General features: G+C 36.9%; 2 protein-coding genes across 3 annotated transcripts in view; both read left to right on the plus strand.

The window, feature by feature from the left end:
* Positions 1-8624: 8624 nt before the first annotated feature.
* On the plus strand, positions 8625-92926 carry fermt2 (FERM domain containing kindlin 2). Of its 2 annotated transcripts, XM_059352677.1 has the most exons (16): positions 8625-8936; positions 12463-12620; positions 42040-42273; positions 61002-61130; positions 69758-69983; positions 70157-70259; positions 71436-71543; positions 76152-76286; positions 77979-78028; positions 78647-78771; positions 80034-80140; positions 80232-80450; positions 86857-86877; positions 89435-89559; positions 89689-89830; positions 91215-92926. In XM_059352677.1, exons 2-16 carry the CDS (start codon positions 12464-12466, stop codon positions 91386-91388), a joined length of 2055 nt encoding a protein of 684 aa, XP_059208660.1. In that variant the 5' UTR covers positions 8625-8936; position 12463; the 3' UTR covers positions 91389-92926. The 2 variants fall into 2 exon arrangements, with proteins under 2 accessions (XP_059208660.1, XP_059208661.1); XM_059352678.1 differs by lacking the exon at positions 86857-86877 and having other exon boundaries at positions 8626-8936; positions 91215-92925.
* A 29775-nt stretch (positions 92927-122701) lies between these two features.
* Positions 122702-144133, plus strand: part of stxbp6 (syntaxin binding protein 6 (amisyn)) — a 133639-nt gene continuing 112207 nt past the window's right edge. Inside the window, exons 1-2 of the mRNA XM_059352665.1 lie at positions 122702-122992; positions 143040-143259. Of these exons, the coding sequence (XP_059208648.1) occupies positions 143106-143259 (154 nt within the window). The 5' untranslated portion in view covers positions 122702-122992; positions 143040-143105. The remainder of the gene's footprint in view (positions 122993-143039; positions 143260-144133) is intronic.

Genomic DNA, 144133 nt, shown 5'->3' on the forward strand with positions numbered 1-144133 from the left:
TTTCCATTCCAACGATCCTCGATTCAAGCACAGATTTTCAACTGTGTTCACTCTGCTTGCAAAACAGAACAACTCTAACTGGAGAGCATCGAAGTAAACTTTGTCCGTGAGCATTTAATGCACAGCGTTTTGAATGATGACAGTATGTTTTTTTTTTCTTGTTTTAAGGCACCACAAGCATCAGGGAAACGTCTACTGTTACATGTTTTGTCAGTTCAACACTGCAGTTCGAAGCCATTGTTAAGTCAACAACAACAACAAAACACAATGCAGCACCGTCACAGATTGTGTTGTCAGTCTTCAGAGGTAAATAAGAAAGGGCCTGCAGCCATATGTAATCAAAAATAATTGGAAATAAGCTTTGAATGAAATATGTTACATTTGTGTCAGGTTCCACTGTTGCTCTAACTTTCAATGGATGTCCGGAAAAAAGTGTTTTTGTCTGTCTTTAGAGCTGTGCAATAACCCATGCCTGTAATGGATTCTAACTGCCATCCAAAGCACTGTATTTATTTCCTTTTATTAAAGCATTTCTTTTTTTGGATCCATGACTACTTCTTCTCTTTAACCCTGTGGAGTCTCCAAAAGCTCCAAATAATCCAGACTTGTTGACTCCATCAGACTAGAAAACAAAGCAGCGTGGAGCCCTACTGTAAATTTACCTCTAAAGTTCTGGCTGTAAACTCCATGAGGCCAGTTTCAGTTTGATGATGATATACCAAGTAAAACTGGAGACAAGCTCAAATAGATTTAGTATAAAATGATAGAACTGGATGGAACCCTCTTATATGTTAGATTTGACACCTTTGATCACATTTGCAGCGTTTCAAAATTCTTTATTGAGCATGATAGTGATTTGAAAGTTAAAAAAAAGATTCAAAATCGCATTTTATGTTGGACTAAAGGACTAAAAAACATACAGAATGACTAAAAAAGACACAAAATTACCAAAAAAAGACAAAATGACAAAAAAGATTTTAAAAGACACAAAATTACAAAAAAGACACAAAATAACAAAAAAAGACACTAAATTACTAAAAAAAGACACAAAATAACTCAAAAAGACAAAGATTGACCAAAAAAAGACTTAAAAAGACACAAAATGACCAAAAAAAAGACACAAAATAACAAAAAAAGACACAAAATGACCAAAAAAGACTTAAAAAGACACAATGGCCAAAAAAGACACAACAAAAAAAGACACAAAGTAACTAAAAAAGACACAAAATAACTAAAAAAGACACAAAATGACAAAAAAAAAACACAAAAATGACCACAATGTGAAACATGACACAAATAAAATAGAGTCCCACTAGAATAACAGCCAGAGGTGATGACAGGATCACACACAATCACAAGATCACATTTATGTTGGTTTTTCTTTGTTTCTTTTTGGTTCCAAATGTTGATCCAGTAAGTCAGAATAAAAAAAACTATTATTATCAGGTCATATAGGTGAAAAAATATATACCAACATGGCATTGAAACATGTTTTAAGTGGCGTATACAGGCAGGATGAAAAGGATTCAGAAATAGACTCCGTAGAGTTAATGTGACCTCTCCCACTGATATCAGCAAGGGGAAAATATTAAATGCGTTTCTTCTGTTGCGTAGGAGGAAGAGGAGGAAGAGGAGGAGGTAGAAGTCACCAGAGGAAGATGTCTCATTGCTCTTTTCCACACTGATTTCTGGGAGGACAATAGAGCTATTTGTCCGTCTGAAACTCTTTCTGGGATTCTTTCCTCTGCGCCCCCCGCTGTGAATAACAACGCTGAGTTATGGATCATGAATGGGCCGCATTGTGATCCAGCAGCAGTCATGGCTTCCATATGAGTTACTGAGGCTTTAATGCAGTTAGCAACATGTGCAAAGGCAAGACTCACAGATGGGACCATTTAGAACCAGTTGACTCTCATAAATAATGCATCGGTCCCTGCTGTTCTGTGTTTGGCCAGAAGAGGTCACTCATCTATAGGTAATACAGGGACAAAGACCCCATTGACCATCTGTTGTCCAGAGCCCTTCCTGCCTTCCTACTTCCATTTATTGACCTTAACCCTTTAGAGTTTGGGGCTATTTTGTTGTTCTTTTTAACTCTTTATTCATTCTGCTTGTATTTATCACATAAAAAATGTTTACCATGCCATATTGGTATCTTTTTTTTCAGCACAACCTCACCTGTACAACCTGATCATTATTTTTTTTTTCATTTTTGACTTACTGGATCAACATTTTGAACACAAAAAAACACAAAAAAACACATAAAACATGAAAAACAAGCCAAAAACACACACAAAACACACAAAAAACTTTTTTTTTATAGAAAAAACAAATAATTTTTTTAAAATCCCACATAAAAACACATAAAAAATGTAATAAAAAAATAAATACATAAAAATCACAAAAACATTTAACACATATGTGATATCAAACACACAAAAACATGCATTAAAAAACCCCACAAAAAAATACAAAAAACCCCCACATAAATACAAAAAATACAAAAAAAAAAACCCCCACATAAAAAAACACATAAAAACCCACAAAAAAATAAAAAAACACATAAAAAATGTAATAAATAAATAAATACATAAAAATCACAAAAAAACATTTAACACAAAATCTGTGATATCTAACAAACAAAAACATGCATAAAAAACCCACAAAAAATACAAAAAACACATAAAAAACGTTTAAAAAAATACATTAAAAAAATACATAAAAATCACAAAAAACATTTAACACAAAATCTGTGATCTCCACATGTCGACTATAGTGATCTGGGGAGTTGACCACCACAGCAAGATACATTTTTTAGCCAAAAACAAAAGATTTATCAACAGAGATTTGGTGTCCATGCCCGAGAAATTGAGGTAATTGAGCTATTTTAACAGTTGTTAATGATCTCATTTATGATTGTGATTATTTTAAGTCTGAAAAAAGTGTTAAAAGGGCATAAAATACCATTTTCTTCCACTCAAATGGCCCCAACTACAATCTAAATGCTGAAAAATGTTATAAGGTGCCTCATGGTCACTTCTTTGGACTTAAAGCCCAAGTGGAGGACTGTGAAATGTAGAAATTAGCCAAAATATACAGATAACTACATCCATTCCTGACACAGCACATATATTTAAAGGAGCGTTTTACTGTAATGTTGTATCTGGTCCAGGTTCAGGTATTTCAACATGACTTCACATACTCTATGGGGTTTTAAAGTAAAGAAATCCACTATATATCACTACTTCATCAAACTAAAACCTTCCTCTGGAGGATAACAAGTACACAGCTGCAGAAAAGTAGTTAGAAAGTGTAGTATTTATTCCTGACAAAGAAATAAAATGACAACTTCTCACTAAATGGAGAGTAACTACATGCATTCCTGACACAATTAGTTATTGTCCTTAACTAATTGAGCTATTTTGACAGTTGTAAATGATCTCATTTATGACTGTGCTTAATTTAAGTCTGAAAAAAGGTGTCAAAAGGGCATAAAATACCATTTTCTTCCACACAAAATGACTAAAAAAAGGAAAAATGACAAAAAAAGACACAAATAACTAAAAATGACGCAACAAAAGGCACAAAATGACTAAAAATGACTAAAAATGACAACTTCTCACTAAATGGAGAGTAACTACATCCATTCCTGACACAATTAGTTATTACCCTTAACTAATTGAGGTATTTTAACAGTTGTTAATGATCTCATTTATGATTGTGCTTATTTTAAGTCTGAAAAAAGGTGTTAATAAGGCATAAAATACCATTTTCTGCCACTCAAATATCCCCAACGACAATCCAAATGCTGAAAAAATGTTATAAGGTATAATTAAAGGACTAAAAAGACACAAAATGACCAAAAAAAAAGAGACAAAATGACTAAAAAAAGACACAAAAAGACATAAAATGATTAATAAAAAGAGACAAAATGGCCAAAAAAGACACAACAAAAGACACAAAATGACTAAAAAAGACATGAAAAAGACTTAAAAAAACACAGCATAACTAAAAAAGACACAATATAATACACAAAAAAGACACAATAAAATTAGCAAAAAAATACTTAAAAAGACACAAAATGACCAAAAAAGACACAATAAAATATACAAAAAAGACTTGAAAAGACACAAAATGACAATAAAGGTTGCCGACCCATGATCTAAATGCTGAAAAAAAAGTCCTAAGGTGCCTGAAAAGCAGACAGTGTTCACCTTCCCCTCACATCCTCCTCCTCCTCCTTTCTGCCTCTTCTTCCTCCCCCCTTCACCTCCTCCCTCCTCCTCCTCCTCCTCCTCCACATCACCAGCGTCCGAGCCAGCTCTCCTCTCCATCTCACTCTCCTGCTGCATCTGACTGACTCAAATGTTTACTCTGCAATTAAAACACAGCCTATAAAAGGCAATGGGTCGGGTGCCAGACACTGACGAGGGGGTCAGAGAGAGAGAGAGAGAGAGAGAGAGAGAGAAAAAGAGAGAGAGAGGTTATAAATCGCTTTGATGCCGTCCGTAGTCTCAAGGCCCAGATTCCTGAGCCGGAGGATTGGAGCAGAGCGAGTTCACGAGGTACCGAGCCAGAAACGCTGATGATTCATGAGTCTTTACTGCAGACCACTTGGAGAGTGTGTGTGTGTGTGGGTGTGTGTGTGTGTGTGTGTGTGTGTGTGTGTGTGTGTGTGTGTATTGGAAAGAAAGGAGACAGCAGTCTTCATTTGTTCGAATGCTCTCATAAAATGCCATTATTCATCTGCAGCAGTGAAGACGTGAGCTACAACCTGCAGACAATATTATCCTTAATGTCTCTAATGGATGCAGAAAGCTATCAGCGTCACACACTGATGATACCATATTGTGTTACAATTTTGAATTTGGTGCACAGGGGAAATAAAATGTGATGTTGTCCTGCAGAATATAGTTTCTCATAGTTACAAGGCTTTATTTGAGACTGGTGCAGCCCTTTTTTTTTTTTTTTTAGATATCTGACGTCTGTTAGCAAATTACACTAATCTGTTATTGCATTACTGATAATAAATCCACTTTGTACGTGCAGGAGAAGGAGTTTTATGTATAAAACCAGGTCAAGTAACTAAGTTTATTCATGCATTTCATTTAAAAACACTCGAACTTTACATTCCAACTCTCAATTTTGTGGGAAATTGTCATTTTATGTCTTTGTCAGGAATAAAATGCTGCACTTTTGTAACTAGTTTTATGCAGCTGTGTACTTCTTATACTCTAGAGCAGGGGTCTCAAACTTGTGGCCCGCGGGCCAATTGTGGCCCTCGTGACGATATTTTGTGGCCCCCACCTTGATATGAAAGTTTAATGTGAGTTTTATACGAATGGCACTTTACCGTGTTGTGTGTGGAAGGTCCCTTTATCTACTTTTTTTGTAATTTTTTGTCTTTTTTAAATAAAGTTGTGTCTTTTTTCGGTAATTTTGTGTTTTTTTTTAGTAATTTTGTGTCTTTTTTGGTCATTGTGTGTCTTTTTTAAAGTAATTTTGTTTTTTTTTCCTGCCATTTTGTGTCTTTTTTTTAGTAATTTTGTGTCTTTTTTAATAAGTGTGTGTCTTTTTTAAATAATTGTGTCTTTTTTTATTTATAATTTTGCATCTTTTTCGGTAATTTTGTGTCTATTTTTAGTAATTTTGTCTTTTTTTGGTAATTTCGTGTCTTTTTTAAAATAATTTTGTGTCTTTTTTAGTAATTTTGTGTATTTTTTTGGTCATTTTGTGTCTTTTTAAAATAATTTAGTGTTTTTTCAGTCATTTTGTGTCTTTTTTGGTAATTTTGTGTCTTTTTTGGTCATTGTGTGTCTTTTTTAAAGTAATTTTTTTTTCCTGCCATTTTGTGTCTTTTTTTAGTAATTTTGTGTCTTTTTTAATAAGTGTGTGTCTTTTTTAAATAATTGTGTCTTTTTTTTATTTATAATTTTGCATCTTTTTCGGTAATTTTGTGTCTATTTTTAATAACCCTGTGTCTTTTTTAAATAATTTTGTGTCTCTTTTTAGTAATTTTGTGTCTTTTTTGTCATTTTGTATCCTTTTTTAGTAATGTTGTGTCTTTTTTTGGTCATTTTGATACTGCCTCCAGCAGCCCCCAGGTAATTTGAGTTTGAGACCCCTGAGTCAAGGGCAATAACTAATTGTGTCAGGAATGGATGCAGTTGTCATTTTATTCCTTAGTCAGGAATAAATACTGCAATTATTTACTACTTTTCTGCAGCTGTGTACTTGTTATCCTCCAGAGGAAGGTTTTAGTTTGATGAAGTAGTGATATATAGTGGATTTCTTTACTTTAAAACCCCATAGAGTATGTGAAGTCATGTTGAAATACCTGAACCTGGACCAGATACAACATTACAGTAAAACGCTCCTTTAAATATATGTGCTGTGTCAGGAATGGATGTAGTTATCTGTATATCTTGGCTAATTTCTACATTTCACAGTCCTCCAGTTGGGGCTTTAAGTCCAAAGGAGTCGATCTACTCTGAAAAGAAACGTGTAGAAACTGTTATTGAAACTGTGACAAAACTAAAACGCCTTGTTATTTTGTGCTGTTCCTCCTGGGGCTAAAGACCCAAAGGTCCCTGAATGCTGCTGCTGCAAGGCTCAGCAGCACTATTGCCATAAAAGGCAGCTTGAGATCTTCACTGCATGTCCATTATCCACATAGTGTTGAATTTTAAGGCTGTACAGGGCTGCAGTTTGATTAAATCTGCAAGAAAACACATTATTCTGTTCACATTTGCATATAACAGAGTTTTTATTTATAGTTTATATTATGTTTTACCCTGTTAAATGTGATATTGACATAAAAAAATTACATAAAAACTTGATTTTGGCAGATAGTTCCTGAGAAGAATATCATTATCATATGTCAAGATGTAAATATTGTCTTTTTTATTACTTGTCAGCACCTGAACTAATGAGTTAAGCTACATAATGAGATTTAATATTAGATTAAATGACACAATTTTATGGATTTCTGCAGTTTAAGTCCCCTCAACAGTACATGAAGAAACATGAATATGTTAAGAAGAAAAATAATATTTTTCCTGTTTGTAGTGACTAAGAGAAGATGGAAATTTGTGATACAAAATTATGTAAAAAATAAATAAATAAATCAATTAAAAAAACACATGTATATGTTAAAAAAAAACACATAATAAACAATTCAGTCTGAGGATTCAGGAAAAAAATATTTTTAAAAGCATATTTTTGTTGTCTAATAAATGATTTAAAGAGAAATTTCAGTTCAAGGGGGAAAAAGGACAGAACGGAGGTAGTGAATAAGAACATTTCTGCATAAAAAAATACATAAATTAAAATAATAAAATTAATCAGGTATTCAAGAGTGCAATCATCTGGATTATCATGATAAAAAACAATATATTTAAGGTTATCAGAATAAATGGATTTAAAAGCTTCAAATAAGGTAAGACTGAAAAAATAGGGATATTTGACAATCAAAAAATAGGTGAAAATTGTTACTGCATTATGTTTAGAAAACAGATAATTTAAAGGGATCTCACCAAATTAAACACAAGCATGACTTGCATTTCTGGCTCTCTTGTGGGCAAAATATATATATATATATATATATATAAGTTAAAATATTAAAATAATTAAGGTATTCAAGATCTGCAATCATCTGGATTATCATAATAAAAAACAGTATATTTAAGGTTAACAGAATAAATGGAGTTAAAAGCTTCAAATATGACAAGTCTGGTAAAAAATTGGGATATTTGATCAAAAGGTAGGTGAAAATAGTTACTTTATTATGTTTACAAAAGGCTCTGTTAATTTGTTTTGTTAATAAATGTTTCTTTTTTTGTTTAAATTGAGACTTGTGTAACATTGGTTATCATTGTGTCATTTTTATATGTAAACGGAGGGAGAAAAGGCAATATCGGCTTCAAGAAAAATAAATTTGGTAATTCAGTGTATTTTTTTTGTCATTTTGTGTCTTTTTTGGTCATTTTGTGTCTTTTTTTTGCAATTCTGTGTCTCTTTTTTGGTCATTTTAATACTGCTTCCAGTGGCCCCCAGGTAATTTGAGTTTAAGAAGAGAAAAGGCAATATCAGCTTCAAGAAAGATAAATTTGGTAATTCTGTGTATTTTTTTTTTTGTTATTTTGTGTCTTTTTTTAAATAATTTAGTGTTTTTTTCAGTCATTTTGTGTCTTTTTTTGTAATTTTGTGTCTTTTTTGGTCATTTTGTGTCTTTTTGTGTTTGTTTTTTTTAGTAATTCTCTGTCTTTTTTTGGTCATTGTGTTTTTTTAAAGTAATTTTGTTTTTTTCCTGTCATTTTGTGTCTTTTTTTTAGAGTAATTTTGAGCCTTTTTTTGGTCATTTTGATACTGCCTCCAGTGGCCCCCAGGTAATTTGAGTTTAAGAAGAGAAAAGGCAATATCGGCTTCAAGAAAAAGAAAGAAAAAATCGGCAGCACATATCGGCGATAATCGGTATCGGCATCGGCCTTAAAAAATAACCCATATCGGTCGACCACTAATTAATAGGGATCACACCAAATTAAACGCAAGCATGACTTGCATTTCTGTCTCTCTTGTGGGCAAAAAAAAAAAGCTGAAAAAGGGAGAAGGAGTACTGTGAGGTGACAGGGGGGCCAGTATGAGACCAGTAGACCAGTAAGAGACCAGTAGAGAGCAGCTCAGCTCCCAGTCTGAAAGGAAAAGTGGGACTGGATCAGTGACGTGATCTGGGAGGGAGAAGAGGGACGGCTGGACTCCATTAAGCCCAGAGCCTGCAGGAAAACTGTTTGGGATACTTCACTTCTCCAGCGAGTTCTTCGGGGATTTCTTTCTGTTTTTATTGTCTCTGAAAGACTTCCTACATGATTTAAAGACGGGGGACTTGTTCTGAACCCAGTAGTCGACTGTTTTAGTGTGTTTTTTCCGTCTTGGTGAAGGTGAGTACACATTTAAATCTTCGTCCTCAAAGCTTTGCTCGCTCGCCGCTATGAAATATGAAAACGAGTCTTTTTCTTGCTTCTAGCGGGTTTCGAACCGCTTCTGCTACATTGTACGTGGAATTAGCGACTCTGAAGCTGATTCGAGCGGCTTGTTTCGCCTTTAAACTCACTTTCTAGTGAACTCAGAGCTTTAAGGAGCGACTGGGAGAAGGTTGCATGTAGCCGGGAGCTGCTGCACGGACTCCGCTTACATAATGAAGCCCTCTCTGTCTATTTGTAAGAGCCTTTACCGTTATTTTAACAGGTGAACCGGCACTTTTCCGGAGGTAAAACCCTCCAGAGGTCCTGGTTGAACTTGTCGCCTCGGGGCTCGGAGCCTTTGTTCGGCTCTTTATCGATCAGAGGCTGTTTTTTATATCGACAGGCCACTTTCTCTCTATTTCTCTGGAGCAGCTCCCATCAGAACATGACAGTCAGTGTGTTATATTGTAACTTTTTTGGCAGATTTCAGTCAACAGGGCGCGTCTTGTTCACAGTCTGAGCTTAAAGAGAGACTGAAGTTCACCTTCATCTCTTTCTGGATCCTCCTGGAGGGTCAGATGTCTCCTAGAGAGCTTCAAGAGTCTGAAAATGTTGAGAGAAGTGAATCTTACTTTACTGCAAATGGAAAAACTCATCAGCAGAAGTTGTACTAACATATCTATCTATCTATCTAGATATCTATCTATCTAGATATCTAGATAGATAGAATAGAAATACTTTATTAATCCCTACAGGGAAATTGTGTTCGTCACAGCAGCTCCCAAATGACAAATCAGACAGAAATGGCAAGAGAAGAGACATTTTTTTGAATACATACATATTGTGACATAAAAAATGAGAAAAACTAACACTATACACTTTAAAATGTATCACTATATACCTGGGGTATAAATAACAGTTTAATAAAACCAGTGACAGTTCGTTAATAAGTAAAAAAAGAAGAAAGAAAATCAGTGCGAGCAATATATAAATCTAAAACCTAATAAGATAGTTGGGGTTTATGGGAGTATGCATGTGAGGGAATTGTACTTATTTATTGCACAAACAAGATTGGAAGCTATTGGACCTCATCCGTCCATCTATCTATCTATCTATCTATCTATCTATCTATCTATCTATCTATCTATCTATCTATCTATCTATTGTTTTGATCTAGTTGATTAGCTCTTTCTGTAGTGGATAAGTCATCTTTTAAATGCTTTTTTCATTCTGAATTACTTATTTTTTCCAATAAATGTATGAGCACATCTCTGGTTAGAAACTTGTTTCCTTGTAAAACTGCTTATGTATAAAGTTATCACATGCTAATGTCAGTTTTTTTGGTCAAATCTAGTGTATTGTCTCTACCAGATCGACAAGCTTGATCACTTTGATGCAGAAATCACACTAAATTCAAGTGAATTTCACATCTCAAGTGTGTACTACAGGCCCTTTATTATAGATCAGTAGTCCAAGCTTACTTAGAATTACTCTGATGACATCACTATGACATCATCAAGTTTGGGTTTTCTTTGGAAAACTCTGCAGACATCACAAATCAAGTCACACGTTGAGTCATAGGGTTACAACTCACGGTTATTTAAAGTATTTGACTACTTCAAATGGTATGTTTCTGAGCAACAGACCAAGATGTTTAAAGTCCCTTTTATGAACTAAGAACATATTTTTAATGTAAAACCTGAATCTGTTACGTAACCGGCAACTAAAACCAGATACTGTAAATGCAATAAACAGGTGATTCCCAACCTTTTTCCTGAGGGACCCACATTTTTATCATTGTAAACTTTGGCGACCCCCATCCTTTGGGGGCCAGCTCGCCAAGTTTTCGCAGCACAGTGATGTCACACATATCTTTGTAATCAGCGTAGTTTCTGCTTTCACGGGACACCAAGTTTGTGTGGACCCCCACACAGTTTTAAGAGGTTAAATTTACACTTTTATGCTAAATTACATTTGAAAAAAGCAGACATTCAAACCTGCATGAAGCTTTGCCATGTGTTATGAGCTTGTAGATTGGCTTTTTTCAAATTTATAAGCATAGATATATATATTTAACCCATTAGATTTATTACACGCCTTAAAATGAAGAGGGTTTTGAGACCCCCCTTGGATCTTTGGCACCCCCCCGGTTGGGAATCACTGGTTTAACCCATTGAAGCCTGGAAAGCAGATACGTCGTTTTGTAGTATTTGTATAAGCTCTCAAATACTTTTTGAATTTCATTTCTATCTGCTACAGAGGCTGAAAAATCTATTATTTAGTAGAAGTGTTGACACTTCTGTTGAATTTCCAGAAAAACTTCAGGTTTTAGGGGGTTATTTTAAAATTGCCCAGAGGTTTTACAGGCGTTTTAGACCTCAGTGGGTTAAATAATCGACAGATTAATCGATAATTAAAATAATCGTTAGCTGCAGCCCTAATATCGCATATTATTGGTGCATATGTACACCAATACGGATCATTGAGCATTGAAATATCTTATTATATGTACCATTATACCTGATGAACTAATAACATTCCCATCTGCCTCAGCTGTACCGCTAATAAATAACTTCTAGCATGCTAACACACAAGATGATGACCAAGGTATGTGTTGTGAGCTTGTAGATTGGCTTTTTTTTCCAAATTTATAGGCACAGATGTATATATTTAACCCATTATATTTATTTCACCCCTTAATATTAAGAGCCCCCACCCTCCCCAACCCCCGGTTGGGAGTCCCTGCAATAAACTATCCATGTATAGTTTTCCTGGAGTTGTTATTTAGCACTCAAAGTATTCAAGAACAGAGAAAATCGTCAAAATAATGAGAAAAAAGTTGAAGTCACAAGAAACTGTGAAAATGAAAAGAAAAACGTTGAAGTCACATGAAAAAAGTCAAAATGAGAAAAAAAAGTTGAAATCATGAGAAAAAAGTCAAAATAATGAGAAAAGCGACAAAATATTGAGAAAAAAAAATCAAAATAATGAGAAAATCGTCAAAATAATGAGAAAAATAGTTGAAGTCACAAGAAACTGTGAAAATGAAAAAAAAATGTTGAAGTCACATGAAAAAAGTCAAAATGAGAAAAAAAAGTTAAAATCATGAGGAAAAAAGTCAAAATAACGAGAAAAGCGACAAAATAATGAGAAAAAAAATCAAAATAATGAGAAAAAAAATCAAAATAATGAGAAAAGCGACAAAATAATGAGAAAAAAATTCAAAATAACAAGAAAATAGTCAAAATAATGAGAAAAAGTTGAAGTCAGAAGAAATTGTCAAAATGAAAAGTACTCAAAAACTTCTACTTAATGAAGTTAAACCCCTCCTAAGTCCACATGCACAGAAATATCCACCGGGTCTACCAGAGTCCAGTTCTTTCTCAGGACCCTGCATGCTTAGGCTTTTGCACCACACGTATTCCTTTCCGGAGGGTCAAAAGGTTTCTTTTCACTCCAGTGTGTCAGAATTTCAGACTCTGACGGGGTCTTTTTTTTGCAGGATGGCGCTGGACGGGATCCGGATGCCCGATGGCTGCTACGCCGACGGGACGTGGGAGCTGAAGATGCATGTGACCGACCTGCACAGGGACGTGTCGCTGAGGGTCACCGGGGAAATCCACATCGGAGGAGTCATGCTCAAACTGGTGGAGAAACTAGGTATGCATGCACGCTTGAAGTCAAGCCGAGCAATTCACCGCGGCTTTTCAAAGCAGCTTATCTAAAGAGTAATAAACGGGCGTGAGCTTGCTCTTAATTGGCTCATTTACATGTTATATAAATGGCTGCAAACCACTGTAGATTTAACATGCATTCCTTTTGTAATGGAGTGGAAATGATTGGTGGTACTGGAAGCGTATTCTTTGACCTCTGACCCCGTTCCATCCTGCAGAAAAGCAGGATTTTTGTGTGTCAATGGCTTACTTGTGTTATCTGTTTATATTTGTTGGGCAATAAATACCTCCTTTTTTTCAAGTTACCATTCTGAGAAGTGAGATTATACTCAGTAAACACCACTTTTTTATGGAAACATACTGTTTCACAACACCGGACAAAGTTAATAGCAGACATTCTCCAAATTTGTCAGCCTGGGAACTAGACCAGTTTTACTGTGGGGGCCAGTGTTTAATCAGAGGGGCACATTAAAAAACAGCAAAGATGATATTTAAGCATTCAAAACCTTTATTTATCTAATTGAAGTATATTTGGAAGATACAAAAACATTGATTGAAGCAGTGAGACTTACTAACAATAACAGTTATTTTTGTATGACAATGACATTTCTCATTTTTGTGCACCATTATTTTTTTTATTTTGAAAGTGCAGCACAGTGAGAATTTTTTTAAATATATATATATACACAAGCTTTTATTGCACAATTAGACTATCATACAATGTACACATTCTGGGTTCCTTTCAACCTGGTCTCACAGGAATCCGTGAAATAGCCACGGATTCACTTAACTCAAAATCCGTGGAATAGCCACGGAATCACTCAAATTTCCATGAAACCGACACGGATTTTGCTACAATGCAAGTTAATGACAGTCATATCCCGTGGCTATTCCAACATACAAAGTGATTATGTACATTCACTGAGTGAATATTTACAAAATAAAACATATATTTCTCGCTAGAAATGTAATCAAAATCCATTTTTATGCAGAAACTAAGTCAAAATATTGTTTTTTTTTCACTTAAAAATGAGAGAACTGTCCGCCATGTTTTTTGTTCTGACCACCGGGACCTTGAAAGTCACGTGACTTGGAACAAACCAATAGGAAAAAATATCCATGGAATAGCCGGGACATGACTGTCATTAACTCGCATTGTAGCAAAATCCGTGTCAGTTTCACGGAAATTTGAGTGATTCCGTGGCTATTCCACGGATTTTGAGTTAAGCGAATCCGTGGCTATTTCACGGATTCCTGTGAGACCAGGTTCGTTCCTTTTGTGTACAATGAGATATTGTTTGAACAAAAAATAGGGAAGAATTGTTCCGTCGTTCATCATTATAAATGTATCATTTTATTATTAATTTGACACAGGGGCCACAGCAGGCTGGCCCCTGGAGGCCCCTGTGTAGAACCGCCTCTGCTGGGAACTTTTGCCGTTTGCTTCCTGCCAATAATACTGGTTGAGATTCATGTGCAGATTTGACATTTGTTGCATGACGCCAGCTCAAATGCCTCTTTCAGGTTTGCAGAGTTGCCTCTCAGGGGTTAATATTCCTCTTTGTTGCTCTGCAGTGTAAATGGGTCAATGTCCCAAGTTATAAAGAAACCATACACACACACCGCCCCCCCCTCCCCCTCCCCCCGCTGTATCATGCACTGTTCTGCAACTGCAGTTACGCACTTGACAAGTTCGGGTGCAAGAAAGCATAAGAGTCCTCTGTTCCAGCCACTTGAACACTGCCCTGTTTCACAGAGAGGAGAAAGTTCAGTGGTGGCGCTGATTTGGGAGTGACAGTGTGTTGTGTGTTGATGGTGCTTGAGCGCTCGGCATTCCTGCAGCGCTCCAAGGTTTTATTCCCTGCCCATGGTCCCGTTTTTAGCTCTCCTGTTAGAGCTCCACATAATTGAGGTCTTTGTTCTCTGTGGTCGTCTGCGTCCACGCTAGCAGGGCTGCAGCGCTGCTGCCGCGTGTGGGACGGCTTGAATTCATTGGTGCTCCGATCCCGCCCCGGCTCCACTCAAGGGCCGGCCTTATCCGTTGTTTGAGTTGTGTTTGCGCTTTTTGTTCAGGTCTGGCTGAAGGGTATGACCTCCCTGGATGTGACGAGGTGTAATGTGGGGAAAGTCTGTCAGAGGTGGATAACTGTCATTAAAGTAGAATTAAAGACACCAGTGTACACTGCAAAAAGGTGTCTAAAAACACTAAATCTGAGGGAAATGATCTTGCTGCATGGACAGCAAGATCTTGTTTTAAGAGTTATTTCTTATTTTAAGTGTTCAACATGCTTATTTCTAGATTTAATAATCTTAATTTCAGAAATCTTGCCAAGGTAAATTATCTGTCCATGCAGCAAGATCATTTCCCTCAGATTTACTGTTTTTATCTGGTTTTTAGACACACCTTTTTTGCAGTGTAGTAACTTTGTAATAAAATGTTTTTGTAGTAGAAATTAAATCTAGCCTTGTGTCATGCATGCACATGGTGCTAAGGACGGGGGGGATATGTCCCCCCAGATTCATAGTGATCCAGATCCGTCCCCCCCACTTTCAGCGACAAACATCGTCAGTAAAAATAGAGGATTAATGTTCCATTAGTTAGATTATTTACATTGCAGCACATGGAGAGTCTGGCTGCTAATGGTGCATTCAAGGTCTACTCTAATAATTTTTGACGTTGTTCCGAGCTCCATGTTCCAACTTTAAGTGTACATTGAACACACCATAAGGCGTTACGGTAAGAACGTGTTAGACCCGCCTTCAAAATAAAAGAAAACACTTGTATCTTTTACAATAAGAGCACATGGATGTGTTAGTAGAATCCACCACAGTATTTGCAAGAAGACTGTCAAAATAAGAGGCCTTAAATAAAACATAGAAGAACCCTTATTCTCCTTTTACAATAATTCATTAAAATATGCAATGATTAAGATGGAATAGAGGCACCAAATTTGGGCTTTTAGGGCAAAAATGTTCTCCGAGGGAGTATGCCCCTAGACTCCACTACTCTGTTCGGGTCCCCCCATCATAGTCCTACAAAATCCTGTGGAAACACTGGTTCTAAAGGCTTGACAGACTGGACAGACAAGAAATTACCCAGCAGTTTGTTCAGGGTAATGAAAGGAGGAGAGATGTTTTTCATTGAGTCAGCTTCAAGTCAGTAAATCTGTTTGGCTGCACTGGGAATTTCATGCACAAACTTCCATTTCTTTATGTTAGTAAGTTGGTTGTTGTTTACACTACAGTTCATTTAAAAATGTTTGAAAAAAACATATTTGGGTTAAGGCATGGAGTGTAAAAATAACTCATTGAGTTGAAATCATTTATCAAACATCATCATGCTGTGACGGTAGTTTCCTCTTTTTCTTTTGTTTTCATCATTCCTAATTTTGTTTCCCTCGTAGCTATTTTGCTCATGACTTGTCCTCTTTTTTTATCTGCTGAGGATTCCGGTGGTTTGAGATGTTGACGTCCTCAGATGACAATAGTTTGATTTGTTGACCATGGTTGGCTGTTGGTTGTTATTGCGCCAAAGTAAAATAACAGGACGTGGGTGTGCATGGTTGCACCACTATCTTATCAAAAAAAAAGTGCTGTAATTCCAGCCTGGGCTGCTATTCTTAAACATATTTAACCCCCCTCCACATTATCAAACCACTACCACCTTTTCCTGCAGTTAAATGAGTTTACTGTAGTATGTTTCAAGGTAATGGAGCCTTTTACTGAGATGTTAAACAGCTCTGTGGGTGTCTGAAAGTGTGTTTGTGGCTAAAAGTGAGTGTGGGGATTTAATTTGACTGCCGTGTCCGTCCTAACCTCAGTCAACAGGTTGCTTTCCATTGTAATCATTAACCGGCCAACAACATGGGTTTTCCACATGGACACACACTGCAGGAACCTGTACACTATTCATGTATCACACAATATTCTGTGTTTGGAACAGGCTTTTGGCAGTCCAGAAAATAAACATTTTCTGAATGATATCAAATCAAAAATCACATAAAAACAAAATCTTTCTGCGCACAAATGATTTTCCCTTTGATTTTAAAGATTTTTTTTCCATATACAACATTGTATTTACATTATCTAGTAGTATTTACACAAAATTAACAAGTGGCACTGTGTAGTTAGGAGTTTTTTTCTTTTTGGGAAAGTTTAGCTGGAATACATTCTGTATTAATATTAGTTCTGGAAGAAGTATTCAGATCCTTTACTGCAGTAAAAGTACTAATACCACACTGTGAAATTACTACCCTCTAACCGGGGACAGACAGTCCTGTACAGTCCTCACTAGGCTGCACCGATTGCACACCTTCAATGTTTGAATCTTATTTTATTGAAAAACAATAACACAGCAGCAGTATTTTTCTTTAACAAATAAAGGAAATCACAATGTCTGATGTAGTTAATAAAATGTTGAACTTAAAATAAGAACCTGGTCTCACAGGAATCCGTGAAATAGCCACGGATTTGCTTAACTCAAAATCCGTGGAATAGCCACGGAATCACTCAAATTTCCGTGAAACTGACACGGATTTCGCTACAATGCAAGTTAATGGCTATTCGTGTTCCAAGTCACGTGACCTTTAAGGTCCCGGCGGTCAGAACAAAAAACATGGCGGACAGTTCTCTCATTTTTAGTGAAAAAAAATCAATATTTTGACTTAGTTTCTGCATAAAAATGGATTTTGATCACATTTCTAGCGAGAAATACATGTTTTATTTTCTAAATATTCACTCAGTGAATGTACATAATCACTTTGTATGTTGGAATAGCCACGGGATATGACTGTCATTAACTTGCATTGTAGCGAAATCCGTGTCAGTTACACGGAAATTTGAGTGATTCCGTGGCTATTCCACGGTTTCCTGTGAGACCAATTTTGTAAAATAAATACTTTCAGACCTTTGCGGAGATAGATAAGATTGGTTTGACGTAAAATGAAGGAAATCGGTGCACCCCTAGTCCTCCCTGAACACCTCTGAAGTCCTGTCACAGTGTTTCTGATTGCATGGAGGTGGTTAGTGGTTATATATACATAGACTGTACTGCACATGTGCACACATACATGTACGTGGTGGTGTGAGACGGGACACGTAGAGAGTTTTGGCAGCCGATGCTTCAGTCTCGCATTGAAAGGACAAACCTCTCTCTGTCCTTTCCCTCGTTCCTCTCTCTCTTTCTGTGTCTCGCTCTCCAACACTCCAAAATGAAGGAGCTCTTGTGAATCAGTAATTGCTTTCCACGAGGTGGAGAGTGCTCTGGATTTATTTTTTCCATCGAGCATTTATTGCGGTATGCTGTTTTGTTGTTTTTTCTTACTGCAAACATTCATAACTGACACTGGTCATCGTACAGACATTCCTTCTGTAGTGCTTTTTTAAGCTTCTCTTTATTTGTTTTTTTTCTTTCGTTCGCATACAAAAATAAAGAAGATGCATGTTAGTTTATGCTTCGAATCAACACGAAAGAACAGAATGATAGTAGAGCAATAAAAGCAATAAAAAACAACAACAACAAACAAACACCGAGGTGGAGTCAAATCAAATACCAAAACAATAATAATAATAATAATAATGTTTACAAATAAAAGAGAGATTTAAATAGAATAGAATGTCTTTGTTGTCACTATACACATGTACAATGAGATTTGAGAGCTGACTCCAAAAAGCAGTTTGACAATAAATAAAATATAAAAATATACAATATAAACATAAACATAAATAGGCAAGTAAATGTAAAGAAAAATATATATGATATAATGTAAACACAGGCAAGAAAGGAGGTAAGGTGCACAGTCTTCAATTTGCCAGAAGCAGATATGATGCTATGCAGTATTCATAAATATATTGCACGTTTGAAGGACAAATTATTGCACAAATTATTGCACATTGCCAGTTATAGTATATTTAAAAAAGAAAGAGATATCGCACAGTAATAAAATCCATATGAATTCAGTGCATATGATAAATAAATAGTAATAATACAACTTGGAGGATGTCAAGCGTTCTAAAATTTACAGATGTTAATTTTTCATGGGATTTATTATATTTGGTATAGTGATATGACATTTGGTCCATATCGCCCAGGCGCAGTTGCAATTTTTTGTTTAAAAAAAAATCAAATATTTTGCGGTTTGCTTGACTGGCAATTTGAAATTTTCTCTCATATAAATATATTTATTTCGGAAAAAGATTAGCCCTATTTTATTTCATCGGCTATTTTTTATTTAAAAAAAAAAAAAGGTACTTCTGTTGTTATACAGTATTTATGTTCACTTAAATAAACAGTTTCAATAAAACTACTTGTGACATGTCATAATTGGCTTTGACTGAACATATAGTCCTTTCTTTTGACTGAATATATAGTCCATAAATGGCTGCCATATTGTGTAAAATGTATTTATCTGACCTCTCAGGTTCCTTCTGTAGTATTTCTGCATGTGTTTCCACACGTGAGTGGGCGTGTCTTGTGTCTCGTCCACATGGACTCCTGCATCCATCCTCCAGCTCTTCCTGCGAGCTGCAGGTCCACATCGTGGCTCAAATGGCCTTCGATAATGGATTAAATAGACAAATGCCAGGAAGGCACTTAGCTATTGATCACAGTAGCAAACGCTGCTTCCATTTCCCCTGCAAGCCTCCTACTGGAGCAGTATTTACAGCCTGCTGCCCCACTCCTTCCCTCCTTTCATCCCTCCATCACTGCTGCTTTCTCTCACTTTGTTGATGTTGTCTAAAAGTGGTGCCCGCCTCTCTAAAAGCTAATATCGCCCTTTAGAAGGGAAAACAAATATTGCACAAACAACATTAGCCGGCGGGAGTTTTATTGGATTTAAACAGATCGTTCCCAAGTTACATTACTTTCATGTCGGGTCTCAGTAATGGCTTAATCAATGTTGCACAAAAGTGCAGGGCTATTTTGCACATGCTTCAGGTGGAAAGGCCAGCTTTTTTAGTGATGATGTTATACTCCATGCCCCTTGACTCACAGCTTGCACAAACCTGACATTAAATAGCCAAGCTGCCATTAATAGTGGCCGCAATTTTTAAAAATTCACATAATCCAGGTGTGGATGTGTGATGGCAGCCCTCAAAGCTACAGGTGCATCTTAATATATTAGAATATCATGTAAAAGTCCATTTCCAGTAGTTCAAGTCAAGCTCCAACCAAGTATTGAGTCATATAGATGTAAATACTTTTCAAGGGCCAACATTTCCAGATTAAACATACGTTTTAAAATGGTTTTTTTGAGACCCTGAATTTATTAAATGTAAGCCAAAATCATTATAATTAAAATAAATTAGATAAATTAAGACATTAAATGTTACATTCTGTGTGTAATGGATCTATATAATGTGTTATTTCCACTTTTTTAATTGAATTACTGACATAAATAAACTTTTCTATGATATTCTAATTTATAAAGATGCACCATGGACCAGTAAGTCTCAAGACAGGCAAGTCCCGAGTCCTTCACTTTGAGTTTCAATTCATTAACAGGTCACAATGAACTCTTTATCCAAATTTAATGTGCATTTATTTGTTAAAACAAGCGTGGCTGAGCTTTGTCATAAAAACAAAATAGTGCTGACATTGCACTTTTAATAGCATACAGTTTGGCCAGAAGCTGGTTTCAATTTTTATAAAGTCAAAGAGCTCAAGTGAAGCTACAAGTCATTGGTGTTGAGTCAAAGTTGACTTTTTTTTTATTCTGTCAAGTTGAGTCAAATGTCTCCACGGCGTACAACTGACAAAGTGCTGATGTTCCTCTGTTGGTCACTAATGAAAGGATGCAGCCACTCAGTATGTTTACTTGACACTTTAACCTTAAAAACGTATTGCCTTAATCTGACTATACCTGGACAACTAGAGTGCATGTAAACGTGTTAGTCTCACTAATGTTGGAGTTCTCCAACTCAGATTAGGACACCCAGATAATGTGACTTGAATTGGATTTTTCGCCAGCTTGAAAAACAAGCAATAAAACAATAACAATACAATATAACAATAAACATTCAAGAAAGCATTCACAGTAGCCGGTGTCATTAGCCGGTCGTATTAGCCGGTCGTATTAGCCGCTCGCATTAGCCGCTCACATTAGCCGGTCGTATTAGCTGGTCACATTAGCCGGTCGTATTAGCTGGTCACATTAGCCCGTCACGTTAGCCGGTCGTATTAGCCGGTCAGTAGCGACGACACAAAGTGTCAAACTGAGGTCAACAGAAAGGCGCCATATTAACCCACTGAAATGACGCATATTGCCACCCAGTGTTGAGGAGGAGGACACGTTCCTGTCAGTTATTCGATTTTCTCAGTTGCATGTAAACTGGGACAAGGACAGAAGTCTGATTAGACGCTAAAATCGATTTTTAAGCTTAGCTCGATTTAAACTGTGCATGTAAACGCACTGTGTGTTGTCTTGAAGATGATGTCACAGCTTCAGTTTCTCGCAGCCCCCCTGTGGCGACTACTCACAGTGGAAAATGATGAGTTTGAGTTTAGTGGAGCCAAAGAATTGAGTGTAAATGCAGCATTACGCTACTGGAGGAACCCTGATTGTACTGTATTGGCTCTGCTCAGCCTCAGAACAGACAGCTGAGGGTAGACGGACTGGATGGAGGAATCAAATGGGAGGGAATGAAGAGGAGGTGGGGGTGGAGGTGGGGGTGGGCTTTCTTTTCTCTCCGTCTCTGGCTGTGACGTGAGCCACGCTGCTAGAATTCCATAAAAGTCTTCCATGAAGCAGGAAATGACTTCCAAGGTTTGGCATGCTGTTCTCTGGTCGCTGCCGTCATTTCTGGATTCTCTGCTCACACACACACACACACACACACACACACACACTCTGTCAACTCTGTCTTTTCCTTTCTCTCTGTTTTAACACTCCCTCTTCTTCATCTATTTGTGGAAAATACTTTAGTCTGACTGTTCTTATTACATGTCCGTGCACTTCCCTGCAGCCACGTAGCGAGGCTTAATAATAATAATCACTAGAACACATTTCCAGGACACATTGTTCACTTTATCGCTGTTTCTGAACCAGGTTCACGTACCGACTGGCTGCTCAATGTTCCATAAATAGAACTTGAGCGAACTAATTGGTGTGGTGTGACTCTGATAGTTCATGTGGCTGTTTCCAGCGAGGGGCCTGCAGTTTTTTGGCTGCCGTCGCTCCAGCCGGCCGCAGAGAACTTTCCCTGCATGTCGGAGAAAATGTGTGTTTTGTATTTGCGCTGACCTACATATTCACAATCACAAGTGGGTTGTTGAATGTCATCGCCCCGCTCGGTTCTGTTTCAGCAAAACCATGTAAGAAAAATGTATTTGTAAGTAACAACAGCTTTCATTTGTTTAATTTCTTTCTACCCCTCTATTCAGAAGTTGTCACGATACTAAAATTTTCAACTCGATACCGATACTCAGCAAAATATTCGATACTCGATACCATTTTCGATACCACAAGGATAAAAACAAAGACCCCAAAATTTAACAGAAATATTTTTAACAACAAGAAAAATGCAACATGTAAAAATTAACAGAACCACAGGTTAAATATTTATAATAAAAAACAGTTGTGCAAAAAGAAACTGCAACTATGATAACAAGCTTCAGATACTCGATACTTTTGAAAATGAGTATTGTATCCGGATACAACGTTTTAGTATCGATACTTTTGACAACCCATTTTTGTATTAAAGTTACTTAAACAACTGCCTCAAAATCAAGGACGCATTTATATTTAATACACTATATCAAATATATTAAGTAAAATAAAATGACTACAGAATCATTTATTACAGTGTACAACATTTTAGTATCGATACTTTTTTGAGTATGGATACTTTTGACAACCCTATTTGTAAGTCACACTAGCTTCCATTTGTTTAATTTCTAGTAGCACCTCCAATAAAACAGCAAGTTTAACCCAATAAAGCCGGAAAAACGGATACGTCAGTTTGTAGTATTTGTAGTTTTTTCCACCTATTTTCGGTCTCTTGGCCAATGAAATGCATCAGAATACATGTGGGAGTGTCGCAATGCATCATGGGACATTTCCAGAACTGAAATCATGGTGAAGGCGACTATAGCGGAGGGAGCTCAGATATCACAGCTATAAGCTCTCAAATACTTTTTGAATTTCATTTCTATCTGCTACAGAGGCTGAAAAATCTATTATTTAGTAGGAAGAGTTGACACTTCTGTTGAATTTCCAGAAAAACTTCAGGTTTTAGGGGTTATTTTAAAATCCCCCAGAGGTTTTAAGGCATTTTACCAGGCGTTTTAGGCCTAAATGGGTTCAGCTGTAATGTTCAGTTAGAATTCACTCTGGAGCGACTTTCCTCTGGAAACTTTAGTTTTAGGTCGTCAGCTGTTTGTGTCCGAGATGCTTTCTGCAGGAGGTTGTGCTGACCAGAGGGAGATGGCTTCAGTTTGACAATGGAGCGCAGGTTTCATTAGGAAACAGACGCGATTTAACACAGGATGCTGAACTTCCTCTGGGCTTTTTTTCATGCGTCTTCTCCCTTGTGCTTTCCTTGCATTCCCGCCTTCCTGCCCCCTCGGTGTTTACGGCATTTCTTTTGAAGGATATTATGATTCTGTTGGGGAAAGAAGACTTCAGTCCGTGCAGAGATGAAGAGATACTGTCGTCATATCTGTCCTCGGCTCTGAACGTCTCTGTACATTAGATATTACACACCGGGACAGATTTATGTGATCTACGGCTACAACCACTTTCCTTTTGCTCGTATCAGCTTGCAGTGAGGCAGTTTAAATATATCACGGTGTGTAATGAGAGTCATTGATTGCAGCCGTGGAGCCATCCTAAACGTCTGGCAGCACCAAGTGAGAAACGGCAGCGCGTGATCATCCTGCTCTCTAATCGCTCTGACAGGAAGTAGTTAGCCTAAGTAGCGGTCCTGCCCAGGCCAGAGCTTTCCTGTTCCACTAGCAAGATGCTGCAGTGATTGGGCTCTTCTGGTCTCACACACACACACACACACACAGACCCCCGGCCTATATAGTTACACACACTGGTTTCCATATAGAAAGGTCATTTTAGCAGCCCAAACAAATCAAAAAATATCTTTATTATCGTAATTCTTCATGTCCAATATTCTGCTGAATTGGCAGAAAGTGGTTTGAATGAAAAGTCACATGTGCTGATGGATAGGGCTGGGCAATATGGACCAAAGGTCATATCCCGATATATTTAGGCAGAATATCGATATATATCCCGATATCTTTATTGCAAAGTGAGAGCAAATATTCAGTCAAAGTAAAATTGAAAATTTACTGTATAACAGGAGAACCTTTTTTTTTTTTTTTTTTAAATCAAAGCTCCACAAAGTGCACATTTAAATAAAAAAAAATATCTTAAATAAAAATCACCTATGAACTAAAATAGGCCAATCTTTTTCCGAAATAAATATATTTATATGAGAAAAGAATACCGAACATTGCAAAATTACTAAATATGACAAACCCTCGTAAGGGCAGAATTTAAAATTTATTTTTTTATTTTTTTATTTTTTTATTTATTCACATTTGCAGTAAACAATACAATCAAAGAGACATATTTTCATTTTTGGCAGCATTTTTATATATACAGTGTGTGTGTGTGTGTATATATATAAGAATAAGTATTAATAATATTAATATTTTTTTTATATCGCCCTGCCCTACTGATGGATATGAAAAATGACCTCCCTGTGTTGAGTCCTTGACTGATTCTTAAGTACTATGATGATGAATTGAGACGTTGTCAGAATGAAACTCTGTGGTGGTAAATCTGTTCTTCCTACCAAGTGAATAACTTTCACATTGTACAAGGAAAAGTTAGTCAGACTGAAATAACCTGGACTGTGACAGCTGGTAGTCTGATGTAGTGCCTTGATGTCGGGTCATGTGGGAACACTATCAGCTGCTTCATTCACATCACATGATTTATCCTGAACAGGCTGCTAGGAGATCTGGAGACACTCTACTAATGTGAATATATCACAGCAAGGCAAATTAAATCAGGGGTCTCAAACTCGTGGGCCAATTGTGGCCCTCGTGACGATATTTTGTGGCCCTCAGCTTGATATGAAAGTTTAATGTGAGTTTTATATGAATGGCACTTTACCGTGTTGTGTGGGGAAGGTCCCTTTAATTACTTTTTTTGGTAATTTTGTGTCTTTTTTTTTGTAATTTTGTGTCTTTTTTTTTTTAATTTTTCTGTCTTTTTTGGTAATTTTGTGTCTTTTTTTTTTGTAATTTTCTGTCTTTTTTTTTTTTAATTTTCTGTCTTTTTGGGTAATTTTGTGTCTTTTTTTTAGAGGTAATTTTGTGTCTTTTTTTTATAATTTTGTCTTTTTTAATGTGTCTTTTTTTTGGTAATTTTGTGTCTTTTTAAAAAATAATTTTGTGTCTTTTTTGTCATTTTGTGTCTTTGTTAGGTAATTTAGTGTTTTTTCAGTCATTTTGTTTCTTTTTTTGGTCATTTTGATACTTACCCAGGTAATTTGAGTTTGAGACCCCTGAATTCAATCTTTCGTTTCCAGTTTTTCCTGTCTCTCTCTTTGTCCCCTTTAATGGAAGGACTGCTTTGTGTGTTAAGGACAGTCTAACTAGTTCTGTCTGGCATCTTAAACATGCAGAGTAACAAACTTCCATGGCTCCTCTGGGGACCTGAAGCCTGTTGTTTTTTGGCCCTCTCACCTTCCTGTAGTGGCCGGCAGCGCAGTAGGTCCATCGGAAGGAAATGTTAGAGCAGCACAGTGTTGTTGTTACACACACACACACACACACACCTGTGTGTCACTGGAGTAAACTGATATGCAGGTTTTTGTCTCGGGTCTCAGACCTCGTTTCATTCATTTAGACCTGTCCCGCCTCAGTCTGTCTCTGGACTCTCCCTTTTTACACGGCAAGGCAGCAAAAGTGGTGTTTATTTTCATAATAAAGAGAAGAAGGTGAAGTAAGGCAGTTGCAACAAAGCATAAATTGCTGAATTGATTTAATTACAGCTGTAATGCTTCAAGGTTAATGCTTAAACATACTAACTCATTTAAAGGGACACCAACAACAGGTGCATTTGTGTAAAACAAAGAATACTTTAGTTTCTGTATTTATTTATTTTTTATTTATGCAGTCGGCCACAACTCAAAATTATGAAAATCTTTATCTATTTATATGTTATCAATGCCAAAAGTCTTCAAATTGCCTGTTTTGGCTAACCACACCACTAAGTATTTGATTTTTTTAAACAAATAGTTGCAACTAGGGCTGGGCGATATGGACCAAAAGTCATATCACAATATATTCAGGCTGAATATCGATATACGATATATATCCAGATATTTTTATCACAAAGTGAGAGCAAATGTTCAGTCAGATATGACATGTCTAACGTAGTTTTATTGAAAAGGTTTATTTAAGTAAACATACATACTGTGTAACAACAGGAGTTGTAGTTGGAGGACCTTTTTTTTATTATTAATTTTTTTTTTTAATCAAAGCTCCATAAAGTGCACATTTAAATAAATAAAAAAAATCACAAATAAATAATATAATATATATAAATAAAACAGGCCAATCTTTTTCTGAAATAAATATATTTATATGAGAAAAGACTAACAAACATTACAAAAGAACTAAATATGACAAACCCTAGTAAGGGCAGCATTTATTTATATATATATATATATATATATATATAAAAACAGAACATTTTTTTGAACTATATCGATATATACAATATGGTCTAATTCCATATCACATTTAAAAATATATCGATGTATCTTTTATATCGATATATCGCCCAGCCGTAGTTGCAACCAGAAAAGTTTTTGTATCAGTACATGAAAGTAATTAATTGATTATTAGTCTGTTAGTCTGATTGACCCGTGATTGAACCTGGAAGCAATTGGGCTCATTTTACAACACAAGTCGTCTTCAGGGATTCTGCAGAAATGCAGCTAGCAGCGACTGAGCTTCCTGTTGGACATCATTGGGACGTCTTATCAGCGTCCTGAGGGGACGTCTGGCAGGATGCATTCATGGACAGAAGGACAGATGAATATTGTCTATCTGCTCCATTGATCTTCGTCCCCAAGTTTCTTTGTAATGTCATTATTCCAGCGAGTCTCTGAACACTTAATTGTATAAAGCTGTGTGAGGGCGGAGGGGGAGGACCTCCTCTGTTTTCTGTGTTTGTATCATGACACAAATGGATACAAACTGTCCGTCTCTAAGGAGGTTTCCTCTAATAGCCCTCCTGGCCTCTACTAATGCATCAAAGCCTGTATTGTTGCACTCCTTTCTTACTCTAACAGGCTGGATGCTTCCAGATTTCCTGGAAAGATTGCACAATCACTGCACTCACGTATTGTCTTTTACTGGATTTAGAGCCTGCTGCTGCCTCCAACACTTCACCTGGAGACCTCCGTTACAGTAAAACAGCCTCGTCTCATCCAAGGTTATTATCGTTAATGAAAACTAACGGAATAACGAAAACTAGAATTGACAACACATTTTCGTTAACTGAAATTTAAAAAAACGAGAGTTTTTTGTAAAGCACTTTAAAAACAACCACAGCCGCAACACAGTGCTGTACATAAACAAGCAAACAAGAACAATAAAATAGATAAAACAGGAAATAAACACTTAGATCAAAAAAGACACAAAATGACCAAGAAATACACAAAATTACCAAAAAAAGACCTAAATTGACCACAAAATGATCAAAAAAAATACACAAAATGGCCATAAAAAGACACAAAATGACCAAGAAAGACACAACATTACCAAAAGAGACACAAATTGACCACAAAATGATAAACAAAATACACAAAATGACAAAAAAAGACACAAAATGACAAAAAAAGACACAAAATGACAAAAAAAGGAAACAAAATTACCAAAAAAAGACACAAAATGACCACAAAATGATAAAAAAAAGACACAAAATGACCAAAAAAAGACACAAAATTACAAAAAAAGACATAAAATGACCAAAAAAAAGACATAAAATGACCAAAAAAAAGACACAAAATGACCAAAAAAAGACATAAAATGACACTTTAACACAGTGGAGACAGAGCTGACTTCCAAAGTGATTTGGCGACCTCCAGAAATCATCTCACGACCCCAGTTGGGGTCGGGACCCCAAGGTTGAGAATAGCTGCTTTAGGCTTTTGATAGATGAGCATGACTTTGATCTGTGTGTGTGTGATTTGGCCAGTGTGTGTTTGGAGAAGCAGTTGTGTCAGTTGAACACTATTGACATGGATCAATACTTGCTCCTCTGTCCCCTGACTCCTTTTAGGAGCTCAACCTCTCTGAACCTTTAGTTTCTTATTCCTGCAGCCTAAAAAGCTCTAATGGCTGCACCCAGTGTCTCTTTGTCTAAATGCTTTGTCAGGTGAAGTTGGACAGCTTGAAAGGGTTCAGGCGTGTTTTGCATATTTAATGCCTGTGATTAATGGTCGGGTTGATTGGCTATTGGCAGGAACTGAGCTGTTGTATAATCACTGGCTGGAATAAGCTCCGCTAACCTCGTTCTGCTCAGCTCGTCAATGGAAAGAGCTTGAGTTTAATGGTATTGGTTAGTGAATACCCAGAGGACACAGCTGGAAGAGATCAAAATATTAGTCAGTGACTTCACCTTTACAGAAGTCAGGGTCAAGCCAGTATTACACACTTCTTTACTAGTGTACCAAATGGAACATGTTAGGGCTGGGCGATACGGACCAAAAGTTAATCCTAATATTTTTAATCACAAAATGGGAGCAAATGTTCAGTCAAAGTCAAATATGACATGTCACAAGTAGTTTATTGAAACCGTGGTCATTTTGTGTCTTTTTTTTAGTCATCTTCTGTCTTTTTGTGTCTTTTTTTGGTCATTTTGTGTCTTTTTTTGGTCATTTTCTGTCTTTTTTTTAGTCATTTTGTGTCTTTTTTTGGTCATTTTCTGTCTTTTTTTAGTCATTTTGTGTCTTTTTTTTGGTCATTTTGTGTCTTTTTTGATGATGATTTCAGTTCTAGAAAAGTCCCATGTTGCATTGCGACACTCCCACATGTATTCTCATTTTGTGTCTTTTTGTGTCTTTTTTTGTCTTTTTTTTAGTCATTTTGTGTATTTTTTTGGTCAGTTTGTGTCTTTTTTTTTGTCATTTTGTGTCTTTTTTAGGTCCTTTCGTGTCTTTTTTTTGGTGATGATTTCAAAGATCTGGAAAAGTCCCATGTTGCATTGCGACACTCCCACATGTATTCTGATGCATTTCATTGGCCAAGAGACCGAAAATAGGTGGAAAAAAACTACAAATACTACATAAACGACGTATCAGTTTTCCCGGCTTTAATGGTAGAATAACACAACAGCGTCCCAACGGCTTCCCCGCCTTAAATGGGTTAAGAATATATCGATATATCGCCCAGCCCTACATTCTGCTCAGCTTGTCAATGGAAAGTGCTTGAGTTGTAATGGTATTGGTTAGTGAATACCCAGAGGACACAGCTGGAATAGATCAAAATATTAGTCAGTAACTTCACCTTTACAGGTGTCAGAGTCAACTAAAATAGACACTTCTTCCGCTGTGAACCAAATGGATCATATGCATCACATGTACGACTTCTTATCTGTTGATCATTCGTCCATCACGAGTCCAGAAACAAGTTTGTCTGCTGCCACTTGTGTCTCTTACGTATCGGCTGATAATCTCTGACTGAGATCTAGTTCGACTCTATCTCTCGTCTCTTGCCGTATAGATATTGTCATCACATGTCATCCAACTTGTTGTACACATGTCGACTATCTGATGTTGATACTATCCAGCACAACTGCACAGGCAAGTGAGTGGCTAAAGGCCATTTACAGCAGATCTAATTTAAGGTTGGCGGGGGACAGTTGCTTCCTGTATCTTTGCTTGTCAATAGCGACCTTCAGCCTGCTGCAGAATATATTTAGAGAGAGAACGGCTTTGTGTTGTAGAGAGAGAGAGAATATGAGAGTGACAAACCTGCAGCAGTGTCTTTGTTGTGTATGAAAACAAGTTGTCGCCTCGCTCTCTTGCCCCCGTGGCGTCAGCCAGGAGTCGCCAAGGAAACGGCATGACCAGCCTCACCCCGCCGTAATGTTTTTATCAGCTGATGGCTGACAATGACAAAAGGCTCACAGTGCACGGCCGTGGTTATCACTGACGGCTGACAGATTATGGAAAACATAAGCAAACATGTTCAGTCGTCCTGAGCTGAGAGTCTGTCTGCTGTAAATCAGCTCCATCAGAGAGTCTGATGCTGCTGCAGGTGAGTCTGGGTTTGGAAATGAAAAGTGAAGACAGTGAGTCAGTGAGTTCACATGCATCAAAGGATTTATTACCTCCCAGACAAGAAGCCACGTCTCAAATCAAATCTCAATGATAAAAAACGAAAATTGTCATTATCATAGGAGCTGGCTCCATACCACTTTTTCATGACTGATACAACAACCTTGAGTATCTTTTGGATACAGTCTGTTCTAGGGTTGTCACGATACTAAAATTTTCAACGCGATACCGATTATTAACAAGAAAAATGCAACATGTAAAAATGAACAGAACCACAGGTTAAATATTCATAATGAAAAACAGTTGTGCAAAAAGAAACTGCAGCTATGATAACAAGCTTCAGATACTTGATACTTTTGAAAATGAGTATCGTATCCGGATACAACGTTTTAGTATTGATACTTTTTTCGATACTTTTGACAACCCTACCTCCCAGACAAAAAGCCTCGTCTCAAATCAAATCTCGATGATAAAAAGACAAAAATTCTCATTATCACTTTTTCATGACTGATATGACAACCTTGAGTATCTTTGGATACAGTCTGTTTCCCTCTCTGTCAGTTTGTTTCAAATCTACTCCCCAAAATGAAGATATGCAGGCCCACAATACTGCTGCTGCTTCGTATTTAAACTTTTTCACACATGGCATCCATGTTACTTTTGACACATCTCTCTTTATGACATGTCGCTTCAAGTTAAGTTAAGCATTTACGTTATAGTAGGGCTGGGCGATATGGACCAAAAGTCATAATCCCGATATATTTAGGCTGAATATCGATTCAGTGTCTCAAAAAACAAGACCAGAAAACAAGATAAAAACACTAAATCTGAGGGAAATTATCTTGCTACATGGACAGATAATTTCAATTTTGTTAAATCTAGAAATTAGCATGTGGAACACTTAAAATAAGAAATGAACTCTTAAAACAAGATAAATTATCCAACTATATTATCTTGTTTTAAGAGTTAATTTCATATTTTAAGTGTTCAACATGCTTATTTCTAGATTTATTAATCTTAATTTAAGAAATCTTGTCCAGTGACATTACCTGTCCATGCAGCAAGATCATTTCCCTCAGATTTACTGTTTTTATCTGGTTTTTAGACACACCTTTATGCAGTGTGTGCCAATGAAATTAGAACTGCTATTGACATGTTTAATATTTTTGACGTGTCTGTCTGACTTTGCTCCTCCTCACACTCTCTTACATTGTGTCCCCACTAAGAGCTCCTCCCTCATCCTCTGCTCATCCTCCTCATCTCTCCTTTTCATGCCCTTTCTCCTACTCCTTCTCTGTCGTCCTCTCCTCTGTCGTCTTGTCCCCTCCCCCTCACAGACAGACAGGCCTCCATAAACAGAGCTGCCTCCTACTGTAAACACCACACACACTCTGACCAGGGAGGGAGGGATGGAGGGAGTAAAGAGGAGGAGAGGGAAGGATTATTATTATCATTAGGGTTGTCACGATACTAAAATGTTCAACTCGATACCGATACTCAGGAAAATATTCTATAATCGATACCATTTTCGATACCACAAGGATAAAAACAAAGACCCTAAAAATTATTAACAAGAAAAATGCAACATGTACAAATGAACAGAACCACAGGTTAAATATTTATAATAAAAAACAGTTGTGCAAAAAGAAACTGCAACTATGATAACAAGCTTCAGGTCTGAGGTAGTGCAAAAAAATAAATAAATACAATAAACTAACAATTAGAACAATATTTTGAGGTTGTATGCTGTGCACAATATTAGGAAAGCTTGATAAGTCGACTTTTCTCTGCTTCATTCTGGGACTTCAAGAGAGAAAATAACACTTTTCAGTCACCAACATTTATGTAAACTTATTAACTCTTAATGCTTATGTATACTGACACTGTGTCAATAAATGTAATATGGGCATACTACGTGCCTGATTTATTTATTTACGTTGTTTATAATCATTACCGTGACGTCAGCCTTTAATTGTTAGCTGTGGCTAATGGCTAATAATAACACGGGCAACATTAATGCTACGATAACATCAGTAATAGGTCAGTTGAATACTTTTGAAAATGAGTATTGTATCCGAATACAATGTTTTAGTATCAATACTTTTTTGAGTATCGATACTTTTGACAACTGTAATTATTATTATTCCAATTAAGGACCTGCAAACTGTATGCAATATTTCAGCACAATTCCAGTGTGTCCTCTTTGTGTTTCAGCGTCAGTTAGAACGCGTGTCTTGTTGAAGCTGTATTTCTTGCTGTGGTATCGGCTGCACCAAGCGGAGGAAGTGGTCTTCTTGTTCATGAGCTGCTGCTGCTGTGGCGGCCATGGTGGTGAACGAACAGTCTGACAGAATTTATGGATTAATTCAGCTTGTTAAAGCACACACACACACACACACACACACACACACACACACACATCGCTAATGAAGTAAATGGATGGATAAGAACACCCTCCCCTCCACAAATCCCCCAAACCAGCTCGCTCACACACACACACACACACACACACACACACACACACAATCTCTGTATCATCTTTCACATCCTGCGGAGGTCATAAAACATGGTTTTCCCATTCTGTTTCCCCTCCCCTTGTCTTTCAAGCCCTCCTTGTACACACACACACACACACAGACATATCATTCTACTGAGGGGCTGTGGGCCCACATTTAATGCACCCAATTACTTAGGCCCTCGCTCCTCTGGCTGCTGCATTACGTCAGGCTTGGCAGCTGTATTTTTAGCTCTGAGATGCCATTGGCCCTCCCTCCCTCCCTCTCTGTGGATTGAGTTACCACCTTGTTGCTGAAAGAGCCCAACGGACGCCTCCACGAGCCGCCCTCGTCCAATCACAACACATCGAACCACCGCGTAATCCCACACAGAAGGAAAAGGCTATATGTCCGTTAAGGTTTTGGGCAGTGGGCGGGGCCAAAGGGAACAGAGGAGCAGGGGCCACTGAGAGCATGTTTGGGCTAACTGGGACCAGCCAAGACCTCATTCATGCCTGGCCACAGACGGTACGGTGGTCATGCATGCTGAGTGTGAGGACGTTTCTATAGGACGTGGTCTGTGGTGGAGATCTGAGTGCCAAATGCTAATGCTAGCAGTTCTGCAACGCTCCCAGACACCAGAAATTACAAGGTTGTATGAGGAAAATCTGCGAGCAGAGTTATGAAAATACATTCAGGTCTATGTTCTATTTTCCCTCCGTACTCCCTCTCATTATTCCAGCCTTTAACCCAAGCCTTTAAAATGCATTTGTTGTTGTGTATTTTAAAGGGAAAACTGCTGTATTTTTCTACTTGGACCTAAGTTTCCATGCATGTTTGTGTCTAAGTGAGTAATGGGAATAATTTTAAAATGGGAGTAATTTTAAAAACACACTTTATCAGGCGAAGAACTATATTTGGTAACTTCAGTGGATATCTAAATGAGGTCCCCATGTCTCTCTGTTTAGTCATAGAACCACATGGATTTCATCCAGCTGATCAGCAAAGATCATTATAATATAAAAATATTAACTTTATTTTTTTATGAATCAACTTTTATTGAGTTTTTACAATTTTTTACAAGACCACACTAACAACCAATTAAGAAAAGGAAAAAAGGGGCAAAATTAAGACACACAATCTTATGATAATAAAACATAAATAAATAAAAATAAATAATAAAACAATAAAATAAAAATAAGTACATAAGAAGTCCAAATGGTCTTCCAGTAAACATTTCCCAGTCCCTCAAGAACAGCCCATAATGATCAGTGTAATATTAACTTTATTCACCTTGACCTCCAATGTAAAAATGAAAAATTTAGAAAAAAAATCTGCAAAAAACAGTCGTACAAACAGAGTTATTCTTCAGTGACTTGTACGAGGCATATTAGGGCCAAGTATACAAACCCGGGAAATATTTCGAGAAAAAAGTTGCAAATTTACTAGATTAAAGTGGCAAATCTACAATAAAAAAAGTCTCAGATTGAAGAGATTTAAAGTGGCAAATCTGTGCGAGAAAAGTCGCAGATTTATGAGAAAAAAGTGGGGAAAAAAGAAACTTTTTCTTGCAGATTCACCACTTTAAATCTCATAAATCTACACATTTTTTTCCCGTAGATTTGCGACTTTAATCTTGTAATTTTTTTTCCTCAAAATATTACCCTCCTCCCCCTGGATCCGTATGTTTTTTTACACATTCTGGCTGTATGTAATATCCTCCAATATTCTCTAGGGTTGGAATTTGCAAGTATTTCAATGGGTGCCCTATTAAGGGTTAATAGCTGTAGGGCACTTGAGGGAGCAGCTCCTCTGATGGCACCAATGAAGTTGTGTCGTGCACAGCTGAGGCAGCAGAGAGCAGCGATGACAGGCGGACCCCCACGCTGCTGCAGGAACTCACACAGGCTCTCAGAAAGAAAGCTTGGAATGTTTTCTCTCAAGTACCGAGTGTTTATCCTCGCAGTAAACGGTAGAAAACCCAACAGCTTGACAAACAACTCCTCCTCCCCGAATCAATTCACACAGTCAGTCCCGGGACACCACAGTGACAAATGCATTGAGATGCTGGTGGCCCACTCTTCTCCTGAAGCGTCCCTCCCAATCTTAATCACCAGTGTAATCTTTTTTCTTCATCCCAGTTTGTTTTACTGGGATCCCAGCAGCCTTGTTTCCTGTTTCTAAGCAGCTAATCCCATTCATGCAGCTTTAAGATGGGATCAGCAGGAGAGTGTCAACAATGCATATGGATGCCCCTCTGTGTTAAAGTTAAGGTCAGAGAAAAACAATGGCGGCACATGGAAACCCACAGGGCCACTCAAGGTTTGGGTTACCATGGCAACAAGCTGTTTGACAGATGGATGAGGTCAGCATAGGGCAACATTCAAAATCGGTCCCCCCCCCCCCCTGTCTTTTGACATTGTTACCAAATTCCTTTCAAAATAAAACATCAGTCAATGTTAGACTTTGGATTTTCTCCATCATAGTCAAGTCAATTTTATTTTTTTATAGGCCAAAATCACAAATCACAGATTTGCCTCAAAGGGCTTTAAACCTCTGAAGTCCAGGCGATTTTGGTTCAAATTTGTCAACTTCCTATGCATTCTTTTCTGTCTCTGTTTAGCATCTTTCAGTCTGTCCTTACATCACATGCATGGCTCCTTTTTCTCCTTTTTTACCATTTATACACACAAAAATAGCAGAAATAATAAAACTACAAAACAGTCTCTTTGCATGTAAATTAAAAATAGTAACAGTTTTCATTGTAGAAAGAAAATTCACATTTTAAAAATGGTCTACAAACATAAATGTCACACTGTGAAAGCTCCTATGATTGAACTTTAACTGGCTTTCTCAGCTTGTCTACATATCATATATAAATAAAGTTATTAGTCTAAATAAAACGTGTATTTTCAATAAATAGATGGACTCCAGGCGGTTAAAGCCAATCAAATCTAATAAGGAGATTAAAGCAGGACTGAGGCTATCATTATCAACGTCAACATGAATATTAAAATCACCTACAATAATTACCTTATCTGTAATTGGTACTAAACTTGATAAAAACTCAGAGAATTGTGATAAAAATTCTGAATATGGACCGGGAGGCCGGTAAACTATGACAAATAGGATTGGCTGTTGGATTTTACAGTTTGGGTGTGAAAGACTGAGAACGAGGCTTTCAAATGAGTTGTAGTTTAATTAAGGTTTTGGGTTAATTCGAAGGTTTGACTCGTATATTGCTGCAACTCCTCCATAGTCTGAGTTGTGTTTCCTTAACTGCTGTTTGCTCGTCATGTATCAGAAAGAACTGGAAGTCCATTATGGCTCCAGTGTGTCCATTAGTAGCTGTGTCCTTCCTCGTGTGATGCATAGATGTAATTTGTTGATGCTACATTTAGATAATGAGCTTCCAGCCTTGAATACAGAGTAAAGTAGTGCTTCTTAATGATGCTCAAAATGCAGCTCTCGGCTGTTTTTAACCTCAGCGAGAGTCGGCATTCATTTGCACTAGTGGATGGGAGAAATGACGTTTATTGTCTAAAAGATGTAACCATGTCTGTTGTTTCCAATCCAATATTGAACCTACACTGAATCTGACTATCAGACCAGCACATCCCTAATTTACTTTCAGCATTTCTAATCAGAAATCAACTCATGAGTTACTGTGTATTCTCCCTAATTCTGCTTAATTCTGCTTATCCAGCTCTGTGTCCAGATTTCAGTGAGTTATCTTATACAGAACTGCCAAAAACCACAAAAAATAATGTTTGTTGTTCATGATAACATACATAAAGAATGCAGAGCAGAACCCAAACCTTCACACACACACACACACACACACACACACCAGGTAGATTAGCAAGAAATTATATATGTATACATACACGCACACATACATACACATGCATGCATTGCACACATATGCATATCTAAACAACATGTACATACTTATATTCTTATAAACACACCCATATACATACTTATACTGTTACGACCCGGCTCGATTTTGTGAGCTGTAACATGTGAAAAAGGAATAGAAATGAGGTGGAACGTAACACTGGGCAGTTCTGGTTAAATCAGGTGTTTATTAACCAGTAAGAGAAAGCTTTTATACAAAAAAACTTTAACGAAAAGAGGCTGTATGGGGCTGACAATTAGGCAATACAATATAAAAATGAAATAAATAGCCAAGCTCTTGGCTTAAACAAAACTCTAAGAAACAAAAGGAGGATACACATAAACATATACACATAATAATAATAAAGATAATTTAAGTTTGATTTAAGTATTGTTAAAGGAACACTCCACCGTTTTTTTTCCACTGCAGTAATATCATCACTCCTGACGGAAGTGAGAGGGAGCGGAAGTGATGATATTACTGCCCCGAGTCGAAGTGCTCCCAAGTGCTATTCCGCCATACATTATAGTTATCCTTTTTATCCGCTTCGAAAAGCGCCACGTTTTATTTTGTGTCGCCATACTTGGTCGTTTAACTACTCGTGTAGCTGTATTTAAATAGGGAAAACGTGGAGGAGTTTGGTCGCTTCTAACTGTCCATCTGTTTGGATCCTAATGAATGAACTGGGCTAAGCTAAGTGCTAGCCAAGTGGCGCCGCGCGCCAGGGCGATTGAGTGCACGCATTGAGACGCAAGAGGTCTGTATCAACTCGTCTTACTTACCCGAATAACATGTTTTAATATGAAAAAACGGTGGAGTGTTCCTTTAAGAGATGTGTAGGTGAATACTTGAAATAGCCTTTTTTACCGTTATTCTGGTCTGGCTGTGATGCTGCTTTAAGTGGCAACTTTTTATTCTAAATCGGGGGAATATGCCTTTTAACACTCTTGCTGACACAGCAGAATTTAAGTTGAAACAGCTCAGATCGACTGCTTTGATTAAAGGATGACTGAGCCAGCTGACGTGGGCTGGAGAAGCGATGGAGGGATATGTGGGTGGAGGAAATGAGACACCGTTTTGGGAAGTGCCTTCCTGGACTAATGCCGGAGTAATGACGTGACTCCTCACGGGGGACATCTGAAAGTATAATAGAGTGAAAACTAAAGGCGTATTCACTCTGTCTCCACTGCTGAGGCCTTTATTCTTCATCACAAAGCAACATTAGAGTACGTGGCTCCTCACAGGCCTGCTGTTCATTCTGACCTGATTTACATACTCAGCTGTTTTGTGACTGTAAGGTGATATTTACACTACAGGCCAAACGTTTGGAAGCAACTTAAATTGTCTGTTCACAATGGCTTTCTTACAAACCAGTGTGGATTCTTTGGATTTTGGATCAGGGTTGGTACGGGTGCTTGAAATCCTTGAAAATGCTTGAATTTAAATGTTGTATATTCAAGGTTTAAAAAGTGCTTGGATTTTGGATAAAGTGCTTTTAAATGCTTGAAATTCTTTCTGTATTTCTCTTGCAATCTGACTTTATCCACATGTTATGATCTTAATATAATGGAGATTATAAAGTCCATAGAAAAGTAAAGCATATCAAGATCATAACTCATATACAACAACTTCCTTACTTCCTAATAATAATCAATAATTCTGAGGTTATTGAGGGAAAACTCTTAGTTAATGTCTTACTGGTTGCCATGCAGAATAAGCCATTAATAATGAATAATTTAGAGCCAATATGTTACTTATTTGCATGCTAATAAGCAACTAATTAATGTTGAATACGTGTTCCCCAACAAGGTGTTACCAGAAATTGTTACAAAGGAACTCTCTCTTTGAGTTGATTGATTGATTTTATTTGACCATTCTTGATATAAAAAATATGAAACAGCAACCTGTGCCATACGTAATATAAATAGATAAAAAATAGTCAGGGATGACACAATAAAGCCCTAAGGCTGATTTCCATTGTGGTCCCTATAAGGCAGGAGACAGGGGACAGTAGCAGCATATCTTACATAAATCAAACAAGTACCATTCATACACACAGTACAGGCCAAAAGTTTGGACACACACCTTCTCATTCAATGCGTTTTCTTTATTTTCACTATTTACATTGTAGATTCTCACTGAATGCATCAAAACTATGAATGAACACATATGGAATTATGTACTTAACAAAAAAAGTGTGAAATAACTGAAAACATGTCTTGTATTTTAGATTCCTCAAAGTAACCACCCTTTGCTTACTAGAATATAAGACATGTTTTCAGTTATTTCACACTTCACACAGTTTTGATGAATCTACAATGTAAATAGTCATGAAAATAAAGGAAACGCATTGAATGAGAAGGTGTGTCCAAACTTTTGGCCTGTACTGTATATCTATACATACATACATGCATCAATGCATGCATCATTCATAAGCCACATAAAAAACATGAATTACAATTTCAAATATACACGACAGATACAGATTGCCAACATTCTAAGATTGGTGTCTTAACCATTTTTTTCAAGTTTTGTTTAAAACTGCGTATGCTTCTGAGTGATTTGAGTGAGATGATGATGGCTGTTCCAAAGAATAGTTCCAGCATAAAGAAAGGACTCTTTCCCCATGTTTTGGGAGTTACTTTTCCACTTTTACCTTTTCACTGAAGTGATTGACAGCTCCAGCTCTACTTGAGCCCGTCACAGCGCTGCTCATATAGAAACCAGAGCGAGGTGATCTGCACATGATCTTAATATGTTTTAATTTGAAGGAGGCTATTTGCCGTTTCCATGGTTTCTTTCAACGCTATATAGAGACTTATAAAGTCCATAGAAAAGTAAAGCATATTAAGATCATAACTCATATACAACAACTTCCTTACTTACTACTAATAAGCAATAATTCTGAGGTTATTGAGGGAAAACTCTTAGTTAATGTCTTACTGGTTGTATAATAAGGCCATGCAGAATAAAGCATTAATAACTACTTCATAATGACTAATTAAGAGGCAATATGTTATTTGCATGCTAATAAGCAACTAATTAATGTATGTGTATGTAAAATATGTGTTTCCTAATATAAAGTGTTACCAGAAATTGTTACAAAGGAACTCTCTCTTTTGAGTTTGGGAGCTACTTTTCCACTTTTACCTTTTAACTTTGAAGTGATTGACAGCTCCAGCTCTACTTGAGCCCATCACAGCGCTGCTCCTATAGAAACCAGAGCGAGCTGATCTGCACAAACAGCTGCTTCGAGTTCTCTTAAATCCCTGTGGTTTTCACCTTCCCCTTGAAGTCAGACACACAGACCATGAGACGGCAGCCCCGTCCCCATTGTCTCCGGGCCCCTGCAGAGCTGAAGCCTGGGAGCTCTGAGGGGTTTTGGGTGGCTTGCGTCTGCTTTAGAGGGATCACAGTGTGACTTTTGAACAAAGAGGGAGGTATGAACCTGATCTCCCCACAGTGTCACACTAACAGCCACGTCTCTCACACACTCAGCCTGGTCTCCTCCCTCTCACTTTGACTTCACCGCCCCACTGTAACCCCGCCACCCTAAATGTGACCCTGTGGCCTAGAGGGACACATTTGGAGAGCTCAGGTCAGTACAGTGAGCTGGATACAGACTGAGCTCTCTGGTTTCTTCCCTTTGGCCAACAATATCTTCGCCTTGCCGTCAATTAGGGCTGGGCTATATGGCCCTAAAATAATATCACGATATTTCAGGCTGTTTTTGCGATAACGATAGTCTTGACGATATCACGAAATACTTAAAAAGATATAGAAAATCTGATTTCTTTAGTCTGTATGAATAAATAAAAATCTAAAATGTAGTGTGAAGTGCAAATCTCAACAGTTGCCAAATATAAAGAAAAATTTGCTCTTGAGTATGAGCAAATAATAAAAATAACCATTTAGGGGTTTTCATATTTTAATGACATTTTGTAAAGGAGAATAAAGGTTGTTGTATGTTTTATTTAAGGCATCTTATTTTGACAGTCTTCTTGTAAGTTCTGTGGTGGATTCTCTTAACACACTGTGCTCTTATTTTGAAAGCTGCATGTGTTTAGCGACAGGGAGTAAGTAGCTTTTTGTGATTAAAACAACTTTAACCACTACATCAAGAAGTAGGAATGTTGCCAATATCATGATATGCATTTTTTTAACCATAAAAAAAATACAGATATTATCGTGTATGATACGATATGGCACACCCCTACCGTCAGTAGATAAAAATGGCATATCTGTTCACAAATACAGTTGTGGAACAAATTATTAGACTATTGTTTTCTTCAATTTCTTGTTCATTTTAATGCCTGGTACAACTTAAGGTACATTTGTTTGGACAAATATAATGATAACAACAAAAATAGCTGATAAGAGTTTAATTTAAGAGCTGGTATCTACATATCGACATTGGTTTTCTTTAGAATGATTTTGGTTATTATCAAGAATGTGTCAGTGACTGTAGATGTAAAAATGACCAAAAAAGGACGAAAGAGAAACAAATTGACCAAAAAAAGATGTGAAAATGATCAAAAAAGACACAAAATGACCCCAAAAAAGGGCGAAATTACCAAAGAATCTGAGGTAAACTGTTGCCCAGCAGAGCAATGTTGAAGTTGGAGCTGATATCTAGATATTTTCCATGGTTTTCTTGATAATAACCAAAATCATTATGAATAAAACCATGTTAAACGTCTAGATATCATCTCTTAAATTGCTCACTTATGAGCTATATTTGTTGCTGTCATTATATTTGTCCAAACAACTGTACCTTTAGTTGCACCAGGCAATAAAATGAACAAGAAATTGAAGAAAACAAGGGTGGACTAATCATTTTTTCCATGACTGTATCTATCTATCCATCTACAATCCTTCACCCTCTATAGTACATAAAGTTCTGCAGTACGTTTATTGTGTACAATCTTAGTTAGTTTGTCCGCATAACTGCAGCTGGCTGGCCCACATAGCCCACCCGGCCCCTGTCGATCACACAAACCCTAGTAGTGTCTTTTTTTTTTTTTTTTTTTTTTTTTTTTTCATTTTGTGTCTTTTTTGGTCATTTTTACATCTTTTTTTGGTCAATTTGTTTCTATTTCGATAATTTTGTGTCTTTTTTGTCATTTTGTGTCTTTTTTTTGTCATTTTGTGTCTTTTTTGGTAATTTTTGCATCTTTTTTTGATAAATTTGTTTCTATTTTGATAATTTTGTGTCCTTTTTTTGATAATTTTTACATCTACAGTCATGGAAACATTCTTGATAATCAAAATCATTCTAAAGAAAACCATGTTAAATGTCATCAGCTCTTAAATTAAACTCTTATTAGCTATTTTTGTTGCTATCATTCAATTTGTCCAAACAAATGTACCTTTAGTTGTACCAGGCATTAAAATGAACAAGAAACTGAAGAAAACAAGGGTGGTCTAATAATTGACCCTGTAGATCACACAAACCCCAGCAGTGTCTTTTTTTGTGGTAATTTTGTGTCTTTTTTGATCAATTTTACATCTTTTTTTGGTCAATTTGTTTCTATTTCGATAATTGTGTGTCCTTTGTTGTCTTTTGGGTGGTCTAATATTATTTTCCATGAGTTTTAGAAACCTCATGGCTACTTAATCATTTGCTCTGTTTTCTTTTGCATTTTTTTTCCTGTTTCTAAAACTCCTCCTCTCTGTTCTTCTCCTCCCGTCCGTAGATGTGAAGAAGGACTGGTCAGACCACGCTCTGTGGTGGGAGAAGAAGAAGACATGGCTGCTGAAGACCCACTGGACGTTGGACAAGTACGGCATCCAGGCCGACGCCAGGCTGCTCTTCACGCCGCAGCACAAGCTGCTGCGCCTGCAGCTGCCCAACATGAAGCACATGAAAGTCAAAGTCAACTTCTCGGACCGCGTCTTCAAGGCCGTCTCCGACATCTGCAAAACCTTCAGTAAGTGGAACCGCTGACTCACTCACACAGTTGTTTCTGTAAAATGAAACAAAATGACCAAAAAACACACAAAATTATTTGAAAAATACACAAAATTATCAACAAAGACACAGAATTACCAAAAAGACACAAAATTATTAAAAAAAGACACAAAATTATTAAAAAAAGACACAAAATTATTCAAAAAAGACACAAAATTACTAAAAAAGACACACAATTATTTTAAAAAAAGGACAAAAAGTCAACGTCAACTTCTCGGACCGCGTCTTCAAGGCCGTGTCCGACATCTGCAAAACCTTCAGTAAGTGGAACCGCTGACTCACTCACAGAGTTGTTTCTGTAAAATAAAACAAAATGACCAAAAAACACACAAAATTATTTGAAAAATACACAAAATTATCAACAAAGACACAGAATTACCAAAAAGACACAAAATTATTCAAAAAAGACACAAAATTACCCAAAAAAGACACAAAATTACCAAAAGAAAGACACAAAATTACTAAAAAAGAGACAAAATTATTAAAAAAGAGACAAAATTACCAAAAAATACACAAAATTATCAACAAAGACACAGAATTACCAAAAAGACACAAAATTATTGAAAAAAAAGACACAAAATTATTCAAAAAAGACACAAAATTACCAAAAGAAAGACACAAAATTACTAAAAAAGACACAATTATTAAAAAAGAGACAAAATTTCCAAAAAATGCACAAAATTATCAACAAAGACACACAATTATTTTAAAAAAAAGGACAAAAAGTCAATGTCAACTTCTTGGACCGCGTCTTCAAGGCCGTGTCCGACATCTGCAAAACCTTCAGTAAGTGGAACCGCTGACTCACTCACAGGACGTCGGGGCGGAGAAACGTCCCTCATTTTAAGATTCGAGATGTGGAAAAAGAGTCCTGAAGTAAAAGTGAATGAGGTGTGAGCCGTGGCAAAGAGCCGTGGGAACCAGAGGAGAAAAGTGGCTTTTTTTACTGAAGCTGAACACAAAAACGTCTCCCTGTAATAATCCTTCTGGAGATGTTCTATATCAAATGCAGCTAATCATGTCCTTCCCCCACTTTGTTTTTGTCCCTGGCAATTAGTTGTGTTTATTAAACACACTGTGAGTTGTGCATGCTGGAGCCACGTCTCCTGATTGGTGGGACACTGTGAGCTCTGGAGTCGTGTCCTTGGAACCTGGGCTCCATCGGTCTCACTGTAATGTTTAGTAAACAGAGATTATCAATCTGTCTCAGGCTTGAAACAAAGGCAAACACCAAAGGACAAATTCATGTACGTGCAGATATTTCTTGCTCACTCTCTTGTCTATCTTACCTTCCATCTCTCCTACTCACTTCATGTCCAAATTTAACCTCTTTAAAAACACTAAATTACTTAAAAAAGACACAAAATGACACAAAAAAGACACAAAATGACCAAAAAAGACACAAAATGACTGGAAAAAAACCCTAAATTACTGAAAAAAGAAACAAAATAACCAAAAAAAGACACAGAATTAACAAAAAAGACACAATTATTAAAAAAAGACACACAATTATTTAAAAAAAGGCACAAAATTACCAAAGGAAAGACACAAAATTACTAAAAAGACACAAAATTACTAAAAAAGAAACAAAATTACCAAAAAAGACACAAAATTATTTTAAAAAAGTACACAAAATTATTTAAAAAAGGACAAAATTACCAAAAAAGGCACAGATTTACCAAAAAGGGACAAAATTACCAAAACCCCCCACAGAATGACCAAAAAGACATACAATTATTAAAATGACACAAAATGACCCAAAAAAGACACAAAATGACCAAAAGAAAGACACAAAATCACTAAAAAAAGACACAAAATTATTTTAAAAAGAAACAAAATTACCAAAAAACACACAAAATTATTTAAAAAATACACAATTATTAAAAAAGATTAAAAATTATTTTTTTAAAAAGGACAATTACCAAAAAAAGACAGAATTACCAAAAAAAAAGTAATTGAAGGGACTTTCCACACACAACACAGTAAAGTGCCATTCATGTAAAACTCACTCACAAACTGTAATGTCCACATATGAGGACGCAGGTTGACAGGAGGTTAAATATTCTCCATGATAGAGGTAATAGCTAAAGGTCCCACATACACACACTATTGATATCCACCATCAGTGGCACCATGATGTCCAGTCAGAGACGTGTCAGAGGTGACGCTCTGGACCTCACTGACCTCTGACCTGCTAACACTTTTCCTCAGCCCAGACCTGACCCCTGACCCCTGACCTGCCTCTGAGTCACTGTCTCCAGTAGGGTTGCTGGTTTGAGGACCCTCACCAATATAAATGCTTTCATCAGACAGACAGACAGACAGCACACCTGTTGGGTCTTTGTCACTGGACTGAGCTGATCAGGATCAGGATCAGGATCATCTCTCCTGGTTTTATTGGCCTCTACATGTAGCACTCAACCTTGTTTTTAATTAGGCAGGAATGAAGCTTTTTTTTATTTTTTTCAGAAGGCTACCGGGTCACAAGACACAGTTCTGGGCGATATGGAACAATAGTCATATCCCAGTATATTTAGGCTGAATATCAATAAACGATATATTGTATATATATTTTTATCGTAAAGTGAGAGAAAATGTTCAGTCAAAGTCAAATATGACATGTCACAAGTAGTTTTATTGAAACTGTTTTAAGTGAACATAAATACTGTATAACATCAGGAGTACCTTTTAAAAAAAAAAAAAAAAATCTAAGCTCCATAAAGTGCACATTTAAATAAAATAAAACAGTTCAAATTTAAATTATATCGATATATGTGATATGGTGTGATTCCATATCACAATAAGAATATATCGATATATATATATATACAGGAGTAGCTTTTTTTTTTTTTTTATAAATCAAAGCTCCATAAAATGCACATTTAAATAAAAAAAGATCTAAAATAATAAATAAAAAAATATATAAAAAATAATAAAAAAAAATAATTATTTCATAGGCTATTTTCATTTATTATATTTTATTATTTATATATACATATATATATATATATATATATATATATAAATAAATATATAAATAAATAAATAAATAAATAAATATATAAATATATATATATATATATATATATATATATATAAATATAAATATAAATATATATATATATATGTATATATATATATAATAAATGAAAAGAATATGACAAAATAACTAAATATGACAAACCCTAGTAAGGGCAGCATTTATACATAAAGAAATAAAAGAAATTGAGCTATATCGATATATGTGATATGGTTTAATTCCATATCACATTTAAAAATATATTGATATATCTTTTATATCGATACATCGCCCAGCCCTACTAAAATTGAGAAGAAATAGCACATTTTATTTGGTATAAATACATAAAGAGGCTGTTTTCTGAAAGCAGAAGCAGTGAGCCGGGGGAGAGAGAAGCCTGTAGCCTGTCAGGCTTCGTTAGGAATGTGTCTGCTGCTTCTGTAATAAATCTATTTCAGCTTCGTAGAAATTCAGGACAAATTGCTTTTGGCTGACACGGCGTGTGCCAGGATGCTGTAAAGGGTCTCCGTCTACTGTTGTATTTGTATCACTGTGCATTATTGCTTTTCAAAAAGCTAAAGTTATGCTAACAGCCAGTCAGAAGGTTTTTAACTGTAACTGGGTTTGACAGCTGACTTACAGCCTCTCTGGCCTGGAAGCTTTTCATTTTTTCTTATCTGGGCAACTTTGAGTTTTACAATTTCCTGTGCATATTTTCTGCTGACTGTCTGTGAGCTGCACAGCATAGAGAATCAGACGGGACAGGAAGAGACCGGGCATGACTAACTGGCCTTCAGTCCAGAAAAGACACACAATTATTATTTTTTAAAACACAAAATTATTTAAAAAAGATATGCAATTATTAAAAAAAGACACAAAATTATTTTTAAAAAAGGACAAAATTACCAAAAAAGACACAGATTTACCAAAAAAGAAACAAAATGACAGAAAAAGCACAGAATTACCAAAAAAGACACAAAATTACCAAAAAAAGACACAAAATTACTAAAGACACAAAATTGCCAAAAAAAAAAAGAAACAGAATTACCAAAAAAGACACACAATTATTAAAAAAGACACACAATTATTAAAAAAAGACCAGAAGTCCAGGCCAAAGTTATTATAGTTAATGAAAACTAGAAAACTTTTTAAAGTCTTTTTTAAAAAAAACCCAAGTTTTTAAAGTTTCTTAAAAAAAAAACGATAACTAACTGAAACTGTATTTTGTGGTTATAAAACTGACTTAAACTAACTATAATTATAGTGAAAATGTCCTTCGTTTTCATCTTTATCAACTTTTTTGATACGTAAACCTTTTTGGTTGATATGAAATCTATTTAATCTTTCTGGTTTTATGACTTAATAAACTTATTGGGGCTGAGATGGATCAGACAAAGGAAATAAAGGAAACATTTATTGTGACCTTATTGAATCTGGCACCCAACAAATACCCCATTACAAAAAACTAAAACTAATAAAAACTAAACTAAAACTAAGCATTTACCAAAAAATAAAAACGAATTAAAACTAGCAAACTCACTTTAAAAACGAATTAAAACTAACTGAATTTGAAAACAAAAATTGACAACGAAATTAAAACTAAAACTAATGAAAAATCCAAAACTATTATAACCTTGGTCCAGACGGCAGAAAGGAAAAGGGCAGATCTTTGAAGACAGAAACAGAGAGATTCAGTCAGAGGGGATTTTTATGTTTTTAGCAACATGCAACTCACCTTTGGCCTCGGTTCTTTTTCCCATAATATATTATTTGGGGGTTTTCTTTTTCTTTTTGTTGTTTTTTTTTGCTGCGGCGTGTCCGGTCATATGGTCACACAGAAGCTATTTCCTGTTCCAAGTTCAGACCTCAGTCCAGTATTTGGCTGTTTTTATCCCCAGCCCCTGCATTCTTTATTTTTGTTGTACACTCTTTAACTCTTTAACCCTTTGATGCAAAACATATAAACACCTTCTAATGCACAACATGGGTCAAAAAAGATTCATTCCCCATGTTATTTCATGCTGGCTGTGTGTTTGAATATCTTTTTTTTATTGCAACAGATCATTATATCCATTTTTCTTTTCATACTTATAGTTTTTGTGTTTATTACATCAAGTTTACACGAATGGGTCAATAATGACCTTGTGCATTAGAAGCGTAGTGATACAAAAAGTGATACACTAAATTAACAATTTGAGTATATGTGCAAATATGTTTGTCTTATTTTGAAGGTTTAACTTTAAAAGAGTTGTTAGAACCACCAGATTACATTGAAAAATCACATATTTTAACATTTGAGACTTATTAGAGCCACCAAATAATAATTTCCATTGGAAAAACACCAATTTAACAAAATAGGATAGTTAATATTTGTGTCTTCTTTGTCAGGTTTTAAATTGGTGACAACATGGGTCAAAAATGACCTTGTGCATTAGAAGCGTAGTGATAAAAAAGGGTTTTTATTCAAAAAGTAAGAAATGAAAATAAAAAATTAGGATGTGATCAAAAACAAGTTATTTGAGGAAAACCTGCAATACTGAAGGATGCAAATAATTTATTGCAAAGATATAGAATATAAAAACTTAGTCGGGTCACTTTAGAACCATGTTGTGCATCAAAGGGTTAAGAATATTACTCTGCCCACATTAGTGGTTTTTTTTTTTTAGATTAGATTAGATTCAACTGTATTATCATTGCACGTCACAAGAACAAAGCAACAAAATGCAGATAGCATCTAACCAGAAGTGCTTAAGCAGTAATTAAGTGAATCATATTGCAATATACACAGGAATGAAATGTATAAAAATGCAGTATATATAGGTATAGATTATATAATAAATAAAATAAATAAATAAATGCAGAGCTAACTGTACATTTGTGCAAGTATTTATTTACATTTACATTTAAGGCAGCTTGTATTTTTTGGCCTAAAACAGTGATTTTAAGTTGGCAAAACTTGGAATAAATGATTGACATTTAGGGTATTAATGTAAGTTAGCACAACAAAGGAAGCCAGTTGTCTGCTCAAAAACAAGTTGGTGAGTTGTTGTTACTTATATCTTTAAGTTGGGGTTCACAACAAGGGACAATAGTTCTGCTAACTCTTATTTCTTTGTTGTGAAATGCGGGAAAGCGGTGAAATTCATTAGCGAAAGCTAGCGGCTAACTGATGCTAGCGGCTAACTGATGCTAGCGGCGCTGCTTGTTACAGCTACAAGAGTAGCCATTAGTGTATCAATGCTAACTCAAAATTGACATTTCATAGCGGCGTTACAATCGTGCCAATTCAGCACATTGCAGAAGTTAGCTGAAGTAAGGATTAAAAGTTATTACAATGTAAAATTATAAGTTAGTAAAACTTACAGTTGAGTTAACAAAAATCATAATTCAGAGTTGAGCAGACTCAAAAACAAAACTTTAAATATTTAGTTTAATTGTCCAACTTAAAATTTTATCGAAGTTTGTTGCCTTGAAATTTTGAGTTCACCCAACTTTTCTTTCTTTGCAGTGTTCTTATTTTGTCTGCTTTTCAGTCTCTCTAACCCAGCTCAGAATGTGAACATTCCTTACAGTGTAAAACCAGAGAAAATCAACATAGCACTCCCAAGTTAAAAGTATAAAACCGATTATCTCCGCTGCTCTTCTCCCATGTCCATGACAGCTGTGTCCCGACACGGACAGAGTCCATCTGGGAACCCAGAGCTCTCAGCTAAAGGTTCATGTACTGAATTACATGAAAATCAGTCAGTTTCACTCCTGTTTTGACCTCTGATTACATTTGGCAGCTCTAACATCCTGTGTTGCTCGACTTGCTTGATAGTGAAGAAAAGGCACGAGGGATTTTCCACTTTTAGTTGCAAGTGAACATTTTTTGAACTCTGTCAACCATTCTGGGAATTCTCTAAACCCTAAAGTTTGTGTGCTTTTTGAAGCCCTGTGAATGTCTCAGCTCTAGTGTTTGTTGTGTTATAATGCCAGCTAAAACTGTGTCTATATGCCACAGGTGATTATTTTTCTTTATCGATTTAGCTCTTGATTATTTTTTCAATAGATGTCAGAAAATATTGAAAAAATACCTGTTACAATGCACTGACTGATCAGGGCGTAATTCTCCATGGCTGTGTACGTGTAAAAGTATCCCAGGGCAAGAAAATGAACCCCACATTTCTATCAGTGGCTTTCCAATCAGTTTAACTTCCAAACATTTGTTGTTTTTTTTGCTACATTAATGACACAAAATTACTTAGAAAAGACACAAAATGACAGAAAAAAAAATTACTTAAAAAAGACACAAAATGATTAAAAGGAGACACAAAATGACCAAAAAACCCCACTAAATTACTTAAAGAAAGACACAAAATTATTTGAAAATAGACACAAAATTACCAAAAAAAGACAGAATTACCAAAAAAGACACACAATTATTTAAAAAAGACACAAAATTATTAAAAAAAGACACAAAATTATTAAAAAAGACACTAAATTATTCAAAAAAGACACAAAATTATTCAAAAAAGGCACAAAATGACAGAAAAAAACCTAAATTACTTAAAAAAAGACACAAAATTACAACAAAAATACACAAAATGACCAAAAAACCCCACTAAATTCCTTTTAAAAAGACACAAAATGATTTTAAAATTTTAACCGCCCCTGCGGCTCGTTAAGAGTAAGAAGGAGTCTCCGAAAGTCTCCAATAAAAAAATAAAAATAAAATAAAAAGTCGATAGATTTGTCGCTAGTCGCTTTTTTGAAAAATAGTCGCTAGTGGGGTCTGAAAAGTCGCTGAATCTAGCGAAAAAGTCTCTAAATTGGCAACACTGCCGTCATGTTACCTTACCTGCACTACTCCCTATGTAGACCGTGTATAAGCTCGAACGTTGCCTTTTACGCTGATGTTCTAAGAGGGTCCGACAGGATCTGATGCTCTCGTTGATGATTCAAAACTGGTCAAAAATAACATTGTGTGTTGTTGTGCTCACTGCTGCTGCTGAATGAATGTAGGGAAACACTGAACAGCTACCTCATGATTTAATCCACCAGGTATTTCAGCTCTAATACATCAAATTTGTAGCTGAGGAAAAGAGAAAAAAATGGCTGTGAACTGGCTGCTCTGGTTATTATAAAGGTTAACTTTGCCAGTGAAGAGTCTCAGTCAGACATGAGCTTGTCCCGTCTAGACAACCTGGACTCTCTTCAACACATTAAACACTCGTACACCTCCTCCCTCTTGGCTGGTTGACTCCTCCTGCAGCCAGCATACAGAACGTACTCTCACTACTGACTAACTCATGACTGTGGACCTGAGGCTGCTTTTCTCAGCAAAGAACCACTTCAGGGTAACAAGAGTCAGGCTGCTCCACTTAAGAGCTGTGGGTTTTTTAGTAAGCGCTTCTTTTGCTACCATGTGTGGGAAAACTCAGACACAATAGGGTTTTCTGGAATATGCAACAGGCAGAAATGTACTGTAGGTTTTAGACATTTGTCAGCACTTAGAATGAGTCGGATAAATGACAGAAGGGTGAGCAGGCAGGACAGGAAAGTGATTAATAGGATTTCAAAAGTATTTATTGAAATTGAAATTACTTAAAAAAAGACACAAAATTACTAAAAAAAAGACACAAAATGACAAAAAAATAAATAAATTACTTAAAAATGACAAAAAAAGACACAAAATTAGTAAAAAAAAAAAAAAAACCCACACAAAATTAGTTTAAACAAAAGACACAGAATTAGTTACAAAAAACACACACACACACACACAAAATTTGTAAAAAAAAAAAAACAAAATTACCAAAAACACCCACTAAATTACTTAAAAAAAAAACACACACACACACAAATTATTTTAAAAAGACACAAAATTACCAAAAAAAGACACAAAATTACCAAAAAAAGTAATAAAAGGGACCTTCCATACACAACACGGTAAAGTGCCATTCATATAAAACTCACATTAAACTTTCATATCAAAGGTGTACTTTAAAAAGACTCAAATTGACAAAAAAAACAACCATAATGTCCGATTCCGATCGAGTCTGAAACCATGTGATCGGATCAGGACATCCCTAACGAACATGATATATAAAAGTGTATTTGTGTGTGAATTACAATGTTAAAACGGCAGTTAAATGGACTTTTAGACATCTTTTGAAACATTTTATAGAGATGGAGTCCTTTACTGTTTGTCCTGAAGAAATCTTTTTAGATTTCTATGGGAGGGTTGCTTCCTGGTTTTGCTCCGGCAGATTTATAGCACATAAAGCTTCTGTGGTGTGGATGACTGGCCAGAGAGAGCTGCTCCTGTTGTCATAACAAAGGAGGAGTGTGGTTTGGCCTCAGCTCCCCTCCCTAAATGAAAGTGAAGTGCATTATTATCCTTTTTGAGTGTCCTTTTAGCACCTTTTTAACAGCCTGTCTGAAAGATGTAGAGAACTTCAATAAATATCTTTTTTCCCCCCTTGAATTTAGAGCAAAAAATAGTCAAATTAATCTATTTCTTTTTTTTTCTAAATATTTTTATAGTCAATTTTCAGAGTAACAAATAACATACATACACAAATAATAATAAAGACAATAATAAAAGGCAAATAAATAAAAACTAGACACAAACTATGACATGTCAAAACAGAGTATACACAATATAATGTCAGTTGAATGCCCACTTGAGTGCATCAGAATTTAATATACATATATATGTATATGTATATATATATATATATATATATAATGATATTAAGACTAAAATACACAAGTCTTCGAGTAGAGTTGTTGAACACTTAAATACACTGATAACAAAATCAGTTTGAAAATGTTTATTCACTGAAAAGAAAATATAAAATCTGAAAGAAGACAACAACATTATAGTTACTGTACTCTGTTTATCATCACTTTTAGAACCTTTTACAGCAAAATCAGAGTGCAGTAACTACAATTTTGGATATTTTTTAGCATAAAAATGACATCATCAATACATGTAGAAATAAGTGTCATATCACTTACCTATAACACATTTGGCTGGCCAGTTAAAAAGATATTTAAAACAACTTTAAAGCAGTTTTTCTCAGTTTTACCCTTTGCATAGTTACTGCAGTTAGACTTTGTTGGGCAGAATATTGTTGTCATCAGCTAAATTCTTATAAAATGTAATCCATCATGTGACTGAGGCTGTCATCTTGATTTATTGCTCTTTACTGAGTATTGATCAGTCAGTGAGCAGCTCTTCATAACATTAAGACGTACTCATGGGGAAAACAGAAGGTGAAATCACGGCTCTTTAATTTTTTTTGACCATCTAGGGTCTCAGAGTGTTTGTACGGTAAACTTCAGCGCTGTAAAATTAGCCTGTGACGGTGTTTGTGATTGTTCTGCGGCTGGCCTTACTCACTGCAGTGAATCATGTGTTCCAAGGAGTAGATGTAGATGTTGGAGCCCAGCTGGCTCCCAGTCAAGCCTCTCTCCTCTGGCTCCGTCCTGCTGCTGCCACATGGCTGCAGGACGGAGGATCAGATCTTATTGTCTCAGGCAGGACTCTCTAACTCTAATTACCTGGGGGCCGCTGGAGGCAGTATCAAAATGACCAAAAAATAGACACAAAATTACAAAAAAAAAGACACAAAATGACAGAAAAAAAAACCTAAATTACTTTAAGAAGACACAAAATTACTAAAAAAGAGACAAAATGGCAAAAAAATTTTGTGTGTGTGTCTGTGTGTGTGTCTGTGTGTGTGTCTGTGTGTGTGTGTGTGTGTGTGTGGCGAAAATCACATAAAGTTACCTGTGTGTGTGTTTGTCTGTGTAATTAAAATCACATAAAGTTACCTGTGTGTTTGCGTGTGTGTGTGTGTGTGTGTGTGTGTGCGCGCTCGTGTTTGAAGCATGTGTATGCATGTGTGAGGAGTGTGAGCGCTTACGCGCATGTGTGTGTGGGTATCTGTAACTGTAATCACATCAAAGATCAAAGGCAATCAGATCAAAGCAATCAACAGAAATAACTGACACCTGTTACAGTGACAGCAGCCAGCATTTTTGGCAAAACCATAATACCTATCATTGATCCGACTTCACTTTGAGCGTCCTGAGTTCTTCCTGAACGTCTACATATGTTTTTTGTGAAGAAAAATAAAAAAATAGCTTTGTTAGAGCGATCTAAAAAAACTGTTAAATCTCAGACAGCTCAGAAATCTTCCTGCGTTTTTAATATGGGAGCCAATGAGGCTGTTGGTGCGTGTTGGTGGATCATCTCTGCGTCCTACGCCCAAACTATAACTCTGACAGCTTTACCAGAGGACTGTGAGTGAGAAGACAAATTTTCTACGTTTCTATGTAAAAATGATTTCTGTAGAGTGGAATTTGCGGCCTGGAGCGCAGTTTTAAAATGTATTTTTTGACAGTTTTTTCTCACCCTCTACACTCTGAGCGATGACATCACACACTCTGACACCAACATTCCGTGCAATACACACCCATTATAATCTCAGAATTTATCCAAAAATGATCATGGTCATTGAACAGGGATTGATAAAAAACTATATGACCTATCGAAACGCAAATTAATACACAAATACACAACTTGTATCTACTGTTTAAAGTTTAAATGGAGTCTCTAGGTGAAATTATGCCGGAGAAGTAGACGTCTGAAAATCTTCAATTAATGTTCTTTTTTGCTCATTTTGTTTCGGCCGTCCGATTCATTTCAATGCAAAATTTTGGGCAGTTTTTCGCGACTTACGTCGCGAAAAAATTCGTATTCCGTAGAGAAAAGTAATAGCACACCGATCCTGATCAAACCGCACCTTTTGATATATAATTTGTATAAATTGCAGGACGAAATGATCAACTCGAAGAGTTGCAGGACTAGTAGCGGGACGAAATTGCGTCCACAAGAGGAATAAGAAGAAATCCACAGTATAACACAGTATAACCCGATCACTGGTCCCTACAGCTATTGCTGTATGGGACCAGTGATCGGTGCGATTGCCCCGAGGCCCTAATAAGTAATTAAAGGGACCTTCCACACACAACACGGTAAAGTGCCATTCATATAAAACTCACATTAAACTTTCATATCAAGGTGAGGGCCACAAAATATCGTCACGAGGGCCACAATTGGCTGCAAGTTTGAGTGTAAGCTGTCATTTCTGCTAACGGAAACCTACTAGTACTTTTTGTCAGCACTTTAAGCATCACTCAGCCTTCCTCCTGCCGACTCCGGCCACAAGTATGCGGTGAGTGTAGCAGCAGTCTTTCCCACCAGATCATGATTCTTAAATTATCACTATAAACACACAATTCAGCTCTGAGCTGAATATGTCAGCAGAAACTCACCATAATGCCGTCTAAAACAAATAGTCAAGCAGTTTTTCATGCTTTCCCCAACAGTCTTTATCTCCATATTTCTGATGGTTTTCAAACTTTAGCAGACATGAAATCTCCATCATTTGACTACACCTCTGCTCCATCATCATGGGAATAATGAAAAATGCATTACTGTCAATTTTCTTTTACCCCACCCACCCATTTCCCACTCCTCTTGTTTCCAGGCGATTCAGTAGAGACACCTCAAATATTACTTTTACAGCGACGTTTTTCTCCTCTGATAATAGATCCTAGAACAGAAAATATGTCTTTAACATGTTGAGGAATGGTTTGGTGAAGGTTTTGTGACAAGATATTGGCATTTAGGCCAAACTTAGAGGGCTGCAATATGTTAGGAAATGACAGTTTCATGGAAATATAAAACATTAATGACACAGTCATGGAAAAAATCATTAGACCACCTTTGTTTTCTTCAGTTTCTTGTTCATTTTAATGCCTGGTGCAACTAAAGGTACATTTGTTTGGACAGACAATGATAACAATTTGTGTCTTTTTTTGGTAATTTTACACTTTTTTTTCATTTTGTGTCTCTTTTTTGGTCAATTTGTGTCTTTTTGGTCATTTTGTGTCTTTTTTTGGTCAATTTGTGTCTTTTTTTTTGTCATTTTTATCTAGACATATATATATATATATATATGACATTTTCCATGGTTTTGTTGATAATAACCAAAATCATTATCAAGAAAACCATGTTAAATGTCTAGATATCAGCTCTTAAATTAAACTTTTATCAGCTATTTTTGTTGTTATCATAATATTTGTCCAAACAAATGTACCTTTAGTTGTACCAGGCACTAAAATGAACAAGAAATTGAAGAAAATAATGGTCTAATATTTTTTTTTTCCATGAATGTATGTCAGAAATCATAGTTTTCTTAATAGTGACCCCAATTCTTTTTTTTTTTTTACTGCACATGACCTACATTTTATGAAAAAGCAGTCCAAAAGATGACAGCGTGCTCTATAAACTATCTTGATTATGATGTCACGGTTGGATCAAAATTGAAATGAGCTTTCAGTTTTGATCATTAAAATCAATAGCAGATTCGGCAAGACCAAGACCAAGAAGTTCCTGTGTCTTGCTTGTTTGGAGTGAAAGCCCCAAAGTCAGCAAAAACTTCAGTGCAGGTTCCCTTAAGGTGGACTGACCTTTAAGGTGGACTTTATGGAAGAGGATGAGGGCCATGTAGGAGAAAAAAATAATGAGAGGAGGATTTTTCTTTTTCATAATGCAGTTTGAGAAAAAAGTCAATGATGAGAATAAAGTAGAAATACGATTTAGAGGAAAAAGTTGAAATGGCGAAAATAAAGTCAACTTTTTGTTTTCGGCACAGTTGTAAAGAAATTCACAGATTTGTGTCAATAAGTCATCAGAGGAACATTGTTTTCAGAGAAAGCTCCAACCTGATTTTCATAAATGTCGTAAAACTGAGAAAAACTACTTTAAAGTTTTTTAATGTTTTTTAACTGGCCAGCAAAATGGGTTATTGGTAGGTCAGTGATAGGACACTTATTTCTACATGTATTGATGATGTAATATTTATGTTAAAAAATCATGACGATTTATTTGACCTTTGACCCCAAAAATGTAGTTCCTGCACTCTGGTTTTGCTGTAAAAGGTTCTAATAGTGATGCAAAAACAAACACGTTCCCGTCAGTTATTCAATTTTCTCCGTTGCATGTAAACTGGGACAAGGACAAATATTACTTTTACAGCAACGTTTTTCTCCTCTGATAATGGATCCTAGAACAGAAAATATGTCTTTAACATGTTGAGGAATGGTTTGGTGAAGATTTTGTGACAAAATATTGGCATTTTAGCCAAAACTTAGAGGGCTGCAATATGTTAGGAATTGACAGTTTCATGGAAATAATCATTAATGACGGTCATGGAAAAAATCATTAGACCACCCTTGTTTTCTTCAGTTTCTTGTTCATTTTAATGCCTGGCACAACTAAAGGTACATTTGTTTGGACAGATAATGATAACAATTTGTGTCTTTTTTTGGTCATTATATGCCTTTTTTTCATTTTGTGTCTTTTTATTGGTCATTATGTCTTTTTTGATCATTTTGTGTCTTTTTATGGTCAATTTGTGTCTTTTTTTATCAATTTATGTCTTTTTTTTGTCAATTTGTGTCTTTTTTTGGTCATTTTACGTCTTTTTTAAGTCAGACTATTAAAAACCATTATCGATTTTTAAGCACAGCTCGATTAAACTGTGCATGTAAACGCACGGAGTAATTGAAGTCGAGGTGTTAGTAGATATTTACCTCTGGATAATTCCTGGAGGTCATAAGTTCATAAGAATGAATCAGTGAAAGTGTCACCGTAGTAAAACGCCACACGCATCTGCAGCGTCTCACCAGGAGACACGGACCTGCCCACGTACACACCGTCTGATACACACTGCTGTGTGTGTGTGTGTGTGTGTGTGTGTGTGTGTGTGTGTGTGTGTGTGTGTGTGTGTGTGTGTCTCAGTGGGGTGAAAGCTCGGCAGCACGCCTGCAGCTCACATGGCTGTATAAGGGCACAGGGAGTACGCTCCACCGCCGATACGGAGCGAGAACAGAGGAGAGAGAGAGAGAGAGAGAGAGAGAAAGAGAGGGTGAGATCCCATCTGGTAGTTCTTAAACTCCTGGAATGCTTTTGCTTTAGTTACACAAACCAAACAAGCTTTCTCACCGAGCCAAGACCTCCTCTCTCTCTCTCTCCTCCTGCTGATGCTTTCCTCAACACCCTCAGCAAACCTCTTCAATCAGTCTGCAGCACCTTCACAATCCTTCATCTTCAAATGAAGAAAAAGCGCATTTAGGGGAGAAAAATAAAACATTTTTTCAGCGGTTCTCCACAAACTAAAGAGAAAATAATGATATAAGACTGTCAAATATCATCATGCTTAACCCTTAATAGGACACTCATTGAAATTCTCTAGGGTTGAAATTCCAAATTTCAACCCTAGAGAATATTGGAGGATATTACATACAGCCAGAATGTGAAAAAAAAAATACGGACCTGGGGGAGGGGGGTCATATTTTGAGAAAAAAGTTTATGAGATTAAAGTGGCAAATCTACGGGGAAATAATGTGCAGATTTACGAGATTTAAAGTGGTGAATCTGCGAGAAAAAAGTTGTTTTTTCACCTTTTTCTCGTAAATCTGCAACTTTTTTCTTGCAGATTTGCCATTTTAAATCTCTTAAATCTGCAACTTTTTTTCTTGTAGATTTGGCACTTTAATCTAGTAAATGTGCTACTTTTTTCTCGCAATATTACCTCCTCCCCAGGTTTGTATTTTTATTCAAACTTGGCCCTAATATGCCGTCATAGTCAAGTTCTCCTGGTACAAGTCACTGAAGAATAACTCGATAATACAACTGTTTCTTGCATTTTTACATTGGAGGTCCAGGTGAATAAAGTTAATATTATTATATTATTATCATACTGATTGGTCAGATGTCATGGTGTCACCGTCTGTGACGTAGCCTGATCTTTGCTGATTAGCTGGAAGAAATCCATGTGGTTCTACGACCAAACAAGTATAGTTCTTCGTCTGATAAACTGTTAAAAAATTATTCCCATTACTCACTTAGACACAAACATGTAGGAAAAATGTGTCCAAGTAGAAAAATACAGCAGTTTTCCCTTTTAAGATACACAACAACAAATGCATTTATATGCAATCTTGGGAAAACCATCTCCAGCTGAGGGTCCAGATGTGCTGCTAGCATCTATTCTGGTGCTGACACATTCTGGCCTCACTGCTGCATCAGAACCATCCAGAGTCCATGTTAGACCTCCTGCTGCTGCTGAGTGATGCTTCCCTGGCCTCCACACCCCAGAGAGAGACACGCTGCTCTGTTTTACTCATTATATTCCATGTGGTGTCTTTTTTTTTTAAAAACATTTTTTATTTTTGTTTTGTTAGAGCATTATAATACAGTGCTTACTTTCAGACAATATACAATAGTATTTCTGCCACTCACAATCAAGTTTTTTTTGTTTACAAAACAAGATACAGAAAGTTAAGTTATTACATTTGAGGATTTGGAACAAACTAGGAAAGGTAGGCATATGTAAAAGAGCAAATAGAAAAAAAGAAAAAGAAATTATCCACCAGGGAGTTTCGAAATGAAATATAAGTAATGCAAACAAATCATTAGACCCAATAAAACATTAAATAATAAAGTACAAAACAGCATTAAAGGGTACTTCTGTCTGTTCCAGATTAACATATTCAACCCACTTGGACCACAGTTTAATACATTTATCTTTCTTAAGGCGAAGGGAGAAGGTAATCCTCTCCATAAGATAAATGTCATTACTACACCTATCCACTCCTGAGTGCTTTTTTTTTTACCAGCGGTTATCAAAATACCAAATAAATATTCATCAGCTTGCCTGACCTGTAAATCTAAATTTCCTAAAAAAGAATATGGAAAACTGCATGGGTAGGTTAGTGTTAAATGTGCCACTTAATACTTTATGAAGCTCTATCCAGAAGGATTCCATGTGGTGTCTTGATGTCTCATTGGGATCTCACACACTGTCAGGAAGCGCTTGTTTATTTCATTTATGGTATCTCACTATCTTTAAGGATGAAATGTTGGTGTTTTTATGAAAGCTGTGCTGTCCCGTTACTGGCCAGCAGCAACTGGATAGTGTGTGAGAGGAATAGTGGAAGGAAAGAAGTAAGAAAGGAGGGTAAGAAGGAGATAGAGCTTGTGTCTGCCCCGTCTCAGCTGGGGATTACACTTAAAGCAAGATTTGTTGGGGCCCTGAGAAAAGGGATTTACAATTTTCCACCACTCGTGTGCACAGCTGTCTGCAATTCTTACCTTCTATCTCCTCCGTCCCTTTACTTTCTCTTCCTACTCCCCTTTTTCTATCTTGAACTTTCTCAATAAGTGGTCTTAATGTCACTGTATTCACTGATAATGGATCCTAGAACAGAAATACATCTTTAACATGTTGAGGAATGGTTTGATGAAGGTTTTGTGACAAGATATTGGCATTTCAGCCAAACTTAGAGGGCTGCAATATGTTAGGAAATGACAGTTTCATGGAAATATAATAGATTAATGACACAGTCATGGAGAAAATGATTAGAGCACCTTTGTTTTCTTCAATTTCTTGTTCATTTTAATGCCTGGTACAACTAAAGGAACATTTGTTTGGACAAATATAATGATAACAACAAAAATAGCTGATAAGAGTTTGATTTAAGAGCTGATATCTAGACATTTTCCATGGTTTTATTGAAAAAAAAAACATGAAAAATGTCTAGATATCAGCTCCAACTCCAACGCTGCTCTGCTGGGGAACAGTTTACCTCAGAATATTTGATCATTTTGTTGGTAATTTTGCCCTTTTTCGGGGTAATTTTGTGTCTTTTTTTGGTCATTTTGTGTCTTTTCTGGTAATTTTGTGTATTTTTTGATCATTTTTACATCTTTTTGGGGTCAATTTGTTTCTATTTCGATAAATTTGTATCCTTTTTTGGTCATTTTTACATCTATTTTTTGTCATTGTGTGTCTTTTTCTGGTAATTTTGTGTACTATCTCTATAATAATTCCCAAATAAACTTATAATTTCTGTTATTCATGTCTTCACTATTCAACACAATGAAGAAATACAAAAGCAAAGATTTGTTGGGGCCCTGAGAAAAGGGATTTACAATTTTCCACCACTCGTGTGCACAGCTGTCTGCAATTCTTACCTTCTATCTCCTCCGTCCCTTTACTTTCTCTTCCTACTCCCCTTTTTACCTTCAACTCTCTCAATAAGTCACCTTAATGTCACTGTATTCACTCACATTACAGGTTCTACACTGTGTCTTTGTGCTCTGTAGGAGGTCATGTGGTTTACTTGAAGCCTGTAGTTGAATTGAGATAAATTACAGTTTTTAGTGAATTTCCCGAGTTGGGAAGCCGCTCTTCTGACCTTGGATTTTGCATTTTATTGCTCAGATTTTTTAAACAACCTGTTCATTCCCTAAAACCACTTAAAAAATTGCTTTGCCTGACTTGTTATCAGGGATAATGAAAGTTAATTACTTTTCTAATGAATCTACGTCACTCTAGTGGACAGCAAGTAATGATTTGTTACAGCTTTCCGAGTTGTTGTTCCAAATTGAGGGTGTTGGAGTGAATTTTTCCAGTCGGAAACTCATTTTTCCAATTATTCTGACACCGCATGAATGCAGGGTTATGATTGACTTGTCTGTGTTGTGAGGTGAGGTTGTGTTTATGTGACATCAAATGAACTTTCCTGCTCTCCTCTCCCTCCAGACATCCGCCACCCAGAGGAGCTGTCTCTACTGCGTAAGCCCCGCGATCCCAAGAAGAAGAAGAAAAAGCTGGAGGAGGCCGAGGAGGACGACCTGGAGCTGGAGGGGCCGCTGCTAACTCCTGGATCAGGTGAGCTGGTGACAGGAGCTCCGACCTGGAGACCAAGCAGCTAAATAAGAGACAAGTTCTGCACATAATGGCCCTCATTTATCAAATGAGCATAGAAACGAGTGCAGATCTGAGCTTATATTTGGTCTTACGACAGGGTTCATGTGTGATTTATCAATGATAATCACTCGTTTTTTTCCTATATATGGGTAAAATATATATATATATATTAGGGCGTGGTATTTAAATGACGCTTGTTTCGAGCTGCCACATTTAAGTAGAAATTATGGAGATTGAGTGAATTTTTCACAAGAATCCTTAAAAAAAAACATCTTAATGTCAGAAATAACCGTCATGTCGGTGCTTTTCTTACAAATCAAAAATTGAGACCCTGAATGAAAACATTTGAACCAATAAGACTCATTGACAGATTTAAAAACAAGCAGCGACTAATTGTGTAACAGGTTTTTATATATATATATATATATATATATATATATACCAGATTCAGAGGCCTCGCCCAGAGAGTTTACTACACAGAAGGTCACAATACGGTCAAAAAGAATTTTTTCCCCCCTAAAGTTGCTTTATTAGCAAAGTGCACCGTAACAAATGACAACAAGAGGAAATAGACATTTTACAGAAATATGCAGCAACGAGCAGACTGAGATCTGATCCTCCGCTCACGTCCACATTGATAAATTCCGAGGCTTGTAAAAAAATGATCGTACGCCCACTTTACGCTCACTTTCTGTCGTACGCTCGTTTGATAAATGAGGCCCCATGTGTTTAACTGATGACTTGAGGGAGAATCGGCTCATGCAAACCAAGTCTGTTCTTTCATTTTTTCCAAGGTCTCCTCAGAAGTAATTATGCAGCATTGGGTTTTATTTTCATATTTTTATGGTGAAAGTAATAATCTAGTTTCCCCCCGAAGCAGCAGGTTGAATAACAGGTTCCACCGGCTGCTATGGAGCGTCTTCCATTCTTTTTCTGTGTCTGATTGCACTTGTGGTTGGAAGAAACCACTAAGATAACTGCAGATTGCTGCACCCTTCTGCTGCTAGTGACCAAATATGAATGTGTGAGTTCGAGGCCTGCCTGGGATCCACAGCGCTGGCTCCCGCTTCCTTGGCAGGGAGGACGAAGAATGGTTGAGATTCCACACATAGTTGGTCACGCTGCCATTTTAAACCCAAACCAGGCTACACGACTGCAGCTATACCGGCCCTCCTCCTCCCTCCTCCTCCTCCCTCCTTCCCCCAGAGATGGGAGAGTTACAACCATGTGAGCAGAACAAAACAGGCTGTGCTGCTGTCACAGAGTTAGCATGAACCAAGACTGCTAACACTAAGAGACAGGGTGAATGGGGCTCTTTGTGTGTTTGAGTCTCTTCTACCCCAGATCTTCCCCACAAGGGACCAAATGATGTCTTACACTGCAGAAAAGGGGAGTTTAAAAACCAGATGCAAACACTAAATCTGAGGGAAATGATCTCGCTGCATGGACAGATTGTTAAATCTAGAAATAAGCATGTTGAACGCTTAAAATGAGGAATTAACTCTTAAAACGAGATAAATTATCTAACACTTCTAAATCTAAAAGTTTTTTTTATTTTGGTAAGAAACAAATAATTGTCAGGTCACTCTGCTCGGGCCAGTTCATCGCTGCTGGACTCTTTAATTTATCTTGTTTTTAGAGTTAATTTCATCATTGTGTCTTTTTAGTGGTCATTTTTACATCTATTTTTGGTAATTTTGTGTCTTTTTTTGATCATTTTGTGTCTTTTTTGGTCAATTTGTGTCTGTCAAAGTTTTTTTGTTATCTTGTAAGGAACAAATAATTGTCAGGTCACTCTGCTCGGGCCAGTTCATCGCTGCTTGCAGCTTTAATTTATCTTGTTTTAAGAGTTAATTTCTTCATTTTAAGCGTTCAACATGCTTATTTCTAGATTTAATAATCTTAATTTAAGAAATCTTCTCAAGTGAAATTATCTGTCCATGCAGCAAAATCATTTCCCTCAGATTTACTGTTTTTATCTTGTTTTTTGACACCTTTTTGCAGTGCAGAACTTGAGAAATACTCTCCGACTTTATCATGTGATGTCATAGGGAGGACACAGGAAGTGTGTGTTGCGCTGACACACACACACACACACACACACACACACACACACACACAGGGAGAGTGGTGACAGTCAACAGATTCTGCACATTCCTGTTGAAACTCACGAAAACAAAATGGATCTATAGCCGTGGCAACAACGCAGCACACCCTTTACATGTAATGATGCAACTTTGGGTGTGATCATCATGTGCTGTTCATAAAAAACAAAGTTTTCCATCACTTGGTTTATTCCTATATATGGGCAAACAGATGCATAATCTGCTGCTAGCTTCACAGAGAAGCAGAATTACTTTTTTCTTGCCTGATCTGTGATGGTTCACCAAGTTCACAGTGATTGTCAGAACTCTTTCCACTCACATGAAGGTGAATATACACATGTTGAGTCTGAGGAGCCGCTTAAAATAAGAAATTAACTCTTAAAACAAGATAAATTAAAGCTGCCAGCAGCGATGAACTGGCCCGAGCAGAGTGACCTGATGATTATTGTTTCTTACAAAGATTAAAAAAAAATTTTTAGATTTAGAAGTGTTAGATAATTTATCTTGTTAAGAGTTAATTTCTTATTTTAAGTGTTCAACATACTTATTTCTAGATTTAATAAAAAACAGGGAAAACATGTCAGAAAAACAGAAAAAAATGTCAGAAAAACTGAAAAAAAATTGGTCAGAAAAACAGAAAAAAAAGTCAGAAAAACAGATAAAAAATTACTTTGAAAAACAGGAAAAAAATTACCATGAAAAACAGAGAGTGCCCTGCAAATTATTAGTTTCTTGCCAAGGTAAAAAAAACTTTTAGATTTAGAAGTGTTAGATAATTTATCTTGTTTTAAGAGTTAATTTCTTATTTTAAGTGTTCAACATGCTTATTTCTAGATTTAATAATCTTAATTTAAGAAATCTTGTCAAGGTAAATTATCTGTCCATGCAGCAAGATCATTTCCCTCAGATTTACTGTTTTTATCTTGTCTTTAGAGACACCTTTTTTCAGTGTAAGACATCATTTGGTCCCTCGTGGGGAAGAGCTGCCCTCTGAGGTCAGGTCTCCTGATCAGAATCACAAGGCTCTGCAGCAATCAGACCTTCAGCCTGATTCTGCTCCTGTAAACTCCACCGTGGAGGTGAAGAGAGGAGGGCTTTACTGAGTTAAGAGAATTCTTTCAGATTCACTCTAATCATATTTAGAGCTGCAGCAATCACTCAATTAATCAATTAGTTGTAAAACTGAAAATTCACTGGCAAGAAATGGCAAAAATTCAAGGAATCCAGCTTCTCAAGTCTGAATATTATCAGATTTTCTTAGTCTCCTATGATGGTTAAATGAATGTCTTTGGGTTTTGAATTGTTGGTCAGTAAAACAATTGGTAACACTTTATATTAAGGAACACATATTCAACATTGATTAGTTTCTTATTGGCATGCAAATAAGTAACATATTGGCTCTTATTAATGTTGATTATGTGTTCCCTAATATAAAGTGTTACCCAACAATCATTTAGAGTCATTACTTTAGATCAAAGGCTCTTGTGACAAGCATTGTTTTACCACTTTATTCTGACATTTTGTTAACTAAATGATTAATCGATTAGTCAAGAAACTAACCAGTAGATTAATCCATACTGGATAAACATTAGTTGCGTAACTTATCATATTTCTTCCATTTGTCTTAGCGTTAAAGGGCCTCACCATCTTTTTAACAACTTGTTTTTAATTGACTATGCTGGTAAAACACATAATAATATTCCTGATGTATATTAGACTCAAGACACATGCAGATATGCACATACACTCATCTCAGGAACAAATGACACGGCTGGATGATGAACACTAAAGTTATAAAGAGTACGTGACCAATTATTTCTACTTAAAGGCTGAATCCTTTTTTCCAAAACCTCAATCTCTGTCCTTAAATGTACCATTTAGGAAACTCCATGTCCCCTGTCTGTCTGTCTGTCTGTCTGTCTGTCTGTCTGCATGTCAAGTGCCCCACAGAATTTGGTCATTTCGGTAGAAAAAAACACAAATTACTAATCGTCAACTGTTGCCATGACTCAGACTAAGAAGCTCATGATGGAACCCACCACATCTTGCTGTGTCTAATTAGTTTCCCTGTCAGCGTGGAGAACATCCCTCAGACAGCCACTACTTTTATATTCATGCTGCAGTTTCTACATGCATGGCTGGGTCACGTTGACCAACGCCTTGCCTGGCTTTTCAATCAGTCGGGCTGCGTTGGAAACGAGCGAACCTCACTAGTCATTCCAGGGCGATCTCCCTCTGAGAAGAGGCTAAACTGAGTCATCCACAGTTGGCGGTGCCCATGGAAACGCCACGGATCTCCCCGTTCTTGTATTCCTCTACTTTTTTGTCTTTTTCTCTTCTGTTTCCTCCCGTCCTCGTCCAGTTTTCAGTATCTTTAAATCTGTCCACTTTTGATGTTGTTTGTTCCCATTCCACTTCTTTTTCCTGCCTTTCCTCCTCTTACTCTTTCTCTTTTCATCCTAGCCTCTGAGGTAATATACATCGGACCTGTCAAAGGTAAGCTCTCCTCTTCCTCTGTCCTTTTACTCTTCAGCACTGCTTCTTCCTCCCCCCCTTCCCCCCCACAGCTGGAGTGCTGAGGTCACATGACATCAGTAACCTTTTGAGTCACCTGACTGCTTCTCCGGAGGGAGTCAGCTGATTCGGGTGGTCACATGATAAAAGGCTTTGCCTCTAATTAGCAATTAGCTCAAAGCTCACTGTGCCTGCTGACTGGTTTTTACAGGAAAGTAGATTTTTTTTACTTAGATGGTCATTAGTCAATTATAACAGTTGTTTTGTGTTATTGCTTTAACTTTTAAAGGGGACCTATTATGCTTTTATGTCATATACAGTCATGGAAAAAAAGGGAAATGATCTTGCTGCATGGACAGATAATTTCACTTGACAAGATTTCTCAAGATTATTAAATCTAGAAATAAGCATGTTGAACGCTTAAAATAAGATAAATTAAAGCTGCATGCAGCGATGAACTGGCCCGAGCAGAGTGACCTGACAATTATTTGTTTCTTACCAAAACAAAAAAAAATTTAGATTTAGAGGTGTTAGATAAATTATCTAACACTTCTAAATCTAAAGTTAGCGGCTGATCATAGCGTGCTAACGTTAGCCGGCGATCGATAGCATGCTATCGTTAGCGAGCTAGCAAGACCAAAACCAACTTGGTGCCATTGAGAGTGACCAACTAAAACGTGTATCATTAATTTATTTGATTTAACTGCAATGTGATTGATACGGGCAAGCGGGCTAACGCTATATTTCACGTTATAACATGAAAAAATATATATCCTTTATTTAACTTTTGCACTGCAAATTGTTAGTTTCTTACCAATATAAAAAAAACTTTAGATTTAGAAGTGTTAGATCATTTATCTTGTTTTAAGAGTTAATTTCTTATTTTAAGTGTTCAACATGCTTATTTCTAGATTTAATAATCTTAATTTAGGAAATCTTGTCAAGTGAAATTATCTGTCCATGCAGCAAGATCATTTCCCTCAGATTTACTGTTTTTATCTTGCTTTTAGACACACCTTTTTTGCAGTGTGCAGAAATCACAGTAGTGATAAAGTGCATACCATAATCTTACATACATGCAACCAATAGCCCACACAGAAGCTTGTAAAAAAGAAGCATGTAAAAAAAAAATCCACTAGAGACACTTTCATTTATTGACAACCCTCTCATGGTTTACTTGTAGTCCTAACAGCCCGTGGTGGTCCTGCTCCATCCAGCTAAGCCCTGCATGAATCCCCAGTGTGGGAGCATTAGGGAGTCAAGTCCTGCTAACATTCTTGGTGCCTTTTCGCCTGCATTGGAGAGTCAGTAAACAGGATGGAGGAGTTGCCTTTTTTATGAGCTGCCAGCTTTCACCTTATACATGCTCTCTGTGGATATTTGGGATTCCTCAAGAGACCCTTTCAGGAGATAGAAGCACTCTCCCTGACCTGATGCACTCAGCGTTAGGGGGGAAAACCTTGAAGGAACCATTGAATAACACCCTCCCCCACATGGGATGTGTGTCCATAGCCTGCACCCTGTTCTCATGACCTCAGCTCGCAAACACAAACACACACGTGCACACTCACAAACACAAACCAAGCCCACTTCCTGGTTTCAGGAGGGATTTAGTGGTTTAGCCAGTGTTGCTTCTTGACCTCGGCCCCACAGAGGGAGAGAGGGAACGGGGGGAGAAAATTACTACCACAAGGCCAGCCAACAGGAAACGCAAAAAAAAAAAAAGCTTCCCTCTGGTGTTTTGCTGACATTTGCAGCCAAAATTTTGGCTAATTTAAGAACAAAAGGGGAAGCAATTGTAAAAAAAGGAAACATTTATATCATTTAAGTCTCCTATTTATTGAAGATTATTGTTTTTTTAGGGCCGGGACTCTATTAAAAAAATTAATCTAATTAATTAGAGGCTTTGTAATTAATTAATCGAAATTAATCGCATTTTAATCGCATTTAAATTGCATATAAATATTTGACCAGTAATTTTTTTCACATGGATTTTTAGTATACCATTGAATAATGACTGAATACATAAGCTTAAGCAACAAAAATATTGTTTATTTTTGTTCACGTCCAACAGACCAGTGCAATTTTTGCCATCAAGTGTAGCAATAGCATATTTATAAATATAGTACATTTCATAAATCCAGGTAGCCTATTAGGTCGGTAGACCTTCTGTAAACTAGAATACTTTGGTTTTTTTAAGTAAAACACAATCCACGCTAGCTACCACACTAGCCGCTAGCTGCTATATGGTTAGCATTGAGGTGATACTTGAGGCTGGATGTGCTGCTATGGTGATATGTGAATTCCTTGTTGCATAGCAACACAACCATGCTCTTATGGACGCTTCCATCCGTTGGTTTTTAGTAACTAAATGTCCCATCATCCACGGGGCCAACCAAAGGTCTCATCAGCTTCTTCCTTCATGTTCACTGTGGTTTGTTGTTGTCTCAACTCATGAACGCTAGTTGGTGCTCCAGTATAATCGGTCCTCCTGAAACTCATCCAGTGAGAAACGTTCCGCGGTGCAAAAATAAGTGATTAAAATGCGTCATTAATTAATCTTAATTAACGCGTTAAAGTCCCGGCCCTGAAAAAAAAAGAAAACTTTTATATAATTTAAGTCTCCTATTTATTGAAGATTATTATTTTTGTCATTCCTACATGTTTTTGTGCCCGTCCTCTCCTCTCTGTGGGGCGTGTTGTGCAGTAGTTTGCTGTGTGCAGTGCATTCCTGCAGGTTTTTTGACTGTGAGTAAGTAGGTGACCCTGATCATGTTCTGCGTCATCTGCATGCTGATCCACATCAACCCGCCATCAGCAGGAGGACATAGTTGAAGCCACTCATCTGCAAAGTGTGGGCTGGTAGTCACATGGTGTTGTTGACCGCTAGCTGGCCTGGCTAGGCTGCAAGTGTGTGTGTGCTTTTTTTGAAAAGTGTTCACCCCCTTTTTCCCCTGATGCTGTTTTTGTGGATGTACAGTATTTGTGAATGTGCACTTCTTTGCTTTAAAAATAAGACTGTTCATTAGATTTCTGAGTCGGTATTTAAAAAATGTGTTTTATTGTTCTTTTAACCCATTTAAGCCGGGAAAGCATTACTGCATTTCTACTATTAAAACAGGGGGCGATGTCGCATTATTCTACCATTAAAGCCGAGAAAGCGGATCAGAATACATGTGGGAGTGTCGCAATGCAACATGCGACTTTTCCAGAACTTTGAAATCATCACCAAAAAAAAGACACAAAATGACCAAAAAAAGACACAAAATGACTAAAAAAAGACACAAAATGACCAAAAAAAGACACAAACTGACTAGAAAAAGACACAAAATGACTAGAAAAAGACACAAAATGACTCAAAAAGACACAAAATGACTAAAAAAAGACACAAAATGACCAAAAAAAGACACAAAATGACTAGAAAAAGACACAAAATGACTAAAAAAAGACACAAAATGACCAAAAAAAGACACAAACTGACTAGAAAAAGACACAAAATGACTAGAAAAAGACACAAAATGACTAAAAGGACACAAAATGACTAAAAGGACACAAAATGACCTAAAAAGACACAAAATGACCTAAAAAGACACAAAATGACCTAAAAAAGACACAAAATGTCCAAAAGTCACAAAATGACCAAAAAAAGACACAAAATGACTAAAAAAAGACACAAAATGACAAAAAAAGACACAAAATGACTCAAAAAGACACAAAATGACTAAAAAAAGACACAAAATGAGAAGACAGAATGACCAAAAAAACCACAGAAGACACAAAATGATTGAATGAATTTCATTTCCATCTACTACAGAGGCTGAAAAATCTATTATTTAGATTTATTAAGATCTATTATTTATTTTTATTTTTTCCAGCCGTTTTAGGCCTAAATGGGTTAATGAATGTGCTCGTTTTCTTTCTGGACCTCAGGTCACTATCAGGGACTAACTGAGGGCTGTTTGTTTTCAGGGAGCATCTACTCCAGTCCAGGCCTGTACAGTAAGACTATGACCCCCACCTATGACTCCAGAGACGGCAGCCCGCTGTCGCCCACCACCGCCTGGTTCGGGGACAGCCCCCTGTCTGAGGGGAACCCCAGCATCCTGGCTGTCAGCCAGCCCATCTCCTCACCAGACATCCTGGTCAAACTCTACAAGCCCCAGTCTCTGCTGGACAAAGCCAAAATCAACCAGGGGTGAGATGAACTTCTCTTAGTGGTCCGGTGGTTTGGTTAAAGTGTTTATAGCTAGAAATGCTGTGGTGGGATTGCAGTGTATTTAGGGCTGTGCAGCTGATAAAAAAAAAAGTTGCAACTGGCTGCAGAGAGGTTGTTTATTTTTAAAGACGTTCTATTGACTCTGTGTGCAGGTGGTTGGACTCCTCCAGGTCTCTGATGGAGCAGGATGTAAAGGAGAACGAGGTGCTGCTGCTGAGGTTTAAATACCACAGTTTCTTTGACCTCAACCCCAAGGTACGTCACATAGACAATGCAATACAATTTCACCTTGCAAACAGAGTTGTTTAAGGACATTTGTTGAGTCCAAGGTGAGCCAGTTTATCTGAAACAAAAGGCACCAGAGTTATATATTTAATTACTCAAAATATAAGGTGGCTAAAAATGGCAACCATATTTTTTAGTTTTTTTGTAAATTTTATTTATGCAAAGTTTTGGCACATATATATATACAGACACATACAATACAAGGAAAAATAAACAAACAGATAAAACAGAACAGAAACAACAGACAGCCACCACTTAATAATTAGCGTAAAAAGAAAATGTACATAAAAACAAAATGCCCCCAAATGTCTGCTCATATGAAAAGGGCCAGAGATTGAGTCCAGGAGGCCAGAGCCAGAGGGGTACAGCAAAGTCTCATAACATGGATTTATAAAGAAAAACATCACAAAAAATAATAAAGAAAGACAAAAAACAACTAAAAAAGAGCAGTGCATTCAGGTCCCAGTTTGAGGTCTATCTTTTCTAATGTATACAATAAAAGGGCCCCAGATCTTTTTAAAACTGTCTTGGGAATTAGACATAGAAAATCAAACCTCTTCAAGGTATAAACAGGAAAACATATCATTCAGCCACCTTATGTATCAGGGAGGGGAAGCGGACTATATTTTTAGTTTTTGCAATCAACGCTGATGCCTGGTTGCCATAAAAATGAGTGTTGCTCTGGTAATGATTAAGATCAGCGATCATCAACTGGCGGCCCGTGGTCCACATCCGGCCCGCCAAAGTTTCCAGCCCAGCTCGCAGAATCATTAAGTCTCTATTTATTATTATGGATTTCCCATGTTTATTAGCAGTCAATTGACACTGATATAGGTAAATAAAAAGAGCATGGATTTAGTAAGAAAGTGAAAATATCAAACAATGACAACTGGCTAACTAGGCATCAGTACATTATATTTTCTTTATTTTAAAGTTCGGCCCTTGGACAAATGTACTTGATGACCCCTGATGTAGATGATATTTTGTCAGTCTAAATTCCTTAAACTGACCAGTTCTAACTAGTGTTTCACTTCACACAAACCTTAGTCGCATCCTGTGAGTATCAGAGTGAGAGACTGTGAGCGTCTGTGTTTACTCCCTGTTTGTTTGTTTGCATGTTAACCTCTGTGACAAACCTCTCCACAGTATGATGCCATCCGAGTGAACCAGCTCTATGAACAGTCCAAGTGGGCCATCCTGCTGGAGGAAATTGAGTGCACGGAGGAGGAAATGATGATGTTTGCTGCCCTGCAGGTAAAGAGACTTTGTGTGTGTGTGTGTGTGTGTGTGTGATGTTAAGATTCCCTGTTTCAGCATCGTTTGTCAGGTTCTGAGATCTGAAGACCTGCAGTGCTCTTTTCATTGGGCATTGGGCACATTGCCCTCTCAACCACAAGCTAATGAATTGAATGGGCCGCTAGCCCGGAGCTGAGACATATGGCTGCCAGTTCTGCTGCACGCAGACTAAAACTTGGTTTTTGCACATTGATGCAGAATGAGTTAATGGGGGCGTTATCACACTCATTACCACTGGGCTGCTCAATATCATTCACTTTATTTCTGACTCATAGAAAAAGGGAGACATTTGGCTTTTTCACCAAAAGAAATCTCCTCTGAATAATTAATTGCAATCAACTTGAAAGACTTTAAAGCATTGACCTCACTTTGTTAAACTGAATCAAGTGTCACTTTTCCTGGAAATCTAGTGAGTCACCATGAAGAAGAAATACAAACATGATGTTAAAATATTATACTCCAATCGATTTTATAAATGTTCTTGTCAATATGAAATATCCTGCAGAAACCTGCAGCATTTTATTCTTCCAACATTAAATACAATGGGATTTCAAGCATGTTTACTGGGCCAAAGCTTTTAAGTTTATGTGACTGAGTTATTTCTGCAAACCTTGTGGCAACCTCCTGTAGCTGCCCATACAGACCTGATCTGGTCTGGACTTTGGAGCCACTGGCAACATCAGAGACACAAGTTTATCTTTCTAGACAAGTTTAAAGGAAGATCAGGAGGAGGAGAAATGTGGAGCAGTGGAAGTGATATACAGATGTGAGCCCCTTTAGCCCCCCCAGCAAAAAATGCTGAATGCACACTGCAAAATTAGAAAAATCTCTGCAAAAAAAGTGAAATCATGTTTCTACACTCAGTCAAGGTGTTTTTTTTTTTTTACCTTTGCTGAAAAAGAGTTGATGCATTAAAATGGACATGGAAACTTCTGGAAAAGCCAAAACTTTAGAGAAAGAAAGCTTTCGTGGACTCCAGAGGGTTAAGTTTATGTGACCGAGTTATTTCTGCAAACCTTGTGGCAACCTCCTGCAGCTGCCCATACAGACCTGGTCTGGCCTGGAACACCAGAGACACAAGTTTATCTTTCTAGACAAGTTTAAAGGAAGATCAAGAGGAGGATAAATGTGGAGCAGTGGAAGTGATATACAGATGTGAGCCCCTTTAGCCCCCTCAGGTAGCTAAAGTCTAAAGTCTAGGGGTGGTGCCCCTGCTATTTCTGACCCTCATAAACTATGGGTGCCAAGACCCGAGGACGCCACCCTGTCCTCACCCCCGAGGTAATTATAGAGCATCTTGGGCCACGAGCCCCAGGACCACCCGGCCCCGGCAGCTCGCCGTCTCAAAGACCTGCTCACATTCCTCCAGAAGCCTTCTAACACTCTGAGGTGTTAGCCGTGTTTCATCAGACCAGTTATAATTGCACTAAACTGGTTTCCAGTTACTCCTCCTGAGAGAGATGCTAATCCCAGTTGGGTGTTTAGACTGTCGCTACCTGTCTGTTAGCGCTGACTGGTGGCTACTGCTGCGCTTCAAGCATGAGCTCAGAGCTTCGAGCTAAGGTTTCACTGCTGAGAGCAGATACACAGCGTCTAAATAAAGAGCAATGATTGTCCACATCCAGTATGTTACTGGCTTGTGTTAGCATGATATCACCTGCAGGTTTTTTCTTTGCCAGTAAATAGAAATGAGGTAATGAGGAGACGAGAACAGCACCGCCCTACCAAGACTAACTGCAGTAACTTCATTTTTCTTTTTAAAGAAAATTGAGTTATAACTAAAAATGAACTCCTTGATGTCTGTTTTATCTTGTGACAAAGTTTTAGATTTCAATTTTGCTTTATTTCAGAGAAATAATGATATAAAAACCACAAAATCCAACTCAAAACCAAAGCAGTAATTGCACTTACCATGGTCTGCTTCGGATATATATACTAATTTAAACATAAAAATAATGGAAATTATACGTTTATATGAAAGGGAAGTTATTATTTGGATCGTGATGAAGTAAAAAAAAAAGAGAAATAAAATGATGTTAAGACTAAAATATAACATTTCTTGATCAAATTTAATCTAAAATACGCAAATCTTTAAATAAAGTTGACACTTTTAAAAACACTGATAACAAAATCAATCAGAAAATGTTTATTCACTGAAAACAAAATATAAAAGCTGAAAGAAGACAACAACATTGTAGTTACTCCACTCTGTTTTTGCATTACTATTAGAACCTTTTACATCAATACTATATATACCTATAACCCATTTGGCTGGCTTGAAAGTAAAAAAAAACGATTCAAAATAACATTTTATGTTGGACTAAAGGACTTAAAAAAGACACAAAATGACCAAAAAAGACATAAAATGACTAAAAAAAGACACAAAATGACTAAAAAAAGACACAAAATGACTTAAAAAAGACACAAATTACCAAAAAAAGACACAAAATGACCCAAAAAAAGACATAAAATGACTAAAAAAAGACACAAAATGACCAAATAAGATACAAAATGACTTAAAAAGACACAAAATGACTAAAAAAAGACACAAAATGACCAAAAAAGACACAAAATGAGAAGACAGAATGACCAAAAAACACAGAATACACAAAATGACCAAAAAAAGACATGAAAAGGATTCAAAAAATGGACAAAATAGCCCCTTACTCCATAGAGTTAAAGCCGTTTTTCTCAGTTTTACCCCTTGCGTAGTTTCTGCAGTTAGACTCTGTAGGGCAGAGTACCCGACCTCATAGTAACCACCTCGGGGCACAGGTTGGACTTTGAACCTCAGCAGATAAACACATAAACTCTGCCACTCATGCACACAAACAGGAAACAAGCCCCCCAGAGTAGCAGCGTCTAAAAAGAGAAGAAGAGAGTGGAAGAGGTGGAGGATCGGAGCCCTTTGTCCCACATTCTGTAACCTTAGCTCTCTCTAAAGTCTGCCTCTGTATCCCTCTCTCCTGACAGCTGTTCATTCATATATTGGCGGGGGGCTGGTGATGGGTTGACATTATAAATACCATTTGTCAACAAGTTGTATTTAGTGTCTGTGACTCACACTAAGAGTAAACACAGTCGGGTTTTCAGTAATGGCCACATCCTGATGAATTGCTGTTTCCAGTGTTCTCTTATCCTTAAAGGCCCCAGTCTCACATATGTTCCCAGTAAAAACAACTCCATAGCCTGTTACAGTTCAAAGGCATGCTGGGAGCACATTGTTCAAACCCTACTTCATATTTCTCTCAGTGAATCATCCTCGTCCACCACTTTATCGTCTCCTCCTCCTCCTGAACCCAGGCTCCTTATCCTGAACGTCAAAGATAAAAGTCACTGTTTTATCGCAGGTAAACTCAGTTGTTCATGCTGGCAGCACTTGCTAACATAAATTCCAACAAGTATTTATGTGGCTATTATCGCAGACCAATTCGCTTTTTATAAGACAAAGTTGGAAGGATTGTGCACCGGTAGCACACTTTATAGAAATCAGCAAATCTGTTGAAGGTGCTGGAGCTGGAGATGGAGACTTTGCCAGCAGCTGCTCCTTCTTCTTTTACTTTGGTTGCTCAATCTCTTGGATTTGTCGTGTTTCACCAAGAGGGTTTTAAGGAATCTGGTGCTCAAGTTTTTACTCTTAAAATCATCCTTTTCTCCCCCTCTGATCTACAAATCCTCTGCTACAGATTTGTCTAAAAGTAGGGCTGTCTCTCACTCGTCAAAACGCTCCTAGTTTGAATACGAGCTGTCCGGAGCGGACTTTTGTCTGGACTTTTTAGTCCCTATCAAAGAGCAGGGTCTTTTTTCTTCCCTGAAAAAAGCCTGGTTACTGATTGGATAGGTCTAAGCAGGATGTGACGTAGTACTCGACGCCACAACAAGACGAGCCATTTGTAAAAGCCGGCTAAGCAGTGTTGCCAACTTAGCGACTTTGTTGCTATAATTAGCAACTTTTCGGCTCTTCTTAACGAGCTGCGGGGGCCAGCGGCTCGTTAAGAAGAGGCGAAAAGTTGCGCACATTCCTCCTGCAGCAGTCTCTCCCAGCTGCAGTAGCAGTACAGTGTGTATGTGCTAACAGGCTAACAGCTAGCTCTGTAGCAGTACATTGTGTATGTGCTAACAAGCAAACAGTTAGCTCTGTAGCAGTACAGTGTGTATGTGCTAACAGGCTAACAGTTAGCTCTGTAGCAGTACAGTGTGTATGTGCTAACAGGCTAACAGTTAGCTCTGTAGCAGTACAGTGTGTATGTGCTAACAGGCTAACAGTTAGCTCTGTAGCAGTACAGTGTGTATGTGCTAACAGGCTAACAGTTAGCTCTGTAGCAGTACAGTGTGTATGTGCTGCTGCTGCAGGAGGTGTTCCCTTAGCGATCTCTGTTTGTTTACAACAAGCACCAGACACTCTGTGCACAGTTAGCGATGGCGGTTAATTCACCATCTCTGTGTTTATGATCAGTGGAGAAGCTGTGCATAACTAGCCATGCTGGTTTGTTTATGATCAGTGTTTATGATCCAACGTATTATTATTACTATTAATTTGGTATATCTCCCTCTTTTTCTCCTCAGTATCACATCAACAAGCTGTCAATCATGTCTTCAGACAACCACATGAACAACAGTGAGAAGGAAGTGGATGAGGTGGACGCCGCTCTGTCAGACCTGGAGATTACTTTGGAAGGAGGAAAGACGTCCAACACACTGGTACGACACCACACACACAGCTTGTTTCAATATGTTTATAGGGAAACCAGTCACTTAACAGAGAAATTAGCAGTCGACAGTTCTGTTTCCTTTGTTTTTTTAAAGAAAAACTAATCCCTGACAAAAAAGACTAATGACAAAAATGCATCAACAAAGCAGATGAAACAAAAAAGACAGGACAAGAAAAAGACTAAAACAGGCAACATTTCCTAAAGTCATCTGCAGGAAATACCTTTTTGTTGTGGAATACAATAATGAGTCTCCAAATAGCAGCAGCTGGTGTTCAGTGCTTTGTTTCTCTGCTGTTTTCTGATGAAGTTTCCTTTCATCAGCTGTATTAAACCGCAGCGGAAACCTGCATAGACACAGCTCACACTGCTGACCCAGTGGAAGGGAAATAACAATGAATTTCACTAGAAGTGCAACATTTCACACCGTTATTTATGAGCCTGGGGGTGTGAGATATTTGACACTTAAACAAACCCGGCAACGGCCGCGTGTCATGTGGATACGTTGAAAATAAATGTGTCCGTTATTACAGCAGCCCCGACTCAAGATCTTGTTGAGTTTATACAGCTTATCAGGGGAAGCTGAGTGTGAGATATTATATAAGAAGTGTTGTCTTTAGCATTATTTACTCAGCAATGACATTGAAACTGTACAAAGTTGAACCTGGGGTCATTGGAAAGACTTATTAGACCCTTGTTTTCTTCACTTCATTTCCTGCTTCATTTTTTATTTTGATTTGATTTATTTGGCACAGTTTTAAAAGAAAGAAAAGAAGAAAGTTATAACAATAATACAAATTATAAATTCCAAAGAGAAAAATATTTGAATGAAAAAAAGACATGCCAGGGAAGCCCAAAAACCCCTCATGGAGCTTGAATACTGGGATTCCCTAATACCCCCTGTACTCAAATTACCTGGGGGCTGCTGGAGGCAGTATCAAAATGACCAAAAAAAGACACAAAATTACAAAAAAAAAAAGACACAAAATGACAGAAAAACAACTAAGTTACTTAAAAAAAGACACAAAATGACCAAAAAATACACAGAATCACAAAAAGACACAAAATACTTTAAAAAAGACACAATTTTTTTTTTAAAAAGGCACAAAAAAAGGCACAAAATGACCAAAAAATACACAAAATAGTTTAAAAAAGACACAAAATTACCTAAAAAGACACAAAATGATTTTAAAAAAAAAACACAATTATTTAAAAAAAACACAAAATTACTTCACAGAGAAAGCGATTCTTTCCATTGCAAAAAATGTCATCGATGATGTCATACCACTGGTCTATAGATGGGCTGTCTGGCTTAAGCCATTTCCTTGTTATAGCTTTTTTAGCAGCTGCCAAAAAGGTATTTTGTGTTTTTATTTGAGGATGTAGAGTGCAGAAGCCCAAAAAGAAATTCATCACAATTAAAAGCAATATTTGTCCTAAATATTGTCACCAATTCTATATAGATCATCTTACGCCAGAAAGCATTTACATTTGGACAAGTTATTTTTGTTCTTATCATTACATTTGTCCAAACAAATTGTACCAGGCATTAAAATGAACAAGAAACTGAAGAAAAAGGGTGGTCTAATATTTTTTGTCCGTGATTGTATGTTCTCATTTGTTTATATTAAAATCCTTGTTTTTTTATTTTTACTAATGATGTTTTTTTCTGTTTCCCCATTAGGGTGACATCACATCTATTCCTGAGCTAGCAGACTACGTCAAAGTCTTCAAGTAAGTCCACATGCAGAGCTTACTGAACCACCAAAGCCACATGCACTTTTTTATTGTTCTGGCAGCAAAAAAAAAAAACTGAGTTCGTGCAAAGATTGCATTTGTCCAAAAGATGCTGAGTCTCTCCGAGAACCAGGAAATCACATTTTCTGACTAAGTGAGCGAGCTGTCGCCTGGTTTGCATCAGTATAATAGGCTGCATTGTTTGCCAAAGGACATTTACGGGCTGAGCTTTCAGTTCAGCTTTTCAAAGTGATTACAGTTGGACCGAGCATATTTTTTAACCATATTCATTATTGGCTTCCAGCCTTTGCTGACAGGCAGGTGGCCCCTGGGGTGCTTGTCTCATAAACTGTATAAACCATAGGGGGGTTATGGTATCAAGAGGCATTTCCTCTTTAATGGTTTTCCATTAATGTTCTCGTCCAATGCTGGATCATTTCCTATTCACCTTGCTGACTCTGCACTTGAGAAACTCTCATTTTTTTGCTCCTCTCTGCTTTTTACTCCGTTATGTTCCTTCTCTTCCTCCTGACCACTAATAAAGAAAATGGATGTTTTTTTCCCCCTTCATCTGACATCGGACATTTCTCCCTCTGTCTGTTATATTTTTTCCAGACCCAAGAAACTGACACTGAAGGGCTATAAGCAGTACTGGTGCACGTTCAAGGACATCACAATTTCCTGTTACAAGAGTAAAGAGGAGGCCCATGGGACGCCTGCTCACCAAATGAATCTTAGAGGTAAAAAAAACACACAAAAGATAGTTGTCATTTCATGCCAGTTAACAAAAATATGATCAAATTTGTTCCTCAGCATCCTTTTTTTTTTCATTTACTAAGACCAGACGACACCAATATCATTAAACACTATGATGATAAACATGCATTGACAACAAAAGATGAGACTAAAATGTAGTTTAAAAAATAAAAACTTGATTAAATGTACGGTGGCCCTGAGAGCTCACAGCAACTGCAAGTTCAGAAAACACATGCAAATACACAAAACACAAGCAAATTGAGAAAAACATCTTCATCAATTTGACATCACAGAAGTGTTTCCAGAGGACGCTTAAAAGTGATGCACACGTCTGGACATGCTTGATATTATCAAGTTATTTCAAGATAATGATAATTTCATGTTATAACGTTAGCGGCTGATCATAGCGTGCTAACATTAGCCGGCGATCGATAGCATGCTAACATTAGCGGGCTAGCAAGACCAAAACCAGCTTGGTACCGTTGAGAGAGACCAAGTAAATCGTGAATCAATCATTTATTTGATTTGTTTAACTGCAATGTGATTGATACGGGCTAGCGGGCTAACGCTATATATCAATAACATGAAAATATCATTATCATGAAATAAAGTGATAATATCACATGCGTGTCCAGACGTGTGCATCACTTTTAAGTGCAAATAGATCACAACAGAAGTGTTTCCAGAGAACGCTTATAAGTGATGCACACGTCTGAACACGCTTGATATTATCACGTTCATGTTATAACATGATATATAGCGTTAGCCCTCTAATGTTAGCATGCTATTGATCGCTGGCTAACATTAGCACGATATGATCAGCCATTAACGTTATAACGTGAAATTATCATTATCTTGAAATTACATGATAATATCAAGCATGTCCAAATGTGTGCATCACTTTTAAGCGTCCTCTGGAAACACTTCTGTTGTGTTGTGGTCTTTGCAGCCTTTTCTAAATGCTGCGCTTGTGTTGTCAAGTTGATGAAGATGTTTTCTCAATCTGCTTGTGTTTTGTGTATTTGCATGTGTTTTCTTAAGTAGCAGCGCTGTGAGCTCTCAGGGCCAGCATATAAAAGAGATTTAATAATATCTTAAAAATTAACATGACATGGACAGGAAATTTGACCCCAGATACATTTAAAAATAGTGGACAAAATGAATACAATTTCATGCCTGTACAAGAATGACATGCTTCTTTTTTTTTTTTGTCTAAACGGATGTGAACTTTGACCTCTTCTTGTAGGTTGTGAGGTAACTCCAGATGTTAACATCTCGGGTCAGAAATTCAACATCAAGCTGCTAATCCCCGTGGCTGATGGCATGAACGAGATCTGGCTCCGGTGTGACACGGTAAGACTGAAGTCAGCGTGCAGGTTTTAGTTGTTTCTCGTCCTTTTTTTAAACAGGTTTCTAATCCTCAGCGTTTGACTTTGTCCTCCAGGAGAAACAGTACGCCCACTGGATGGCTGCGTGCCGCCTGGCCTCCAAAGGGAAGACCATGGCCGACAGCTCTTACAACCTGGAGGTCCAGAACATTCTGTCCTTCCTCAAGATGCAACACATGAACCCTGACCCTCAGTTCATCGAGCCCATCACCACCGACATCAACCCAGAGTGCCTGGTGTCCCCGCGCTATCTGAAGAAGTACAAGAACAAGCAGGTAAGACAAGCTGTGTTTCCGTACGGAGCTTAACCCTTTGATGCACAACATGGGTCTAAAGTGACCCAACTGAGTTTTTATGTTCTATATCTTTGCAATAAATTATTTTCATCATTCAGTATTCCAGGTTTTCCTCAATTAGTTTGTTTTTGATCATCATCATACATCCTCATTTTATGTTTTCCTTCATTAATTTTTGAATAAAATCCCTTTTTGTGTCACTACTTTTCTAATGCACAAGATGGGTGAAAAATATCCAATATCCATTTTTTAACCAAATAGCTTGCTATGCTAACTACTTAGCTAACTTCTTGGCTAAGTAGTTAGCTAAGTAGCTTGCTAAGCTAACTACTTAGCTACCTTCTTGGCTAAGTAGTTAGCTAAGTAGCTTGCTAAGCTAACTACTTAGCTACCTTCTTGGCTAAGTAGTTAGCTAAGTAGCTTGCTAAGCTATCTACTTAGCTAACTTTTTGGCCAAGTAGTTAGCTATGTCATAATCCAAAAACTTTTTTCCTTCATAAAGTATGAGAGGCAAGATGGAAATAATGATCTGTTGTTATCAAAAACAAGATATTTAAAGAATACTTGGACTATTCAATCATAAAATAAATTGATATCAAAAGATAGAGCACAGAAAGTAATTAGCTAAGTAGCTTGCTAAGCTAACTACTTAGCTAACTTCTTGGCTAATTAGTTAGCTAAGTAGCTTGCTAAGCTAACTACTTAGCTAACTTCTTGGCTAAGTAGCACAGACACACAGCAGCATTTAATAACATGGGGAATGAATGCGGGTCATTTTTGACCCATGTTGTGCATTAGAAGGTCAATATGTTGTGCATCAAAGTGTTAAACATGCAACCTTGAAGTGTGCAGTCACAAAGAGACAGAGATAGGAAGGTAACCATCTTCTCTAATGTGTATTTTGTCTGAGGTTGTTTACTTGTGTGATGGAGTTAGACGGAGCAGCGTCTGATGCGTCCCAGATGGGCGCCTCCTGGCATCAGGCTTGTCTTGCATTGGAATGTAGCCTCCCTCTCCTCCCCCTCCTTTACTCTCCTCCTTCCTCCCTCCTTTCTGTCTCTCCACCCCCCGTCTGTCCAGAGGGGAAACCAGGACAGCAGACGTCCAAACCACTCAGCGTGCTTACAGTAGAGCTGCTCATGTCAGACTGTAATGGATACTTTCTCTCTGCTCTCGGGTCTTTGTGCTTGTAGACAAAACAGTATAGATCTCAGTTACTGGACTTGTATGTGTTCAGTTAATCTGGTGATAAGAAGCAGTCACTGCTGAGCGACAGTAGCACGCCACCACTAAACATCCTGATAACCACACTGCAGAAAAGAGGTGTCTAAAACAAGATAAAACCACTAAATCTGAGTGAAATGATCAAACCTAAAGAATCAGAGGTGAAAAAGAAACAACTGAGCTCTGAAAACACATTGGAAATCATCACTGAATTGATACATAATGCTACTTTTTGCATTGTGCACATTGTTATTGATCCACAGATTGCACTGCAAAAAAGGTGTGTCTAAAAACAAGATAAAAACAGTAAATCTGAGAGAAATGATCCTGCTGCATGGACAGATAATTTCACTTGACAAGATTTCTTACATTAAGATTGTTAAATCTAGAAATAAGCATGTTGAATGCTTAAAATTAAAAAATAAATGAACTCTTAAAACAAGATGAATTAAAGCTGCAAGCAGCGATGAACTGGCCCAATCAGAGTGTCTGGACACGCTTGTGATACTATCAAGTTATGTCAAGATAATGGTAATTTCACATTATAATGTTAGCGGCTGATCATAGCGTGCTAACGTTAGCCGGCGATCTATTGCATGCTAACGTTAGCGTGCTAGCAAGGCCAAAACCAACGTGGTGCCGTTGAGAGAGACCAACTAAATCGTGAATCATTCATTTATTTGATTTGTTTAACTGCAATGTGATTGATATGGGCTAGCGGGCTAACGCTATATTTCACATTATAACATGTAAATATATATATATATATATATATATATATATATATCCTTTAACTTTTGCACTGCAAATTATTTGTTTCTTACCAAGATAAAAAAAAACTTTAGATTTACATGTGTTAGATATTTATCTTCTTTTAAGAGTTAATTTCTTATTTTAAGCGTACAACATGCTTATACCTAGATTTAATAATCTTCATTTAAGAAATCTTGTCAAGTGAAATTATTTCTCCATGCAGCAAGATCATTTCCCTCAGATTTAGTGTTTTTATCTTGTTTTTAGACACACCTTTTTTTGCAGTGCAGGTTTCGGAATTTAACCACTGAGAATCAATGAAGTTTCTTGTAAGTGTTAGGGAAATTCTACAATGTGCTCAGCAGATTTGCATGTAAGCAACAGGCTGGTGTGTGTACACTGGAACAGCTGAGTACACGACTGACATGGCTGTGTGACTTGGGGAGGGGGGAGGGTTATAGCTTACTCACTCAGTCTGGTTTAGTTTAAGTTGTCGTAGAACAGTGTTACTGGGGGGATGGAGGGATGTTGGTACCGTAAATGATGACTCAGGAATAGTCTGGGCCTTTAACCCTTTGATGCACAACATATTGACCCCCCTTCTAATGCACAACATGGGTCAAAAATGACCCACATTCATTCCCCATGTTATTTAATGCTGCTGTGTGTTTCTGTGCTCTATCTTTTGATATCAACTTATTTTATGATTGAATAGTCCAAATATTCTTTAAATATCTTGTTTTTGATAACGACAGATCATTACTTCCATTTTGATTCTCATACTTTATGAAGAAAAAAAGTTTTTGTATCATTACATAGCTAACTACTTGGCTAAGTAGCTTGCCAAGCTAACTACTTAGCCAAGAAGTTAGCTAAGTAGATAGCTTATCAAGCTACTTAGCTAACTACTTAGCCAAGAAGTTAGCTAAGTAGTTAGCTTAACAAGCTACTTAGCTAACTACTTAGCCAAGAAGACAGCTAAGTAGATAGCTTAGCAAGCTACTTAGCTAACTACTTAGCCAAGAAGTTAGCTAAGTAGTTACCTTAGCAAGCTATTTAGTTAAAAAATGGATATTGGTCATTTTTGACCCATGTTGTGCATTAGAAGAGTAGTGACACAAAAAGGGATTTTGTTCAAAAAGGAATGAAGGAAAACATAAAATTAGGATGTATGATGATCAAAAACAAACTAATTGAGGAAAACCTGGAATACTGAATGATAAAAAATAATTTATTGCAAAGATATAGATCATAAAAACTCTGTCGGGTCACTTTAGACCCATGTTGTGCATCAAAGGGTTAAATATACTACATGTCTCAAGAGAGAGCAGTAGATAGAAAGATGGGTGTCAGCACGGCTACTACACAAACTAGACTAGTTCTTTGTTTATTTGATTCTTCTGTAACTCGGGGAAACACGACAATGACGTGTTTTCTACTAAACTCATGCTTGACCTATTCCTACTTTATGCGGTCATGGGTCAAACCCATCAACTCAAGTCTCCAAGTACAGTTCCACATACAGCACTGCTAAAAATACGAGTGAATCCAAAATTACAGAAGTACCAACTTCAGTTTTAGTTCTCTTTTTCTCCCTGTGTCTCATTTTCTCACGTTTTTAGTAGTCAGGAAATCCCTTATAAATACAGTTGGGGTCAAGGACATGAAATTATTTCACCATTTCCTACAGTAAAGCCTGTTCACCAAACCCAAGGACTCTCATAATGTATATTTAGCCATTCAGACCATCAAACCTGTGGGTTTAACCATTTAGCTTCTGTTTCACTATCATTTGGATCTCTATGTACTTTGCCATAGCAGGTTTCTTTTAGTTTTCCATGGAAAGCTTAAGCATGATACTGAGGTTCATTTGCCATATTCTACCCTAAAAGGACAGTAATGTTTTAGCAGCTGATCATTTTAATGAAGATAAAACTGCAATTTTTTGCCAGTATATTACAGCTACCATAAACAATATACAGTCATGGAAAAAATGATTAGACCACCCTCGTTTTCTTCAGTTTCTTGTTCATTTTAATGCCTGGCACAACTAAAGGTACATTTGTTTGGACAAATATAATAACAATTTGTGTCTTTTTTTGGTCGTTTTACATAGTTTTTTTTTGTCATTTTGTGTCTTTTTTGGTCAATTTGTGTCTTTTTTTTATCATTTTACATCTTTTTTGGTCAATTTGTGTCTTTTTTTTGGTCATTTTACAACTTTTTTTGTCATTTTGTGTCTTTTTTTGTAATTTTACGTATTTTTTGGTCATTTTGTGTATTTTTTTGGTCAATTTGTGTCTTTTCTTGGTAATTTTACGTCTTTTTTGGTCAATTTGTGTCTTTTTTTGGTCAATTTGTGTGGTTCTTTGGTCATTTTACGTCTTTTAAATTAAACTCTTATGAGCTAATTTTGTTGTTATCATTATATTTGTCCCAACAAATGTACCTTAACTTGTACCAGGCATTAAATGCTCTCTAAAGAAATTAGGGAAAACAAGGGTGGTCTAATCATTTTTTTTCACGACTGTACGTGCCATCAAAACCTGAGAGCTGTAGTTAACTAAGCAGTTGTTGTTTTGACTTAAAATCACAAGCTGCTCAATTACCACTGACCTATTTTAGACGAACAGGACAGTTTCCAATTCTTAGTATATGGACAGGAAATTCCAGCATCCTATTTGTTTTTTGGGTGGAAAAAAGCCCTCCATTGCATAACACATGTCCTGTTATAGAGGCTGGTTTTAACAGTGAGGGTCCATCTGGGGCCAGTGTAGGTTCTGGTCCAGCGCCAGTCTCTCCCATAACCCCAGTGTGATACTGGTGTCCCCAGGCTACACAACATGAAAGAGTGGTGGCGTATGGTACAGTACGTATGTACTCACACACACATGTGTAGTCATGCAGTGGGCGTGGGGGCATCAGGAAATGAGCCGTGCCTGGGAATGCTGCGCGGGAAAACTGTCTGGGAAAAGCCCGTTCTCTCTCAGTCAGCATGCAGCGACCCCTCCCCAGCTCCCGCAAACTGGACTTCCTGTTGCCAGGCCGGTCACAGGAGACTTCCGTGCTGCAGCTCCCAGCGGATACACACACACTGGAATCTTTAGATTACTTAGAGCGGTGAGGTCTCGGGCCAAATCGATACATTTACACGAGAGAAAACAAGCATTAAAGACAGAATAATAAACTCATGGAGTGTGGAGACGGGGCACTCCTTCAGTTTGGGGCCTCGGGAGTTGGCTGCTTGGTGCATACTGCCATCCTGTGGACGAAAGGAGAATTACAGAGAAACTGTGATTATTTTAATGGCCTATTCTGCCCTACAAAGTCTAACTGCAGTAACTATGCAAAGGGTAAAACTGAGAATAACTGCTCTAAAGTTTTTTAATGTTTTTTAACTGGCCAGCCAAATGTGTTATATGTAGATAAGTGATATGACACTTATTTCTTCATGTATTGATGATGTCATTTTTATGCTCAAAAATCATGATGATTTATTTGACCTTTCACCCCAAAATTGTAGTTACTGCCCTCTGGTTTTGCTGTTAAAGGTTCTAATAGTAATGCAAAACCAGAGTGCAGTAACTACAATGTTGTTGTCTTATTTCAGTTTTTATATTTTGCTTTCAGTGAATAAACGTTTTCAAATTGATTTTGTTTTAAGTGTATTTAAAAGTGTTTGAAAACTCTAATATTAAGTCTAAAAACACAGATCTTTGAATAAAGCAATGTTATATATTAGTCAGAATTCTATCTCACTTTTTTACTTGATCATTATCTCGATAATAATTTCCCTATCAAATATACTTAGAATTTCTATTATTCTTGTCTTCACTATTCAGCACAATGAAGAAATACAGGACTACACTGTATCACAGTCTGCTTTGGTTTTAAGTTGGATTTTGTAGTTACTGCAATTGTTATATAATTATTTCTCTGAAATAAAGCAAAATTGAAATGTAAAACTTTGTCACAAGATAAAACAGACATCAAGGAGTTCATTTTTGTTATAACTCAATTTCGCCCAAAAATGTAGTTACTGCAGTTAGACTTTGTAGGGCAGTATTGAGCCGTTATCTGGGATTGAAATCGATGGAATCTGTGCATAATCCTTTAATGTGAAGCCACACAAATAGTGTTTAACCTCCTATTTTCTGTTAAAATCCACTCCACTCTCTGAGCTCTGGACTCTCCCTCTTGTGGCTGAATTCTGCATGACCTCCAGACTCCACAGCCCCTCTCTCTTTCTTTTATTACAATTATGACCTCCTACTTTTATTGTTTTGGATCTTTCTCTCCCTCAACATTGATCTTACTTGCTTCTTGTTCTTTGTCCAATCTTTCCTCCTTTTCTCTCTCCTCCTGTCTGCATCTCCTTCATCCCTCCCCCACCTCCTCCCATCTCCAGCCAGGCTCCATCAGGGACTTGGTAAGTTGACATATGTGTCCACTGGGTGCAGCTTTAGATACATGTATGTGCATGTATGTTTGTACCGACTCTGAACACTTCTTGTGTCAGCTAACCTAAAGTAGAGCAGCTATAACCTGTCATAGTGGCTGGTAGTCACAGTAGATAGAATAGAGTCCTTTCTTTTTAGTTATTTTGTTTGTTTGTTGCTTGTCACTAGCTCTAATGTGTTAATGGTGCAATAAGACGAGCAGAAGACACATAATTGTATTAATATAACATTTGGGCGTCTGTATTATTGCAGTGGTGGAATGTAACTAAGTGTTGTTTTTGCTCCATCTTTGGTTTAAACAAAAACTCAATGAGCTGCTGAGTGTGACAAAATGAACTTCGCTGTGATGGATTACTTATTACTTGCTCTGGATGTCTCTGTTTCACTGCACTGCAAAAACCAACTGACAAAAAATAAGAAATAAATAACTAGAATTAAGCAAATACATGCTCAAAACAAGTAAAATTATCTTCAAGTGCAGTAAGTAAATGTTTCTTTGTAAGAATTCTTTAAATAAGAATTGAAAAATCAATGTTAGCTTGTAGTAAATCAAAATATACTTATTTTTGAGCAATTATGGCTTGAAAAGCCAGACTGTAGTAACATTAAAATAAGCCAGTAATACTTGAAACTAGCACGTTTTGGTAGAAAATGCTTTTGAAATATAATTCAAACTACATGAAACTAAAACTCTCAATTGGAGCCAATATTTTAGGTAAAAACTCACCATATTCAACGGTTAAATAGCTTGAAAAGCATGAAAAAGATCACAATGTCAATCCTAAAAACAAGTCTATAAACAATAAGATAATTAAATCAGCACATAATAATAATACTAATAATTAAATAAGCACATAAAGCAATGGTCAGTAGGTAAATTATACTCAAAACAATATAATTAAGATACTATTGCTAGATATAAGAAGAAAATACTTGGTAAGCTTCATGTTTTTTGCAGTTGAAGTAGTTGATGAATGTTGGGCTGCAGCACGAAAAAAGGATTTAGGGACAGTGAAGGAATACACACACACACACACACACACACACACACACATACACGCATGCACGCTCGCACACTCAGGTTAATGTTTGTTTGTGTGTCTGTTGTGTAGCTGTGTGAAGTAGAGTTTACCTGTGACAGCCCTCTGCTTATTGGCTGACACTGTGTGTGCTGACGGCTGTATGGAATTAGCCACAGCTTGTTTACGCACTGTGTTTGTGTGTGTGTCTGTGTGTGTGTGTGTGTGTGTGTGTGTGTGTGTGTGTGTGGAGACTAGGGGTGGTAAAAAATCAAGTGCAATTTTTAATCGATATGTGTATATTTTAATTTTATCTATGAGCTAGGGCTGGGCGATATGGACTAAAAGTCTAATCCCGATATATTTAGGCTGAATATCGATATACGATATATATCCTGATATTTTTATCACAAAGTGAGAGCAAATGCTCAGTCAAAGCCAAATATGACAAGTAGTTTTATTGAAACTGTTTATTTAATTGAACATAAATACTGTATAACAACAAGAGTACCTTTTAAAAAAAATCAAAGCTCCATAAAGTGCCCATTTAAAAAAAATAAAATAAATAAATATTAAAATGAAAATAGCCTATGAAATAAAATAGGCCAATCTTTTTCAGCAATAAATATATTTATAAGAGAAAAGAATAACGAAAATTACAGAACAACTAAATATGACCAACTCTAGTAAGGGCAGCATTTATATATAAAGAAAGAAAAAACATTTTTAACTATATCGATATATGTGATATGGTCTAATTCCATATCACATTTAAAAATATATCGATATATCTTTTATATCGATGTATCGCCCAGCCCTAGTATCAGTACTAACTGAATCAAGGCCGAGCGTTCAGTTTTGCGGCCAATTTAATTATTCATTTAATTACAGAATTAAGTTGGATAAAGCTACAGTCTGCAAACTGAAAAGTTGCACTACAAAAATTTTAAATTGAGCAAAACTAGCTGACTGTATCAAACCTTGCTAGCATGAATGACTAGGTTCAATTTGATCCAAAACTTATTTAAACACATTTAAATATGCAAGATTACTGTGAAAACTAACCACATGTCTCTTCAGGACTAAAACATAAAACATAGAACTCCTTGACGTTATCTTTACAGTTTAATCTCACTTGAGTTAGCTTGACAATTTACAGGATCAAGTCTCTTTTCGTCCTTTCAAAATAAAAGCGTCCAAAACAAAACATTATGCTTTTGCTTTTATTTTGCCCACCTATGCATGTTTTTATACATACTGGAGTATGTATAAAACATTATACATGTATTAACTTTATACAGGTGATCTTAATACATTAGAATATGATGTAAAAGTCCATTTCCAGATGGACATACTTTTCAGAAGCCATTTCTATGATATTCTAATTTATTGCGATGCACCTGTAGATGCTGGAGTTGGCAGGTTTCTTCTAAACGCCCATCCCTAGTCGAGACTTAAATGTCTGCAGCATGCTGAATGTAATGTTTGTGACTGTGTATCTTCTCAGATTTCAGCCCGGATCCTTGAAGCCCACCAGAACGTGGCCCAGATGAGTCTCATCGAGGCCAAGATGCGCTTCATCCAGGCGTGGCAGTCCCTGCCTGAGTTTGGAATCACTCATTTCCTCGCCAAGTAAGCTGATGTGCCTTTACACTTGTTACATCACCCACTGTCTGTTTTAATGTGCTGGGAGTGACTCATAGTGTCGTTAAGGCTGCACACTTGGATTGATTTCACAGTGGATTCTCTTCTTCTCTGCAGGTTCCAGGGTGGAAAGCGAGAGGAGCTGATCGGCATCACTTACAACCGTTTGATCCGGATGGATGCAGGCACCGGAGATGCAATTAAGACCTGGCGCTTCAGCAACATGAAGCAGTGGAACGTCAACTGGGAGATCAAGATGGTGAGGAAACCATCGAATAGGATCATTTTCATGTCGTTTCTGTGGGGAGTTACTCTTGTTTCTTGAGTTAAAAACAGTTAGTTGATTTGATTTTACGCTTACATTAAAGTTTCAATACTCTGCTTGGGGACGTAAATATAAAAAAGACACATTTTTTAGTAGAGGGGATCTTTTAAGTAGGAACAAAAATGAACTGATTCCAGATTCTAAGATATAATTATTTGCTGTTTTTTATGGTAAATCAACTATCATTGGGTATTCTACTTTTGGTGAAATCCGATTGACCGTCCGCAAAACTCCTCCCCCGAACGCTCCTCGTCCAATCATAGCCTTAGCAACTGTTACTAAGAGAAGAAAGTCCTTCATGCTTTAAGCTCTGAGCAGCAAGGTGAAACGTTGTGCATACAGGTTTCGTAAATCTGACACCAGGTACCCTCAGAGTTTAGCAGGAAAAGTCTTTTTATCCCATTTTCCAAAAAAAGAGGAGCAATGCTGGCTCTGGATTAAACCGTGTGGGAGACCCCACTCCAACTTAATATCAATAGGCACACATAATGGTGCTCCAAATTAAGATTTTAGCTAGCAAACATGAGCTAACTAATGATTGTCTAGCTGTTAGATGAGATAACCCAAACCGGATTTACCAGTTATGGTTCCTGTCAACTAGTATTCCTACCACTACTAGTGCAGTCCAACAAACTAATGTTAATTGCACGTCTGTAAAATTAGCACGCTAAGCTAGCTAGCAATGTTGCTAGGAGTTTTAAAAGTTGACAGTCACAAGAAAAAAGTCAAAATGTGAAAAAAAGTCAAAGTGAGGAAAAAAAGTCAGTCACGAAAAAAGTCAAAACGAGAAGGGAAAAGTTGAAAGTCAGAAGAAAAAAGTCAAAATGTGAAAACGAAGTCAAAATGAGAAGAAAAAAGTCAAAAGTCACAAGAAAAAAGTCAAAATGAGGAAAAAGTCGAAGCCATGAAAAAAGTAAAAACGAGAAAAGTCGAAAGTCACAAGAAAAAAGTCAAAATGTGAAAACAAAGTCAAAATGAGGAAAAAAAAGTTGAAATCATGAAAAAAAGTCAAAATGAAAAGAAAAAAGTTGAAAGTCACAATAAAAGTCAAAATGAGCGAAAAAAAAAAAGTTGAAATCATGAAAAAAAAAAAAAAGAGTCAAAATTGGGGAAAAAAGTCGGAGCCATGAAAAACAGTCCAAGTCATTTACACTGGTTAAAACAGCTCTGGTCCTTTTCATGGCTGCTGATGGTCCTGGAAGCTTACTGGGCATAGCAACAGTAACTAAGGGGGCGGAGCTTTTGTGAACGGTCATCTCCATTCCTCCAGTTTATATCGAAGCTTGCCTGACTGACGTGCTTTCCTCCGTTCTCCCAGGTGACGGTGGAGTTTGCAGACGAGCCCAGCCTGTCCTTCATCTGTGCCGAGGTGGACTGTAAAGTGGTCCACGAGTTCATCGGCGGCTACATCTTCCTGTCGACACGCGCCAAGGACCAGAACGAGTCTCTAGACGAGGAGATGTTCTATAAGCTGACCAGCGGCTGGGTCTGAGCGGCCCCCGAGCCACCAGGGGCCAACGATTGTAGGCCAGGGGCCAGGAGGGGAGCGGCTCAGGGTGGAACCACATTGTACGGGGTTTATTTTTATTAATTAATATTTCTGTTTAAACGTTTAAAGCTGTGCTGACGAGTCCAGAACAGCACTAAAATTAGCCACGGCTGACACCGTTTTTATCGGTTTTGTTGTTTTTGCATTAACGCTGACAAGGTCTTTTGTTACAACACTAATCTTCTGGTGAATGCAGTCCAGATGAACTTTTGAACGTAAACTCCTGTGGGGAAACGGGGATTCGAACCCGCGACCACCTGCCTCCTCTCCTCCTGGACTCATGGCCATCAACTTACGTCCATGACAACCCTTTAAAACCAATCAAATGCCAGATTTAATCCCAAAGAATCTTATTTTTTTTGCCCCCTCTTCACTCTTTTTACTCTCACTGCCTTTTTTTTTTTCGTCTCTCTTCTAGAACTGGACATCAAACTGTCATTAAAACATATTGTAACCGTAGTGCCACAGAAACCTACAGTTATATCAAATTATTTATCCTAAAAGACAGACTCTGTGATCTTAGCACTACATGTCCATCCTATCCACTCTATGAAGGGTTTAATATCTTTGAAGTCACATGTAAGCACTTCTACACTATACAGTCCTGGTGAGGAATAAGCTGTTGTTAAATTTCCTTTTTGCTTTTTTCATGTCTGTTGTCTTTGTTTCATCCAGAAGCTCCTCTGTGATGAATTCTTATTGTATTAGCTGACGGGTGTGACATTGAGAGTTTTGTTTTTTTGTATTTAATAGACTGCTAATAAGTGAGCATGTCTGGAAACACACTACAGTTCAGTGCACTGGGATGAGTGTCCTGTGGGTTTGGAAATCTTTTCCAACTAATATACAGTCATGGAAAAATATTTTAGACCTTTGTTTTCTTCAATTTCTTGATCATTTTAATGCCTGGTACAACTAAAGGTACATTTGTTTGGATACATATTACAATAACAACAAAAATAGGTCATTAGAGTTTAATTTAAGAGCTGATATCTAGACATTTTACATGGTTTCTTGATAAAAAAAACAACAAAATTATTATTAAGAAAACTATGGAAAATGTCTCAGTTTTGCCCTTTTTCGGGGTAATTTTGTTTCTTTTTTTTGTCATTTTGTGTCTTTTTTGATCATTTTTACATCTTTTTTTTGGTCAATTTGTTTCTATTTCGATCATTTTGTGCCCTATTTTGGTCATTTTTACATCTATTTTTGGTCATTTTGTGTCTTTTTTGATTATTTTTACATCTACAGTCACAGAAACATTCTTGATAATAACCAAAATTATTATTAAGAAAACCATGGAAAATGTCTCTGTTTTGCCCTTTTTCAGGGTTATTTTGTGTCTTTTTTTTTGTCATTTTGTGTCTTTTTTTATTATTTTTACATCTACAATCACAGAAACATTCTTGATAATAACCAAAATCATTCTAAACAAAAAACCATGTTAAATGTCTAGACATCAAATTAAACTAAACTCTTATAAGCTATTTTTGTTGTTATCATTATATTTGTCCAAACAAATGTACCTTTAGTTGTACCAGGCATTAAAATGAACAAGAAATTGAAGAAAAAAAGGGTCTAATATTTTTTTTCCATGACTGTATATGTCCTTTTTGCAAAAAAAGTAATCTTAAAAAGTAATTTATTCTGCTGTTCAGTATTTTAATGTTTATTTAAAACAGATTTTAATGATTTTTTTTCAGTCGGTATGTTGAACTAAAGTAGAATACTGATGTTCATGTGTACTTTAAATATCTCAGCCCCCGAGCTTTTAAAAAATATTTGAAAACTGAACACGAAGCTATGACTTTTCAAGATATTTTCTCTTTGAAGGAAAGGTTTTTTTCCTCTTCAGACATGGCATTTATTATAAAAATAATATGCCAAAGAGCATTAACAATTTATTTGTTAAATCTCAACAGCTTGTTTGAAATTGCATTCAAAGATTTGAAACCCCGACGTCTCATTGCTACGTGCATGTGCACTACGTAACAGGAGGGATTATTACTCCCTTGCACCACCTTTTTTCCTTTATTGCCATTCTGACTCTCACACCATATAGTATTATTATTATTATTATTATTATTATTATCATTTTTATCATTACACACCAGCAAAAGGTCACCGAGTTTAAAGAATGAATATGCAACGTTTTTCTTTCTTCTGTCCTCAGTATGAAGGATCAGTAAAATGAAGTATTATTTTTTTGTAACTAATGTAAAAACACAAACATTTTATAGAATTGTACAGTTTTTTTCTGCTTTTTTGGGGGTTTGGAAGTTTTTTTTTTTTCTTTCAGAAAAGAAAGGGGGGAAGCCATCTGTCAACATGTGTAGTATTCAGAATTATGCCTGCTTATGTTGTGTCCTTACTGTGTTTTCAGATGAAGATAAATATGAATATATATGAAGATAACACTAGTCTCAAACTCCAGGTTTGATTAAGATATTTGTCGAGTACATATTATAATTTTTTAAAAATACAGCTACGTATGCCTTTTCAATGTGCTCTCTTTTTTTTCTTTGCAATTCTGCTTCATTTTTATTGATTTTCTGCTTCTTTTCTGTCCATTTGTGGCTCTGAGTTGTGTTTTAAGCTCATTCGATACTTAACTTTTGCTGCAAATTTGATTTGCTCAGCGCCTTTTTAAAAATATTTCACTTATTTGTCTGGTTTTGTCACAACTGAAGTGTGCCATTTAATAATGTCCATATGAAGGAGACCCACATTGTTTAAACCCTGGAGTTTGAGACAAATCAGCATAAGTGAACAGAGGTAAGAGAAAACCAAGCCCAGTCTGTTTTTATTTTCTCTGATGTTGTTTCTGTTTGCCTCCAGTGTCAGGAGCAGCGGTGCATGTCCTGCTGCTCCGTTTTCTGACTGTAAAAAATGCATTTATTTTAAAAAATAAAGTAATTTTTATTTAAAAAATGGGGGGCCTTCTGTCATTTTACCTAACTCAACCATCTTCAGGTAAGGACATGGTAAGAAAGATTCAATTTTGTTTCAGAATTTTAATTTGAAAATCTTAACTTTTGAATAATAAAGTTATTTTGGGGAACATGCATGTAAAAAAAAAACAACAAAAAAAGATTTGTAACCATGCATTGCACACTTTGCACACACACTTTTCTACCAGAAGTACAGATGGTTCAAATTTGTCAACTTCCTATGCATTTGTTTCTGTCTCTGTTTAGCATCTTTCAGTCTGTCCTTACATTTTTCATTTTATTTTAATTAAAGTATAAAGCTGCCAGGAACCCAAAATACAAACAAAAGACAGAGGTGTCTATGGAAATGTACCATTTTTTTTTTTTTACCATTTATACACAAATAGCAGCAGAAAAAAATAATAAATAATAAAACTACAAAACAGTCTATTTGCATGTTGATTAAAAATAGTTATAGTTTTCATTGTAGAAAGAAAATTCACATTTTAAAAATGGTCTAGAAACATAAATAGCACACTGTGAAAGATGTAAAAATGACCAAAAAAAATTACCCCGAAAAAGGGCAAAAAAAGAGACATTTTCCATGGTTTTCTTAAATTAATTAAATTAATTAAATTAAACTCTTATCAGCTATTTTTGTTGTTATCATATTTGTCCAAAAAATGCACCTTTAGTTGTACCAGGCATTAAAATGAACAAGAAATTGAAGAAAATAATGGTCTAGAGCTGCAACAATTATTTGATTAATCTAACAATAATCGATTATTTAAGATTATTTAAAGACAATAAGTCCAAATTCTCTGATTTCATCTTCTTCAATGTGAATATTTCTGGTTTCTTTGTTCCTTTATGACAATAAACTGAATATCTCTTTGGTTTGTGGACAAAACAAGAGATTTGAGGACGTCATCTTGTGGTTTGGGAAACACTGATTGATATTTTTCAACATTTTATTGACCAAACAACTAATCGATTAATCATTTAAATAATTGACAGATTAATCGATAATGAAAATAATCGTTAGTTGCAGCCCTACAATGGTCTAATTGTTTCCATGACTGTATTTTCATGCTGTGCACTGGTTTGGTTTCTCCACTAGGGGGCAGTGTACTCCCTCTCTCTCCTCTGCAGTCTGCTGCTCTGTGAGTTCCCTCCTTCTCCAAAGGTTTCCTTTGCCCAAATGTGACATGTTTACCTGGCGTCCCAGCAGAAAACCAAGTGCCAGATTGGTGAGGAGATTAGATCAGAGAACACCCGCGGACAGTCTGTCTGTTTGCACCATTTGGACGCGACACACGTCCGTCTGTCACCTGCCGAGCAGCTGGGAGACGGAGGTGTTAGTGGCCATGATAACTGGGGAGCTGCTCCCACCACCTGATGTCCACAGGAGGACTGGGAAGAATGGCAGCACGGGTTAAATAAGAGGTTTTTAGAAAGATGATGATGTTTGTGAGCACAGATTGTTAGCACAGGTGACAGTTTAAAGGTTGGGCAATTTCTAGATGAGGTCAGATTAACAGGCTGGGGAAAAAAGCACAGAAAGAACTCATGAAGCATTAGTAATACTATGGTAGTGATGATTTGGGTTTTTTGAAGATTTTCATTGCAATCAAAAACTACGCTAGGTTCATAAATTCATCTTCTCTGGTTAGTGTGATAAAAAGCTGCACAGTTCAGGCTTGATGGCACATTCTCTAAATTTGACAATGTACATCTCTCCCTTTATTGCATATTTCATCTAACAATTTAGTTTTACAGTAGAGCAGGGGTCTCAAACTCAAATTACTTGGGGGCTGCGGGAGGCAGTATCAAAAGGACCAAAAAAAGACACAAAATGACAGAAAAAACTAAATTACTTAAACAAAAAACTATTACTTTAAAAAAAGACACAAAATGACCAAAAAAAGACACAAAATGACCAAAAAAGACACAAAATGACTGAAAAAAACATTAAATTACTTTTTTTTCAAACAAAATGACCAAAAAAGACACAAAATTATTTAAAAACACACAAAATCACAAAAAAAACACACAAAATGTCAAAAAAGACACAAAATGACCAAAAAGACACAAAAATATTAGAAAAAGACACAAAATGACAAAAAAGGACACATTATTTTTTTAAAGACACAAAATGACCAAAAAAGACACAGAATTACCAAAAAATTATTTAAAAAACACACAAAATTATTAAAAAAGACACACAATTATTTAAAAAAACACAAAATTACCAAAAAAGACACAAATTACTAAAAATAAAGACACAAAATGACCAAAAAAGATTAAAAAAAGACACAAAATGACGCAAAAAGACACAAAATGACAGAAAAAAACTAAATTACTTAAAAAAAAGACAAAATGACCAAAAAAGGCAGAATTATTAAAAAAAGACACAAAATTACCAAAAAAAGTAATTAAAGGGACCTTCCACACACAACACGGTAAAGTGCCATTCATATAAAACTCACATTAAACTTTCATATCAAGGTGGGGGTCACAAAATATCGTCACGAGGGCCGCAATAGACCCCGTGGGCCGCGAGTTTGAGACCCCCGCAGTAGACTCTCGCAATCAACCCTGAAAAGTATCGAATCATGATTAGCTGACGCTGCATTTCAACAGCCTGCGAGCTTGTAACTAGCCTCCAGTCAGTTGTGAGATCTGATGAGGTGTGCAGCACAATGAATCAAATCCTGTAAGAACATCTTGTTCTAGTGGAACGCTACAATGTAGCACTTAAAGTGACATATCTGACAGCGATTACTTCCAAGAAACCTTCTGAAGCCGCATGGAATCAAGTCTGATTTGCAGATGGGATTTAGATGTGGAAGCATTCCTTTTCATGTAACTTTTTTTCTTGCAGGCTTTTGATGTTTTCCCTATACCCGAGTGGGATCTGGCCCATTGTGTTCACGGCGTGTATAAGGGAAGAGATGACGTCTTAACCACGGCTCCACCCAGTGACGTGCAATTCCTCCGAACCCTTTGGGAGAGAACGGGCTGGATGAACAATTACAATACAGGAAGAAAAAAGATAAAATAAGAAACACAATACAGGGAGCTACGAGCACCTGTTGCCATTCAGCACTTCCTGGTTGAAAACAAGTGCAAAGTTCAGTTTGAAGGAAGCTGCTCTGTTTTCCTCATTCCTGGAATTCACAGCTGTTTAAAGTCATTGTTAACGCTGTGCAGATATCTTTCTAGGAAAGTGTTTCTGACATTCACCTGCATGCTGAACGCAGAGCTGGAGATAATCACAGCCCTGACAGCAGATGTGCTGATAACAGGGTTTCAGGTTAGCCTTGAAATTTCCTTCAAGGAAACTCTCTTTTCTCTGCAGACCGGTGTGCTCATCTTGTCTCGATCAATTGTTTTTTATTGTCTTTTTTTTGCTGACATAAACTGTCAAAAGGTAAAGTATATTTCACGGTGGCTGGAGACTTAAATGCTTGCTACCAGGACGATAAAAGGAGGAGATCTTGCAGGTTTTTAACCATGAGTGGCCATTTATAAATCAGACTGAACCCCTTGATTTTCATCTTGTGCCACCAGCATGTTGACATTGTTAGTTTCTATATTTTATCAACAGTTTTCTATGGATAACCATGATATTTTCTACAGTGGCCCAATAGAATGTCTCCGTCTAATTAAATTAACCCTTTGATGCACAACATTGGTCTAAAGTGACCCGACAGAGTTTTTATGTTCTATATCTTTGCAATAAATTATTTTTATCATTCAGTATTCCAGGTTTTCCTCAATTAGTTTGTTTTTGATCATCATACATCCTAATTTTATGTTTTCCTTTATTACTTTTTTAAATAATACCCTTTTTGTGTCACTACTCTTCTAATGCAAAAAATGGGTCAAAAATGACCCATATCCTTTTTTAGCTAAGTAGCTTGTTAAGCTAACTACTTAGCTAACTTTTTTGCTGACATAAACTGTCAAAAGGTAAAGTATATTTCACGGTGGCTGGAGACTTAAATGCTTGCTACCAGGATGATAAAAGGAGGAGATCTTGCAGGTTTTTAACCATGAGTGGCCATTTATAAATCAGACTGAACCCCTTGATTTTCATCTTGTGCCACCAGCATGTTGACATTGTTAGTTTCTATATTTTATCGACAATTTTCTATGGATAACCATATTTTCTACAGTGGCCCAATAAAATGTCTCCGTCTAATTCAATTAACCCTTTGTTAGATCTCTTTGTTCATAGTGCAGTCTGGCGTCATGGAACGAGGTGGGAGGAGACGATAATGACGTGCGACAGAGCAGCAGCGCTGCACAGTAGCACAAAGCTAACAAAGGCTAACAGTTAGCTCTGTAGCAGTACAGTGTGTATGTGCTGCAGCAGGAGGTGTTCACTTAGCGATCTCTGTTTGTTTACAAAAAGCACCGGATGCTCTGTGCACAGTTAGCGATCCATCCATCCATCCATCCATCCATTCTCGTCCGCTTATCCGGGGCCGGGTCGCGGGGGCGGCAGGCTAAGCAGGGCATTCCAGACGTCCCTCTCCCCAGCCACAACGTCCAGCTCCTCCTGGGAGACCCCGAGGCGTTCCCAGGCCAGGAGAGAGATATAATCCCTTCACCGTGTTCTGGGTCTTCCCCGGGGCCTCCTACCAGCTGGACCTGGAACTCCTCTAACGGGAGGCGCCCGGGAGGATCCTTACCAGATGCCCAAACCACCTCAGGTGACTACTTTCGACGCAAAGTAGTAGCAGCTCTACTCCGAGCTCCCTCCGGATGTCTGAGCTCCTCACCCTATCTCAGTTAGCGATGCCGGTTTGTCTTACGATCAGCTCTGTTTGTTTACACCACATGTACAGTTGGCATGCTGGTTTGTTTATAATGAGTGGACGCTGTGCACAGTTAGCAACAGTAGCCGCAGTGCACAGTGATTGGATGACTGTCGGACCAAGTGGGAGGTGTTTGTTAGACGTCAAATATCCTGCTTCACCCCGATGTCCCGTTCATAGTGGTCCCACTTCCAACAGTCCCACCAATTTTCTGTCTCTGTGACCTCTGGAGGTGGAAAATTGGTGGATCATTTGATCCCGGCATTCCGATTCGGGCACGTTCATAATGGGGGCGAGACGTTACCATAGCCGTAAAGTCCCGGCATGAAACGCCACCATGAAAGAGGCTTATATTTGACAATCTGGGAATATGAACGGTCTGGTCTCATGCCTGTTATTCGTTGTTAACAGTTGCTTGGGCTTTTTTTGTTGTTGTTTTTTTCATGCCGTTACTCTTTAATTTGCTTTGAATCTAAAATAAAGTGCCTTATCTTCATTTTTTTTTAATCAACACCATAATTTAACTTGGCGAGGTGAATGTTTTTTCAGCAGAATAGAGAGGACTTCTATATTTTTGTTGTAAATCAACAACAAATGGCATGAACTTTAATCACTTAGTAGTCTGATGTGTTTCCAGTGTGTGTACTGAATTAATTCCCTGTTGTGTTTTTTGCAAGCCAAACCATTTTGGAAGGCCACACTGTGCAGAAACAGTTTTTTTCCTCGTTGCTGGGAAAATTAATGTAATACTCAGGATAATGAAAAACCCATTTCCTTAAAAGGCAAGAGGCGTGTAAACAATGTAGGATTCATTAGTTTTTCCAGTCCCGTTTCATTTATTTTCAGAACTTTTAATACACCGTGCAACATCACAAGTAGAATTTATGGGCTTTATATGCTTGACCTCTTGGATTTCCATATTAAAGCATTAAAAATCCACCCTAAAACGGTCTCGCATATGTTATTCCCATTACCTTGGACAGTCACGTCTAGATATGTTTCCATGGAAAAGGCCCCGGCTGGGCTAAACACTCACTAGTGCCAAACTCTTATCTTGATGTCATCAATTACACTCCGGAGCTGCTAAACTGAGTCTGAAGGCTCTAGAAAACACATGTTCCAGTCAGAGATCTTTATGGTTCAAAGGTTTTAACATTTAATCTATAATCTTACAGAAACATGCTAATTTTTCCACATTAATTAATCCAAGTGAAGTTCTTCAGACTAGTATTGATGTATTTGAGATATTAACCCTCTGGAGTCCATGAAAGCGCCAGAGCAGCATGGAGCCCTGGTGTGTGTTTTAATGTGTGTTTTTTGTATTTTTGTGTGTTTTTTGTAATTTTTTGTTATTTATGTTTTATGTGTGTTTTTGAAAAAAAAAAAATGTACATGTGTTTTTTTATGTTCAAAATGTTGATCCAGTAAGTCAAAATGAAAATAATAATCAGGTCATATAGGTGAGGTTGTGCTAAAAACAATGACACCAACACGTCATGGTAAATATTTTAAAGTGGTTTATATACAGGCAGAATGAAAAGGGTCAAAAACCGACAAAATAGCCTCAAACTCCAAAGGGTTAACAGATGCAACAGGCCTTTCAGATACCTTGGGTAGATTCTATTTTTTCATGGAAGAAGTTTGTGCTGAAGTCTTTATCGCTGACTCAGATACTACAAGTCGTCTCATGTAAAGCTAAAAATGAGCTTATCCATCTTCTGTTCTTGTCTTAACAGAAACATGAAAACCGCCTCATCCATAAACGACATTTGACACCACTACATCTCATCAGCTGCATGATTACTGGGAGCCTGAGGTCATCCACCTTGTTAGTCTTTTGCCTTGAACTCCAAGACATCACGCATGCAGTTGCAGAAATTAAAAGCATGTCATTAAAGTCTGAGAGCTGATCCGGAGGGTGTCCTCTCAGCTGATGAGGTCATGTCACATCGACCAAGTGTAGTAACATGACTTTTATTGCAGAGATTTTTCTAATTTTGCAGGATGCATTCAGCATTTTTAATGCAATCTTTTGTGTTTACTGTGTTTTGTGTGTTTTTTGTAATTTCTTTGTGTTTTTATGTGTTTTTGTAAATTTTTTGTAATTTTTTTTATGTTTTTAGTGTGTTTTTGTGTGTTTTGAGTGTGTTTTTCTGAGTGTTTTAATGTGTGTTTTTTGTATAAAAAATGCATTTTTTGTAATTTTTTTGTTTTTTGTAATTTTTTGTTTTTGTGTGTTTAAATGTGTTTTAGTATTTTGTTGTGTTTTTTGTCATTTTTTGTAATTTTTATGTTTAAGTGTGTTTTTTGTATTATTTTTTACATTTCTTGTAATTTTTTAGTTTTTTGTAATTTTTAGTTTTTTGTATTTTTTGTTTTTGTGTGTTTTAATGTGTTTTTTGTATTTTTTTTAATTTTTGGATTTTTTTTTGTGTTTTGTGATTTTTGAAGAAAAAAACGTTTTTTATTTTTTATAAGTTTTTTTTATAAAAAAAATGCATTTTTTGTAATTTTTTAGTTTTTTGTAATTTGTTGTGTTTTTTGTATTTTTATTTTTTACATTTCTTGTAATTTTTTAATTTTTTGTAATTTTTTGTTTTTTGTATTTTTTTATTTTGTGTGTTTTTATGTGTTTTTTGTATTTTTTTGTGTTTTGTGTTTTTTGAAGAAAAAAAAAGTTTTTTATGTGTGTTTTTTTGTGTTCAAAATGTTGATCCAGTAAGTCAAAATGCAGATGCAACAGGCCTTTCAGATACCTTGGGTAGATTCTATTATTTCATGGAAAGAAGTTTGTCCTGAAGTCTTTATCGCTGACTCAGATGCTACAAGTCGTCTCATGTAAAGCTAAAAATGAGCTTATCCATCTTCTGTTCTTGTCTTAACAGAAACATGAAAACCGCCTCATCCATAAACGACATTTGACACCACTACATCTCATCAGCTGGATGATTACTGGGAGCCTGAGGTCATCCACCTTGTTAGTCTTTTGCCTTGAACTCCAAGACATCACGCATGCAGTTGCAGAAATTAAAAGCATGTCATTAAAGACTGAGAGCTGATCCGGAGGGTGTCCTCTCAGCTGATGAGGTCATGTCACATCCACCAAGTGTAGTAACATGACTTTTATTGCAAAGATTTTTCTAATTTTGCAGGGTGCATTCAGCATTTTTAATGCAATATTTTGTGTTTACTGTGTTTTGTGTGTTTTTTGTAATTTCTTTGTGTTTTTATGTGTTTTTGTAATTTTTTGTAATTTTTTTTATGTTTTTGGTGTGTTTTGTGTGTTTTGAGTGTGGTTTTGTATTAAAAAAATGCATTTTTTTGTAATTTTTTTGTTTTTTGTAATTTTTTTGTTTTTTGTAATTTTTTGTTTTTTGTGTGTTTTAATGTGTTTTTTGTAATTTGTTGTGTTTTTTGTCATTTTTTTTGTTTTTTATGTTTAAGTGTGTTCTTTTGTATTATTATTTTTTACATTTCTTGTCATTTTTTAGTTTTTTGTAAATTTTTGTTTTTTGTATTTTTTGATTTTGTGTGTTTTAATGTGTTTTTTGTATTTTTTTTAATTTTGGGATTTTTTTGTGTTTTGTGATTTTTGAAGAAAAAAAGTTTTTTATGTGTGTTTTTTTGTGTTCAAAATGTTGATCCAGTAAGTCAAAATGCAGATGCAACAGGCCTTTCAGATACCTTGGGTAGATTATTTTTTAGGATTTTTTCATGGAAAGAAGTTTACGCTGATTCTTTATCGCTGACTCAGACACTACAAGTCGTCTCATGTATTGCTAAAAATGAGCTTATCCATCTTTTGTTCTCGTCTTAACAGAAACATGAAAACCGCCTCATCCATAAACGACATTTGACACCACTACATCTCATCAGCTGGATGATTACTGGGAGCCTGAGGTCATCCACCTTGTTAGTCTTTTGCCTTGAACTCCAAGACATCACGCATGCAGTTGCAGAAATTAAAAGCATGTCATTAAAGACTGAGAGCTGATCCGGAGGGTGTCCTCTCAGCTGATGAGGTCATGTCACATCCACCAAGTGCAGCAACATGACTTTTATTGCAGAGAGTTTTCTAATTTTGCAGTGTGCATTCAGCATTTTTAATGCAATATTTTGTGTTTACTGTGTTTTGTGTGTTTTTTGTAATTTCTTTGTGTTTTTATGTGTTTTTGTACATTTTTTGTATTTTTTTTATGTTTTTGGTGTGTTTTTGTGTGTTTTGAGTGTGTTTTTATGAGTGTTTTAATGTGTGTTTTTTGTATAAAAAAAATGCATTTTTTGTAATTTTTTTGTTTTTTGTAATTTTTTGTTTTTTGTGTGTTTTAATGTGTTTTTGGTAATTTGTTGTGTTTTTTGTAATTTTTTTGTTTTTATGTTTGTGTGTTTTTTGTATTAATATTTTTTACATTTCTTGTAATTTTTTTGTTTTTTGTAATTTTTTGTTTTTTTGTATTTTTTGTTTTTGTGTGTTTTAATGTGTTTTTTGCATTTTTTTGAATTTTTGGATTTTTTTTGTGTTTTGTGATTTTTGAAGAGTGTGTTTTTTTGTGTTCAAAATGTTGATCCAGTAAGTCAAAATGCAGATGCAACAGGCCTTTCAGATACCTTGGGTAGATTCTATTATTTCATGGAAAGAAGTTTGTCCTGTGGTCTTTATCGCTGACTCAGACACTACAAGTCGTCTCATGTAAAGCTAAAAATGAGCTTATCCATCTTCTGTTCTTGTCTTAACAGAAACATGAAAACCGCCTCATCCATAAACGACATCTGACACCACTACATCTCATCAGCTGGATGATTACTGGGAGCCTGAGGTCATCCACCTTGTTAGTATTTTGCCTTGAACTCCAAGACATCACGCATGCAGTTGCAGAAATTAAAAGCATGTCATTAAAGACTGAGAGCTGATCCGGAGGGTGTCCTCTCAGCTGATGAGGTCATGTCACATGGTGTTTATAGAGATGAGATGAGGCTGTTGTGAGCCAAGGCGCTTGCATCATCACTTTCTGCAGCACGCAAGAATTTTATGGCCGTGCATACATACATACAGAACACGAGTATACACAAATAGTGTGCAACAAATTACAGCTCAAGCTGCAGATGCTGTGTATTCCAGCTCACGTAACATTTCGAGTTGAATCTTCTCTCGGGCTATTTGCTGCGGGAGTCTTTTCTAAAGTAATCCACTTCTCCCCCAGGGACCTTCTGGCTTTAAGCACTGTTGCACAAAATTGGTTAATTTGCATCGCCCCGCTCACTAAAAACCTGTTTTGTTTGGGCTAAATCTTGTTTTTCGGCTGAGTTAATGCAATTTAAAGGGCTGTCGTTGTTAGGGAATACGTCTGGGACAAACAGACAGGTGTCGGGTTTCCTTTTTTTTTTTTTTCTTTCTTTTTTTTTTTTTGGAGTGTGGTGGTGGTGGAAGAACCGGCTTTTGCCTGAGGCATGATGGGAGATTTAGTCTGCTGACTTGTCTAACAAGAAAGAAACAAGAGGTACCCTGGGAGATGTTTTGTCAAAATCATAACCCTGCAAGAATCAATAGGAATCCTGCTTTTGAAAAAAAAAAAAAAAAGCAATGTTTATGAAAATAAGGTGAATAGAGAGTCTGAAATGGAACACAAGGGACACATCTTTTTGTCAATAAAAGGCATATTTTTTAGTATCATAGATTTCAGTGCAACATATTGAGATAATTCAAACCTGTCTTCATATCTGAGACAGCAGACGGGTTATAAAAAGGTGGATGAAATTGAAGGACAAGGTACCAATAAGGTCCTTAAAGGTGATGGTGTTAGAGGCCTTTTTAATACAATTGATCCAAGGACATGGGTTTAAAAACACCTGAATTATCCAACCTGGTCTCACAGGAGTCCGTAAAATAGCCACAGATTCACTTAACTCAAAATCCGTGGAATAGCCACGGAATCGCTCAAATTTCCGTGAAACTGACACGGATTTCGCTACAATGCAAGTTAATGACAGTCATATCCCGTGGCTATTCCATGGATATTTTTTCCTATTGGTTTGTTCCAAGTCACGTGACTTTCAAGGTCCCGGCGGTCAGAACAAAAAACATGGCGGACAGTTCTCTCATTTTTAGTGAAAAAAAAATCAATATTTTGACTTAGTTTCTGCATAAAAATGGATTTTGATCACATTTCTAGTGAGAAATATATGTTTTATTTTCTAAATATTCACTCAGTGAATGTACATAATCACTTTGTATGTTGGAATAGCCACGGGATATGACTGGCATTAACTTGCATTGTAGCGAAATCCGTGTCAGCTTCACGGAAATTTGAGCGACTCCGTGGCTATTCCACGGATTTTGAGTTTAATGTGTGTTTTTTGTGTGTTTTTTGTAATTTTTTGTTTTTTATTTTTAATGTGTTTTTTGTATTTTTTTGCATTTTGTTTTTTGTCATTTTTTGTTCTTTGTATGTTTTGTTTTTGTGTCTTTTAATGTTTTTTGTATTTTTTTGTGCATTTTTTGTAATTTTTTTGTTTTTTGTATTTTTTCATTCAAATTTCTGTGAAACTGACACGGATTTCGTTACAATGCAAGTTAATGACAGTCATATCCCATGGCTATGACTGTCATTAACTTGCATTGTAGCGAAATCCGTGTCAGTTTCACAGAAATTTGAGTGAATCTGTGGCTATTCCACGGATTCCTGTGAGACCATGTTGGATAATTCAGGTGTTTTAAACCCATGTCCTTGGATCAATTGTATTAAAAAGGCCTCTAACACCATCACCTTTAAGGACCTTATTGGTACCTCGTCCTTCAATTCCATCCACCTTTTTATAACCCGTCTGCTGTCTCTGATATGAAGACGTAATAAGAAATAAGACAGTCGTTGCCCTTCGTGTTCATCTATCTCTACATTATCTCCCCGTGGCATCACAGCCACTCAGAGTGACACCACTTGTCCTGACGACAATAAAGACCAAATTGAACTTGCAAAATGAAATTGGATCCCTGGCTCTTTGTGTTACCCAGAGGGCTGTGCTCATTGATCGGACAAATTAGCTGCTTTTAACTGAGTGTGTTGGTGGCAGGCAGGGACAGAGGACAGACGAGACGCAGCTCAATGAAACCTTAAAGCTTCTTTCACAAAATCAGATAAGTCGTTCATGTTTGTGAAGTGTATTATGCTTTTGTTGCTGAGGTTTTTTCCATTGTTTTTTAGAAACGATAACATTAGCAAGCTAGCAAGCTAGTGTTTCCCACTGTTTGCACTGAAGAGAAGACATTCAGGAGCATGCATGATCATACTTTGCTTCACATAAAACCTTTATACTAAGTAAACTGGCATTGTAAAAACATTATCATTTTGTGTCTTTTTTGGTCATTTTGTATCTTTTTTTTTGGTCATTTTGTGTCTTTTTTGGTCATTTTGTATCTTTTTTTGGTCATTTTCTGTCTGTTTTGGTCATTTTGTGTCCTTTTTAGATAATTTTGTGGTCAATTTGTGTCTTTTTTGGTCATTTTGTTTCCTTTTTTTGATCATTTTGTGTCTTTTTGGTCATATTGTGTCTTTTTTGGGTAATTTTGTGTCTTTTTTGGTCATTTTGTGTCCTTTTTAGATCATTTTGTGGTCAATTTGTGTCTTTTTTGGTCATTTTGTTTCTTTTATTTTCTTTTGGTCGATTTGTGTCTTTTTGTGGTCATTTTTTTGTCATTTTGTGGTCAATTTGAGTCCTTTTTTGCTTAATTTTATGTCATTTTTTTGGTTATTTTGTGTCTTTTTTGATCATTTTGTGTCATTTTGTGGTCAATTTGATTCTTTTTTGGGGTAATTTTGTGTCTTTTCTGACAAATCCCAAAGTATCAAGTTCTTACTTTCCAAGGAGTCTCTGGCTTGAAGCTGACTGTTACACACTCAGGAGGTCAGAATGGACCTTTAAACTTATAGCAAAGGACTTAGATGAAAATAACAATAAATTAAAAAAATATATATAAATGCACAGACAGAGAGATGTTTTAGTTGTTGTCTGCTTCATTATTTGTCCAAAATTCGTCGTATCAACTGAGTTTGTCTGATCTGAACTGTGAGATTCTGTTCAGTGAGACAACATGCAGGTTAAACTGGGCGTTGCGACTCAAAAAGGTTGAGAACTACTGATGTACACTACTGGTCAAAAGTTTTAGAACACACCAACTTTTCCAGAATTTAACTGAAAATGATGCAGTTTAATGTCTCAGTGTGCTCTGAAATTAATGCACATTTGCAACATTTAAAATTCTTTATTGAGCATGATAGTGTTTTGAAAGTAAAAAAAAGATTCAAAATCACATTTTATGTTGGACTAAAGGACTAAAAAAAGACACAAAATGACCAAAAAGACACCTATAGACACAAAATGACTAAAAAAAGACACAAAATGACAAAAAAGACACCTAAAGACACAAATGACAAAAAAGACACAAAAAGACACAAAATTACTTACAAAGACATGAAAAGAATTCAAAAATGGACAAAATAGCCCAAGACTCCATAGAGTTAAGTTGTTAACCCATAATAATAATTCTGAAATGTAGCCTACATTATCTTTCAGTTTTGGTTAAGCTTCCCTTTTTTTATTTACCTCTGGCAGTTCACCACTTACCTTTGTACCCTTTCAAGCTGTTCATTTGACTTGAACTGCTTGAATTTCAGTAAAAAATGGAAAAATTGGGGTGTTCTAAAACTTTTGACTGGTAGTGTACAATTAATGTTATTGGATTCCTTCATGTGTGGTGCTTGTGATGTGTTCTGTTAAAGGTCAGTGAGGGGTCATACTGATGGACTTCAGTATAATGAGGATTTAGAGACTCCTGTAAGGCTTCCAGGTGCCTGAACCATTGAAAAAGACTGATGTGACTTATTGTATTGAAATACACCACACACCACACACCAAACACGTTCTCCACGCAGCTATCAATCAGCTGTCTGACTGCCCCGATGGAGACGGATGTAGTTTGTGGTGTTTAATGGTGCGTGGCTCCATTACAGAGTCTTTTGCCCAGCGAGTTGCTTCCAAGATCTGACTTCAGCACAGCCCAGAGAATTCACTTTCATTCAGGATGCATTCTGCTTCTGAAAATCCTGTTTTCACTCCTGAGTTAAGCTGCAGCCTGTGGGCAAAGCGGGATTAAATGTTTCCTCCAGTGTTGGCACGATGCGTGATAGCAGGCAGGAGAAAACAGAGAAGACTGACAGAAACTCATCTCACGCTTACAGTGAGTCCAGGTGTTGTGCATGCCACAGTGGATTTCCTTTGTTCTCCCCAGATGTAGAAAATTAGCAATCAAAGTCAACAGTTTTGATGTGAGGTCAACTGCATTTACACTGTCTTAATATTATGCATTCTTAAATGCAAAATTTGATTTCACCTCTGTCATGTGTATTGGTTTAAAGCAGGGGTCTCAAACTCAAATTATCTGGGGGCCACTGGAGGCAGTATCAAAATGACCAAAAAAGACACAAAATTACTAAAAGAAGACACAAAATTACAAAAAAAAAGACACAAAATGACCAAAAAAAGACACAAAATTACTAAAAAAAGACACAAAATTACCAAAAAATATACAAAATGACTGAAAAAACACAATATTACTTTAAAAAAATGACAAAAAATGACAAAAAAGACACAGAATTACCAAAAGACACAAAATTATTTTAAAAAAGATACAAAATTACCAAAAAGACACAAAATGACAAAAAAAACGAAATTACTTAAAAAAGAAACAAAATGACCAAAAAAGACAGAATTACCAAAAATGACATTGAAATTATTTTTTAAAGAAGACACAAAATGACCAAAAAAGACACAAAATTGTTTAAAAGACACAAAATTATTAAGAAAGACACACCATTATTAAAAAAGACACAAAATTATTAAAAAAGACACACCATTATTAAAAAAGACACAAAATTATTAAAAAAGACACACCATTATTAAAAAAGACACAACATTATTTTAAAAAGACACAAAATTAATTACAAAAAAAGTAATTAAAGGGACCTTCAACACACAAGATGTGTAATTCTATGTTAGTTTTCAAGAAGACTTTAAAGTCTAAAATTATCAAGGTTTACAATGAAATTTGATTGAATTTTATTTTTCAGTTTAAGGTATCATGTGATTTGTAACAATGTGAATTATTAAGTTAATGTAATGTATATAATATATACATGTAGATGGTACAGGATCTGCAAAAATAAGCCTTGGGGCTTCAGCCTATTCCTTTTTCGGTTGCTGTCTGATGGATTCTTTTGTAAAAACATGATTTTATTTTGTTGCCTTTGTTTTTTTGTAACCGAAATAAAGCATTCATAAAAAATTTAAAAAAAACACGGTAAAGTGCCATTCATATAAAACTCACATTAAACTTTCATATCAAGTTGGGGGCCACAAAATATCGTCACGAGGGCCACAATTGGCCCGCGGGCCGCGAGTTTGAGGCCCCTGGTTTAAAGTCTTGGCCAACATCTTCTATTAAAGGTAAATTATTGCAGGATTAGCATGACCTCCCCCATTCCTTCATAAAACGACAGTCTGAATGTAATTAGAAATTGATTTTTTTAAGTATTAAAACTAAATATGTCATTGATTGACCCACCAGCTTCATATAAGTAATGCAGAATTCAGAGCAGGGATTTAAAGAAAAATTATTTTCTATGTTTTGTAAAGCGACAAAGCAGTTATGATTGATCCGAGCATGAAAGTCATTACTTGTGGCTGGTCGTGCATTCAGATGATGAAATCTAATTAAAGTGGCTGTCTTTGGCGAAGGAATATTCCAATGACTGGTTCCAAAACTCATGCTTGAAAAAGCAAAATCGCTGTCAAGAATGACGTCAGTGTGAGCGGCTACATGAATAGTTGTTAGGATATAATAAAAGAAATGACAGATCTGTCTGTTCCATGAGCACCTGAACGCTCATATGGATAATTCATATAATCTGACAGATCTCCTGATGAATAAGATGACAGCTATTGTCCTGGAATGAGTCATGGTAAAAGGAACACGAATATGCCTTTAAAAAGTGCAAATTAACCTTAAAAAGTGGCTCTGTTCAACACAAAGTTCTCTTTCAAAGCCAAATGTAAAAAAAAAAGAAAATCTTTAACCCTCTGGAGTCTCCAAAAGCACCAAAGCATGACTTGTTGCCTCCATCCAGACTAGAAAACAAAGCAGCGTGGAGCCCTACTGTAAATTTACCTCTAAAGTTCTGGCTGTAAACTCCATGAGGCCAGTTTCAGTTTGATGATGATATACCAAGTAAAACTGGAGACAAGCTCAAAAAGATTTAGTATAAAATGATAGAACTGGATGGAACCCTCTTATATGTTAGATTTGACACCTTTGTTCACATTTGCAACATTTAAAATGCTTTGTTGAGCATAATAGTGTTTTGAAAGTAAAAAAAAAAGATTGAAAATCACATTTTATGTTGGACTAAAAGAGTAAAAAAGATACATAATGACCAAAACAAGACACAAAAAAGACACAAAAAAGACACAAAGGCACAAAATGACCAAAAAAAGACACAAAATGACTAAAAAAGACACAAAATGACCAAAAAGATACAAAATGACTAAAAATATACACAAAATTACTAAAACAGACACAAAATGACTTACAAAGACACAAAAATTACTAAAAAAAGACACAAAATGACTAAAATAGACACAAAATGACCCAAAAAAGAATCAAAATGACACAAAATGACCAAAAAAGACACAAAATGACCAAAAAAAGACACATCAAAAGACACAAAATGACAAAAAAAAGAATCAAAATGACACAAAATGACCAAAAAAGACTCAAAACGACCAAAAAAAGACACAACCAAAATACACAAAATGACTTACAAAGACACAAAATGACTAAAAAAAGACACAAAATGACTGAAAAAGACACAAAATGACCAAAAAAGACACAATATAACCAAAATTGTTACGCTAAACAAGACACAAATAAAATAGAGTCCCATTAGAATCACAAGATCACATTTATGTTGGTTTTTCTTTGTTTTGTTTTTGGTTCAAATGTTGATTAGGTCATATAGGTCATATAGGTGAGGTTGTGCTGAAAAAACAACAACAACAACAACATGGCATTTAAACATGTTTTAAGTGGTGTTTACAGGCAGGATGAAAAGGATTCAGAAATGGACGAAATAGCCCAAAACTCCATAGTTAATGTCAGCTTCATGACTTAAATTGGCTTCTTGTGCATCTAATTATGAGCTGGTTCGAGGCTTCATGTTCACAGATATTCTATCGGGCTCTGGCAGGTAAATCAATACCAGATACCAGCTCTAAATATTTTTCTTATTTCACACTCACTTTCACACTTAAAGATTAGCAAAGTGGATTGTTACACTTGACCTGGTTCGATAATGTGAAATGGGCATGGAGCGTGCTACAGAGAGCACACACACACACACACACACACACACACACATACATACACATACATACATACACACACTTATTTCCTCACTTGACTGTGAAACCTAAATAAGAGCTTTCAGATGCCCCCTCCTCACATAAACACACAGAGTTCAACACAGAGTTCTAAGAAGTGACTGAGAACCAGTTTTGGGAAGAATCTTCTTTGAAAGCTTGGTGAGCTCCTTCACCTGGAAATAGTTGAACGACAGCAAAGATAGAAATGTAGTTTGGTTAAAACCCTCTGGAGTCTCCAAAAGCACCAAAGCATGGCTTCTTCATCACATCGAGGCGTAAAAACAAAGCTTACCAAAAAAGACACAAATAAGACACAAAATGGGAAGACAGAATAACAAAAAACCCCACAGAAGACACAAAATGACAAGAAAAAGACACAAAATGACCAAGAAAAGACACAAAATAACTGAAAAAGACACAAAAAAGACAGACCAGGTCAGACCAGGAGGTTGCCACCTTGTCAGACCTGGAGGTTGCCGCCTGGTCAGACCAGGAGGATGCCGCCTGGTCGGACCAGGAGGATGCCGCCTGGTCGGACCAGGAGGATGCCGCCTGGTCGGACCTGGAGGTTGCCGCCTGGTTGCTGTTGGTCCATGTAGGTTCAATTACAGTAGAGAAGCAAAATAAGCATTAAAAAGAAACATAATTTTCCTTTTATGGCCCAAAACAGTTTTTAGTTTCAGTAGTGAACTATACCTAAAATTGCAACTGTATTCAATGTAACTTCTTGAATTGCTATGCAAATATAAATATAGTTGAACAACCAGCAAGCTAGTGTTTAATGTAGTTTGATTGCATGTATTCCAGCTCTCCTCAGCACTGCTGAGAACCACCAAACGGCTCTGATAAAAGAAAAACCAAACGCTCTCTTTGAAATTCTCTGCTTGGAACGTACACATTGGATCTAAATATGAAAGCTCTGTTTGAAGTAATGTATGCATGTCGGCTCGACCACAAAAAGACATGTTTTTCTCTCTAGTGAGCCCTCGTGCTGCTCTGTAACCAGAGTCTGATGTGTGTGTTTCATGCCTCACACTGTGAAGAGTAAACAACAAACCACATGAATTCAGTGTTTGATTAGTGCAGCAGCGAGACGCAGAAAGAGAAAAGATACAGGCTAATAAAGAGTGTATGGAGGAGTGTGTGAGTGTGTTGCAGGCATCTGGCCATGTGCACTGAAAAAAGTGATTTTGACCCTAAATCAGGGATGTGCAACTGGAGGCCCGGGGGCCGCATACGGCCCGCACCCTCGCTTGAAGTGGCCCTCAGTACAACTACATGCATTTGAGCATTAAATCTTAAAAGTGCAGTGTAAAAATTCACAAAATTACTTCTGCAATGAATGTTGGTCTGCTGTTCTTGCACTGAAAAAAAAAATCACGGTAAGTGGTTATTTTTTATTTGCTTCAAACCTTTTGTATTCCTATTTATACTGTTCTACATGCATTTGAGCATGAAATATGTTAAGTTACTGCACTGTAAACAAATAGACATAAAATAAACAAATAGACTCAAAATGAACAAAAAAGACACAAAATGAACAAAAAAAGACACAAAATGAACTAAAAAAGACACAAAATGAACAAAAAACCCACAAAATGACCAATAAAAACCACAAAATGAACAACAAAACCCACAAAATGAACAAAAAACCCACAAAATGAACAAAACAAAAACAAAAAATGAACAAAAAAGGCACAAAATGAACCAAAAAAGACACAAAATGATCTAAAAAAGACACAAAATTTATAAAAAACACACAAAAAATGAACAAAAAAAACACAAAATGAACAAAAAAAGGCACAAAATGAACAAAAAGACACAAAATGACCAAAAACATGAAATCTTAAAAGTGCAGTGTAAAAATGCACAAGATTATTTCTTGCAGTGGTTATTTTTTATTTGCTTCAAACCTTTTGTATTCTTATTTATATTGTTAAACATGCATGGAATATGTTAAGTTACTGCACTGTAAACATATTTAAAATTGCAGTTTCATCATATCTGGTTAAGTGTATGTTAAGTGTATATTATTTATGCATATTTTAATAGAAATAGCCCAAGACTCCATAGAGTTAAATGAAGCGACATAGAAAAAGTAGTCCTACATTTACATTTAGCCATTTAACAGACACTTTTATCCAAAGCAAAACATTGTTTTGAGTGTGGGGAGCCGGTGGTCCCTCGCTCCGTTCCATTCTTCCATCGTCAGATCTCCATGTTTACCCTGCGCTCCACAGGGACGGAGGCACCTCGTTCTCCTTCATCCAGCCAGCCTGCACAGCTCCTCGTCTCCCGCCACAGCTTGGAAGGATGTTTATGTTTTCCAGGATTTTTGGAGGAGGGATAGAGGGAGTGCAGAGAGAAGAGGGGAAAGAGAAGGAGTGCCAGGTGGAGATCTGACAGGAGCGTCTCCACTGACTCATGTACACTGATGGAAAGTAACTAAGTACATTTACTCTAGTACTCTTCTTAAGGATTTCCATTTTATGTAAGTTTTTAGTTCTACTTCACTACTTTTTGAGGCAAATATTGTACGTTTTAATCTACTACAGACATACTTCACTCTCAGAAATGAGGGTACAGTACGAGTCCATATGTGGGCATGTGTATGTATCTATGTATGTATAATTACGGTGTATAGGTAAATTATATTTATGTTTTGTAGTACAAGACATATTTAGACAAGGATTTTAACTTGTCACATTTAAGGAGAGGGGGTGGGAGTTTATAAGTTTTACTTCTTCTCACTTTTCGAATATGTATTCTACATGTCATATTAAATGTTTTGTCTGACTCTTCATTATTTTGTTTTCATATTTGAAATAAGCTTGAATCAATAAAAAAAAAAGTGCAGTGTAAAAATGCACAAAATAAGTAATATATAAGTATATATAAGTAACTTTCAGCTTGTGTGTGTTTTGGCGCCCCATGTGGACAAAAGTGGTACTGCTACTCTGAGCACCATTTATCTCGGGTAAAGATCTGGATCTAACTAGCTTGTATTTTTTTTACATTTGGAAGAATTTGTTTTGGAAGCAAGTTGAAGAAAGCTGTCTTATTAAAAAAAAAAAAATTAACACAGCCTGGTTTTTGAAGTAGAGGAGAGCTACAAGATTGGTAAGGTTTCTGGAATATATATATATTTTTTTAGTTTTGATGGTGATTTAAGCTGATTTTAGTTTGTCATTTTTAGATGTTCGTTTGCTCTATTGACGTCCATTGCGGCAATTTGATTGGTCGCAATGGTCTTTGGAGGGACGTGTTAATTTAACTTTTCAATATAACCACATTAGCAAACTTAAAACTTCAGAACAAGCCTGGTTTTTGAAGTAAAAGAGAAAAAAAAAAATCTCCCCAGTTAGTGCTTCTGGCTTAGCGTTAGCTTGATCTGCAGCAAGAAATCACAAATTGCTTTCATTAAAAAGCTCAAAGATGCAGCTCCAGATGGATTTTTCTCCTTTTTTTCTGGGCCAAAATGTCTCTTTTAATTGGAGAGGTTGCTGACCCTTGAAATAGATTCATAACTGTAATATGATGATGGTGAAACCAAGTCAAATTAGTTCAAGCCACCAAATTAAATTCATATATTGGTGTGGTGTATGTTGGAGCTGCTGTGGCTCAGTTGGTACACTGCAAAAAAGGTGTGTCTAAAAACAAGATAAAAACACTAAATCTGAGGGAAATGATCTTGCTGCATGGACAGATAATTTACCTTGACAAGATTTCTTAAATTAAGATTATTAAATCTAGAAATAAGCATGTTGAACGCTTAAAATAAGAAATTAAGTCTTAAAACAAGATCAATTATACAACACTTCCAAATCTAAAGTAGATTTTTTTTTTTATCTTGGTAAGAAACAAATAATTGTCAGGTCACTCTGCTTGGGCCAGTTCATCGATGAAATAATTTTTTGGTGATTTTGTGACCAAAAGAAGATGTAAAAAGACACAAAATGACCAAAAAAAGACCCAAAAAAGACGTGAAATGACCAAAAAAGAAACAAAATATGTAAAATCATCAAAAAAAAGACACAAAAAGTTTTTTTTTTATCTTGGTAAGAAACAAATAATTGTCAGGTCACTCTGCTGGGGCCAGTTCATCGCTGCTTGCAGCTTTAATTTATCTTGTTTTAAGAGTTAATTTCTTATTTTAAGCGTACAACATGCATATTTCTAGATTTAACAATCTTAATTTAGGAAATATTGTCAAGTGAAATTATCTGTCCATGCAGCAAGATCATTTCCCTCAGATTTAGTGTTTTGATCTTGTTTTTAGACACACCTTTTTTGCAGTGTATTCATATGATTTACAGTTTAGATGTATAGTTAAAAGTCCCAGTGAGGATATCCTGTGTGTCAGCACTCATGGAAAGCCTTTTTGTCAGATTACTTAGTAAAACTTAGTGTTGCATAATGCTGCTAAATGGAAAATCTGAGGGGAATATGAGGAGCAATTTTTTTAAGTGGATAAACTGCACTCAGGTCAGTGAAGCGCAGCTGCTCCAGAAAATGACTCACGTAAAAATAAACAACTTGTAAACTCCAAAATGGCTCCAAATATAGAGAACTGTATTAGATATTCATTCAAACTAACCAGAATAAGCTGCGACCGGTTACTTTTCCACCAGCATTTCCTCCCCACAGATTCCAGTCCTGTAACACATGGCAGAAACTTTGAGCCACGTCTGCAAAACCTGACGGATGTTGCAGCCGCTGTGGTGTGTCATGCATCCAAAAGCAAACCTCAGCTTTGAATTGAGCAACGAGCAGTGTCAGGCTTTCAGCATATGTGTTGGGCAATCATTCGTCAGACTGTTATTGAGACTGGTAGTGCCATATTGTACAAAACCTCAACTTGGTTCCGTGTTTTGCCTCTTTCATCAGAGCAATCAGCGACCGGCCTTTCCCCAAGAGAGACCCAGCTGTCTGGATTCCCAAACTCACCAGCAGGAAACAGCTAATGCCCTTTTTAACCCTTTGATGCACAACATGGGTCTAAAGTGACCCCATATATATGAGTTTTTATGTTCTATATCTTTGCAATAAATTATTTTCATCATTCAGTATTCCAGGTTTTCCTCAATTAATTTGTTTCTGATCATCATACATCCTTATTTTATGTTTTTCCTTTATTCATTTTTTAATAAAATCCCTTTTTGTGTCACTACTCTTCTAATGCACAACATGGGTCAAAATGACCCATATCCATTTGTTTTAGCTAAGTAGCTTGCTAAGCTAACTACTTAGCTACCTTCTTGGCTTTCTATCCATGAAATGTTTTTTCTTTATTGTTTTACTATTTATTCGGTTTGTTTTGAGACATGTCTATGGTGAAACCAAAGAGGAATTTATCAGTGGATAATAAAGTTTTCGTATCGTATCGTATCGTATCGTATCATATCGCATCGTAAGCAGCTTGCTAAGCTAACTACTTAGCTACCTTCTTGGCTAAGTAGTTAGCTTAGCAAGCTACTTAGCCAAGTAGTTAGCTATGTATTAATACAAAACCTTTTTTTCTTCATAAAGTATGAGAGGCAAAATGGAAATAATGATATGTTGTTATCAAAAACAAGATATTTAAAGAATACTTGGACTATTCAATCATAAAATAAGTTGATAGCAAAGATAGAGCACAGAAAGTAATTAGCTAAGTAGCTTGCTAAGCCTACTACTTAGCTAACTTCTTGGCTAAGTAGTTAGCTAAGTAGCTTGCTAACCTAACTACTTAGCTACCTTCTTGACTAAGTAATTAGCTTAGCAAGCTACTTAGCCAAGTAATTAGCTAAGTAATATTACAAAACCTTTTTTTCTTCATAAAGTATGAGAAGCAAAATGGAAATAATGATATGTTGTTATCAAAAACAAGATATTTAAAGAATACTTGGAATATTCAATCATAAAATAAGTTGATAGCAAAAGATAGAGCATAGAAAGTAATTAGCTAAGTAGTTAGCTTAGCAAGCTACTTAGCCAAGTAGTTAGCTATGTAATAATATAAAAGCTTTTTTTCTTCATAAAGTATGAAACACAAAATGGAAATAATGATCTGTTGTTATCAAAAACAAGATATTTAAAGTATAGCCTACTTGGAATATTCAATCATTAAATAAGTTGTTATCAAAAGATAGAGCACAGAAAGTAATTAGCTAAGTAGCTTGCTAAGCTAACTACTTAGCTAACTTCTTGGCTAAGTAGTTAGCTTAGCAAGCTACTTAGCCAAGTAGTTAGCTATGTAATAATACAAAACCAAAAAATATGAGAAGCAAAAGGGAAATAATGATATGCTGTTATCAAAAACAAGATATTTAAAGAATATTTGGAATATTCAATCATAAAATAAGTTGATATCAAAAGATAGAGCACAGAAACACACAGCAGCACTTGGGGAATGAATGAGGGTCATTTTTGACCCATATTGTGCATTAGAAGGGGGATCAATATGTTGTGCATCAAAGGGTTAACCCTCTCTGTATGTGTGATCCTGTGTGGTTGCATGTATGTGTATTTTTTCCCTTTTTTGGCCACCACGTCTCTTTCTCTCAACCTGGAAAAAGTGACTCATCACAGGGAAAGTGTTTGCTCATGTGGGGGAGCACAGAGGTACAGTTCAGTGTTTTTATCCAAAACCTTCTTGTTGCTGTCCCAGTGGTTTTGCAGCCATAGGAGCAAAAAAACAATCAGCTTCATCCAGAGTTACACACTCCTCAGAAGAGTGTTAAATCAAAGTAGATTGTCTGAAGGTAAGTGTGGAGAAATGCTCTCAGAAGACTCAGAAAACAGTTTTCGATTCAGAAAATTCTTGAAATGAACTATTTCCACATGCTGAACCAGATGGTTGAGCAGCTTGCTGCAGTGTGGAATCACAGAGCCAGACAAACTGTTATATGATCCAGAGGAAGCTTCAAGGGCTGGAGCAATAAGGAACTTTCATATTTGATTATTGGTGTGCCAACTGCCAAGTGAGATTTTGTTTTTTTGGCTGCATCGGGGATTAGGGAATAATTTGTCTCGGAGCTTTAGCTGGTAAATGAATTTTATTCATAAGTGTAAAACTGAACGACATCTGCTGTTAATTAATACAGTTTGTCCTATGTGCTTAAAAAATGACATCTTAGGATGACTTTGTTGTTGCTGCAGCAGATTACCGGAGCGTAAAAATGCAAAGCCAGACAAACTCCTTTCAATGAGATTTTAAGAGGGAAATCAGAAACATTCATATTTGATTACGGGGCCTGCTGTTTGTAAGCCACAGGTGGATTTGTTTATCCTTTATCGTGCATTTAATATCACAGCTTTCTTAAGTGACTCACAGACATCTGCTACAGTGCAAAAGTCCACTGCTTATCATGACAAATAACGGTGGCTTAAATGCTCATCATTCCCCCTCTGCAGCATGTTAATGATCAGCTGCAGAGACCCAGAGGCAAAGAAACAGAAGCACATAAAAACTTGAACTATCTCTCACGAGGCAGCGTTGTCCAAGTCTCCTCAAAATGAAGACAAGAGTTTATGAAAGGAGCCAAATCTACCAGGAGAGGAATTAGAGAGGGAATTTGGATGACTCGCAACCAGCCAAGCAAAACATTACGCAGACACATGCGGCTCTCCGCTGTGTGAGAATTCCCAGGGAACACGTTTCTGTTGGCATGGCGGTAGAAACAAAAGATGGTAGTAAAAACGCTGCTGGCAGTCTGGGACAGATTTGAACATTGACACCTCCCACACATCCAGCAGTGAGCTATTGGGAAAAGTTCAGCTTGTGTAGGCCTGTCTAAACAAGCAATTCAAAGAAGTACAGCTACTTTTTTATGGTGACCGTGGGGGAAAGCCAGAGAACTCTTCCCACTCAGAGCCTTCTATAATCGGACATATTTGAGGTTTAAGCCACAGAGACAGGGCGATAAAATACGTTAATATAGTCCAATTACACTATAGTTGTCCTGTCCAAGCAAGTAATTTAAAAAGTGGAGCTATATTTAGGCCTAGTGACCCTGGGAATGTAGTTATTGTTCATTCAGTTATACTGTAGGCGGCCATTTAAGGTTTGATTCACTCATAAAAACACAGAATATTGTCACTTTTCACCACTGTCTTTATTTAATATCCCAATAAACACTCAGTGTGTCTTTGTTATGAGTCCTTGGCAGTGCAAACAACTTGTTTGTTTAACCCTTTGATGCACAACATGGGTCTAAAGTGAACCGATATGTATGAGTTTTTATGTTCTATATCATTCAGTATTCAAGGTTTTCCTCAATTACTTTTTTTGTTCATCATCTATCCTAATTTAATGTTTTCCTTTCTTATTTTTTCATAAAATCCCTTTTTGTGTCACTACTCTTCTAATGCACAATATGGGTGAAAAATTACCCATATCCATTTTTTAGCTAAGTAGCATGCTAAGCTAACAATTTAGCTAACTTCTTGGCTAAGCACTTAGCCCTGCTAAAAGAACCTCTGTTGCTTCAGCAGCATTTGTCTGGTCTTTCTTTCGGCTTCGATGCATTTAAAAAAAAAAGTTGTGCACATTTTGTGCATGTGTGCGCTGCCTAGGAAGTAATTGTTACAATTGCAAGCTAAGAAGTTAGCTAAGTAGTTAGCTTAGCAAGCTACTTAGCCAAGTAGTTAGCTTAGCAAGCTGCTTAGCTAAATACTTAGCTTAGCCAATTAGTTAGCTTTGTAATAATACAAAAACTTTTTCTTCATAAAGTATGGCAGGCAAAATGGAAATAATGATCTGTTGTTATCAAAAACAAGATATTTAAAGAATTCTTGGAATATTCAATCATAAAATAAGTATAAAAGATAGAGCACAGAAACACACAGCAGCATTAAATAACATTGGAAATGAATGTGGGTCACTTTTGACCCATGTTGTACATCAAAGGGTTAAAGAAGTTGATCAATGACCTTTGAGAATGCAATTTACTGATTACAGTTTATTGAGTATCGGTATCAGGTTGGAGTCACAGACACAGAGGTAATAAAGCAATAAAGCATATAGTTTTGCTTTCATTTCAGCCAAAAGCTAATATTCCCATAGACACTTAAAGTGTCAGTGTATCAGTTAATAAAAAGTGTTTTAGGACTTACAGTTGTAATAAAGCTTATGTGATGTCTCTATAGTGTTCTTGGTAATGTGTTCTGCTTTTTTTCTTTAACAAAATAATCAGGCTGTTGGCTTCAATCCTCTGGAAAAGAGCCTCTTTAAAGGGCAACAATGCCCAAAAATCATACATCTTATTCCTATATGGTCTAATGGCGCCTGCCCACTGCGACCAATTCATAAAAACGTAATTTAAATACGAGCCGTCTGGAGTGGACTTTTGTTGGGACTTTTTTCGTCCCTGTAGAAGAGCAGGGTCTTTTTTCTCCCCTGAAAAAAGCCTGGTTACTGATTGGATAGATTGCTAAGCAGGATGTGACGTAGTACTTGACGCCACAACAACACGCACCATTTGTGAATGCCAACTTAGCAACTTTGTTGCTATAATAAGCAACTTTTCGGCTCTTCTTAATGAGCTGCGGGGGCCGGCGGCTCGTTAAGAAGAGTAAGAACGAGTCGAAGCGGCACATTCCTCCTGCAGCAGTCTCTCCCAGCTGCAGTCACAGAGCCGGCTAACAGTTAGCTCTGTAGCAGTACAGTGTGTATGTGCTAACAGGCTAACAGTTAGCTCTGTAGCAGTACAGTGTGTATGTGCTAACAGGCAAACAGTTAGCTCTGTAGCAGTACAGTGTGTATGTGCTAACAGGCTAACAGTTAGCTCTGTAGCAGTACAGTGTGTATGTGCTAACAGGCTAACAGTTAGCTCTGTAGCAGTACAGTGTGTATGTGCTGCTGCTGCAGGAGGTGTTTACTTAGCGATCTCTGTTTGTTTACAACAAGCACCAGACACTCTGTGTACAGTTAGCGACGCCGGTTAATTCACCATCACTATGTTTATGATCAGCAGAGAAGCTGTGCATAATTAGCCATGCTGCTTTGTTTATGATCAGCTGCTGACTTTGTGCACAGTTAGCGATGGCGGCCACAGTTGCATCTCCCGTGTTTAATCCGTCGTGACGATCGAACACCATACGTCACCTCCAGAGTCTCTAAATCCCTCTGGAGCCTTTTTGTAGTGGAGACACGCAGAGTGAGCAGACTCTTGAGAGGGCGTGGCCTGAGACTTTCCTGGTGGCCACTTTCCCCCTAAAGGAAACACGGCTGATGGTACAAATAAGTGGTACAGAGCCAAAAATGACCTTGTATCGAGTCTTTATAGGCAAAATATAGTGTGTAAACAATTTAGGGATGGGGGGCCTCATAAAGTTCTGGAGCCCAGGGGCCACGGTGATGTTAATGCACCCCTGCCTAGATCATGTCAATAACACAACAGAATTCTTAATTTATGTGGTGTTCCTCTTTAATTTCAGGCTGCTATTTAAACATCACAAGTGGAAAATCGTGCTAAAAATGTTTTAAGACGCACAAAGCCTCCATTTATAACATATTCTTCGTTTATCCACACTTTGAAGAGACTCAAAACATGCAGAGGTGAAGTGCATGCTACGTGGTGGTGTGACACTGTACGTAGATCGAGTTTTTATCAAGTTTTTACAGGAAAAATATAGTGTGTCAACAACTAATTAGGGATGGGGGGCCTCATAAAGTTCTGTAGCCCAGGGGCCCCCGGTGATATTAATGCACCCCTGCCTAAATCATGTCAATAACACAACAGAATTCTTAATTTATGTGGTGTTCCTCTTTAATTTCAAGTCTATGAACTCTGACCAGGCTGCTATTTAAACACCACGAGTGGAAAATTGTGCTAAAAATGTTTTAGGACGCACAAAGCCTCCATTTATAGGATATTTTCTTCGTTTATCCACACTTTCAAGAGACTCTCAAAACATACAGATGTGAAGTGCATGCTACGTGGTGGTGTGACACTGTACGTGATTGGCGGGGGAGTGTGGGAGTGTGTGTGTTTGTGTGTGTGTGTGTGTGGGAACCTGCTACTGGTTTCCCATCCACACACACACACACACACACACAGCCGCAGTCAGACAGACGGTCTGTGCGCAGCGACGGCAGCAGCAGCAGCAGCAGGAAAACAAACTCTCCTCCCGCAGCTTTTACACACCAACAACTGTCGTGGAAGTGAAGTGGACGCGATGTTAAACACGAGAGGCTCCCGTTTGGTGTGAGAAAGGCAGCGAACAACGAGGAAGAAGAGAAGAAACAAGCTGCTGAAAGTGGAGGAACTGTGACAGCAGCTGGAGAAATTAACCGAAGGAATTGAGGAGCACACGTGGAAAAGCTTGAACCACATCGGTAAGTCACCATAACTCCACTCTGTGTTTCTGTTTTAGAGGATTTAATTCAAACATTGGCTGTTTTCCGAGTGGGAAAAAAAGTTACAGAGCGTTATTGATAAGCCATAGACATAAATACTGCGTCAACAAACACTTTACGGTTGGCATCGGAACAAGTGCGCGCACGCGTTTCGCTCATTACCTGTTTGTGCGCGTCCTTGTGATGTAATAGCAGCCCCGTGTTTACCTGTTAGACCAAATTATGATCATTTCAGTCAACGTAAACGTGTCAGTTTTGTTTTTTTGAATGGTGTTGACGCGCCTCCCTGTTTAGGAGCTGTCTATAAACTGAGGCTGGGCTGGAAGAACACTAGAATACACGACTTTATTGTCCAATATCTGATCAGAGCGTACGCATAACTTGGAAGTGCAAATATTCCAGTGAAATTCCTGTGAAATTCCTCTTAGACCAGACAAGTGGATTTGGGTGTAGTCCACCTTGAGTGACTGTGTTCTATGATTGAATGCTGTTCCTTTCTATCATCACGCTGTTTGCTCCTCCACCAATATGAGACACTTCTTTCATAAGATCTAGAGCTCGGCAATTTTGGTATTTTTTTGTCTTTTTTTGGGTAATTTTGTGTCTTTTTTGGATAATTTTTTTCTGTCTTTTTTTTGTTGATAATTTTGTCTTTTTTAAAATAATTTTGTGTCTTTTTTTAAAATAATTGTCTATTTTCATTATGTGTCTTTTTTAATAATTATGTGTCTTTTTTAAAAATAATTATGTGTCTTTTTTTGGTAATTCTGTGTCTTTTTGTGGTCATTTTGTTTCTTTCTTTTTTGGTCATTTTGTGTCTTTTTTTCGTCATTTTGTGTCATTTTTTTCGTCATTTTTTAAGTCATTTTATAAGTAATTTTATCTCTTTTTTGGGGCATTTTGTGTCTTTTTTTCATCATTTTGTGTCATTTTTTTAGTCATTTTATCTCTTTTTTTTGGGTCATTTTGTGTCTTTTTAAAGTAATTTAGTGTTTTTTCTGTCATTTTGTGTCTTTTTTGTAATTTTGTGTCTTTTTTTGGTCCTTTTGATTCTGCCTCCATCGGCCCCCAGTAATTCAAGTTTGCGACCCCTGGTTTAAACACATGTTTTGTCTTGCTTTTGTCGGAAAAAGACACCTGTTGACATCTTCTTTCACCCACTTTATAATCATTATGATTACTATTGCACTTAAGTTATATTTTAGGCTCCAAAAAATGCTGGGGCTTGCTCTTTGCTAAATCCAAACAGAGACAAAAAAAGACAGTTTCACTTGAATGCCTGTATTTCCATAGACCAATTACCACATGTCTGCGCCGCTGTATCTCTGTGACAGGTTGGACCTAGAGGGACGTTTGCTTCAGATAAGCTGTGAGGCTCCTAATCCCACCCTCGTGCCTTCTAATGACGTTAACTAACCCACTTACATTAAAATATTGCCTCTTCCTATACAAGAGTTCAGGGCTTAATTTGCTCGGGCACGCCATAAAAGATAAGATTATACCTTGCCCCATACTTCAGTGTCTAATTACAGTCAGCAGAATGTAAACTGTGGAGCTGGCTGTGTGTGTGTCCACTGCCTCAGCTGCTTCTGCTGCCAGGAAGGACAGATAAATATACTTGAAGGCGTACATAAAGGCTTCTTGAGTGGATCTTATAAAAAAACGGAACAAAGTCAGGCTTTCTCACTAACATATGAATCACTGGGATTGTGGTTTTCCTCCCTACTACACTAAAGCGCACAAAAAATTACAAAAAACACACAAACAATTTACAAAAAACACAACAAAATTGCAAAAAACACACAACAAAATTACAAAAACACAAAAAATTGCAAAAAAACACACAAAAAATTGCAAAAACCACACAAAACATTGCAAAAATCACACAAAAAATTTTCAAAAACAAAAATTTTTCAAAAAACACACAAATTACAAAAAACACAACAAAAATACAAAAAACACAAAGTTACAAAAAACACACAACAGAATTACAAAAAACACACAACAAAAAACACAAAACACACATAAAAACACAAAAACACACACAATTGCAAAACACACAAAGTGGTGAATTTGCAAGAAAAAAGTTGCTCTTTTCCACTTTTTTCTCGTAAATCTGCGACTTTTTTCGCACAGACATGCCAATTTAAATCTCTTAAATCTGCACCTTTTTTTCTTGTAGATACAGATGATACAGATGATCTATACAGAATACAGAGGCTTTTTTTTGTCTGTTTACCTGCTTATTTTGCTATAAGCATTCAATCCAAAATCTATTATTCTGTCTATGTACTCATAATGACATAATGCTGCTTCCATTAGCTTATCGCTATGCAAACTGATTCAACATTCACTTTTGCATTGTGAATGCCTCTAGCTAGTACCCAGGATATAAATGAATCATTGTGTTAATGATCCCTGCAGTTGTGTTTGAGACTTCTATTGGTAAGTGCTTTATGTTTGCTTTTCCGCTATTTACCTACCACCATTCGGTCCCTCCCAGATGTTTTATTGCCATAAGGTGCTGGGTCATAACCAACGAGCTCATTTGGGGACCTGACATGTCATTCATTGATTCACAGTTGGTCCCTGCCTGCCTGCCACTATATAACCTCCACCAGCAGCTGAAGTAATGGATGGCTCCTCCAATATCTTTCCTTTTTTAAGGGGAAAAGAGTAAAGTCCTATTCCACCTGCTGCTTCTTTTTTGTGATCACTGGTTTCTATTATTTTATAACATGAAGTAGACATCAGCAGGATGTGCAACATGTACCTTTTTGTGTGCTTTAACCCTTTGTTACATAGTATAAAATGTAGATTATTATCTTGATTAGTGTGGAGGATAAAGAGAAAACAACTGCGGCTCTGACATGGGGTTACACAGACTAAGGAGGAGTGGGCGGGAGAAGCTGCAGCCCACTGTGAGCCTGCCAGATACGCTCCGATTCGGTAATGGCCCCATGCAGGGTATGTTTAATTTTTAGTAATCTTCATTAAGTGAAGAACGTTGATTTATGAGAAGGATCTTAAGGCAAAAAACGGGTTTAATCTCCCTTTCTGGGTGATTCTCATGAACATGGTGCAGCTCATAGCAATAATCTAAGAGCATTGAATACATATTTTCTTTGACCCTTTATAACTATACAATCTAAAGTCACTGTTTAATATGAATTTATAATCTTTTTAAAGAATTTTAAGGTATTTTCTGACATTTTTAGAGACACTGTGAGCTAAATTCATTACCGTAACACATTCTTAAATAAAAAAATCAACAATGAAAGGTTTTTTCTTTTCTTTGGCAAGCACTTAAATATGCTCAAGGGTAGCTGGTATCACCAAAATGTATTTTATTAAAATATACACATATTTTAATGCAAACAATTCTATCATTACGTAACATTTAACCATTTTTCTCATCAATTTTCATTCATATTTTGTCCTTTATACATTGTCAAAAACCATTATGTTTGATTATATTCTCTTAAATTATACATTTGAAACAAATGTATATTTAGTTTTATAAAGTTTATTAAATATTTATTGTATTTAAGTGTTGGGGAAACCATGACATTTTTATCTGGATGCATTACAGTAATGAAATTGTGTATAAAAAAATGTTTAATAATATAGAAAATATTATTTTAACACAAAACAATGAATTGTGCCTCATTTTGGCTATATTTTTCATTCATATAAAAGTGAAATATATTTAGTTTAATAAAGTATGTCCTTATAATCTTCACAGACATATCCATCCATCCATTTTCCTCCGCTTATCCGGGGCCGGGTCGCGGGGGCAGCAGGCTAAGCAGGGCATTCCAGGCGTCCCTTTCCCTATAAATCAGGGGTCCCCAAACTACGGCCCACGGGCCACTTCAGGCCCGCCAAAGCAATTGGAGTGGCCCACTTAACTATCCCAAACAATCCCTCTAAACATGGCCTGTTTTTTTTTAATTGCATTTGTTATATATTTATTTATAAAATATCCACATGTAATGATTAAGGTAGGCGTTCTAATTAAAATTGACCTTAGTTGTGAATTATTTACAGTAGTAGCTAATTTTCACCCCCTCACACAATGGTATATTCCGATCTACGTGATGCCAAGCCGTAAGCGTCAAGTTTTCGCGGACAAGGCAAGCTAACGGAAGAGAGTCGGTCAACAAAATGTGGAAACGGAAAATAGATTCTGAATGCAAAATTCACCTGTACCTGTTACAAAATCACATTACCTCATTGTTAACTGGCATCAGCTTGTGTTTTTATTTTCTACAAAATAAAAGGAATATCTGTGGTACTTCAAATAAACATGTGAAGACTTTTTCTTAGTTTTTTGAAAAGCCAACAGGTGGTGCCAAGGCCAACAAATGATCGTTATATTTACACAATAACACTGGTGGTCACTTTGGCCCATATCATTTCCTGTTATAGACTGACCCCGGCCCCCCATCACAGAAAGAAAAGTTGATGTGGCCCCCACCAAAAAAAGTTTGGGGACCCCTGCTTAGGGATGGGTACCGAATTCGGTACTTTTATAGGTACCGACCGAATTCCGTCGGTACTACCGAGTACCGATTCAAGTAAAATCAAACGGTACCATGTTTCGGTACCTAAACGGCGTTAACTTTAAACTGATCATTGATTTCAACCTGTTTTCATTTGACGTCTTGATTAACAAGCGTGCTGACGATCGCACTATTTTTTTATTTACCTCCTCGTCTGGTCCTGTCTGCTCACCGCGGCCACTAGCCACTAGCTGCTGCCCTCTTCCACCCCGGCGCAGAGACGAACAGCCGGCTCTAGGCCTGCTCGCCGCCAGCTGCTATCTCTCCAATGTCTCTACCCGGGCTTGGCCTTAGTCTGCCTCCAGATTGGACCTTCCTTACTCCGTTTGCTTTCTCCATTCTTCTGTAGATCAGTCATTAACAGCTAGCAGCTAGCTGCTGCATCTCTGGTCCAACGCTAAAACTCCGATCTTCAACTCAGGAATATTACCTGCCACTTTATTCCAAACTGCCTCGCTGAAATTAAATCCCTCAGACTCCTGCGTCATCCTCGATATGTTCACAGAGCAGCCCGACTCAACTTTGTTTATTCCAACCATGCCACGCCCACAATACTGTCTGACCGGTGCTGCGCCGCACAGCTACGACGTCATCACAACAAATCACACATGCACTTGCAACCTTTTTTTTTTTTTTTTTTCTCCATGCACGTGCTACCTGAGAGCGCTCCTCTGCATTCTTTGATAACACTCCAACCTTCATGTTACAAAATGCACGTTCACTCAACAATAAAGCACTGCTCATCCTGGATTTTATATTGTTTTGATATATTTTTTAAAGTTTATATTTTCAAACGCAAAAGTACCGAAAATTGGTACCGTTGAGTACCGGTACCGATTCCCAGGTACCGGGTATCGGTACCGTATCGGTTCAAATGTGAACGGTAACCATCCCTACCCCTGCTATAAATGATAGTAACATCTCTCAGAAGAGCCAGTTACGGGTGCTGAAAATCAGTTTGATCCTTATGCTGAGCAAAAACTTTTCAACTGTGCAAAACCTACAATCTCTTCCTCACTGTAATTTTTTTGTCTCGCCCAAACTTCTCATGCACACAGTACTGGATGTGAAGACTCTTCATTAGGATTCCAGATGCCGAGCTGTCTCCGAAACAAAACAAGACAAGACAAAATGACTGTTTTTTCACCTGAGTGTGCTAAAATGCAGCATGTGGAGGAGAGAGCAGCTTTAGAAACTAGAGTGTCAACAGAGAGAAACTAACGGAGTGCTGGATGCTGAATTTGGAGAAAATTGGTTGAGTTGCAACACTGCTTGTCATTTTTATTGGGAGAGTTTGAGATCTCTTCTGAAGCCTGGTGATATTGTTTATTATTGTAGTTTCCACTCCTTCAGCCTTGTGTACTTTACGGGTTCACAACCTTGTCAGTGCACACTGAAGCAGCATCGCAGATTTGACTAAAATAAGCATATTTTAAGATTTCTGGAAGCAGAAGAAGTGGGTTAATGAGCTTTGCTGACTGGCAAGCACATTGATTTGGTTCTGACGGAGGGATTTGGTCTTAGATCTCCAAACTTGGACGGCTAAATCAGGCGTGGAGACTTGCACAGCTTGATTAAGCTGTCTTACCATTGTGCTCATTTTTGACTTAGTATTAGCAAAAAAATAAAAAATCACAACTGCTGTTCTACACTGTAAAAAATGTCTGTAGATTTTACGGTGAAAAACTGCTAAACCATGACAGTAAAAGTCCATAAAATGATAAATGGGTTAATTCAGTTTCAGTAAAAATGAAACACCGTGAATGTATATATCAGCCAAAACAGTATTTTTTAGTTTTTTTTTCCTTCTTTTTTTTAAATACATTACTCCACTCCGCTGTGTTTGTAGCAAAAAAAAAATATACTGTAATATAAATACAAGTCATCACTGTAAATTTTGCATTTATCTTTTGTACTTTTGTATCTTTTGTAACTGTTAAATGTACTAAACACCAGATCTCTAACAGAAATAGAAGTAGTAATATTTAATGGTGAAATCTTTAATTTATGCGGCATTTATAATATATAAATATATATATATATATATATATAAATATAATATATATAAATAATATATAATATATATAAGTATTTTCTTGTCGATTATATGGCAGAACAGCGTTTCTTTTAAAGGAAAAACTTTTTTATTCATACAATAAAAAAAAAGTTATACCGTATTTATTACGGTAAAGTTCTGGCAACCACAGCTGCTGTTTTTTTACCGTAAAAACAACAGGGTTTTTTTTTTACAGTGTACTCTGGACTCTGTATAAGGTTATTTCAGGGAAAGAAATTCTTCAACGTGATATTTCACAACCTGCCTCAAAGTAGAGCTACTGCAGAGAGAGAGAGAGGGCTTTTTTGATTCCCTAAGTGCAGATTTGGAGTAGTACACTGAAGAACTACTGCAAAAATTATGGGCTCTCTTTCAGTAACTTTCATGTCTGATGAAATAGTTTTTCCTCAGCATGAACTGGAATGTGCACAGGGTTTGTCCTGCATAGAGGGATTTTTTTTCCCCAAATTTGTCCAATAATTCTCACCGTTATTGGCTTTTATTATACAACGTGCTGCACGTAGGTGACCTGTGACTGACATGTTTTTACTGCATTTGCTGCAGCCTAACATCAGAAATCAATACATCACAGTTTGGTGTCGATGCCAGAAAACCAGCAGGGCTGACAGTGTAATCTCTCAATTATTTTATGAGAGGTAACATTCACCATCTGTTCATGCGGCGGCGTCGGATCCCACTCATTCAAAACGACAGTGTGGTGTGACATCACCCTCCAAAGATGTAATCTGTGAAGATGTGCGCACTATGGGAGGCTTTTCAAATCAAGGCCACGAATCAACATGAGAGACGTGCATGAGAAGCTGCAGATGAGGCGAAGTGTTTTATTCCTTTCAGGCTTTTGAAAGTTCAGCGTGGAAGAAAAAGAAACCTACTTTGTCTTTGAAAGTTTGCAAAGTCAGTGAAATGTGAGTGGGAGGAGTAGATAGAGGGGATGAAGAGCTTCTAGAGGAGGATTTTATTATCTGTTTGACTTGGTTATCTCGCCAGATATCATTATGTTCCAAAAGCTTTCTTTTGTGCATAATTCAGCGAAGGTTTACTCTACACTCCTACTGCCAGTGATATCTCTTCTATTGTTCTCCGGTCTTGTTCCTGGTAGACAGACTGTAATCCTTGTCTTGTGGTTGTCTGAACCACAAGACAAAAATGCTTGTTGACACACGGGTGCAGCTCACCTGTAAGTGTTTGCTGAACGTGCAACTTTTAAGTACAGCATTGCAGCTATCTCTCAAATGCTGCACACGGGGCTGCAGAAATACAGAGTACATATTGAAATACATATTAAAATGAAAGAAAATATACTGTATGTAGGGTAGGGGTGTGCCATATCGTTTCGTTCACGATAATATCGGTATTTTTTTTTTATGGTTAAAGAAATGCATATCATGATATTGGCAACGTTCCTACTTCTTGATGTAGTGGTTAAAGTTTTTTTAATCACAAAAAGCTACTTACTCCCTGTCGCAAAACACATGCAGCTTTCAAAATAAAAGCACAGTGTGTTAAGAGAATCCACCACATAATTTACAAGAAGACTGTCAAAATAAGATGCCTTAAATAAAACATACAAGAGCCTTTATTCTCCTTTACAAAATGTCATTAAAATATGCCCCCGGAACCCCTAAATGGTTATTTTTATTATTAGCTCATACTCAAGAGTAATTTTTTGTATTTGGCAACTGTTGAGATTTGCACTTCAAACTACATGTTAGATTTTTATTTATTTATACAGACTAAAAAAAAATCATATTTTCTATATCTTTTTAAGTATTTGGTAATATCGTCAAGAAAATCGTTATCGCAAAAATAGCCTAAAATATCGTGATATTCTTTTAGGGCCATATCGCCCACCCCTAATGTAGGGTTGTTAAAAGTATCGATATTCAAAAAAGTATCGATACTAAAACGTTGTATCCGGATACGATACTCATTTTCAAAAGTATCGATACCCACAGTATACACAGTGTCAGTATACATAAGCATAGAGTTAATAAGTTTACATAAATGTTGGTGACTGAAAAGTGTTATTTTCCAAGAATGAAGCAGAGAAAAGTCGACCCGCAACCAAACAGCAACACACACAGCCCAAAATATTGTTCTAATTGTTATTGTTTATTGTATTTATTTATTTTTTGCACTACCTCAGACCTGAAGCTTGTTATCATAGTTGCAGTTTCTTTTTGCACAACTGTTTTTTATTATAAATATTTAACCTGTGGTTCTGTTCATTTTTACATGTTGCATTTTTCTTGTTAATAAAAATATTTCTGTTAAATTTTGGGGTCTTTGTTTTTATCCTTGTGGTATCGAAAATGGTATCGAATATTTGGTATCGGTATCGAGTTGAACATTTTAGTATCGTGACAACCCTAACTGTATGTTAGCATCTCTTATTATTAAACAATCCCTCACAGCTTTCTTCCCTATAAATGAGCACATGATATATTAGAGCAAACTTTATACCCCTCTTAAATCTGTACATAAAATCTCATATTATTCTTTTTTTTTTTTTTTTTAATATTTTATTTTTCAGTTTCTTCCCCAACCCACCCACAAACTGGAAAAAGAGAGGAGAAAAAATAAATAGATAAATAACATTAATAAATAATGAAAATAATATTAATAGTGATATAAAATTAATTAATTTAAATAAAAAAATAAATAAAAGAAACATGGTCCAGAAGCAAGGAAGACAACATTAAGCACTGACAACAAAGAGCTTGCAAAAACAACAACCCGTAACTGAAGCTGACAATGTGTCCATATTAGGGTTGTCACGATACTAAAATGTTCAACTCAATACCGATACTCAGGAAAATATTCGATACTCGATACCATTTTCGATACCACAAGGATAAAAACAAAGACCCCAAAATTTAACAGAAATATTTTTATTAACAAGAAAAATATCAACATGTAAAAATTAACAGAACCACAGGTTAAATATTTATAATAAAAACAGTTGTGCAAAAAGAAACTGCAACTATGATAACCTTGTATGTAAGTACTCAATTTACAACAGGTGGAAGATACTGGAAAAGCTTGAAAATTTTCCTTGAAAGCCCTTGAAAAATGCTTGAATTTGACCACTGCTAAAGTGTACGAACCCTGTTTAATGAAGAATCTACGGTGGCCCTGAGAGCTCACAGCGCTGCAACTTAAGAAAACATGCAAATACACAAAACACAAGCAAACTGAGAAAACATCTTCATCAATTTGGCCAACCAAAGAGCAGCATTTAGAAAATGCTGCAAAGACCACAACACAACAGAAGTGTTTCCAGAGGACGCTTAAAAGTGATGCACACGTCTGGACACGCTTGTGATATTATCACGTTATTTCAAGATAATTATATTTTCATGTTATAAAATGATTTATAGCGTTAGCCCGCTAGCCTGTATCAATCACATTACAGTTAAACAAGCTTCAGATATTCGATTCTTTTGAAAATGAGTATTGTATCCGGATACAACGTTTTAGTATCGATACTTTTTTGAGTATCGATACTTTTGACAACCCTAGTCCATATATGCTAAATCGGGCTGCCACATCTCTGTAAAAGTCTTTTAGTCATTCCTGAGTGTATATGTAATTTTTTTCAAGTGGAACACAGCTATTCATTTCTGAAACCCATCTTCCTATAGAAAGTTGGGAGTCAGATTTCCATGTGATGGCGATGCACTTCCTGGCAACGCACAAGGCCAGTGAGAGGAACCTCTTGTCCTCTTTTGAGCTTTTCTTAATCGTGCATCAATATTTGTAGTATCTCCTAATAAGCAGGTTTGAGGGTCTAATGGGAGATGTTGTCCTAGGAGTTTTTTCAAGATGGATTATTCTTGACATTTTTTACTAAATAGTCAGAAAAATAGTCAATTCCCTAAAGCAAACTAACCCTTTTGTTTTGTTTTCTTAACATCAGTCAGAGACACTGCTGTGTTTGTACTGGACTCTGCAGTTCAGGCATGTACGGAAAAATGATTTTTGGAGCTTTCCTGGAGCCCGAGCTCTCAGAATCTGTCAGAAAAAATCTTAGATTTACAAAGTCGATAAGTTCTATCTCCCATTCAGTGTTGGGTGTCCTCCAAGAAGTGAAGATAAGGCTTAAAAACAAGGTGTTTCCACATGCTTATCACTCTTTTTTGATGCATGAACACACTTACATGACTGTATGCCAAACCCCCTTACCTAAATCTTGTTTTCTGTTTTGTGCACTATGTACTGACAGGTCCAGTCTGCGCTGCAGGTTTTTAGTTTTCTTTTCCGGCTTTTGCATAATTGACAGCGATTGGCTTTTAAAGTTGTGATGCACCAAATGTTTGCCTGCCGTGTGTTTGAATCTCAGATTATAGGGAAGTTCACAGACGTTTCCTCCTTCAGCAGAGGAATGTGAAAATGCCTCTTTAGTGACAGACGTGTACAGTTTCAGTTGGTTTCATTTTCCTTCATTCTGCCTTTGCTCACTAATCCACATCCATACTAAAGCTCACTACTTCATCTAAGCCAGGGATGGGCAACTGGAGGCCCGGGGGCCGCATACAGCCCGCACCCTCACTTGAAGTGGCCCTCAGTACAACTACATGCATTTGAGCATGAAATCTTAAAAGTGCAGTGTAAAAATGCACAAAATTACTTCTTGCAATTAATGTTGGTCTGCTGTTCTTGCACTGAAAAAAACAGAAATCACAGTAAGTGGTTATTTTTTATTTGCTTCAAACTTTTTGTATTCCTATTTATACTGTTCTACATGCATTTGAGCATGAAATATGTTAAGTTACTGCACTGTAAACATATTTAAAATTGCAGTTTCATCATCATCGTGCACGGTCCTATATGTGGCCCTGTGGTAGTGGCCATGAAAAATTGTGGCCCCCTGCAGCATTTAAGTTGCCCATCCCTGATCTATGTGATCGATTTTTAATGGCTCGCACTGCAAAGACCACACCAGAAGTGTTTCCAGAGGACTCTTAAAAGTGATGCACACGTCTGGACAAACGCAAAATTATCACGTTATTTCTTGATAATGATATTTTCAAGTTATAACGTCATATATAGCATTAGCCCGCTAGCCCGTATCAATCACATTGCAATTAAACTAATCAAATAAATGAGAAAATGCCTCTTTAGTGACAGACGTGTATAAATCCAGCAGGTTTCAGTTGTCCTTCAGTCTGCCTTTGCTCACTAATCCACATCCACACTAAAGCTCACTACTTCATCTATGTGATCGATTTCTAATGGCTCACTGTCTAAATAATTCCCAAGTCGGCCGTCAGCATTTTAATTAAACGAGTAGAAGAGTAAATATACTTAGTAATTCCTCCCCAGATGGATTTTTAAGCCTGCGCCAACTGAAGGTTTGGCTTTGACTTTATATGCGTTTGCAAAGGAAATTAACCCTTTATAGGGCACTCAACCCTGAAGTGTTATTGGAGGATATGACAAGACTTTTTGCAAAATGTTTCATTTTTATATTGCAAATCGAGGTCAATTAAGTCATTATTATTAATATATTTATTATAGTCTCTTTCCCACAGCAACCCTATATAGACAATAACACATCATTTGCATCCATCACCACTTTATCGTTTACCTTTATTATCTTTTTAGACTACTTATTACATATGCGTAATGTCTGAATGTCTTTTTTAAAGCACCTTGTATAGGAGAAGCACATGTAAATTTAGTTGTATACTTTTTTCATACAGTGACAATAAAGGAAAGCTTGAATCTTGTGTGATTTACTGATTGGTCAGATGCCACAGTGTCACTATCTGTGATGTAGAAATCCATGTGGTTCTATGAGCTCACGGAGAGCGAGGAGACCTTATAGATGTCCACTCAAGTTACCAAATATGGTTCTTTGCCTGTTAAAGGGTTAAAGACGCAGTGCAATGTGTCCTGGATAGAGTTGTCAAAAGTATTGATACTTTTTTGAGTATCGGTACTAAAACGTTGTATCCGGATACGATACTCATTTTCAAAAGTATCGATGAAAAGTGTTATTTTCTCTCTTGAAGTCCCAGAATGAAGCAGAGAAAAGTCGACTTATCAAGCTTGCCTAATATTGTGCACAGCACACAACCTCAAAATATTGTTCTAATTGTTATTGTTTATGGTATTTATTCATTTTTTTGCACTACCTCAGACCTGAAGCTTGTTACCATAGTTGCAGTTTCTTTTTGCACAACTGTTTTTTATTATAAATATTTAACCTGGGGTTCTGTTCATTTTAACATGTTGCATTTTACTTGTTAATAATTTTGGGGTCTTTGTTTTTATCCTTGTGGTATCGAAAATGGTATCGAGTATCGAATATTTTCCTGAGTATCGGTATCAAGTTGAAAATTTTAGTATTGTGATTGGGCTAACCTTTTTGCTATTCACTGGATTTTTACTACTGAGCAAATCATTTTTTTGGAACTACCCCTCAACTAATCATTAATTTCAAGTTTAATACGCTACAGATGTTTTACAAACCCTTAATTGGACACATATGTCACCATTGCGTCACTTTTGGAGGTCAGGTTATGTTATGTTATCTATATTATCTTTTTGATCAACATTGTGAATGTGGACAGGGGGAAAATCTATGGTATTTATTTATTTATTTATTTTTTGCACTACCTCAGACCTGAAGCTTTTTATCATAGTTGCAGTTTCTTTTTGCACAACTGTAATTTAAAAAAATAAAATAAAAATGTTTTATCCTTGTGGCATCGAAAATGGTATCGAGTATGGAATATTTTCCTGAGTATCGGTATCGAAGTTGAAAATCTTAGCTTAAATCTTAGCTCTTCAGAGAGCATCTTCTCTCTTAGCACCACACGATAATTCTACTCCTTAAAGAATTGTTTCTAGCACTTATTGATGCACTAGTAACTCTTTTTGCACTATACCTTCATTGTTTGCTTTTATTCTTCCTGTTAGTCGCTTTGGATAAAAGTGTCTGCTAAATGACTAAATGTAAATGTAAATCCTAGTATGGTGACTACCCTAGTCCTGGATCATCCACCTGTCTTTCTCTGCTGCTGTAGCAGCTCCCTACAGGCCCGTGAGCTCGGGCTGGAGAACAGGACTGTGTTGAAGTGACTGTGTGGCCAACTCAAAGAACTCCAACGAGGTCCCAGGAGAGCAGTGAGCACTGACTGAACAGATCTCACATTAACACAGTGGGCAGCAGGGAGCAGGGAGCAGTGCTGCTCCTCGGACTGTTGGCGCCTCACAGCCACGGCTAATGAAGTGTTTTCCAAAGGGGCTGTGCTTGGAAATGGGGTGATAAGCAGCCGTAAAATATATGTACGTCGTTTTCACTACCGCAGCAGCTACTTGGCTCCCTCCAGTACAGCCCTGCACGTTGTGATCATTGCATAACACCGCTCAGAGTCAAAACCCCAAAATGTCCAAAAAGGACACAAAATGACCAAAAAATAAACCAAATGAGAAGACAGAATGACCAAAAAAAACCCCAGAGAAGGCACAAAATGTCAAAAAAAGACACAAAATGACCAAAAAAAGACACAAAATAAATAAAAAAGACACAACAACAGACACAAAATGACCAAAAAAAGACACAAAATAAATAAAAAAGACACAACAACAGACACAAAATGACCAAAAAAGACACAAAATAAATAAAAAAGACACAACAACAGACACAAAATGACCAAAAAAGACACAAAATAAATAAAAAAGACACAACAACAGACACAAAATGACCAAAAAAGACACAAAATGACCAAAAAAGACACAAAATAAATAAAAAAGACACAACAACAGACACAAAATGACCAAAAAAAGACACAAAATAAATAAAAAAGACACAACAACAGACACAAAATGACCAAAAAAAGACACATAATAAATAAAAAAGACACAAAATGACCAAAAAAGACACAAAATGACCAAAAAAGACTCAAAATAAATAAAAAAGACACAACAACAGACACAAAATGACCAAAAAAGACACAAAATAAATAAAAGACACAACAACAGACACAAAATGACCAAAAAAAGACACATAATAAATAAAAAAAGACACAAAATGACCAAAAAAGACACAAAATGACCAAAAAAAGACACAAAATAAATAAAAAAGACACAACAACCGACACAAAATGACCAAAAAAGACACAAAATGACCAAGAAAAGACACAAAATAAATAAAAAGGACACAACAACCGACACAAAATGACCAAAAAAGACACAAAATGACCAAAAAAAGACACAAAATAAATAAGAAAGACACAACAGTAGACACAAAATGACCAAAAAAGACACAAATGACCAAAAAGAAAAAACGCTCAGAGTCAAAGCATAAGCTTTGCATTGTAGCTGGCTACATTTCACTGCCTCCAGGCTCTTGTCTGCCTCCTCCTCCTCCTCTTCCTCCTCCTTGTTTTCTTCCTCGCATCCCCCCATCCCCTCATCCCCCCTCCCCGTCATGCTCCAGCGGGCCACCTGAGGGGGGATATGTGCTCCCCTTCGCCTGGTGACAGCTTGCAGGGAGATGTGGGCAGCCTTCCCTCTCAGCTGGAGGAGCTGGGAGTAGAGGGAGAGATGTTACGGATTAGGGCTTCCACAGAGAGGAACTCCGCTGGGTGATTTGTTCTAGAGAGCAACAAGATGAGTGGCTTTTCCACAATTAACCTCGCTCTGCTGTTATTCTTCTCTTTATTGTACCATTCAGTAACTGGGGAAGGAAGCAGATCTTAAGGAATAGACACCAAAGAGAATGGGTTAGCTCATGTAGGGCAGTTAGTGTTGTAAAGGAGTATGAATACAGATATGTACAGAATGGTGCATGTGTTGTTTTGTTAATGCATATTATAATCAGGGCTCGTATGGGTGCTTGAAATCCTTAATGGATGAAATGCTTGAATTTTAATGTTGTATTTTCAAGGTTTAAAAAGTGCTTTGGTTTTGGATAAAGTGCTTGTAAATGCTTCCTGTATTTCTCTTGAAAGCCCTTGAAAAATGCTTGAATTTGACCACTGCTAAAGTGTATGAACCCTGTATAATGAAGAATCTACGGTGGCCCTGAGAGCTCACAGCGCTGCAGCTTGAGAAAACTAATGCAAATACACAAAACAAAAGCAAATTGAGAAAACATCATCAATTTGACAACACAAGAGCAGCATTTAGAAAACGCTGCAAAGACCACAACACAACAGAAGTGTTTCCAGAGGACGCTTAAAAGTGATGCACATGTCTGGACACGCTTGTGATTTTATCACGTTATTTCAAGATAATGATATTTTCATGTTATAATGGGATATATAGCGTTAGCCTGCAAGCCTGTATCAATCACATTGCAGTTAAACAAGTCAAATAAATAAATGATACACATTTTAGTTGGTCTCTCTCAATGGCACCAAGTTGGTCTTGGTCTTGCTAGCCTGCTAACGTTAGCATGCTATCGATCGCCGGCTAAAATTAGAACACTATGATCGGCCGATTACGTTAGCATGCTATCAATTGGCCGCTAATGTTTGCACGCTATGATCGGCCGCTAACTTTAGCATGTTATCGATCGGCTGCTAACGTTTGCATGCTATCAATCAGCCGCTAATGTTAGCATGCTATCAATAGGCCGCTAATGTTAGCAAGCTATTGATCGCCGGCTAACGTTAGCACGCTATGTTATAAGGTGTAATTATCATTATCTTGAAATAACATGATAATATCACAAGCGTGTCCAGACGTGTGCATCACTTTTAAGTGTCTTCCGGAAACACTTCTGTTGTCTTGTGGTCTATTTGGAGCACGTTTTCTTATCGTGTTGTATTGTGGTCTTTGCAGCTTGTTTTCTAAATGCAGCACTTGTGTTATCGAATTGATGAAGATGTTTTCTCAATTTGCTTGTGTTTTGTGTATTTTTTTAATGTGTTTTCTGAAGTTGCAGCACTGTGAGCTCTCAGGGCCACCGAAAGAATCTCACAATTGTGCAATTTCTTTGCACTAAAACGAGGAAATAAAAAATCCTCATAAAACGACAGAAACCCCAGATAGTCTCTTTTATCCATAGGGACTGGAAGCTCTGATACACAGCAGTTTAATGTACCATCCTTGGTGAAGATGACTGGTGGATGCATTCAGAGCTGACCTCAGAATATTCTGACTATAACAAGCAACATTACTTGTTATATTCAGAGGACATGAAGTCTTTTGAGTGCTGGACTATTTGTACACTTTAACACTACAGGTCTGGCTGTCTTTATCAGAGCTCAGTATGAAATGCATACACTGGTTAAAGTGCAGTCTTTACAGGATGCCTGGCTCACGTAACAGGCCCTGACTGAAAGAGCTTTTCAGCTCCAGACATAGGGATGTGTGGGAAAAACAGCTTTGTGCTTGTGATCAAGGGTGTCATGTTTTTAAAGAAGATTCTAGCTCTGTTTCCTAGCCTCAAATGTTGGGATGTTGGACATCCTTTAAATTCCGAAGGCATATTTATTAGCCTCTCTCTAATTACTTTCCACCAACTCTTGGCCGGGGTTTTTGTTTACTGTGAAGTCTCACATTGCTCAAAGAGCGGAGAGGAACGGTGATGGATAGGAGCAGCAGAGGGGGGATATTCAATTAGAGCGTAAACTGCTTAAAACAGAATCAAGTGAACAAAACAAAGTTTGTAGAGCTAATGCACCCTTTGAAATGTCCATCCAGGCATTTAATTAGGAAATGTTCACAATGACTTGAGCATCTGTGGAACAATACAACATAATTCAATAGCCTTACAATCCATTTTTCCTTTGTTAAACCTGGAATGTTTTTGTCAGAGAAAAGGTGATTTAACTCATTTCCTTGCCCCCCATAGTACAATACATCATCTTTGCCTGTAATGAAGTTCAGTATGAAACCAACACTAAATACTGTCTCACAAATTACCACATAGCTGACAGGCTCCATTAAAATGTAAACAACAAAAGGAACATCTCGTCATATGTTTTGGTCTTGCGACTCACTTTCCTTTTTTTGGCAATCTATTATTGAGTTGATATCTCAATGTTTACAAGTACCTATTTCATTGTCACCTCGTTTATGTCTTTTGAGAACTAGTCTGTCTGACAAATGGAATAAACACCATAGCACATAGATCTTGTTATGCTGGCAGACAGGAAATTTATAACTTATAAATGAAAAGATACCGAACCCCCTGCAACAGCTCACTGGTGGAATGAACTTTAAAGCTATCTTACACTGGATAATATATATTATAGGAGTAAAGGCAGATCCTCAGACTTTTTAAAAATTTTGGCAATCTCATATAGAATTTGACTTTAAGAGCATTATGGGTCAATATAAGGCATAGTAAAAATGGCAAGACCTGAGCGTAATAGTTTGTGTTTTTTTGTTTTGTTTGTTTGTTTGTTTTTCTCATCTGTTTTATTTGTTCCTTATTCATGCTGTGTAACAATATCTGTTGTGTGTTGAGGGTATAGGTTTGGATATTATTTTGGTTCTCTGAGTGGTGTGATTAAGATTGGAAGGTGTCTCGCTTTCTCTAATAAGTTTTTGACTTTGGCAAGTTTGTGTTTCTATGCATATTATTAGAGCTATTTTGATTTACCCTATGTGAGGGAATATGAGTTGTGGGGGTTGGAGTTCTGTGCATATCTTCTGTAATCTGTTGATTAATTGTGAAAAATAAAACAACAGTAGCGTCATAGACATATGACTTACTGCTGGGCTATTTATTAGAGGTTTTATCTTGTAACCATGGTATTGTGTTAGAAGCTTTCATGTTCCTTCTGGCCTGACGTAATCCTGCTTTAACAATGACCACCAGTCAACAATGGCAGCCTTTCAGCCACTAAGTTTGGGGGCTGAGAAGTTTTCTTTTACTGTCCATGTTAACCTTGTTCCCCTGCAGCTTTAGCTTTTCATAATAATCAGTGAATGAAACTGTGACTCCACTTGCTTCTCCTCGGCCGCTGAGCACTCAGAAAACAGTTTGTGTGCTCTGTTATTTATTAGCCAGCGGGTTTGATGAAGGCATTTTTTGCAGTCTGGCTTGCTTGAAGTAATTCATCGACTGGTTGAGGCTGACGGATTGATCGGTTCACCAGGGTGGGCTGCTCACTATGTTGTTGTGAGTACTTGTGTGGCTGAGAAAATGATTAAAGTCCATAGTCCTCATGAGAGCATTTGGCGCTAATTAACCCACTTCTTTATGACTGAATCCTGCATTTAAGCACAGTTTTCCCCCCGACGCCATCAGGCATGCTGCCGAGCCTCTCGTGGTTTATTCCCAGTCACAGAGAAATACATTCCCTAGCAGACATTGGCTCGTAATAATAGAAACAGGATTGCTGTTCTGTATCAGTGAGACTTACCAGTACTCCTAACGGCTTCAGCTCAAGTCATTTCATCGCTGCGAGTGGCGGTGCTTCCAACAAGAACATTGGCAAAGCATTTAAAGAGATGGAGCGTGGAGGCACAGAGAGATGCAGCCATTCTCCATTTTGGGACCTTTTAACTCCCTCTGTCATTACTTTAACGTGCTATACACTGTGAGCAGGAGAGAGTGTATGAATTAAGATTGGTTGTGTGTACTTTTGCAGAGCGAGGGGAGCGATTGGCCCGAGGCTGAGCATACGAAGAAGACATAAGCTTTACAATTTAAAGTCTTCTATTACAGACTTCTCCTGCTTCACTCCCTCTGTCTATCTTTCTTCAAAGTGTTGGTTCAGAAACAAGAAAAATAAATATTCTGCTACTGAAGATTTTCTTTTTTCATACTTTTAACTTACTTACATACTTTACATACTTTTGAGATGTTCCGATACCATTTTTTTCCCTCTCGATACCAGTATGTTATGAAAAAATATCATACAACACCTGCATCACTGTGATATGATTATCATTGTGGTAAGGCCTGGCTCAGGTTAAACCTTTTGTAAAACATGAATAAATAGAGCAGATTCAAGCTCTTATTTTGAAAGCTACATGTGTTTGCTTTTATTTTGAATGCGGGTCTAACACGTTCTTACCGTAACGCCTTATGGTGTTTTTAATTTACACTCAAAGTCTACATGGTCTAATTCCATATCACATTTAAAAATATATCGATATATCACCCAGCCCTAACTCCTATTGTTATACAGTATTTTTATTCACTTAAATGAATGGTTTCACTACTTGTAACATGTCATATTTAGCTTTGACTGAAAATGTATTTAAAAATATATTGATATATTATTTATATCGATATGTTGCCCAGCCCTAACAAATATAATATCTTTATTGCCAGATTTAGGTTGAGGCAAATGTGTGCAAGTACAAAAATGTGTTTTTTTTGCAAAGTGAGAAAGTCTCATGTTGTTTACCGTCTGTAGTTAGTCCGATCCTTGGTTCTGCTGATTTTAATTTGCCGTTTCCTCTTCAGGAAAAGTGGATCTCATCCTGTCCACTTGAACTAATCGCCAGCTGTTCACTCCTGCCTACTTCAGAAATGAGTGCCAAGTCGGCCATCAACAAGGAGGTCTTCATCCCCCACGATGAGAAGATGCTCGCTGCGGTGCAGGTGAAGAGGAGGACCAAGAAGAAGATCCCCTTCCTGGCGACTGGAGGTCAGGGAGACTACATGACTTTCATCTGCATCTCAGGTCAGAGAACAAATAAAAACCTCCTTTCTGTCTCTTCTCTTGTTTGTCTTTTCTTGTATTCTCTACACTAGTGGTTCCCAACCTTTTTCTTGAGGGACCCACATATTTACCATTGTAAACTTTGGCGACCCCCCCATTGTCCATTGCTTCTATGAAGCCAAACTCATTGTGACTTTCATGGTACCCTCTCTTTTTCTTTTGGAGATATTCAGCATTTTCGTCTCCCTGACGCTTCGCCATTCTTCCATTAGCTCTGTGTTTCTGTTGCTAGGTGAGGTTACCGCCGGGTGAGGTTACCGCTGGTTGAGGTTGCCGCTAGGTGAGGTTACCGCTAGGTGAGGTTACCGCTGGGTGAGGTTACCGCTAGGTGAGGTTACCGTTAAGTGAGGTTACAGCTAAGTGACGTTGCCGCTAGGTGAGGTTGCCGCTAGGTGAGGTTGCCGCTAGGTGAGGTTACCGCTGGGTGAGGTTGCCGCTAGGTGAGGTTGCCACTAGGTGAGGTAACCGCTAAGTGAGGTTACAGCTAAGTGAGGTTACCGCTAGGTGAGGTTGCCGCTAGGTGAGGTTACAGCTGGGTGAGGTTGCCACTAGGTGAGGTTACCGCTAAGTGAGGTTACCGCTAGGTGAGGTTGCCGCTAGCTGAGGTTGCCGCTAGGTGAGGTTGCTGCTAGGTGAGGTTACCGCTGGGTGAGGTTGCCGCTAGGTGAGGTTACCTGTATACTGCAGGAGGGATGTTACACATGTCCTCATTCTCACTATATAGCCTTTATTTTCAAACTTTTCTATAGTGATTTTTCTATTTAAATCAATGAATAAACGTTTAATGTAGCCCTTATTTAGTTGTTTTTGTCCCACTAATGAATTAAATGCTGAC

Source organism: Centropristis striata, chromosome 16 (genome assembly GCF_030273125.1).
Source record: "Centropristis striata isolate RG_2023a ecotype Rhode Island chromosome 16, C.striata_1.0, whole genome shotgun sequence".
NCBI classification, from domain to species: domain Eukaryota; kingdom Metazoa; phylum Chordata; class Actinopteri; order Perciformes; family Serranidae; genus Centropristis; species Centropristis striata.

What these genes read in the sequence shown, in the direction of transcription:
- fermt2 (XM_059352677.1), top strand. Translation starts at nt 12,464, where the DNA reads ATGGCGCTGGACGGGATCCGGATGCCCGATGGCTGCTACGCCGACGGG. An exon ending in CGACATCTGCAAAACCTTCA is followed by an intron (nt 42,274 to 61,001) that starts GTAAGTGGAACC and finishes CTCTCCCTCCAG; the next exon opens with ACATCCGCCACCCAGAGGAG. An exon ending in GCTGCTAACTCCTGGATCAG is followed by an intron (nt 61,131 to 69,757) that starts GTGAGCTGGTGA and finishes GTTTGTTTTCAG; the next exon opens with GGAGCATCTACTCCAGTCCA.